This window comes from Calypte anna, chromosome 7 (assembly GCF_003957555.1).
Source record: "Calypte anna isolate BGI_N300 chromosome 7, bCalAnn1_v1.p, whole genome shotgun sequence".
NCBI lineage: Eukaryota > Metazoa > Chordata > Aves > Apodiformes > Trochilidae > Calypte > Calypte anna.
In genome coordinates this window covers 11,458,361-11,602,539 of record NC_044253.1, presented here as the reverse complement: position 1 = coordinate 11,602,539, position 144,179 = coordinate 11,458,361, and the positions used below count along the sequence as shown (strand labels likewise).

The following is a 144,179-nucleotide window of genomic DNA, read 5'->3' as shown; positions in this document are numbered from 1 at the left end:
CTGCAGGGTGTCAGGGAAGTGTCTGTGAGCCCTCATTGCTGGGTGGGAGGGGAGAAGGGGGAGGCTGTCACTGTGAAGTTTCACTCACACAGGTTTTGTTTGGTGGGGTAACACTACAGGGGGGAGTGGCACTCCCAGCATTTCTGTCCCCAGGACACTTGCTCCAGGAGTGAAACCTTTCACACAGGTGTCTTCTTATCACTTTCTACAATTGCTTGGGTTCCCCCCTCACACACACCCACCCATCAGTGCAGTTGTCTTTGCAGCATGATAGAGCTCAGCTGGGTTTGTTTGCTGGACTCCTACCAAATCCTGACCTGCCCAGGGAGTCCCGTGCAGTCTAGGCTGACTCTGCATCAAATCCTCAAGCCTGGGGCTGGATCCTAACCCAGTAGGAAAATTTCTGTTAGCTTGCATTAAGCCTTGAAGATATGAAATGTCTGACTGGCCACAAAGTCAATTTTGCCTGTTTTTTTTTTCTTCTCAGGTTGGAGTCAGAGCTGTATGGTATATTTCTCTCTCTTTTTTTCCGTTGCATTCATGTTGCATTTTAATTACAACATTTACAATACATCCAAATAGCTTGAGCTCAAATTGATCTTGTTTTTCATCCAGGAAGCTCGTTTTTAATCCATTATATTAATAAATGTGCTATTGATAATAGTTTAGGTGCAATACAGCAAAGCTTTGTGTTATACATCAGCTCTGGCAGGCCAAAATTTTCTTGTTATCCATTATTGATATGACACTTTGCAAATATTTAACAAACAAATTACAGGGTTTTCCTTGTTCTTCTCTTAGTTTGTAGTTTCAGTCAGTTTGACAGCTGAATTCAGGATTAATTATGATCCTGCTTAAGACGATTGTTCTCTAGCAGGTTCATTCTCTAAACCTACAAGTGCAGTGGAACCAGCACTGGCACTTTGAATTAAATCTCATCCTTGAAGCAAATTTTTTAGGTTTCTTCCCTCCCATTCTCCTAAGTAGAAATCGGATTTGCTTTGTAAAGTGCTTAGACCTCTCATTAATTTTTTTAGTTTATGTAGTCATTTAAAATATAGAAGCTTAACATGAGGGGCTGGCAAAAGGAGCTGTTTTTCTCTCCTAACCCTGAGCTAGCTGGGTCTGTTAAGGTTCTAAATGCTTTAAGAGATGGGTCCTCTCTGAGCATGGGAGCAAGGAGACCACCTTGAGACACTGCCTGTAAAAAAGAGAGACCCAGAAAGACCAGCTGGATTTGGTCCTCTGTAAAGCACTGCAGGTGGCACAGGGAAACATTCAGTCCAGTCCTGGGAGTGGTAAAACACATCCATGCTCTACAGCAGCTTCCTTTCTGTTTGCTCCAGATCTGGGTGAAGGGTCTGAAAAGGGCTGAAGCAGCAACTTCTGCCTGGGGAGGTGGTTTCTTGTGTAGATGACTGCAGGGGAAGGAAGAAGGGTGCTACAGCCCATGAGAAAAACTGATGCACCTCCCAGAGTTTAAGCAAGGGTTAGTTAATCAGTGGGTAAGCTGTCACAGAGGCAAGGGCATCTTCTGGGGGAAAACACAGCACCAGAATAGAGAAACAAACCAAGCATGAAGTATATCCCCTTTGGAGCACGTGCTAGGCACTGGGCCATTTCTGCCCTGTGGTTTCTGACCATGGGCTTTGCATACACAATACAGGAATTCAGTGATGTGTGAGCCAGGCTTTGGAGATGAGAAGTGAATTTGTTCTCAAGTAAAATCACCTTTTGTTAGCAGAAAATCTGTGAGCTGGGTGCCCCAAGGGAATAGTGTTTGAAAAATCACAGAAGTTTGAAAGAGGGATGTTTTTGAGGGGATTATTTTTTTTTTTTAAATTGAGGGAGTGGGTTTTGTTTATTGGTTTGGTTATTGTGCCTTTTGGGTTGAGGAAGCTGCACATAGGTTACTCCACAACTGACCTGGCCCCAAGTTTTTGTTTTAATGCAAGAAAATCTGAGTCCTTAAAAGAGGAGCCCCCAGGAGTTCTGAGATATCAAATGTCACACCAGCAAAAATTACTAAAGTTGGCTATTCCAACTGTTGTGTATCACATTAGTCTTAAGAAAAATTAGCCAAATCAAACAAAACTTTGTGGAACAGAATAAAAGCAGGCACATACCACAGCTTGGATTGAAAGAATGTGTTAATAGAGTGTTTATTCATTATTTTTTACTGATACACAGTAAAATCACAGACTCATGCTGGATGCAGTTTGTATGTACCCATCCCCAGCTGCAGTGTAAACACTCATTACTTGCCTTGGAACTAGGGGTGGACAGGGTGGAGAAGGGCACAGCTGTGTGCTTCAGCATGCCTACACATGTGCTTTAAATCCTGGAATAAACCCCATTATGAAGACATTTTAGCCTGGTATTTAAGTCTTTACCTCACTTCTTTTTAAAGCTTGCTTACCACTTTCCCAGTTGATAGGTGCAGCATCAGTCCCAGGAACATGCCAGCTATGATGTTCCTGTTAATAACTACTGAGGAGCCCAGTGGCTCAGGGCACTGTTTGATGCCCTGAGCTGAGCATGGGCATTTTCTCTGGAAATGCCAGGACAAATTTGTTGACCACAGCAATTTGCATAGAAGTGCCAAACAGCAGGAAGAAACTGCCCAGCATTCTGTCCCCAAGCATCTTCCAGTTTGGGAATATGGCTACTAATATGGTTACCTTTGCAGCCCTTTTCTGCTGTTTTAGGGACTAAAACAGAGAAAACCAGCCTTGCATGCAAATCTGTGAGGCAGCACTACCAGCTGGGCACACTAAGGGTAAACTGACTTCAATTACCTGCTTTGCTTACCCCAGCTGCTGTGTATTACAAATCAAACCAGCCACAAGGAACTGAACTATAAAGCTGCTTTCTTACAATCATTAGTTATGAAGATACTATCACTCATGTCTGTAATCTATGAACTATCCTGTGATAACTGATTTTATTTTTTTTAGTTTAAGGGATTGTGAGGGTTAGGCTGCAAACAGTGTTGGCAAGTGATTCCTGCAGGGACCCATTCCTGAAGGTCTGAGCTGGGGAAACCTCCTTTTCCTGACATGAGCCAGCACAGAGACCGCATGGCTACGCAGTTCTGTTCCCCATCCTCCTGTCCACCCTGAGTCTGGGAAAAGCCCAGCCCAAATGTATCCTGCTTAGATGGCCTGAAAGACTTTCCCTGGCATGTTGAACACCCCAAAACTTTGCTGGGATCCATCAGTCTGGGTGCTAATTTCCCCTCTTCTGCTTTGCTTTCTTTATGGTGTTTATTGTCTGTGTAGCAGAGCAGTGAGAGGGGCTTTTATCCAGCTTCAAGGGCAAAGACAGCAGGTATGGGGCAAGCCCCATACTTCTTCATGGCTTCCTCCATTCATCCTGCTGACACTTGGCCCTCCTTACACATCTCTTTCCTGTTGCTGGGAATGGCAGTAAAATGGGTCAGAAGAGAAAAAGCCCTCAAAAGTGCTCATCGCACTAGGGTCACTTACTGCCCAGGTTGGCCATGGTCTGGAGACTTGGGACTTGCTAACAGAACATCTGGGACAGTCTTGCACTATTTTTTCCTGTAACTGCTTTTTGGACAGATGTCTCCCAGCTGGTCGGTCTCCTTGGATGTGCACGAGTCCGTGCGTGTGATGGGATCACTGATGGATGCTCTGCAGCCATCTGGATATAGGGGGGAAATGACAAATCTTCCCCTCCCCCCCTCCCCTGCAACCACACCTTCCGTGAGATATTGATGAATGAGATCTTTATTGGCTGCTGGGCTAATTAAATAGAAGTTACATCAGCTTCTAGATGACAGGCTCTAATTGCTCCTGAGCAGATTTTGAGAGGACCAGATGAATAGGAAAATAAAAGGAAAGACTGTGGATTAGATCCAAGGATGTGTCTGACTGTATTGTGCTTCAGATGAGCTGGAATTTGGTCCCACTTTCCCCCGGGGAGCGGGGACAGGGCAGGGGGCTACTGTGCTGTAAGAGCACACAAGGATGTACTCTCAGAAAAGCCAAGATTAATGTAGATAATAAAAAGAAAAAAAATACTATGTTGGTTTTGGATAAGAATTTCTGAAGCTGTATCTTTTCCCAAGTCTCTAGCTTTGGCCTCAAGCAGATGGTACCCATTGCTCTGTGCTCTTCCTTTCTGCCTGTCCCACAGGACTATCAACACCTGCTGTAAAGGGCTGAACTGTCTCAGCTGTTCTGGCACCATGTGAATCCCTGAGCCAGGTTTGGGTTTTTTGTTTTTTTCTTTAAGCTACTGTTGCCTTGAAGTCCAAAGATACCAAAAAGTCTGTCAGGTGGCCAGCAGTCCCCCTCAGCTGAGCCCAGTCCTCTGCAGCCCTGCTGAGGGCTTAGGAGAAGGATGCTCTCCTCAGACAACAAGGATGTTGGGACTTCTTGCCTGGCCCTTTATGGTGCAGGGTCCTTTGAAGACAAGAGGTTCCCTGTGTTTGTGGTGGTGTGTACCAGCTGCCAGCAAGGGTTGCAAAGTTCTCTCTGCCCTTTGCATAAGCAGGGCCAGGGTCCAATTTGCTTCTTTCCTCCAGGCTCCTGCCTAAACCTCCCAGTGGGGAGTGTGGATGGTCAGGACAGTCTGTAGCAGCAGAACTTGCTGAGTACTCAAGTTTTTGGGTAGGTCCAGGGCAGAGCTGGGCCTGGTAAACAGTAGATCCTGACACTGGAAAAATTAATTGAAATTAATGGCCAAGCCCCCAGTGAGTTCAGTGGCGTCATGTTTTCCCCAGGGGACTCTGCAGGCTATATCCAGCCTAAGAGGGTTGTCCCATGTTTAATTTATGGGCTGATGAATGAGTTCTTAGCATACAATGCACTTAATTCCATTTTGGTCTGATTTATGATGTGATGTGAACTGCATGTGAAGTTTTTAATTCAGTAGGTGGTGACTCTGATTCAGTATATGAAGTGTGACAGAAGAGGTGATATATTTGATTCCAAAGGTGATGCATCAATTTCAGTGTGGAGTGCATCAAAGTTATCACGTGGCACTTTGGTTTCAGTGGATGACAACCCAGCAATGGCAATGCCAGGACAGTTAACTGGAATACCTTCCATGTGTCACCAGTGGTCCCCACATCCACCACCTCTGCAGAAGAAAATGTTCTCTACTGCTGGTTTTGTATTCAACCTCTCAGGACTTGAAGACAGAAAAATGGCTCATCAGGAACTGGTAAAAGTATTTATCTTCAATTTAATATATGCTCCAGGTAAGGGTTTCTGATATTCTACCAGACTTCAGGTCTCAGGAAGACGCTGTTGCTCCTGGGATTCTCAGCACCAACCAGAAAATTGTCCTAATTTTGTGCTCACTTCAAGATTCAATGTCTCTGTGTTTAACTCGAATTCTGGCTGATCCACATCACTGAATGGCAATGGGAAGTTCATACCCTCTCTGGGAGGGAGAGATTTCAACATTGGGTGCTCCCACATCAGTAACTTTTGAAGGTGTTTTGTTGTTTTTTGGTTTTTGTTTTTTTTTTAAAGAAGGGACATCTTCTCTTCCCCCTCTCTCTACACTGGGGATGCATTTGATATAAGACTTCTCTGCTGAAGTAAGCCCATGCCCTGATTAGGGGATTCTGGACAGCGTTCAGTCAGCAGCCATTTGGGCAGCTGGGACTTGGTGCCTGCAAGTGGGACAGCCTGGGGTGTGCTGGGGTCCCCAACCCAGTGCTGGGGGTACCCAACCCTGTCCCCATCCTCCTGCCCCATCAACACCATCAGCAATGAATTCATCCTCTGCATGGCAGTGGAGCATGGTGAGTCACTAATGCAGCCCAGAAAGCCATGAGAGGGCTGATGAAGGGATTTGGTGACAAACTGAGCAGGAAGGAATAATTTTCCTCCTCCTCTCCTGCTCTCACTGCCACAGCCTCTGCGGCCATGAGGATAAATGCAGGATATTAACAGCAGTGAGTGGCAGATTCACTGAGCTGCAGTTTATAACACTGTCCTCCCCAAAGCCTCACTGGAGGGCATTATGAATTTAGCTTTGTAAAAGGGGATAAAATGATGAGACAGTCACTCTGGAAAGGCATTTGGAAACTCTCAGAAAAGCAGCTAATTTCCTCTCTCTGAGCCAGGTATGTCTCATTGAGCCGACCCTAGTGGAGCTCCGAGAGAGAGTTAGCTCTTACACACCAGATATTAAATTTAATCCAGTGAGAAGGAGCAGATGTTGATGTGTCAGGCCTGTCTGTCTGCCACCATGTCTAATGGGTATGGATGGCTGAAAAATCTTCCATCACAATGTTTTGATTTTTCTTGAAGAAAAAAAGAGAAAACTTCTACTGGATTAAAAAAATGAGCCCTCAAGTCAGAAAACTTATGGCTGAGAAAACTTTGTCTTTAGACTGTTGATAAAGGGTTGCTGCTGTCAGAGGGGATAAAGAGCAAGATGTTTTTTCATCAGCCTTGTTAATCTGATCAGTTCCTGCATGCAGGCTTGTGCAGGCAGATAAAATAAAACAGATTCCCCCTACTCTGATGAGCCAAACTCTATCATGGTTTCCAACAAGGGACTCTGAACTGTCCAGATGGAAAGGCAAGGGAAGGTTCTTGCTTATTATGTACCCCCGAGTGGAGGGTGTCAAGCATTGGGGAGAGGCACAGTGCTAATGTGCCCCTGGTCTGCCTGTAGAGAGATGTTTGCAGGGTTTGTCCATGCTCCCAAAACTTTTACAGCAAACAGGTCACATTGTTCCTGCCACTGACAGCTCGTTTCCTGCAGGGAGAGAAAGCTTTAACCCACTCTCCAAAAGGATTAAAAAATCACCTTGACATACTTTTAATGGATTAAAAAGTACAAGGGAGAGAAAATGTAAACCAAACCCCTTTCAATAGCAAAAATGTTCAGGAGTCTGAACTATTTCAGCATGACCTTGAGAACTCAAAATTCATGCCCAGGGTAAGACCAGCTGTGGCTGGGAAGTCCCCATGCCTTCTCCACTGTCCCCCAGGCACCCCATGAGGGGAGGTGTGTACCTGCTGTGCCCCAGCTGGGGGGACCAGGTGCTCTCAGGGATGTGAAGTGAGGAGCTGGGCAGCAAGGAGCACCCAGCAGAACTGTATGGATTCTGCTCCTGCATCCCGGCTGGGGGGTGGCTCCCAAGTCCTTGGCAAGGACCCTCCCTCAGCACCATGCAGCTTCCCAGCTGCCAGAGCATCTCTCCATTGTGGAGAGAAACCTGCAGTTTGTTTCTTCATTTATTTGTTTTGCATATTTTGCATGTGAGACAAGGCTGCTGGTTTCGAACACAGCTGGGTGCAGTAGGTCCCATAAATAAATTACCTTCTTCATAGCTTTAGCCAGGTGCCAAGAAACTGGTTTTATGATAACTTTTCATTTTTTGCTGGGGTACATCTGAGGCCACAGGCTCAGCTGGTGTAACTTTGCCTCACTCTGTAAATCCAGGTGATTTACATGAGCTACATCAGCTACGAGCTACTGCAAGTATTCTCATACAGAGTTTCGAAATCTTATTTGCTTAATTTCTACTTGGGAGGGTTCCTGTATTCTCCAAAAGCTACTGGTCCCATTTAGCCAGACCCCATAGGGTCTCAATTTTCTCCTGCCTGCACTGCTGAGACTCTCAGTAGACATCATGGTTTTCCTTTAAGCCCTTTGTCTATCATCACCTTGAAAATAGTGAGGTTGGCAGTGCTGCAGCCTGCTAGGATAGCTCTTATCTTTTCCTTGGTTCACTCTCATTCACTATCTCCATCTATCCATGCATCCATCACCTTTTATTTAGAGGGCAAGATCCTGGGACAGGAACTGTCTGCCTTTTCTCTGGTTTATCCTGTTCCTTGACTGACAGGTTTTTATTGACTTTCAAATACACACAAAGCTCATTTCTGGGTATAATCAAAAGGATATGGTTCAGCTAATGTTTTTCCATGTGATTTAAGCAAGAGCCTGTGATTTATTTTAATTTCAGTTTTTAATTTCTTCTGGCTAAAAGATTTTTATGCCTTGTGAGCCACACTGGGCACTCAGTCTCTCAACAGGGCAGACATCACTGATGGGGATTCCTATACCCTCCTGCCCCACAGGAAACCCTCACACCTCTAATGATCAGATGGTCACTCTCAGCTGTTCTGTTTCCTAAAGTTGTTTAAAACCCAAGTGATTTGCACAGTTTTGACTCAGTTTTTCTACACTGCTCTGCTATTTTTGGTTTGGTTTTGTGTTGGGTTTTTTTTTTTTTCCTCATAGAAAAGAGGAAAAGGAGATTTGAGGCCTTTGGGTGAAATTCATCCTCTGCAAACAGAATGCGTTCAACTGGACATGGGCCTGTTTTGGCTTCTGGCTTCTTTTCTGTGCAGATAGAACTAAACTTAGTTTCATCTGTAAAATTTCCCATTCATTTCAGAGGATGTTTCAGGTAACTGGCAATCCATGATGATGAACTTTCTATGAACTACAGGACCCAGGAGGCTTGAAGTGAGTGTTCAAGTATGTCTCTCTCTTTGGCATGGGGCACTGGGAAAGGCTGATAACAGTACCTCAGCTTTAAAAGGATTTAAGTTGTAAAATTTGGGCAGTTTCTTGTTTGTTTTGAATCAGCTTTCCCCAGTGTCCACCACCAGCATCTGGCTTGGCGTGATTTTAATGTACAGCTTCAGGCTGCAAAGAGCATTGAAATTTTCAGACATACAGTGCTAGCTTTGTAAGTGGTAATTGCATCAACTTGGGATCAATGGAGCAGAATAATATCTGCCCACTAATAATGGCTTAATAAAATTAATAGCACTGGCCCTGCCATGAATTACTTTAAAATAGGGATTGTAGAATAGTAATGTAAACAATCATTGATTTTTCTTGGGAAAATAGACTACTGTAAATTAGATATGACTCTCTTCAGTGTATACTTGACACCAGACAATGCAGAAATGTATCAGATTACTTGCAAGGTGGGTGGAGAGGGAAAAAATGAACAGGCCCTTTGTGGCATTGGGGAGGTGATCAGATAAATGAAATGAGACTGACCAGAAGATGAAAGCTCGGAGCTGCCTGGCACTCAATATTGCTGCCATCCAACCTGACCCAATTAATAACATATTAGTGCAGAACAGGTCTGTTCAATGGCTCAGGTCTGTTAGTTGAAATAATCTGATTAATGGCTTTGAAGGAGATGAGGAATACTTCAACAAAATGACAGAAATCTGCAGCTCCATGCTGTGGCAGTGCCTTGCTCAAGGGTGAGGGCAGGGAGGGGCACAGGGAGGTGAGTGACAATGCCCATGCTCCTCACAATGTCCAGACTTCATCTTTCAGCACCTTCTGGCTGTGTTTTGCTGCTGCATTAAACCCCTCGAGATCCCACCAGCACCCTGCCACTTTGAGTGGTGTCAGCATTGGTTCTGGATGGGTTGCAGATAAAAGGACCAAATCTATCCTCAGCCTTTCCCCTGGGCACATGGGTCCCACCTGTGCTCATCAGCACTGGTGTCCATGGGGCTTCCCCAGCCATGCCTGGGCTGTGTCTCACTGCTAGGGCAAAGGCAGCCAGGGCCAGACTGGATGTGGAGCTGCAGCTCTGGTGTGTGCCAGCACCCATGGATGGCACACAGGGCACATCAGGGCCCCAGCAGGATCCTGCTCCCATTCCCACCAGCTTACATGAACACAGTGTTTCTCTTTCCAGAGGTAAATTTTCCTGTCAATTCCAATTAACCTCAGCTCTGACAGCTCTGAAGAAGGTTCACAGACAAGCAGCAATGTGTCGATGGCACCTTGGAGCCCGGCTTTAATTACAGCAAAGGGTCAGGAAGGGCTGTGCCACGGTTTGAGCCATGGATGTTTGCAGAATGATTTGGCTGCATCATTACCTTCTGTCCCCCTCCTGCCCTGCCATCCTCCCCTTGTGTCAGTGACACTGCTTGGACGTGGGGCTCAGCACACAAATAGGCACATGGGGCACAGCTTGGCCATTTACCTGGCAAGAACAGTTCTCCCCTTTCTTCTCCCTGTCAAATATGGGTCTGCTGCCAGAGCAGGAGTGTGCCAGGGAGGGGAGTGATGGGCTTTGCTTCCAGAGAACCACGGTGAGCCAGCTCATCCCAAAACAATGCCCCTCAGCTGTTGGGAATGAAGCATCTTTGCTTCAAGAGCTGCTCTGCCCTGGTCCTTTTTGGCATTTCCATTGTCCCCAGGAAAGCTGAAGGTGAGATCACCTCCCTCCCCATGCCCTGGGGACAGTGTGTGCTCAGTAGCCTGCATGGGCACCCCTGGGAATCCAGGGTCAGTTTGAAATGCCCAAATCCACAAGTTTTTGGAGGATGGAGTAGCTGATGGAGATGGTCCAGGTGCCTTCACTCCTGGCAGAGGCTGCATGAGCAGCAGCAGCTGTTTTCAGGCTGCAAGAGGCAAAGGGACAGAGCTACAAAAGCAGCAGCAATATCAGAGAGAAGCAGGTTCAGAAGGAAAGGTCAAAGCACAGCTTTAAAAATGGAGAATAATAAATGAACAGAAGGACCCACAGCGCCACAATGAAACATCCCTTCAATGCTTTGTTTTCATTCCTGATGATAAAGAAAAATCATTAGGGCTCAATTAGTGATGAAAGACAGGGGTGCTGCATTGCACTGGCTTGAGAAAGCAACTCCTGCTCAAGAGCACATCTTCCCCATCCCATGTGGGATCATTAAAAATCAAACACTTTATTTGTGCTATTTGCATTGCCTGTCATGCCTTTGTGCTGGATGAACACTCCATGGCAATCACTGATGTGTTTTGTTTTAAGGGCACTCTGCTCTCTGGCTCGCAGAGCTTAAAACAAGTGGAGAACCAAAGGAGAGGCTCTGGGAGGCAAAGCTGCTCCAGGAGCCCAGCAGGGCAAAAAAAGAAAAGAAAAAGGGGAAGGAGTGGCAAGTGATTTTATGTGACCTTGACATGGGGAGATAAAGATCTTGGGCACTTTGTCTTGCCCTTAAGGATGGAAACGAAGGGATGGCGCAGTCCCCATCAGTCCCAGCAGGATGAACTGGTGTCTCCCACCCACTGTGCTGGGGGTAACTTTGCTGCAGAAGATTATGCATTTACATACGAGGCTTTTGGATATTTCTACAGCAGTAACTGATGTTGAGGTGATGGGTGAGAGAAAATCGAAACTTGGAAGGTTCCTGGAGCTGTTTGCAAGCTCGGCCTGCTGTAAGTCCTTTGCTTTGTCTGGTGGGACCCTTGGTGGTGCTGGCACCGGGCTGTGGTTTGGGCTGAGCAGACTAAGGACATGCCAGGAGGAAGTAAATTAAATGCTGCATTAAAAAAATCCCACAAAAGAACAAACCTCTCCCAATGCCTCTCTTCTCCAGACATGGCCATGTTCACACAGGCTGCCATTTGTTTTTGTTACCATGGGAAATGTAAAGCCAAGCAGCTGTGGACTATTTACTGCTTTTATTCCCCAACTCTGTCCCTTGATTTCTTTGCTCAGGGTGCAAATAAAAGAGCGGATTAGTGGCTGTGCCACTGTCACCATGCTCAAAGGCCAGGAGGGCAGAGCCTGCTGAGGGTGGCTGAGGTGCCTTGAGCCCCTGCATGGCCCCACAGAGAGGAGCCAAGGCCAGCACAGGGTGCAGAGAAAGGACAAGCCCCATGTGGGGGGGTCTGCTGGGTGGTCACCTTGAGGCAGGTCATGCAGTGGAGAAAGGCTCTGGCACAGGGGCTTGACAGGATGAGGTCAGGGATGGAATGAGGTATGGTACCAGCGCATCTGTCCATGGGGAAGGAAAATCTCCTCTTCCAGGATGGCCAAACAAGTCCTGGAGGGCATCAAGCATGGCACCGCTAGCTGGTCGAGGGAGGTGATTGTCCACTTTACTCTGCACTGGTGTGGCCCCATCTTGAGTACTGTGTGCAGTTTTGGGCACTGCAGTACAAAAAGGACATAGAGAGTGTCCAGATGAAGGCTACAAGGTTGGTGAAACGTTTAGAGGAAAAGCCGTATGAGGAGTGGCTATAGGTACTTGGTCTGTCCAGCCTGGAGAAGAGGAGACTGAGGGAAGACCTCATCACAGCTCACTGCTTCCTCTCTAGGGAAGGAGGTACTGACCTCTTCTCTCTGGTGACCAACCATAGGACCTGAGGGAATGGTAGGAAGATGTAATGGGTGAAATTTAGGTTAGAAAGGAAAAAGGTTTTCACCCAGAGGGCCGTTTAGCAGTGGAAGAGGCTCCCTGGGGAAGCAGTTCTGGCACTGAGCCTGCCTGGGTTCAAGAAGTATTTGTATAATGCTCTCAGGCACAAGGTGTGATTCTTGGGGTGCCCTACACAGGGACAGGAGTTGAACTTGATCCTGATGGGTGCCTTCCAACTCGGCAGATTCTATGATTCTAAGATGCTTGTGCTGTCACAGGTGCCTCACAGCTTTGGGAGGAAAAGCCTGGCCAGGCCTGCCCAGAGTAAATCAGAAGAGGGCCACAGTGGCTCTGGGACTCAGGGATTTAGTTCCCTTCTCTCCATGCAATTTTTTCCTTCTTGCAAGCAGGGGCTGCAGCAGGCAAAAAAAATAAGGGGCTGTAATGTAATTTTAGATATATGGCCTTTAGAAAATGAATTCATGTTTAGATTGCAAGCTGTAATACCTTGGTTTATTATTTAATCACAGACTTTGTAAATGAAAATGGATTTAGACCCTTAATTTTAGGAGGCTTGAATTACCTGCCATTCCCTGTTTAATATTCAGGTGGAAAAAATCCCAAGTCTGGCTGCAGCACGTTTGGGGTGCAGAGCACAGCCAGGCAAGCTGGGCATTTTCCCTGCTGTCAGCTCATTTGTACAAGTCAGGCCAAACTGTTTTACTGTAAAGTGCTCAAAATTAATTAAGTGGCAGAGCATAAAGTGAGTCCCCCTTCCCCTGGCAGCAATTTGCAAACTGTGATAACCTCCCTTGTGAGAGCCATGAGAAAGCTGAGGCCCCGGTTGCCAGCTTTTCTTTTGCACCTGCAAATGTGAATCCCAAATTTTGGGAACATTCCTCTATTAGAAACTGTTTGCCTAATATTAACCATGTCAGATGAACCCCCCCAGTGGTACAAGGTCTCATTGGCTTGAAATCTGAGCTCTGTGGTGCTGGGAGCACATTTCTCGTTTTAATCAACTTTTGTCAGAAGGCTTGAGCATGTGTGTGGGCTGAGCCAGTGGAGGAGTATCCCAGTGATCTGCTCCTGTTCAAGGTGACTGAGGCTCCAAAACATTGAAGGTTGAGCAGAAACTGCTTTTAGGGACTGACTTCTGAGCCGTCTGCCCAGCCAGGGGTTTGATCTTCATGTTTTCCCAGTTGGGTGGATGCTACGCTTCCAAAATAGCTGCCTTTCTGGGAGGTTTTCTGTAACTTCTAGAGAAGGTTGTCTCCGTGTTTCACTGTAATGGGTTTCTCACCTGCTGAAGCTCCCGGTGTTCCCGAGGGAGGGGGCTCTTTCCTGTGCCAGGACCTGCAGAGGTGCCCTGCCCCATCTATCCAGGCAGGGATGCTCCCAGGTGGCTCCTACAGGTTTGGGGGTGACCCCCATGAGCAGGACAGCAGTGCCCACACTTCCCCACTTCTCCCTCACCACCACCCTTGTGAGCCTGGGGCTCCCCAACCATCTGCCCTCAGGACACACCACCCATCAGTGGAGCTCTTAATCAGGGGCATCAGGTTGTTGCCTCCGGGAAGGTGCCAGCACCAGCAGCACCTCTCAGAAGAGAAGTGTTTATTTAGGGAAAACACGAGGCTCTTGCATCCCCCTCCCATGGGCTGTTCAAGTCAGATATTGTCAGGCACATGCCCAGGAGGCACTCCCCATAAGCCCTGTGACAGGGACAGGGGTGGTTTGGAGATGCCCCACTTGATCCCCTTTAAGGAGCAGGGTGGACTGAGCCATTTTCACCCCTCAGATGAAGCCCCAAATAGAGTTAAAATCCCACCAATGCCAAGCCCAGGGCTATGAGATATCCTGGCCACTGCAAGGGTCACCAAAGCCTTATGTGCAAGGGAAAGCTGCAGCTTTTCTCACTGCAACCTGAGAAAAAACTTCTATTCTTTCCATTCTGTATTTTGAACTGTGTTTAACTCAGGCTGCTCATGCCCTGAAGTTCCCATCTCCTCAGCCTTCCACCCAGCAGCAGCTCTGTCTGCTGGCAGCTGGCCAAAGCTGGGAGTAACTCCATAGAGATGGCATTTAAACCCCTTATTTACCTTGCAGGGAAACCCCAGACAAAACCAGGGCAGAGGTCTGCAATCTCTTCAACACCCTGTGAGGTACATCTATGCTGCCACCCAGCTTATGAACATCAGGTTATACATAACCTAACCTATGGGCCACCTCTCATAAACAAAATTCCCTTCTTGCTCAATGCTGAGCAAAGTCTGTGTAATCATTTATCAGTGACCAGCATCTGCATAGGGTCATGCTAAGATTGGTAACATATTCCTTGGGTACACACTAAGAAATAACTTTTCTCCCTCCTCAACATCACATTTTAACAACAGGCTGCTTCCTTTTTCTCTTTCTCCTTCTCTTTCTTTCTTTCTTTCTATTGTGTATGAGATTTTAAACCTCTGCATTCAAGCAGATGTTCTTTTGGTGTCTGGATAAACGATGTAACATAAAGTAACAACCCCCCAATTCCAACCCATCTGGATTCCCATATAAATGATGAGAGTGAAACACCTTTAGACAGGAGGCTGGGGGGGGTTTGGTCTGAGCCCATCAGCAGCAACCTGTGAAAAACAGAAAAGGAAGATGTCAGAGTTTGCACAATGCGTCCGTCTGAATCCCTTGCTGCAATTCAAGAATGCTAAAAATAAACCCCCTTTGAGTTTTGGCTGTTTACACAGATGTACCATAAATATTTAGATTTGCAAGAGAAATGCTTGCTCAGCCAAAATCCTTCCTGGATCTCTGGAGTCAGCAGCAGGGGGTTTAGAGAGGCCCAACATTTCCTTGGAAAGATGAAAATCAATAATAATTAAAGCAGGGAGTGATGTTTCCACAGCAAAGCTCAGCACTTGTGTGAAACTAACTCAGTTCATGTTCTTTGGGAGGTGCATGGAACTGTCCCTGTGAGGGCAGGGAAACACCATGACAAGCTGTAGAACAAGCACCATGAACTGGAACCTTATTTAGGTTTCTGGTTTGGACAGGGGGTGATGGGGAGGGAGCAGCCATCACTCCCAGGGAGGATGTTTCCTGGGGACCCAGTGTCACCTCTGCAGAGTGCACCCAGACTCTGGGACAGCCAGGGGATGGTCCAGTGCATTCCCTGGCCATTAGGGATGTGTCTGGTGTTGCCCCATCCAGGAATATCCATGTTTCCATATGTTGTGTTTTTATGTAGTGTAACAAGGCAACCAGGTGCCCCTAATTGCCAGGGAGTGGGCATGAGCTTGTGTTAAGCCCACCTGATTAGGGCGGGCCCCCACTGTGCATGAGCAGGACCAGGGGAGCAGGACCTTATTGGCCCCCTAGGGACACCTGGTTGCCTTGTTACACTATGTTTTTGTCCCTGCATTTTGCACCCACGAAGTTGGCTGTGGACCCTGAATCATCTGACCACCTCTTTCCAGGGGAATGGAAGGCTTCACCACTCTGGAGTGTTACTGAGACAGGTACAACATCTCCCATCCCAGGGAGGGGATGGAGAATGAGGCTGGCTCCTTCTCACTGAATTGCCTGCATCCTTCTTTCTAGATAAAAATCTTTAAGTGGATTTTCCATCTAGTAAGCCATCACTTTAAGAAAGCCATAAGGTATAGGAGTTATTAAAAAAAGGATTTTTACTAATGCACCTACTGTGTCTTCATTATGTCAGGGCACCTCTATGAAGAGATTTACAGAAGAATCCATCCATTCATTTCCACGCATAATTCCTCAATAGCCCATTTGCTTCAAAGATTTTTATTGACTTTTACTACTACATGAATCCTCAGATATTTATTTTTTAGGCCACAGGGGACCAATTGAAAAAGAAATCAGTTTTCTGAAGTTTTATGACAAGGGTTTTGCTCTGGATAAAAGCTTCCTCTTATTTCCAAACTTCTGTTCTCCATCAAGATGACTTTGGTGGGTCTGCTCCTATGGCTGCCATGGGGCATTGAAGTACAGCTAAAATTCTAGTTTCCATAGATAAATAACAGTATCTTTATGTTGGAAAGGCCTCCTTCCTTACCACCACCACCTTCAGTAGTGCAGACATCTCTCTGCAGGTAATCCAAATGCACACAAATGCCTGGATCAGGAACTCAGTGTGTTCCGATGTTGTTCACATCACCATCATCTGCCTCCATGCCTGACCTATTCCTCCATCTCCCCAGAGGATCCCAGACAGCCCAGAGCGAACTTGGGACCTTAACCCAAGCCAGCAGGCTATTACCTGGCCAGAGAGGCCATGGTGATGTCAAAACTTAATAAGAAACAGGCAAACCCAGTAATAACAAATGCCTTTCTCCCTGTGCACATGAGTCCTGTACAATATTTAAGCTGTGCAAGGGCAAGGCAAGCTCACCATGCTTGGTGAGCATTTTATGTATTTTGGGGGTGAAGGAGCCAAATCTCTCCTCATTTTGCTTTCCTGAGGACTGTGACTTTCCAAAAGCAAATCAGATGCCTTGGAAAACAGGCTAATATGACTATGGGGATGTCAAGCACGTCCACAGGCACTGGAGGCAGCAATCCAGTGCTGTGTTGCTGGGTTGCCGGTGTTCCTGGTTTGTGTACCTCCTGGATGATGGTGACCTGTGTTAGCAGAAGGAGTAGATGTGCCTCATTTCTTAATGAAAGCAGAAGCTGTCTGGGTACAACCCTGGCCCTATCAAGGACAGTCAAGATGAGATTTCACTGCCTCAGCCTTCAGTGAGATAATAAATGAAGCAGGGTGGTAGAGACAAGGCCAACAAAGAGGGTGGGACAGCAAATGTGGCCACAGCCACCAGGGGCTGCCGGACAGGACCCAGGGAAAGCCAGACGGTGACATTTTAGCATTGCCACAGCTAAAGGAAATATTTAACTGGACTTGATTGCCACGAGGTATCATTGGAATTCAGAAGGAACACGTCCATGCCAGGATGAGGTGCTACATGGCACAAGGGGACAGCCAGTGCTGCGTCAATGGGAGACACAAACCATGATGCTTCAGGGACAGAGCCAGCCACGTTGGAGCAGAGGGAGGAGGAGGAAGGATGCTGCAGCCCCACGGGCACTTTCTGGTATTCCTCCTGGAGTGACACACACTGGTAAAAACTCAGGTGGGTTTGCTGTGCATCTGCCCATGTTGTGCTGTGGCAGTGCACCAAGGATCACTGCTAGCAGCTGTCTTCATGGGGCACTTCTATAGCAAACCAAGCTTCCTCCTCCATCTCTCCCATACCACTGCAGTGGCTGGATCTGTTGGGACAGTGTCCCCATCCCTTTTTTTGCCCTGCCTCATGCATGCTGGGAGGGCACCCTGAGCACTGGTGGGATGACAGTGAGCCCTGTGGGTGACTGGCCAGCCTGTACCAGGTAACCACCCCACCCTCACTGCAAGTAGCTGAGGGAGATCTCCAGACCTTCCCAGACCAACAGTTCTGCCTCACAAACTGCAACAGGCAGTAAAACAGGACAATTAGCCCTAATCATCCTGAATTATCATGAGTCCTCCTCCATCCCTGCTTTTCTGCTTCTCCTTCCCCTAGAACTTTGTTCTCTCATTAATCGAAACAGAAGATTTCTGTCACCACTGATTGCTTCCTCCAATATCTGCTGCCTGGAAGGATAAAAAACAAAAGGTGGAAAGTGTGTGCCTTTGGTAAAAATAAATAGGTGCCAGAGAAGGTGATCTAATTATACAGTGATTGTATTAATTGGAAGAAGCTGCATTAAGCCCACACAATATCTCTCCTGACCACCAATCTGGAGCGTGGTCCTTCTTGGCCAGGTGATGCGATTTGGCTGGGAAAGATGAGGAGCAGCTCCTGCCCAATGTCATTGGGATGGTTGTGCATACCTGGTCTCACCCCCCTTTTCTTGGTGAATTTGGCTGCTGGCAGAGGGCAGCTGGCATTTCAATGCTCTCATTGTCAGCTACAAATTTTCCATGCAAGAAAAGATTATTTCAGAGCAGATGAGCTTTTGTGGCTGGGCTGTGCCCTTCCACTACCATTCCTCTCCTAAACGAGACAGAGTGTGGCAGTCAAGGGGAAAAAAAAGGAAAAGCTTACTGTGAATGTGTGTTGCTTGAAACCAAAAGCCGTGAGGACTTTATACCAGGGGGGGGGAAGGAAATGTGGATTTTCAGTCGAAAAAGGGTATCGGGCAGGTCCCAGAGCTGAGCACCCTGAGGAACAACCCACAAACCAGGTGCACCTCTAATTAGGATGAATTTCCCCAGTGCTGGAGTTAATGCATTATATATTGAAACCATTTGTGTTCATTTGTAGCAAAAAATGACTTTAAAATGTTAAAATTCATTTGGGTTATTTGAATTGTCTATTAATTCTATAAATAATTGGTTAAAACATCACATTGAGGTTAGTGAAAATAATAAATATTATTCTGTTATTGGTTGGTAAACATGGTAGAGTGGCTCCCTGAGGCTGGGACAGCAGGGTGGTGGTGGCTGAGCTGTTGGCATCACCGCAGACCCAGCTGGAGCCCTCCATCCCCTACAGCGTCCCACCACCCCTCGGTGACACAGCACACGTGGCACATCTGCTGAAAATCATCTTCTGCCTCAAACTTCATGTCTCCCTCTTTAATTGTTAGGAAATGCTCCAGTTCTGATGTAAAGCTGCACTCGTGTCCTTTCCCAATTCCCCTTGCTGTGAATTTTCTGTCTTGCAACACCGAAGAGGAAAAGCAATCTTCTTAATCACATCATTTGATTACACAAACAGAGGTACAAGTTAAAAGGTGGCAGGGCATTAAGCTCTTCTGTTGTGTGCCCTTCAAACTTGATAAATGGAGATTCCACCAGCAAATTTTTCGTGCATTAGCATCAGAAGGGGAGCAAGGCTCTTTTCTTTCCTTGCAAGGCGAGACAAAAGAGCTGTGCTTTCAGGTTCGGCAGCATTAAGTCTGTATTTCAAAGGTGGAAATTAAATAAATTCATCTGAAAGTGGGAAGGAGGGATAAAGCTTTCAGTACAGAATTCTAAAAAATTACTTCTGGGGTTCTCCTCATCTCCCCGATGTTTTAGCCAAGTCCATAAATCATTAGGGAAACAAATGGACCCCAGAAGCATTCCACAAGCCATCTCTGGCCAGGCGCGGGGGTAGCAGCTCCCTCTTGTTGATGCTCCAACACAGCAGGCTGCCAAAATATTTTAAAAGTAACCCATCAGTTAGATGATTCTCTCAGAATAATTTATTCCAGCTAAATCCAAAGGGAGAACTTAAAACCTCTTGATGTTTAATTTGATCAAGGCTCTTATAACATCTGGCCAGATTAGTATGCGGCTGCTGCAGCTCTCCCAGGAGCAGGGCTGGGAATGGTCACGTTTTCCATGCTTGAGTGATATCCCCACCGAGTTTGCAATGTTTGCCAGTGAAAAGGTTGCTGCAGGGCTTGGGTGGCACAGGGCTCCTCCTGCAGGCACTCAGCTGGGATTTGGGGGTCCTGCCAGCACCCATCCCCCCACTTATCCATGGAGGAGCTGCCCCTGACAGAGCCACCTTGGTGAACTGGGGCAGAAGATGCTCAGTGGGGTGGCTGGGGTGGGAGGATGAAGGGTGAGGGTGAGGGTTCAGGCCCCCTCACACCTCCTGCTCTCATGCCACCTTTCTGCAGTGCAGCTTCTCCTGGAAAGGTGTCAGGGCAGCTGGCACCAAAGAGAGATTTCACCTCCCCTTACATCACGGGCAGATGATTTAAGAGACTGAAAGCTTCAAGCCAGGACTTTTAACCAAAAAGATGCATCGATTTTCTGTAGCTGATGGAATAGAAGAATTACCATGGTGCAAAAAAAGCCCCCTTGGCACGTGCTGTGCATTGGTGGGGATGGTGCTGTTGGGTACTGGGGATCACCCCTCCTGTAGCCCCCACTTGCACGGCCGTGTAAGCACAGCTTAGGGGGCAGAGCCCAGAATTGGAAGGGCACAGGGACATCTCCCCCCATCCTGCTGGGATACCTGGGGCAGGTGGGGGTTATTTGGGCATCTCACCTGGTGACATCCCAGCAAGGAGGGAGGTGTTCGCTCTGCTTGTCAGAAGGGACCAGGTTTCCTTGCCTGGTCACTCACCCCACACCCCCAGAGTTATTTTCTCTGTCTTGCAGATGAGGGATGGAGGGAACCACACGGGACAAACACAGGGGCTCCTTCCCTCGGAGCCCCTCCATGTGGGCAGTCCAGGTCCCACTCGTGTTTGGGAACCAAACTGTATCCCTTGCAGTGGGGAGACAGACGCTGATATAATGATGGTGCTGAAGAAGCCCCATCTCTTCCCTCTGCAGGGGGTTTCAAGCTGCCAGCAGCAGGGTGCTGGGAAGCTTTGCTCTCTCTGCTATTGAAGCCACTCTGCTGGGTATGAATAATTGAGCTCCCCCTCCCCAGTGCCCTAATTGCCTGGCCACGGAGTCAATCGCTTGCTTTCTCGCTCACTTTTCCCAATGAATATTTCATACCTCCCCGGGGCAGCCTGCCCAGCTGAAGCTGACTGGGATTTAACACCCACCATCCGCAGGGAGAGGCTGGGAAACAGCAACATACTGCACAGAAAACACCTTGAAACGTGTCACACTTGAAATACCCCCAGGGCTGGGGGCCGGTCCGGTTTGGGGGCCGCATCTCCCTGAGGAGGGGTGGGGGGCAGGAGTGCTGCAGCCGTGGGGCACCGGGAACCCTGATGGGTCCTCAGGGTGGGATTTGGGGGATGTCTGGGTGAGCAGCCTCCCTGGCACTTTGCTTTCCCACTAATGCTCAGTAGCCCCCCAGTACCCCCTGCTCCGTGGCCATGGGGAGCTGCCAGCGTTTTCCCAGCCCTCCACAGAATCTCCTGTTATTTCCCTATTTTTTTCCTTCATTACAGGAAAGCAGTGAGTGTTCTAGCACCACTTTACAACGTGGCTTAAATCCACGATTAAGGTAGAAGTGTTGCTGCTCAGACATTTTAATTAACATGAATGATCTCACCTTTGTCCAAAGAATCTTTTTACATGTTATTATATCAGGTAATTGTTAAACTACTCACTGGCTTAGAGAGGTCTGTACTTCCATTAAAATATCCTGCTTTTCTGACCCAGCAGACTGCCTACATTTTTAAACCTAGTGTTTTCAGGTGATTTGAGTTAAATCAATCTGCAAGGAACAGGGGATGAATTATTTAAAGGTCTCCAGGTAGAAAATGGGGTTTGGTCAATGTTAGTCCAAATTTTAGGGGCTTCAAGCTGCTGGCTGGGAAACCAACTCCCTATTGACCAATGCTATCAAAAGACAGAACCAAAGAGTTTAAAATCATTTGAAAACTTTCCACACCTGTGGAAAAAAAACCCCAGAATTCATTATTTTTTAACATCCCCTTTTTTCTTTCCTTTCTCACCAGAAAAAAAAAAAAAAAAAAAAAAAAAAGACTTGGAGAGAAACCAAGGGCTCTTCCTTCAGGAAACAAAAGCCCTTCCACCTCTTTTGAGCTTTTAAAAATGCTGCCCATGACTTTTTGATGAAATAAAACCAAGTCAAAAAATTTCAACCCAGAAATTCTTTCAGGGCACACTCAGACATAGATAAAACTGCTGCTTCTGACTGATTTTGTCAACTGGAAAACATCAGTTTTTCTCTCAAATGGGAGAAAACTGAAATAATTCTGTGTAACCAATTAGGGCTTGCTAAAGCATCTCACCTGTGCCCAGTCCTCAGCCCTGGAAGTGGGCAGTGATCCTGATCTGCCACTAAAACATGGCCTGGGGGGCTGCAAGAGGCTCAGTGCTCCCCTTCCCAGGAGGAGCTCTGTCTCCATCTCCTGCCTCTGGGACTGGGTGAGAGCAACCGAGGCACAGGCATGGGATGAGACTTTTGCCTTGTCTCAGCAAGGACCAAGGCACTGGGGAGCCCTGAGCTTTGGTCTGAACACCTGAACCTTCATCCTCTTCTCTTCCTCATCCCAGCTTGCTACCTGAGAAGAAGAGGTGGGGATGAATTAGGACACAATGAGAAGAGAATTCCACCCCTACTGCTCTTCCCCGTCAGCACTGGGAGCATCACCTGTCCTCAGGCCACAGCAACCACAAGGTGCAGCAAGTGAAGCCACTGGTGGTTGTTCAGCCTCTGTTATCAGTAGAGGAGAAACACCTGAAGGCCCTAAGGGCCCTGCCCAGCCTCACCTGCAACCCACATCTTCCCACAGACTCCAGAGGCTCATTTCAGCTCAGCCTTGAGCCACCACTCCTGGCTTGAGCCTTGCTTTCTGGAGGAACCTTAGATCCATCCTGTGATTTTTCCAGCTCTGACTCCTTTTGCTCCCAGCTGCTGGACTCTGGGGGGACTCTGGACCTGGTTCATGGTTTTCTGTGTGTGGAGGTGTTGATGGACCCAGATGTCAGCTACAGTAGGACTGCTGCACCCTGCTGCTGAGAGTCACCCTGGGCCCCCAGCTTCAGCTTCTCTCTAACAAGTAAGTTGTTATGCTTTAGGTGGGGGTGGGGGTGAAGGCAAAGCTGGGTGCTTCCTGCACTGTCACACAGGGCAGGAATCTGGAAAAGGGAGCTGGAGGCATCCTGGGCTAAGGGACTACCTGAATTTTTACTGTGTGTTTGACCAATCAGTGTGTGCATTTTCCTGACCTGGGGTGGGTCTGATGGGACCCATCCCCTTGGAGAGATGGACTTGAGTCACAGGAACTGTGTGGGGTAAGGGCTGGTGTGTTTGCTTTGCTTCTAAGGAAGTCCTTGGGGCTGGGGGCCACATCTGGGAGTCCCAAACCCACAGCTGGAGGAGAAGGAAAGTGGAGGAGCTCTGACCTGCAGCCCAGGCACAGGGCTCAAGCTGGGCAGCTCAGTGTGGCAGTGATGAAAGCCCTGGTTAACTGGGTTAATTATATTCCTGTTGCAAGGAACACTGTGAATTATGTTAATAGTAGCATCTGGGGAAATTAATTGTTCCTGATTGCTTTTTGGCAGATGTGAGATGTTTTTGACTTTAAGATGCAGGACAAAATTTATTGTAATGAATGCATGCAGTAAAGGCACAAATACCATTACTATGCCTTGCTCGTTTATCCTCCAAAGAGGACGAGATGGGAAAGACCTGCTTGGCCATCTCTTCCCTTCTCTCTTGCCCTTGTTTTCTACCAGTTCATGCTCTAGTGCTTCTTATGGTCGAGTTTTATGTGTTGTTTTGAAGTTAAAAATGGTAATAATGAGGCTGGCAGACATGCAGCCATGGGGCTGGGGATGCTTCTGATGATGTGTGTTGTATCCTGGCATTGACCTTGTTGCTCCCAGGCCTTGATCCTGCCCATAAAGCTGCTTCTCATGGATGTAAGTTGGGGACAATTAGGTCTATTCACATGCTCAGTCAAATGTGCTGGTGATTCAAGATCTCTGATCCCATCATGTCCCTGGTAGGAAGAAGAGGAGGCTCAGCCAGGCTGGGTTGTCCCCAGGGACACCACTGGGTGGAAGATAGGGCTGCTGGGGTAACAGCAGAAGAATCATGGCTAAAGTGGTGATGATCTGTGTGCCATGAGTGGCATCAATCTTTGCAATTCTTTAGCTTTCAGCCAAAGTGGCAGCAAGCAAGGAATCAAACCACATTTCAATGAACTACCACTACGTAGCAGAAATCTCTGGTTTTAGCTGCAGCAGAGATCCTAATCTCTTTGGATAAAGCCCCAAAGCCCTGAGTGAATGCACAGCATGAGGCAGAGGTGATGCATCACCTCCCCGGGGGAAGAGCAGCAGAAAACTCAGGCATTGAGCTCCTTGTAACTTATGAGGCTGTTCATCTGCTGATGGCAAGAAATTGTGTTATGGCCCTGCTTGTTCTGCCTTCTATTTATACAACACTATTTTTCATTTAAATGGTGTTTTTTCAGCCAGCTTTGTTAAAGCTGCTGCTAATTGGAGGGGATCAGTGCCTGGGCAGGATGGTGCTGGGTGAGTTTTACTGCCTGGTGCTCTGGATGGGCAGCACTGTGAGGAGCAGGAGAAGAGGGAATGGCACGGGTGAGAGGAATTTAGGAACGTGTTTAATCCTCTGGCTGCCATGGAAGCTCAGAGATGCCCTCCCCATGGCAGTGCTGGGATAAAGAGTGGCCCCACATGAGTCAAATAGCCCCCTTTTTGTGAGTGACTTTTCTGACCTGCAAAGACAGAAGCCCATTTCTTTTCCTGGGAAATTGCATTTTTAAAGTTCTTTGGTGCTCAAGATGTCATCTTGAGACCTTCATGAAGTTGTTTCCATGGGTCACCAAAAGGCATCAGTATTCAGTGGGACATCCTCACCCCAGCTTTGGAAGGACCAAAGTTTGCTCCTTCAAACCTAGAGGTGGGTTTTACTGAGAAACTGTGCCACGTGCTGAGCAGGGAGCCAGCCATGTCTTTGCCACACTGCCCCTGAAAAACAGGTAAGCAGTAACAGGAGGATGAGGACAGCTGCATTACATGTGAGATTTGGTTGCAGAGCTCACGGGACACTTTTGTTCACTGCAGGGCTCTCCAGGTCCCTCAGTCCATGGGCTCTGGGAGGTCACAGAGGTCCTGGGTTTCTGACTGTGTGCCCAGAGCCTCTGGGAGATTTTCCCAAAATTTTTTCCCCATCCTTGACCCACAGTACCTGCCACCCCTGGTCCTCACTGCCCTATGGTCCTTTCAGAGCTCTGGATGCTGCAGTCCTGTCAAGCTGACTGTTCTAGCTCCCAGTCACCTCAGTAAGACTGACAAATCCCACCAGTTAGATGGAGAAATAAATGTCTAGCAGAGCATTCACCTGGCAGGCTTCAAAAAACACAGCTCCAAAATGTGTGGCTTTAGGCAGAGGTGAAAGCAATTGTCCCAGTGTGCCTTCAGCTGATGTGGCAACATCTCTCCTATCTTGCTAGGGGATCTTCACCAGGAGGGCAGAAAATCATGGTGCAGAAGAGATGAGCTCTTTTTCCTTACCCATTCACATAAAGCCCGTGGTAAAACCAGACCTCCCATTTGCCATGGTCTTTCCCCAACAGCCAGTGTTGTAGTAACACCAGAAATGTCAGGAAAGTTCCCCAAAGAGGAAGCCTGCCCGTGCCATAGACCCAAATAGTTCACATTTGTAGCCAAGAAACACAGCAAGGATCTTACTAATTGGCAAAAATACTGATTTGCAGCTCTGAATTAATTTTAAGCAATTAGCACTGTGGAAGGATTCTCTCTACCTCTTCAATATGCCATGTTTGCTAGTTAAAAGTTCAGTTTATGATTAATGCTACATCAGAACATATGTCACAGCTCTGCAATCTAGTTGCTCTGTGGCATCAAGCAAATGGAGCAAGAACAGAAGTCCTGGGAGATGTGAACATGGTGTGAAATAGTGCAGTGAAATGAAATGGTACCCTCTGAAATGTAGCAGGGAAGTTTTCAATGCAGGACTAAAACTCTGGTAGGTGTCACTGTCTGTGGTTTTCCGTTCCTGCTCTCCTGACAGGAAGGACTTTTAAATTTGAATATGGTTCTTTCTTTGCAGACAAGTAAAGTGCAGATCCCTTTAGGTGGGCGTTCTGCTCAGGGACAGCAAGTAGCAACACCAAACAGCTTAGGGGAGACAACCCGGAGCAGTCTGGGAACTGCTCTGTAAACCTAATTCTGGGGCAGGGAAGTCCCAGGATTTCCATCAGGCAGTGGGGGTGAATGGGGTAGACAAGGGGATGAATATGCTGGCCAGCCTGGTGGTGGCTCCATCTCAGCTGCTGTCATACCCACTGCTGCCAGTGAGTAGGGGAAACTCTCTTTTGGGGGAATGTTTTCTCTTAGTGGTTGTGGAGGGCTGGGTGCTGAGTTCCTGCTCTTTGTTGAGCCCCAGGCTGTCATCAGAGATCAGAAGTCATTTATTTTTAATACTATGAATATGTAGAAATTTGTCTGAGCTTCTCCACCCAGTGATCATGAATTTAGAAACGGTGTCAGAAATCATGGCACTTGGTATCCTGTGAACCAGGTCAGAGCTATAAATTTCCCTTATTGATGTGTGAGCCATTTGCCATACGTGACTTGCTGGATTTGTGGTCATTTCTCTCTCCACCCCCGTGTGCTGAGCGTTCAACTGAGATTTTATATTGCACCTCTGAGACATAAAGTCCTTCTGGTGCTTTTGCCTGGCATCCTAAACAGGCTGGCTCCCTCTCCTCCCTGTCCTCTCTGCTAATGGCTTTTGGCCACAGCCTGGCCCTTAAATCACGAGCTGCACCCAGACAGACACAAACCCTGCTGGTCCCCTGACAGGTTTCTGTTCGGGCGGTGAGTGATGCACTCCTGGGCTCAGCCTCGTGAGAACGGCTGCTTCTACACCCAGATCCAGATGCAGACCCTGGAGCCTGTGCCTGGGGGGTGAAAGTCCTCCAAAGGCCTTGGAAATGTTCAACAAAGGCAGTCATTCCACGTACAAAGGGAAAAAATGTTCAGTGTAGATGCTGTGGGGGGTGTATGATGCTGATCCGTGTGCCGGGAGGAAAGTTTGAGCTAAGGATGTTCCCACTGTGGAAGAAAGTGTTGCCATCTACCTCTTCCACTTTATGCCTGTGCTTCTCCTCCCTCACCTCTATCTCTTCTAGATATAAAAGCACTTTGATTGCAGGACTATTTTTCCTCAGCAAATTAAGAGGAAGCATTTGCAGCCTCTCCTCCCCTATGTAATTGCCCCCCGTCAGGTCCCAGCCCCTCTGGTCAGCCTAGGAGAGGAGCCCAGAGCAGCAGCAGGGTGGCAGCTCTGCTGAGATGCCCTCATGTATGGAAATGGGGCTGCCAGATGCTACAGATCTGTTCCCTCAGAGCCTGGTGAATCACTAAAGGCAGCAGATGTGACTAAGATGTTTCCTAAATAATTTTTAATCCTTTTGGCACAGCAGTGCCAACATATGAACTGTCTCAGTGGGACTGTTCATTAAATTCTGGTCTTTTTGCAGTGGTGCAACCCCAGTGAGACAGTTTGGTGTTTTAACATTCAACAAGGAAAGTGGATTTGCTCAGATGTGGCTGAGGGCTGCATCATGCCTGCAGGTTGCTACTGACAGTGACATCAGTGTCATCAGGGGCTGAGCCCAGTGAGAAGGACAGATCAGGACATTGAAACCTCCTGCTTCTGGGCCAACCACAGAGCAGGCGTGGCAGTCATTTCCATCTCGCAGTCATTTTCAAAGCCAAAGTCTCCACCAAACTCTACCACTTTGTTTCCCTCAGAGCTAAATTCTGCCCCATCCAGCAGCTGAAGTAACCCAACCTAAAAGGGCCCATCAGGATAAGGTTTCTGTGCTTGTTAAATGTGAACCTTTGAGCCTTTTCAATTTCCTCCTTTCCTAGTGTATTAGGAATGTGGTTGGTTGTTTTTTGTTTGGGTGTGTGGGGGCAAGTTTAAATTGCAAGGTTTCCTGGATTTCTGACCTGTTAGTGTATATCTAGAGCACTTACCATCCATTAGGGTCCTGCCAACTTGTAATCTGTATGAAAACAGAGAGAAGGCACCTTTTCAACTATAATTTGCTGGAAGGTGGTATTTGTGAAAACAGCACTAGCTTCATGTATTTAGTAAGGAATAGGTTCCTTGCATGATAGCTCCTTGCTTGATAGCAAAGGAAATAGAGGGCTGAGGGCTCTGGGTTATGAATGTGGATCAGGTTAATGTTGTAGGTGCTGGCAGATGTGAGCAGGTTTCACAGGAGTTGACCCAGAACCCCTCTGAAGCCATGGACAAATGCCATTCTGTTGCCATTGTAGAGGGAAAGCAGGAGTCAAGGGCATCCCCAAAGACCTCAGCTGCTTTCTTTTCAGTTTTCTTAAGGCCTTCATGTGCCATTTAAGTGTTAACCCACCTTCTTCCCGTTATTTTCAAGATCCACAACATTTTAATCCAAGGACCACTCAGCTTTCAAAAACAAATCCAAGGACTACTATGCCTTGAAGAAAGAATGGTTCTGTATGCAACCAGTCACAATCAAAACATCATTAAATTTTGGTTGTTATGGTAAAGAGCAGGACAGAGGCTAGAAAATAACAACTGTTTTGTATCATTCCTTAGAGATAGGGGACTGTGCTCATCTGGCTTTAAATAAATCATAACAGTAACTTCCCAATGGCCTCTTGTCTCTCAGCTTCAAGAGTTTCTGAACCAGCTGAAGGCTGCTTTCTTGCTAAGGGCTTTTGTCTCACTCCCTCCTGGAGCTTTCTGACACAACTTAATGCTAGTTTGTGAAGAAAACAGATGCATTAGTGAGTGCAGTGCCCCTTGGTTCAGATTTATTTGAACTTACCATTTTTTAAAAGGGTCAACTGATAATTTCTTGACCATCTTCCTTTAAGCGTGGTCAAGGGCTGCAGTCCACAGTAAGCAGTCCACCTTCTTCCAGTCTTAGTCCCTTCTGCTGTGTAATGACCTCCTGAGCCTATTACCAAGCCCTGCTTGGTACACCAGTGATGCTCCTCTGCATCTTCCCAGCCCTGGGAAGTGCCATGCTGAAGGACAGCACAGAAATGCTTTTTCAGCCCTCCAGCCACAGACCAGGTTTGGCAGCAGAGGGCTGGGAGCAAGTGCAGGGTTCAGCATCTCTGCTATGCCTCTTAAGGACTTGAGTTGCCCACCCTGAGACAATTAATCTTACTGCTGGGATGAGCCTTCCTCTCAGGAAGGTGCAAACTGTAATCCCTGTGCCTGTGGGGATGAATCAAGTCTATTACCTGAATACAGACATGAATCAAATGCATCAGCTTCAAGTCTGCTTTCCAATTCTGACCCAGCTGTGAAGGATTAAGTGCAGGATCTCTTCACTGCTGCTAAGCCACATCCATTCCCAGCAACTGCTGCTTCCAGGATTCACTGCTCTGATGGGCAATGTCTTGAGACCAGAGCTGGTTTGCCTGGGACTTGGGGCAGAGAGAGTGCTCAGAGTGAAGCTGTCAGTATAGTTGGGCTGCTCCAGTTTAAAAAGAGAAAAAAAGACAAACCAAAAGCAAACAAAAAACCACAAACAAACAAAAATTTGAACAAAACATGCAAAGAAAAACCATGCAAGAACATGATGCATTCTTTTCTGGTAGTTTATCTCTAGCAAACTTAATCCAGGAGGAATTAAATCCTATGCTGTTACCCCCTGAAATGCAGAGCCTGAATGTTTCTGCACAGCTGTCCCCACCCAATGCCAGAGTTGTAGAATGCTTTAAAGATCCCATTTGAACAGCAAGGTGGGATTATAACTGTGTGCTCTATTTTGTTCACAACATTGAGGAGCTCTCTGACTAAACACACCTTTCTCTTCCCAGCTCACATTAAGCAGCTTTTCTCCTTTCAGCCCAACTCGAATTTGCCATTTAACCATTAACTGTTTTGGTCTGTACCTAAAAATCATTTGAAATGAAGCATTCAATTATTACTCAATGTAAACATCCAGAACAAGGCTGCCATTTGATTATTTTAGAAATGATAAAGCACTCTGGAACTAAACTCTTGCTCTCTCCAACAGCAGCCGAGCCACTAAACTGATGACATGTGGATTAACCACACACTCCAGCAAATCATTGGTAGAAAGGGCTGTTTGTGAGGCATTTGGACTGCCATCTGAATCTGTTTGATGTGCAGGTTTGTCACAGTCATTACTCATTACCAATTGCTTCTTGGTGCAGTGTGATCTTCCAGAATGTCCTCTGTCATTTTCATGGAGAAGATCTCTACTGTCACTTCTAACTGCAGTGGCACCCACTGAGCTTATTTCTTGGGACTGTGGTAAAACTTGAACAAGATGAGGCCCAAAAGGCATTTTCTGCAACTTTTCTGCTGTAAATGTTGACAAGCCAAATTCGTGGGTTGGTAATCTGCAGCTCTCTGGTTCACAGCCAACTTCCCTTTTCTTCCTCTTGCATGAGGTGCTTGTCCTTTGCTCTGTAGCACTGCTGCTGGGATGTGCCTGCTCTGGGACATCTGTCTTTTGACAGCTGAAATATGCAGATACTGCTTTATTCAGGTATTGAAGATTGGTTTCGTGGGATGTTGCCTCAACCTAGGAAAACACCCAGGATACACTCAGTTAAAAGGAGATGTTTCAACTCAGTGTTGCATGGTTTACTTTTGCTATGTGAGGGGAAGGAATTAAAAATTCTTAGGCAGCAGAAAGACTTGGAGGGAGCTAAGCAAAATGTCAGTAATTATCTGTTATTGCTGCTATAATGGGAGAAAGATAAGGCTTACCTCTGTGGGATTTAGCCAAAGATCTTCATCACTGGGATTTTCTGCTGATTTTATGGCACATACCAGCATTCGAGTTATTGCTTCTTCGACACGGGCCTCATGATCTGCATCCTGCCTCAGGGAAAGAGAAGGAAGAAGTGTTTGGAGATAGGTCAGCACTTGGGTCACTGCAGAAGCATGGAAGGTTTTGCGAAACACTAAATAGATGGCCTTGGTTTGAAAGCCATAGTTGTGTAGCCTTTTGGTGCTCCTACACATGCATACAGCCCCTACATGAGTAACAGCACAGGCTTTGGAGTGACTCATCTGAGATCCTACTCATCTGAGTAAGGATTGAGGAAAGGATTCTAGTATGCATATATGATTTTTTCCTTACCAGTGTTCTGTTGATTGAATCTGGTGCTTGAATTGAATTATAATGCAGTGTTAGCATTTAATTCATGCATGCATTTATGGAGCTCTCCAGAACTAGAAGGACCATCTAAGTACATCCTACATCTGGGTAGGAACAACACCAAGTAATAGTACAGGTTGGGGACTGAGTTCTTGAAGAGCAGCACAGGTGAAAGGGAGCCAGGGGTGCTGGCAGACAGAAGAATGAGCATGAGCCAACAATGTGTCCTGGTGGCCAAGGAGGCAAATGGCATCCCGGGGTGCATTAGCAAGGAGGTGGTTTGTAAGTAGAGAGAGGTTCTCCCCCCTCTGTATTCTGCCCTGGTGAGGCCACATCTGGAATATTGTGTCCAGTTCTGGACCCCTCAGTTCATGAACGACAGGGAACTGCTTGAGAGAGTCCAGAGCAGAGCAACCAAGCTGATTAAGAGAGTAGAACAACCCCCTTATGAGGAAAGGCTGAGGGAGCTGGGTCTCTTCAGCTTGGAGGAGAATGAGGGGTGACCTCATTAATATTTATAACTACGTAAAGGGAGAGAGCCAGGAGGATGATGCCAGGCTATTCTCAATTATGTCCAGTGATAGGACAAGAGGCAACAGATATAAACTTAAGCATAGGAGGTTCTATATAATCACAAGGAAAATTTTTTTTACTGTAAGGGTGACAGGGCACTGACACAGGCTGCCCAGGGGGACTGTGGAGTCTCCTTCTCTGGAGTCATTCAAAACCCACCTGGATGCTTTCCTATGTGACCTCCTGTAGGTGATCCTGCTCTGGCAGGGGGGGTTGGACTCGATCTTATGAGGTCCCTTCCAACCCCTAACTTTCTGTGATTCTGTGAAGTACATGGCAAATTTCATACATCTACATATTCTGCCTGATTTAAGTACTTAAAACACATGGGATGTTACAGCAAGGCACCAACTATCTGGGGGCTACAGAGGCACGAAAGAGTCTTAAGGGAAAGAGTCTTAAGGAAATTTAGGAAATATTTTGTATAACAATCGCTGACATACACCTGCAGCTTTAAATATCAGCAGAAGGAAAAACATGTTTCCTCTGAAAGCTCTCCTGCAAAACTAAATACTAACTGGTTCTTTATTTTGGGCCTTCACCCTTGTGCAGCTCGGTACACCCAGTTTAGGGTGACAGAACAAAACTTTATAGGATCTTTTTAAGCTTTCCTGTGTACTAAACTGAATTTCTTGCATGAGGAAGGGAAGAGTATTCAGAAGGATACAATAAGACTCCAAATGAGTTGGGTGGTACAGTTATTTCAATGACAAATGCCTAGGAGTGGGTAGGTAAATTTGTTTTCATTGCGATACTTAGGCACACAAGTTTGGGAAGAAAGATGTAACCTTGTCAACCCACAGCCTAAAACTGCCTAATTGTGGCTCTGGGGAACATGTCAAGAAAACCATGCCTCTTGCTAGCAATTCATTCTGGAATTCTGAGCAGAATTTGGGATAGAAGCAGGCAGAAGTGCTCCTACTGTTTTGTGGGTTTGGATGGCTTATTAATGGCCAAAATAACAAGGCACCAAAATACACAGTTTGGTTATCTACAAGCAGAAATTATTTAAGGTGTTGCACTGTTGGTATTTACCCTGATCTGCTGAATAACTGTACTGATTGCACAAGAATATGTTAGGAAGCAATGAATACTTTGAGTAGCTCACATCCAGCTGAAAACAAATTAAACTTCCACTCTCAAGTCTTGCCAATATAATTAATGGTTTCACTAGGGCTATAAATGTTGGCATGAGTCACATCTGTCAATATGAAAGCAGCTGCTTATAGCTGTAAGCAAGAACTACTTGATTTGGTCATGGAAATGTTCTCAGTACTGTCTTTTAGCATAAATGTCAGAATTTATTTTCATGGATGGATTACCCGGCACCTAAAAGTGCTCCTATCATCAGCTGTAGGGGTAATTCCTGTAAAGAGCATTCACCTGGGTTACAATAGCTATACTTGTTTATGGCAGCTTTTGATATTTGGGGAAGGGGAATGTCTGTGTTTTTCATCGGCAAGATCCAGCAAACTCTCTGCTGCTCATGATGCCATACATATCACTATTTGCCCTTGCTATCACCAAATGGGATCTTGGTGGCTTCTGTAAGATCTTGAAGGCCAGAAAGGCCATGGGGTTTAGCTCCACTGTTTTTTTTTCTTATATCACATAAGAACAGCTGGAGATGCTACAGCTCATGCACCAACCAGGAGCCTCCCAGCCTGGCACAACTGAGCCAGCCCTGAGCTGCTTCTCCAGAGGGGGATGATTTCTGAGGCACAGCTCAGTGTCCCAGTGTGTGTGTTGACATTAGGGTCTTTCCAAGCCTGGGGCATGCAGCCAGTTCCTCTGAATTACCTCAAAGGCTTCTCAAATTTAAGGCAGGCTTAAATGGTTGCTCTAAAACATTGTCGGTGCTTTCTCTGGCACTGGATACAGTCTGACTGTACTTAGGGCTATGCAAGAACTCAGTATGGGCTGTGGTTCTGCTGTTCTTTCTACATGGTCTCATCTGGAAAATTTCTGCATGAGGGAAACACCCCAAGTGAGTTTCTCTGCTCTGCAAATGCTTGGTTTTGATGTTGCTATGAGAAAAGTAACGTGTGGTCCTCGAACAGCAGCTGAATGTATGTGTTCATACCCCTGGGGTTTTCCAGTCTAATAAAGGCTTAAAAAAATAAGAAAAAAGCAATATGTATTTTAGTGAGGCAGCTTTCACAGGCCATTTCAAAGGGTCTTTTTTTATATTAAGCTAGGATTAATGATAAAGTAATTTGAATGAGAAAACCTTCTGGAGCATTGAGATGATATCCCTGGAACCATCCCCTACACACTGGTTAACATGAGGAAGAAAAATCAAAGCCTGGGGAAAAGAAAATTAATTAAATACTTGAGAAAATCCAACTCCAGGCAAATCAAAACTATCACAGAGAATTGATAATTCAAAAATCCTCTACCAGCCTCTTCCTATCACATTAACCTGATTTAAATTCTAATATAGCTTTGCATGTAAGCACGTGCTTGTGGTGAAGTTGCTGTTTTGTCATTCCCTATTCAGCACCAAGCTAGTTAGTTCATAAGAAATTACATATGAAAAGTTTTAATTGTTGCCTGATTAAGGTAAACATGCATATGATTTCTGGTGAACTGGGGCTTCAGATCTAGGACCTTGGAAGGTTCTTCAGGAAAAACTGTCTCCATATGGGCTCTTCACTCCCCACCCTCTGAATACAGTACACCCAGTAGGGCAGAAGGCACAAAAGTCCAAGCAGATCTGGAAGTGCTACATCACCATGACATAAAAAGGAAGATACCAATTCAATCCATGAGTTTACGCTGACAGTGATGGGATCAATGGATTCCACATAGTGCCACCAGTGCCTTGGAACCAGCAGGACCTGGAATTGGAAACACTGCATTAGGGTATCGGCAGAAGCCTGACGAATGCTAAGGTATTTTAATTAATGTGATGTGAGATGCAGAGGCAGAATAGGGTGGGAATAAGCCAAGGAATAAGGGTGGGAGTTGATCTTTATGTCTTTCTTATAAAAAGCCTCTTCTCAAGACTTAAATGCCCACTCTCTCCTCCCTATAGTATCAATATTCTTCTGTGAGAAGTGGACAGAACTACCAGAACTACTTCTCATCCAAACTCCTCATGGGAGGCAGGATTGTAATCTCATAACTGCTGTAGCTAAGCAAGGTTCGGCCAAAGGGAATTCCAAAGGGAATGCAGCTGGGGCAGCAGTAGAGCAGGGCTTTAGAGGAAGTTTCAGCCAAACAAGAATTCTTTTGTAGACTCCAGCTGAGTGGACTTCCCAGTTCATTTAGAAGGACTGCCAGCTGGCCTCCCCAAAACACAGGTATTCTAATGCTCATCTGGGTGATTAACAATATATAGCTTTAATTCTGGTAAATAATTACTAGTATTAAAATTGTCACTTTTAGTAGATAGGGTTTTAAAAGAAGGCAGCCCAGAAGTCATGACAATCAAGCTTGGATCAGAGCTTTACAACTACATCAGGATGATAGCTGTGACATAAAATTGATTCTAACCCACTGCTTTTATGGTACGAAGACATTAATATTGTTTTGATGATAGAGTACAAGCTTTACAGATTACTGAACATTAGATTAACATAGAGCTATCAAGAAAAGCATAAAAGATAGTTTCTGACAGGGAATAAAAATGGTCAGAAATGGGGAAAAATTTACACTTCAGAATGGGCAAAAGTGAAGCAATGATCCGTATCTGATTAACAGATAATTCTTTCTCTTGGTAGATGCAAATTGCTTAAAAGAATGTCCTGCTACCTAGGCAGACCTGTGCTTCATTACATCAAAACTGTGCCAGTGTGAAAATGTCTGCATAGGAAACAATGACTGTGGTCTTAGTCCTGCAAATACAGGACAGTCAGAACAGAGTAATTTTTGGGCCACAGGATAAAATGTTCTCTACAGGTTTCATTTTAAGGCAAACAGAAAAGCATTGGCTCTCAGAAACATTTGGAAATTGTGCTTTAGCCCAGTACAGCATAAAATGCAGAAACTCAATCCATAGAGGGCCATTATGTATAAAACATCACCAATTAAGTTATTCTTAAACATCCAAAAGTGTTGGAAAACCTACACAGACTGAAGCTATAACATGTTTTCAACACAGAACAAGTTTCAGAATGGTGCTTTGAAAAGTGTCATTACATTAAACTAACTAAACTCATAGCTGCAATGAGTTTATCTGTTACCAAGTGTTTGCCCACATTTCATTGACTGCAGAATCACTCAAAACCCCCACTCATCTGCTCCACAGAGGACCTCATGCTGCACCCTGTTAAAGAGCCTGGGGGCTGTCCAAATGATGGGATACTGATGAAGCTTGGAAAAGTTTGGTGTACAGCAGAAGGCAGCACAGCTTCTGCAGAAAGTAGCTGCTTCCAACAACAGGGTCCTTACTGTGAGATTTGTGTAGGAACAAGCTGGAGAAGTGCATGAAGGCACCAGGGAGCTGGGGAACAGCGATGAGGGAGTAGGTAGCAAGAGGCAAATTAGGGGAAGTGCATAAATGTTTCAGGAAGAGGGGCTGCCTGGTAAAAACAAGATGGAAATGAGGAAGGGAATGTGCTGGTGCAACGTGATTCCTGTGCAATGCAGAGACAGAATTGCTTTGGAAAGAGGAGGTGTAGCTAGGAGGAAAATACAATCCCCCTGAACAGTTCAGCCTTTTCAAACCAAAGGCGATGTCATGGTTTTAACACACGAGGACAGGTGAGTAACTTGGCTTTTGGAGAGACTTAACAGCTTTTACTTGCCAGCAGGTTTAGGGTAATAACTGCAAAGCTGATGTAATTTATAGCAGAGCTACAGAGCTGTGACTCAGAAGCAAAAGAGGTACCATAAAGATACTTGCTATCCCTCTTTTATTTTTGGGCAAGCTTATGCTTGTTAAAATAAGATTTATGGCAGCAAGAAAATGGAAACTACAAAAAAGCAAAAGGACTTAAAACTTCAAGCAAGATGAAGAAATGGGGGAAAAAAGTAATTAAAAATGCAAGATACAGCTGGCAAAAGCGCAGCAGAACTAATAAATGACAGAACAAAACCTCAGATCCAGCAAAAAGGAGTAGGATTCTTCTACCTTTACAAACTCGTGTTTTCCTAGGTTTGCAAACTAGAAGCAAAAAACCCATCCCATTGCAAAATTAACAAAAAAATCAGCACCACTGCCCCCAGCTATCAATTTCACCATAAAATAAATCAGTCTTCCATATGTTTATGAAGATGGGACACAGATTTAGCAACAGCTGAAACTACATTTCAAGAGGAAATGTGAAAGTAAGCCACAGTGAAATAATGCACACAAAATGGAGCAAACATTTTACTGGGAAAATGTGAAGTGCAAAAGCAAGACAGAACTATTCCAAGCTAAGAGATAATCTTCTACTAGCTGCTTTCCACAGAAATATCCAGCTTTGTGAGCTGGGACCGTACTGATCTGAACAGCACCCAATCGGATAATTTTATTATTTAGGCAAGGATAGCGGATGAAGTCAAGAGTAGGACACAAGTCCCAGAAAAGATAAAAAGACATTCTGGTTGTAATGGGAGGAAGAAAACCATGAGAACAGTTGGGAGAGCAAGTGGAGCAATGTACAGCACAGAGAACAGAATGGGTTTAAATTCTCAGTGGACATGATTAACTTGATACAGTGCAACGGGAGGGCAAAGGTGGAATTGCTTCAAAAAGAGAGTATACCCCGAAGTGAAATGTTATACCAAGAAATTCCTGCTCATTAGGAAAAGGTATTCAGGTAAATGTACAAGAAAGGGAAGCACTGAAGAACACCATTGTGATGGGAATGAAAAGATGGGGGCAATGGGGAGCTCAAGCAAGTCCCAGAGCTGCTTGCGACCCTGGAAATCCAAAATAAAATATATAAAGGCACAGTCAGCTCTGTGGGAGCTCCACAAGGGGACTCTGAGACCTCAGCCACCCCAGCTGGTGCTTGGGTGCTAGGAAGGTGTTTCTTACCCTGCCTCCCTCCTCCAGCCCAAGCTGGGGTCTTCCCAGCCACAGAAACTGAGCAGATCCCTGGGGCTGTGAGCAGGGAGGGACAGGGCTGTCACCAACCTGTGTCTGCAGGGACCCCAGTGAGGGATGGAGGGAAGCTCAGGGAAGAGGTGGAAAACTGGCAGCTTTCACCTTTGGTTTGCTTGACTTTTTGGGCACTTGTAGGGTTCTCCATGTATGTCACCAGTTCTAGAGTAAATTCGACTCCTGGACTTTGCCTCTTCTGTGGTGGAGATGATAGTTCCATCATGACATGAAAGTTTTTTTTCTTCCTTCCCCAAAACAGAATTATCAACCATGTACTGTGTATAATGCTGTGGGGACAACTTTGAACTCTCCTTTACAAAAATCACTTAAACTCTCCAGCAAAAGAAGTTTTGCACTGCAACTCAATTTAAAAAGTATTTTGAGTTGGAGCGTGTAATTGTCTTTAAAAACGTTTTAATTACTTCATTTCCTGACTTACTACAGCACTTGTTTTTGGTATTAATTGTATTTTCTTGGTTATTCAGACTCTCCCCACTTTAAGCCCTATTTGAAGTTCTCACAACCTTTCTTTAAAGGTGGCACGTAGGGAAATCCCTCCCTGAAGATTTCTGCTCCTTCTGGGTTGGGTTAGAAGTCAGAGGTTTGCTTGTGCTGCTGAGAGCTCTGGATGCCCAGAAGGATCCCATGGTGGGTGAGATACCACAGGAAGAAAAAACCTTCCAGCTATACACAGGAACTCAGTGTTGTGGACACAGACTGAGGTGTGTTTCTTTAGCCCTTCAGGAGGCAGATAAGTAAAAGCAGGGGAGGAGAGCTTCTGAGCAGCAGACCACGTTGAGAGACAGCAAGCAGTAGTGTTGATGTTTTTAAAAATATTCTCTCCCCACCCTGTGACAACGTTTATCAAAGCTGGAAGGGAGCATCCTCCTCAGACTCAGTGTGCCTTTGAAACTACCACAATTAGGCCTTTACTTGAACCTGTGGTGTCTGGACCTGCACTGGGGCTTCTCTGGCTCCAGGCTGCACCTGGGACAGTGCCAGGGAGCAGCTTGAGCTCTAACAGCTTGAGTCCTGGTGGGGGAGCAGGAGAGGGAATGGCATTGCTCGTGGGACCCCAGTGTGTAAGGTGCTTGTTCCTCGTGTCTGGAGTCTCATGTGTCTACCTTCTGACAGGCTGAGATGTGCTTTCTAATCTTTCTGTCATTGTCTAGTTATAGGGATTAAGAGGAAGACAGATGAAAAGCAATTACATTAGCAAGCAGGAAGGAAGCAAGAAGCTGCTGAGAAGTGGGGCAGAGGAAGGAATGATCAATGGTTTTGTATTTGTACAGCATCTCAAGATTTTTGTGGGTGGTATTCATCTCTTCTATTTTTAATCATGAAAAAAAGTTAAGCATCTATGTGCGTAGGCTCCTTTTATAGCCTGTGCTGAGAGACAAGATGGGATGAATGTTCCTGCAGGACTGCAATTGTGTCAGAGAGGGAGGATGGGTTGCCTTGTAGAGGTGCCAGGTTCTTCCCACTGATGGCAGACAGGACATCTGTCCCAGATGGGGGTGAGGGTGGTGGATTCTACCTTAACTATCTTAACACTTGTCCCAGAGTGTGGGGTGGAAGATACTAGAACAGACATGTTTTGCCCCATTTGCAATCTTTCAAGTAGAATTTGTATATTTGTGAAAACAATGAAGGTGTTACTAGAAATATTGAAGAATTTTTGAACAAATAAAACAAAATACAAATGTCTTGGGAGAAAAATCACTCCTTCAGTGAACACAAATCCAGAGCAGTTACTCTCCTGCTGCACACTTACCACTCAGTCTTGCAACCACCACTGTCCAGGTCCAAATATTTATAAGAAGTCCCTACATTTGTGTGACACAATTTTAGCTTGTAACTTTGTGGATATAGTCATGTAAAGGTGCACACGCTTGAACTACTCAGCTGCCTATTTAATAAGTTAGCTATTCAAATGTTGGCATAATTTGTATCAAGAACAGGTCATATGTATGACCACAAGTTGTGTTAAGACCTTTGTGGAAATGTGTCTGATAAATACTGGGCAAACAGAGGATGAAATCTCACCAAACCTAAAGTCTTGGCCAATTACCAGAATTCATAACAGAGATTGACCTCTGAACAATGAAAGGGCACAAAGGATGCCATCGAAGCATGCATTATGCATTGGTACAAAGTTAGATGAAGAATTCTGCTTTAAAGCCTTAAATGGTTGTAGAAAAATGGCTTGTAGCAATCAATGTCCAGAAGGTGGCATTAGCCACATTAAATTGTTGATATTCAAAGCTGCACTCACCCTACATGCAGTTCCTCTCCTGACTACACCTTTGTCTTTATTTTTCAACCCTTTACTGTTACAATATCTAATCCACAATGTTCTGTGTACCCTCTGGGAAGGAGTGGAGATGCTATGTTTTATCACAAAGCTGGCTACAAATTCTGCAGTAATTGTATTAATTCCATTTGAAAACCACTGTAAAGGCACAGATCAATACTGGTTTTATTTAGGGATCCTCTCCCTTGTTAGCAAAGGAGTTCTTTTAGGTCATTCCTTTCCTCTCCACCAAAAAGCAGCAGTCCCTGCCAACTGCCCCATGAGCTTCTGGATGAGATGCTGGAAAACACCACCCATAAGGGGCTGATAAAATCAATGAAGGCAACATCTCACTGCTCCATCATTGCCTCTACATTACTTTCCCTCCAGAAATCTAAACAGTATCTCCTCCGTGGCAATGCAAACAACTTGTTTTACTGAGCTGGCTCAAGATCTTTGTTCCTAGCATGATTAATTTGTAATTGTTTTAAGCCTAATTAAAATTAAGATCATATTAACAGTTCACTACCATATTTGATCACTCCAAAGGAGATTATAAATTGAAATAGTGTTGGGGATTGTGGATAATGCATGCTGAGTGGATGTGGCATTTTTATAAATAGTAAAAATTTGTTCTTTGTGCTTTAAGTTATTGAACACTGCAACTTTACAAAGTGCAGAATGAAAACCCAACCATTTGCTTTAGTATATGCAATATATAAAATTTGCTTTAGAATACGCATAGTAGCTAATGCAGTACAAACAATGAAGGTTGATCACAGATTCCCCATTTACAACTGCAGGAGTAGAAAACTATACTCTTCCCACTTGATCAATATCATCTTCTTGCTGGAAACTCCTGTGCTGCTCCAGTCTGCCATCCCACCAGTTCACAGGAGTGCCCTTTACTTTGCTGCTTCAAAATTATCTGGATTGACAGAAATCCATTCTTTAAATTTTTGCAGACAACTGGGTTATGCCAGTGAGAAGCAAAGGGGCATCTCCAAAAGTCACCTGAGCTTGCAGGTCAAAAGAGGTGAAAACATCTGGTAAGAGAATGGTGAAAAGGCCCTAAAAATAGCAGCTCCAGAGTCTTAAGTGGCAGGAGCAATGAACATTGCAAAATTCCTTTGGAAAGGCCTGACAGTTTGAGATGCACAGGAGTGCTTCACAGGGACACGTGCTGCTGAAGAAAGGAAAAAGGGCAATTCAGACTCTTAATGCAGAGCATGCTGACTAAACAAAGGAGGACACTATTTACAGCAGGAGAGGAAGAATTTAGAGGTGTGAGTCCTGCTCTCATCCTGCTGTTGGCTGTATGGCTGCAAGGCAGGCACTTAAAACTGAACTTTCTAAGTAAAATAGGGTTAATAATATCCTTCCATCCCTGTGAAGCACCGCGTAACCTCTGAATGGCTTTTGCTGGAGATGCAAGTATCATAATTATAACACTCTGCTATTAAAGCAACAAGTGGGGCCACTGTTACCTGGTGAAGGTTATTCACTATCAAAACATGAGTTTCTTTTGCTGGCTCTACATGCTCATTAATCAAATGCATGTTCTGGAACATACTGGTTTCAGTATAGATGGGTTGGAGCACTGTTCAAGAAAGTTCTAAAGCAGACAAGTTGGAGGTGGTAGCAAGAACTGTGATGGAATTAGGCAGCTGATTGAACAAACTTGCCAAAGGTTTGTGGTTTATGTACAAAAAAGGTCAGTATATTAACTGTGAGCAAAGCAAGTTCCTCTGCTGATAGAAATGTTTCAAGCCTGAGTGCAGAGTATAGGGAGGGGGAAGTTCTAAGGTCAATTTAAGATGTCCTAGGCCTTAATTAGCCAGTTAAAAATTTTACTAGAATCTTTGAAGTAATGAGAGAATGAGAATGGTATGAGAATGGTACCTGTCCTGGGCTGAGTGTAACCACATGGGCTGTTGTGTTCTTAAACTGAGGAAAGCGTTTCAGATCAGGGTTGGCAACGTTGACTTTGCTGAATACACTGGATTCCTCATAAGGAATCCTGGTGGGATAAAGGAAACTGGTGTCACTAGGTGGGAAGAGGTGCCATCTTTTCCTGAAAATAGAGAGAAGATAAAAATGTATTCAGTGCATGTCAGTTACAACAAAGAACTAAAGGCAGTAGCAGGGTTTTCAATAAAACATAAATCTGCCTGGCTGTGTGAATCTCCCACGCAGTGAGAACACAGGCAGTGCTTACAGGCTGTCTCCTAAAGTGTTTTTAAAATATTCCACTTTTTAATTTTCTAACTGAAAAGATTTACAGCTTCTCGCAAATTATTTTTAAAAGGAAGATAAAATTTTAAACAAGCTCTCCCATCTGGTTCCTCCTTCCTCTCTATAACAGAGTAACACACAGCATTTACAGATGCTTAGAGCATTAAAAATTGTTTTATAAATTAGGGGAAATATTTTTATTAGAGAGAACATACCCTCAGTCACTGAATGACTATTTGCTGCACCCCTGTTTGTTTTAAAAGGAGGGTATTATGTGTGTAGAATGGAAACAGTTAAGGGGTATGGACATTATCCTCTGTTGCCTGTCATCACCTGCAGTACTTTTTTGGTTGTTAGTCATAAAACTCTATTTTCAGTAAAACTCACCTCAATGTTCCTATGACACAGATAAGGCCTAAATAGAACTAGAGCCCACCCTAGACATAAGTATCCTGAAACATCTGTATTTCTGGTGTTACCACTACCACACAATGAAAATGTGGCTTGCATGGGCCACTGTGACTGAGCTGACTAAATGCCAAGATGGAGCTGGACTGGGTCGTTCTGCTCACAAGGGCACTTGTGTCCTGGGTTACTCTGTGTGTGCCCAAATAAGAGGCTCAACCCACTGCAGTGCAGAGCTGAGACATGGACCTTGTCCCTATTTCAGTGACACAGAGCAGATCAAAGAGAAAAAAAAGGTATATGCCAGAACTGGTGGTGCCAGTTTTATGGGTACTTATAAATGAAATGCCTTAGCAGGTACATATGTTATTTAGAAATAGGAGTTTTATATGGCAGTACTTTAGGTAATGGAAATAGGCAGAACTGAATAAGGGAATTTATTACATTTAAGAGGTGCCAGACAAGCAGTACAACAATAACCCATGCACTAAGAATGGAAAAGTAAAGGTAGCCCTTTGCAGCACAGTTGGACAGTTTGAGCAGCTCTCTTCTTTGCTTCAGACTTTAGTGAGACCTTTCCTTTTTGTCCTTTTCTTTGGTACTCACTTCTTTGTTTTTGCCTACTGCTTCTGGTTGCCAGTATTAAGTCACAGACCTGAAAATAGGAGAAAAGCAGCTAAAAGCAGCAACAAAAAGAAAAAGAGAGGAATAGCAGGATAGCCAGAACTGCAGAGACTGACACAGATGGAAGTGCCATTGGATACTGACATTTCTTGGTAATTACCAAAGCTACTGCAGAGTGGGAGCCCAAAAAAAATAGTCCTCCTGAAACTCAAGGTGCATTACAAATTTATTTTGCTCTCCAAACTACAACCTCTGAAATGGTAGAGAATAACAATGTTAGGAGGCTCAAGAGTTAATCTTGCAGGCTCATGTCAAAGAAGTATCATGTAGCAAAAAATTAAGAAGCCCAAGGGATGCAAGGAGGAAATTCAAGATAGCAACAAAGTGCTGAGGAGTCCTCCCTGACTTTCCTGCAAAGACAAATCTATTTAAGTTTAGCATAAGCTTATAGTCTGTTACAAAGCCTGTCTTGTTTGTGAGTCTCAAAGGGGAATCTTTTTGCTCTCAAGAAGCACAGAATTCACAGGCTTGTGGAAGTTTGCAATCTATTTATAGGCTTTGTTCTCTAGAGGAAAACAACTTTGTCTTTTCAGGCCATGCAAAGGCTTTAGGCTTCTTTCCCTGAGAGAACAACGATTTTGTTCAGCCAGAGGGGGAGGAAGTGTCTCGGGCAGGTAGGCAAAATCACTCTGCAGTGCTGGAACTATGGCTCAAGCTCAACACTTGAATGTAGAGACCAAAGATTCAGGGCAGGTATCTGATCTGTGAGATTACTGTACTTATTTAGCACACCTAGCAATAAGGTGGCACCTTAGAAGATATATAGGCATGGAAGTCTCAATGCAAGTTTTCAATGCAATTTCTGTCTCCTTAATACACTGAAGGGTCTGGATTTCAGTGCACAATGCTTACTGATGCAATCTCAAGCCTGCAGGACTGGCTGCAGCAAAGCACAGTGCTGAGGGCTTCCAAAGTGCCTCTGCTGCATTCACACAGGGATCTTAGGGCTGTTTATCAAGGAGGAACAAAAACCTTCTTGAGAGCTGAACAGGGTTACCCTTCCTACAGGTAAAATGATGACAAATTCATTGGCCTCAGGCCTTAAATCCAGTCAGTCTGTGGCACTGCCCAGCATAGAAGTCAGCGTATTTGCTTACCAGTCCTGCACCTTAATCACGAGACCACCATGACTTGACTGGTCTAATAAAAGACATAGTAATTAATCACACTAAAATCCCACTGGCAAATTCTTCCACTAAACACTACCGAACCTAACAAATGCACGCAACTTGTTTTGTTACTCTAGCATTACTCTAGCAATAATAGATAACAAAATCCCCCTCAGGCCAATATAGAAGGAAAGAGGAAAAGAAATACAGCATGCAAAATATATAGAACAAAGCCACATGCCTGCCAAATTAGTTTGGAATCTCAAGTGTCCTTTACAACTTTGCACACAGCTGGTTGCTCCCATCCTGATATCACCCTTTTAAATTAATGCTAGCAGGCTATTAGAGGCTCTTGCACAGAGAATATTGTAAAAGTCTACAGTAGTTTCTTTCTATTTTGTTTCTGGGCATTTTATTTTTAACTCTTTAACTCCTAATTCCAAATTTCTGAATTCATAACTATTAGGAACATTAAAATGTTTATTATTGGACCAAACAGCACAGATTACAAAAGGTCTCCCTCAAACATAAGAAAATAAAAGCCTCAGTCAAACTACAGCCCCCCGAAGTTCAGATATTTCCTATAGAAAAGTTCTGATGCTCTTCAGTCATTGAGAGCTCAAAAACAAAAATAATCAAGACCTAGCATTAATACTCAAGAGTCCAAAACTAACTTTATAAAGCAGTATAACATTCCTCTGTATTTGTTATATATATACACACTTGTTACCTTCCTTGTACTTGCAACACTAAGTTGCAGCCATAGGAGTCCAAATGGCAAGGGGTGTTTGCTCCTTCAGAACCAATCCACAGTGTGCTGTCTTTTCCAGTTCTTCCAGAAAAACCAAAGTCAGACCACCTTACATCCTGTTGCAGTGAAAAGGTTATTTATGTGAGCTGTTGAACTGATTCACATCCTACCCTCCCTTCTCTGAGTTTCTTGTATTCTCCCTCTGCCCCTCAGTTGCTCTTCATCCACTGCAGTTGTTACACTTAGGGGTTCCTGCATGCATGGCCTTAGCTCCTTCCTCCAAAATTCTCTGTAGCAGCATTTGTTCTGTTATTTTCTTTTCTCTGTCTGACTCGACAGCATCCCAGATGTCTTATCTCCAGTTCCCATCCCACTCTTTCATAGCACACAAGTTACCCATTTGCTCTACACCAGGACAGCCTGACCATTTGTTGCCACATGTGGCTTCTTTTCTTCCTTTTCACACAGTTTTTTCCTTGCTCCACTCTTAACCTTCCACCCAAGCTCAGGATTGCTTTTAGAAAAATTCTGAAGGAAAAATCTCTCTTTTCAAACAAATTTGGTAACCCATGTGGCATATTTTTTCTCTCTTTAATCCCGTTTCAGCTTTCTACATGTATTCTGGAAATGCAGACTTTACCCCACCTCCGACCCAGTGGCATGCTGGGTTTTTTTTTTACAGTTTCTTATTATTAAAGGACACATCCTTCTCCTGCTTTTGCAACTGGGGAGGCAGTGAACTTAAAACAACTTGATTACATGGTGAGGAAGGGCAGAGCAGCTCTGCATGTTACAAACAGGATCCTGGAGCTTTCCAGTCCATTGGTCCTCCCACAGGAAAGCCCTTGGGGATGACAGCTGGAACGAGGGATGCTGTTGTATTTTTCAGCTACTTCAAGGGTTTTGCAGGATGGCTCTGTGTAGCTCAGATAAAGCTTTCCTACGTTTCTGTAGCTCATCATGCCACCTGCAGGGCCTGGTCATTTGTTTATTGGAAAGCACTTCATCTACACCAGCCAGAGACACTGGTGCCTCTTGGCTGGAGCCCCAGACAGAGCCTTAGGAAAGAGAGATTCAATTCCTGATTCCCTCATGGTCTCAGGCAAATCACTTCATCTCTGAGCTTTATTTTTCTCATCTTGAAAAGGAAGATAGCAGTATTTGTTCTGTTTGGGTAAAGCACTTTGTGGTCATTCACAGCACCTAACTTTAGGAACCCAATTCAAAGCTTGGCTCCTGCTCTGATCAAAGCACTCTCAATCACCCATTGGAAAAGCCTCTCTCTCCTATCTATAAAGAGAAAATAGGAGTCTAGCCTCCTAATTTAAGTATGTAAGCTAGCTGCTTGCAGAGAGGTGGGTGGGTGACTATCCTTTTTTAAGATCTATGGATGAAGAAAACTACAGCTAGACATTATTGTAAGAATCACTTCACCATGCCTCTGTATCAGGAGACCCTCAAAATGAGCAATAGCCTTCCCAAAAATTAGGTGTTGCTGAAGATCTTGAATTTCAAAGTTATTGATTTTAAAGCTATCATGTGAAAAAAAATGCAGAAGTGTAATGCAAACATTTGTCAAAGGCAGAAAAAAATCAAAAAGAAAAAGTTGCTACTATAGATTTCAGCAGCCATAAAACTTAAAATCCAATACAACTCTTTCAGTGATAAAGTTAAGCATAACACCATCTCTACACTTTAATCTCACACTTAAATAGTTTTTGTACTTTGTTACAATTTAAGTGGAAAGAAAGCACACATAATCAATATCAGATTTAAAAGAACTTTCTGAAACTGCTGCAGCCATAGTAAGTAGTTGAAGCGATTATGGGTAAAATAGTTTTTAACCAATGAACTGAAAAGGAACTGGTAGGATTACTGAAATCTTGTCACAGTGGGTTCCTTTTCTACAATAAAAAGCCACAGTAAGAAGAAATGCACTAAAAGGTGTTCCAAGCATAACAGATGGCACATTACGTGTGAATTATATTTATTTCATTTGCTGCTTATAATGAAGTTAATCTGTACCCGTATGTCACTTTAAAAGGTCTCATTTCTATTTAAACTTCATGCATATATCTTGCTCTGATTTATATCTCAAATTCTGTAATGAAATATCAACTGAACAAAAAATGTAAGATGCTAGATACTGCTCATAGATTAGAATAATGGAATCATTACCTTAGCCCACACAACTGTAAATGATAAACAGTGCAATCTAAATTTCAAACAACTTCTAAATGGCCCTATTAATCACTATAAATAACAGTGTAGTTGGCCTTCTTTTCCCCTTCAGATCACTTTACATAAATCTAAATAAAATCTAAAAAGAAAAAAAAGGGGTTATCATCAAATTCACACAAGAATGGAAGAGAATTTCTACAAAGAACTCTTTTGGCTGGTATAAATTGTGCAGCAGTGTTTCAAAAGCCATATGAGTCTGGAACTGACGGATGCATTTCACTCCCATGCCTGTGAAACTGGCAGATGACACACACCATATTTGCTTACATGACACCATTGATTTTCTCCTTCCCAGATTCTGCTTTAAAAAAAAATCCACAGCATAACCATTACGTGTGTCTATTCTAAAAGTGCAGTACAATCTGTTGCTTGTTATAGGTCAGGTGATGAGGCTGTGGCATGACACTTGCACAGAAATGCAGTTCCTGGAGCCTTGATGTTTTTCTTGAATGGGGGCAAAAGGAAGAAAGAGGTAGAAAAAATGGTGTTTCCCTCAAGTGTGTTTTTAGTGACCAGATGAAGGAGCAGGATATTTAGGTCTTCTGAGATGCTATTATCTTATCCCATGAAACAAAGGAAAATGCTGTATTTGAGGCAGAAAGGGGGAAGACCAAGGCAGGACACTAGACAGAGTTGCTCAAGTCACTCTGAGATCTGGAGAAGCCTGAAACATCCACAGAGCTCTTAGTTCAAAAAACACAACCAGTATCAGATGTGCTACCCAGGTTTATGGGATCCTGGTTGTGTTTCAGTGTGCTTAGGAAGGGAGGGAAGGGGAGAATGGAAAGTAAGATGCCCTCTGTGTCCAAACCTTACCTTCTGACCCATAGATCAACGGGAATGGAGAAAGCCTGAAAAAAGATTGAGCACTGAAAAATACTAATTTTACTGGTATAAAAGAATAAAATACATACAAAGAGCTTGGGAAATGCCTTCTGAGGAGATAATTAATTTGAGAGGGCTTATCAGTTCATACTCTGGCATCCCAGTGATACAGTTTTTGCAGGGAATTGTGAATCCATTTTCACATTTGAAAGTACAGAAATGAATAAGGCTTCATTTTCTCATTTCTTTGTATCTTTTGAAAAAGACACATTCTGTACAGGTATCCTTCCTTTAGACCTCTTACAACTTGCACGAAGAGGCAAGAATATAGATGAACCAACACACTGAAAAAGCAGATAGACATGGAGGAAGTCAAAGAAAATACCCCAGGTAGGCGGGGACAGGTTACTTCGGGCATTTTACTGCCACCACAATCAAGGTATAATTATCCAACAGACTTAGAATCTCTCCTCCTTGCAAGCAGTTAATATTAAGAGAAGAAACTGTGCTGCTTGAGAAAATGAACCACAAAGCAAAAACACAGGGTGAATTCATGTTACAGCCTTGTTACTACAAGTGAATTGATGCCATCAAATCCCGTCTCTGGAGTGGAGCTGTTAATTTGGGTGTTATTTGGATGCAAGGTGGATCTGGGGCAGCATCAGAGCTTCCAGTTTGCAGGGTGCCAGCCTGCCACCTGCCTGTCATCTCCAGACCCAAGTGCCACCTCACTCTCATACCTAGAGCAGAGGTGCAGGGAAGGTGTTCAGCTGCAGAGGTCACACACATGAGCCAGAGCTCCCTGAGCCTGTCCAGACACTAAATGATTTTGGGATAAATGGGGAGTGCTACCAATCTGGTAGCTCGTTTTGTTGCTTGTGGTGTTGGTTTAAGCATGTAAAGAGACTCAAAATTTTAAATGGCTGCCACTTGGTATTAGTTCTTCGTTAGCCTGAGAGCCAAAGGTTTTATTCCAAAATTTTAAAATAAACGGCCAGAGGAGCAGAGAGGAGGTAACAGAAGATGTTTCAGAAGCTACACCAGATAATTTGCCATGGTTAAACTAGGAAGAGACAGTATTAATTTTTACCTTGAAGATTTCTGGCTTGTCTTCAAATATCCTGGCAATGTATTTGTAGTCAGCATATGCCCAGTATTTGGAGTACTCATAACAACGGAATGGTCCAGAGAGACAGGATGGCTGCCCACAACTCCATGCCAAAAACTCATCAAGTGTAGCCTTCACGTAGCTACAACTGGTTTCAAACTGGGGAGCTAGAGCAACAAAAGAAAAGCCAAATATTATATGAGCATCAAGCACAGAACCAGTGGAAATAATACGGAGTTTCTCTCTCAGCTCTGGTTAAATGCAACATAAGAGATGAAGTGGGACTAGGTGGCTTGACTCTGGCTGATAACATGGTTCTCATCACCTAACTCATAATTAAAGTCTCAGACTATTGCTTTTTCATTAAAGTTTAGGGGAAAGGCTGTTACCTTGAACTTGCTGTGAGGTAAAAGCACACGAACAGTTACTGCTGCTCATGTGCAAGGCACCTCTCAGCAGAGGAACTCAATAAAATGCCCAAGTTCCCTAAACAACTGAGGGCCTGTCCTTTGCCTCATCACCCTTAACCATGGGCTGCAAATGTGCACACAAGTATTTCTTTACCCTTTATTTTGTCTCCATGGATTTATGTCGATGGAGGTGTTCATCTTTCCCTAAAGCAATAACCAAATCGGCACAGTAAAGTGTAGGAAGCAAATTATGGGGCCACATGCGTGCCAATGATGCATTTAAAATGCTGTATGTCCTTATTTTTCATTTGGGACTGACAAAAGCATATTGCAGTGTTCCTTGGCAGACATAAAGAGTATTTACCAGCAGCGTTTTGCTTTCATGATGCTTTGGCTGGGCTGACTGATAGAGCCTTTCAGCTCAAGGCCAGGTCACTTGGAAAGTCTACAAGATAACTCACATCACAGCATACTTTAATTGTGGTTAATCAGAGATCTTCATCTCCCAGAGCCACTAATTGTGCCAACTTCAAAGAGACTTGTCCAAAGTTAAAAAAAAAAAAATAAAAAAAAAATACTTTACTATAACTACTTGGAAAAAATTACTGCAGCCTGCATGAATGACAATGACCGAGCTGCAATTTAACCTTGTATAACTTCCACAGAGCTGCTCAGAAAGAGGATTTTTTCACTGCTGTGCAGCAGCAGCTTTGTTCTTCACCACTCTCGTTTTGTTATCGCAGCAATTCCCATAGAGTCTCATACATTTGTTCTTAGGCAGGGAAACAGCTTTTACAAACCTTTATCACTATTGTTTTGCAATTTTCATTGTAGTAGCCCAGGTAGCAGTTTTCCTTCCCCTCACTATCAAAATCATTAACTAAAAAATGTTAGATAAGCCCCGCTCTTCAGCTATCTGTAACCTGGGTCTGTGCATCAGGACTGCCTAAGAATTGAGTAAAAGATATATAAATCTCCTGCAATAATTAAAAAAACCCTTGTACTGGAGTCCTGGCCTGTGCTGCAGTCCAATGTCCTCTCCTGACATGCATACATTAAAGCAATGTATGCAATTTTGCTAAAACAGTCTGATGGGAAAACTAGATAAAAGATATAAACACTTCTGAAGGTGGCTCAGTATCTGTATTTTTTTGATGAGAACAAAGAGTGCTCAATACATTGCCTGTTTTCCAGGATACTTCAGGAACAAGTGCTTTAAAGGCAAGAAATATGCTCTTCCTCCCTCCCAGTGTATTTCACTCTGATCTTCACTTAAAAAAATCCAACTCCGAAAGGCAAGACTGTCTTTTAGAATACAAGCTCCTCAGGGCAGGGTTCTTGGTTTAATTTATAATTTGTTCAGTACTAAGGTGCAGGTTCTTGTGGAGAAATAAATAGTAATAAAAAATGTATTTGGGCAATCTAGGCAGAGTGCTGACATGGATTTGTGGGCATAATTAGGGTGAAAATGTTAGCAATGGGCATCTGAAAGCAAGAACAATCTTAACCAGTTTGCTAATACTTAATGACTAAAAGCTCACATGTTTTTTAATAGGTGAAGTTGTTTTTTAACTGATAAATTGTAGATTAAGCCATGCAAGTTGCAATGAAGTTACCAGTGCAGATGGTGTCTGAAGGCACAACAGTCCTCTCTCCCAACTAATGCCACAGATTGAAACCAGAGGGAGGGAGAAAGGGAAGGAGTGCTGTCAGAGGAAGCAGCTCTCCTCCTCAGTTTAAAGTCTGGTCCTGAGAGACACCAAATTCCGTTCTACTAACAAAAAGTGTTTGCAATGTATAGTAAAGGAAATGTTGGGGGGAAAAAAGGATAAGAACCTTAGAAAATACTCTAAAGCTGCAATGAAAACACAAATGAAAGGCTTTTTCAATTTCTTTAAACCTTAAAGAAAACCAAATGTCTAGTCAGAGCTGCTGGGGAATAAAAATTATTTAAAGGAATAATCCAAGCAAGGAACAGCCATTTAATATTGCAACACAGAATAGATACACTCATAAACAAAACAAAAAACCACAAACCAACCCTGGCCATCAACATCCAACTTCAATAACCTCTTCAAATTTTAGCTTCATGCAATATTTACTCAGCATTGGTATTTTTACTGCACTGTCAGCCTCCTATTCCACTACTGAGCCTGCAGCTACCCTTGCAATCCCTCTATATCTAACTGCAGAGGCTTGAATTCTTTTGCCATCCTTAGTGGTAGAAGCTCTTGGGCAGATGTCCAAGTTGCAGCCCTTTTTTATCCAACTGCATATCTGACAGCATCAGCTCTAGCCAGCAGCTCTTGTGACTCATAACTGATCAGCGTGACAGCCTCTTGTTCTCTCCAGCTTCTTCACAGTAAACTCATTGTTTATTCATTTTGTTACAAACCCAGAGAAAATGCTCAAAATAAGAAACATCTGCATACAGAAGTCAGTTTTGTGCAAGCTTTCTTCTTCTTTTGTAATTGCTGGTATGCTCCAGGTAGCCATCAGATAGATGGGCTCTACTGCTGCACTTTCTCTGACAGAAACTGGACTTCCATAGCTGCTGCCCATGCTTTATCCTCAGAAAAATAAATCTTTTACCATGGTTGGAACTAGGTGGGTAGGGATTTCCTGATTAGTAACCCCTTCATTCTTCTTGCAATGAACAATGGTACTGTCCCTGGAGGTATCTTATCTCTGATGATGTTTAATCCTCTGATTATTTTTTCCTCTCTTATGGACGATACTGTTTAACTTGTGTAATCAGACAAAATACAAACACACAAACTTAGGTAGGTACAAGTAATTTACACAAATAATACTGCTAGCTCCCATACTTCCTATTTTTCAAATGTGCCTTTACATCCATATGCCTCAGGAAGTTCAAAATGAGCAAGAAAAGTAAATACAATATCCAAGCAACTCCCACCGAGTTGCTGCATTTGCAGTTCTCAATTTTCTATATTATGGAATCTTCAGTTTGGGCATCCCTACCCTGGATGCAGATGTGGCACTGAAAAAATATGAGAAGTTGACATAGTAACAGTTGACATAGTAAGGTTCAAGATCCACCTTGTCATTGAAATAAATCTCAGAAGGTCTAAAGCAGCCCTTTCAGAGTGGTACCAAAATATACCTACAAGCAGGAGAACAGTTTCTTGTGCATGTTTCTGACTAAGTGGCGGGAGTGGTCCCACCTAGTCTTGAGGCAATTAATCTATTGTAAACATGGGAGGAATATTCAGAGAGATTGAAAGAGTTTTAGTTGTACTGTCATGTTGCTTTCTCTAACCAGCATCCATTTCATCTGAGAGAGCATGAACAGTGATCAGAAAGAGAGGTCTTCATTGCAAACCAATGTTAAGCATGCAAGAGTGAGATCAACCACCTTCCAAATGTCAGTGGCACATAAAATGTATTACATTATCTCAGACTCCAAGACGGCTTGGCTAATGGCTTCCCTAATATATTCTTACAATGCAAATATTTTATGGCATCACAGGTCTTATGCCGTTACAATATAACCCCGGAAGGCTCTACTCATCTTCCTGAAGATGACATTTCTAGCTCACATTAGCATATAATGGAGGTTCCTGGAAACAAACTGATTGCTGCCTAGGGATTGATGCCTTTAGGAAAAAGAAAAATTCAGATAGATGCAATTTCAAGATAAAAATTCCAATTTAAATATACATTATTTCTCTAGTGACTACAAGTTATTGTTAAGTGATGACTCTTATCTACTTAGTAGGCAGCATCAATCCATCATTCAGCTACATATCACTCCATCAATCACATCAAAAGCTTTCCCAGGTGGCATACCCATTTGGCTTTTAGAAAGTGCCTAGGAAAGAGATTAGGAATAAAACTTTCCTTCTACCTGGTAAGGCTTGTGTAGAACAACTGAGATACAATAACATGGTATCAAGGAAAATGCTACATATAGGCATCATTTTCCATATTGGCAATAGGATGCTTTTTTACATGTAGTGCAAGAACTGGTTGACACCTCATGGAACTGTAGATACTGCTGTGAAGATGTGCACCAATGTAACAGTTCTACACCTCAGTCATGCCCATCTGTAGAATCTGAATAAACAACATCTGTTTTTCCAGAGATGGCATAGGATTCAGGAATCCATGCTGGTAAGATGCTTTGAAATCCTAAAATACCAAGCACTTTCCCTCTAACACTTCTGTCTCATCACTTGTATTGCAAAATTTGAACATGAAATAATATGGTCATTATACAGTGAAGACAGCAAATTTCATGCAGTGTTGCTGAGTAAGCTAATGTGATGTAATGCTACAACTTCCATACGAACTCATCTGAAGTCCTTTAGTAGACCCTGCATTTCAAGAAAGAGGTAGTCCAACTGAAGAAGACTAGAAGAATAGAGGAAAAAAAGCTAGGTTGGGTCTAAAAAATGATTTATATTGAACATTTTTAAGAATTGGATTTGTCTGGCCTAATGGAAAAAAATTACTGAAAGGGGGCAAGATGCTTTAGTCAAAAGAGAGAAAGGGCCTGGTAAAATGTATTTTGGTATGTAGTTGGGAGGGCAAAGTATGTACATGTTTGCTCTGTCTTCCCTCCCTGGTATGAAACTCTGTGACCATAACACGAACTACGTGGCTACAGCAGAAATGTAACTGAAGTATTTAAAATCAGGTGCAAAAATTGTCCTTTTCCCCTGGCATGTTCCTAGATGCTTGAGTGAATCTGGAGGATTAGAGGTGAAACTACTGTACTGGTTTCAAGTGGTTTTCTTACTACTTTATACTTCCATAGCATCTTGCATTACAGGACCTTAAAGTATTGAAAACCATCACAGTCTTACATAACCTATGGAGGAAGGTGAAAATTATCATAATTTTACAGCTAAAAACCCAAGATAGACTTTAACTGACTAAATCTTTAATGAATTGAGGTTTGTGGATATAGAAGCACAGCTCAAGTGAACAACTGAATCAGGTCACAAAGTAAGAAAAAAAAACAAAACTGAGATACTTGATTCTTGTATGTTAGTGTTACCCACCAAATTTCCAGCTAGTATTAAACACTTAAGAAGTTGAGTTCCACTGCTGGCCAAATCTCGTGTCCTAAAAACAAAGCTTGTGGTGAAAAGCAACATATCAGAGAGTGAACATTAAAACAGAGTTGCAGAACCCAAAAATTAATTGTGAGATGTTATGCCTGTCCATCTCAGTCTCACCTAAATCCACCGTCTTCAGTCCTATCCTAAACTGGATTGTCTTTCCACCCAACACTGCAGAAAGGTATTCCACATTCCAGTGCAGGGCTGGCCAGTCACCAACCATGTTATAGAAGACTGCAGGCTGCTGTAGAGACATCACAATTTCCTTGGTTTCCTCAGGAGTAAATGGTTTGACATCTTCACCTATGTAAAGAAAAGATACATCATGATCCATGAAGTGTTACCAATCCACCTCACACAGCAAGGGAACATTAATAACTAACACCTCCTTTGTTGAACATTAATAACTAACACCTTGATTGTTTTATAACATTTGTAGATTTTTTTAATGTCAAATTTTGACTGAAAACACTGAAAGAACATTCTTACAGGACATACAAGTTTTAAGTAGAGTATTAGCACACAAGAGGTAAAAAAATAAAAAATGGGATATAGAATAGTAGATAATATAATATGATATAATAATAGATAATTGAATTTTCACTTGTAGCTTAGGCAACAAAGCACTGTAGCCAAACTATTTAGAATTCAGCTAACAATAAAAAAACCCTCACAAATGATGCTCAGAGTTCAGAGGACATACATTTTGAGTCTTTCTGCATGGGATTGTCTCCAAGAAGAGCAGTGCGCTGTCAGAGACAGCAAACCAGGTTCCTATGCATTTGATTTAAACCAAGCAGCAGCCTAAGTAAAGCAGCAGGTATTTTTTAAGTGTTTTAAAATTTCTTCTCATCTACAGAATTTTAGAAAAAAGGAAAATTGTGCCAATCCAAGAACAAAACTAACCTACGATTTCTGTTTACTCCTTTGCTGTTTAGAGATTTATGTGCCCCACTGAAACTGTCAAACTGAAATGGTGGCAACCTTGAATAAACTTGGCACTTTCAGAAAAACTTTTCTTCAGGGACATCTTGAGAAGAAAAACCTGATTTAAAAAAAAAAATAACAACTCCATAGCGCTGAAGCAGTGGACTACAACTTCAGATCATAAAAACCCTCATTCATTATTTTAACCTCTATTGAAGTTTAGCCATCCAGAATTTGTATCCATATAATGCCTAAGATTTAACACACCGAATCAATGGGTATGGCTCCCCCATGACTCCTAGCAGCTCATTTAAAACAAACAAACCAACTCAGTCACTCCATTTAGAGGTCAAATCATGGTCTGTCATACACAACAGGTTAAATAAATACAAGACAAGAAAATTCCCTTTATTTCTGGGTGATAATTTTGCCTCTTGCTCCTCCCCATGTGTTGGTGGTGGGACAGGTAGTGGAAAACCAGCCCATCCTGCCCAGGGCAGCCCAGCCAGTACCAGCCTGGGGAACCACAGAAGAAGCCCACAGGGCAGAAGGTCACTGAGTATGTTCTTCAGGATTGTTTCAAGCATAACTCTATAGAATAAATACATATATGCTGAGTTGTGAAAGATGGGAATAAGAGGAGCCCTGTGCATGCTGTATGCCTTTTCATTTTGGTAACACTTCTTGAGTCTCCCTTCTTTTGACAGGGTTTATACTCCAGAATGCTATATTGTCTAGTTTTCTAAATTAAGCTGCTGTCTCCACACAAACTCAGAGGGAGGTATCAATGCTGGGGTTTCCTACTATCGAAGGGTCCCTTCTCCCATGGACTTCTGGGGAAACTGAATCCCTTTTTAACCCATGAAAAGTCCACCTTGAAGCTTTAAAACTAAACACCTCCAATATTTTATCTTCACAGAATATGAATTTTGTAATGACTTCCTTTCTCAAGGTAGATGACAGGAGGGACTTTGGGGTTTGGTTTGTTTCCCACGTTTCCTCTCATACACAGAGCAACACCTGACAGGATGGTGTTGCTGTGGCACAGAGATGTCTGCAACACTTGGCCTTCAGTCTTGTGCTCCAGCATCTGGCACAACCAGGACATAAGGAAGCTTCACAGGGACCGTATGTCTCACCAGATGGTCTTCCCTACCCCCACTAGGAGGTTTTGGGGGTTTCTGAGCAATAGCTTAAAAGATCTAAAAGGAGCAAGTCCAGAGAAGGCACAAAGGCATCTGCAGACACAAAGGAGGTGTTGGTGCAGCTACAGCGACCAGGAGCTGAGGCTAAAGATCAGAATGGTTTTTTTGCAATTCAAAGTCTAAGGCAAGACTCAGCGCAGATCCAGACATTTGGGGAACTTCTTCTGTCTTTAACAGCTGCAATTACAATAAATACTGTATGCAGGTGGCTTTTGTGATATAGGAGCTGGCTGGCCTTAGGTACCTTTCAGATTTTCTAACTCATAAAAATTAAATTATTCCTGCGTAGGCTAAGTTTATCACCACATGGCTATCTTTTTGACTACTTAATTGTTTTTGCTTTAAGGGCAGTACATTTAATTATTTTAGAGGTTGTAAATCCAAAGAAATTAATCAGTGGCGCTTTTTTGGAGGATTTTGCAAAGCTGAGTTTTATTGCAAAAGCTTCTGGTTTATCCTGTAACTCCAGTCAGCAGTTGGGATGTGCTGCAAAACCAGAAATTGTACTGGGAGAGACAGGAAGGCTCAGTGAAGTCAACTGTTGATTCTGTGTGGCTTCGTAATGTGATTTCCACATCCATATTTTGCTGTTGAAAGGTGTGGTTTTAACCACAGTGAATATGCAGTAGAAAGCTCAGAGCTCAAGATGCTGGGAAAAGTTTGTATCAATGCCAAACAAAAAAAATAAAATTAGGCTAAATAGCCTCTCCTCTACTGAACACCAGCTGGAGAGTTTTGTCATGTCACCACGCTTTATTCATTTGCAAACCTATTTCCCTTTAAAGTTTAGAGACAATGAAAGAGGACAGTCTGTCTTGGTAAGATGCTAATCATTCCTATCTCCAAACACTATTAAAATCATTGTTGAATGAGAACATATCTTTTCCTGATGTAGATAATCACATCCAATACACAATATAATCACTAGTGAAGTCTGAAACGTTTTAGAAAATCTAAAGCATTAGGTAAATGATCATTAGGTTTTCTTACAAAGACAAATGGTTTTCTTTGGATTCTTGCCAATTTTGTGCAAAGAATCCTCAAGTATCTTGATTCAGTTTTATGTATTCCTCAGGGAGAAGAGCAGTCAGCTAGACACAATTATTTCCCCATGATGTTTGTCAATGTCCTGGTTTGAGTCAGTCATGCATATCTAAATGATTGTTAGAGAAAAGGCACAGGATAAAAGGTAAATATCATTTATTACAACAAATAGATATTATGATAATTTGGAGAACTCTGCTTATGACCAACAGAGATTTCTTATATACTGTAGGAGTGGTAAAAGGTAATTAGAAGTGACATCTCTACCAAGACAGATCAGTAGAAAAACTTTTAATTCAAAATAATAGTATTTTTCCTTAGTTATTTTTATCAAAGTTTGACACAGACTTCTTAAACGGGGCTCTTGCTTTTCAGTATTTCCTAACCTGATGGCAAGTGATTCCTCCGCAAAACTCAAGGTTGTATAGCACACATAAGGGCATATAGTTTGGACACAGATGTGTGTTAAGTACAAGGTGTATAAATAAAATGTGTTGCAAATTAACAAAACATCCATCTTGGGCATTAGATATCAAATTGTATGGGGAAATCAGGTAACAGGGGAGAAAAGAATTGCACAGGCCCTTTGAAAAGCTCTGTTGGACTCTTAATTTTCTCTGTTATACTCTGATCCAAAAGAGAAAAGGAATACTGTAAAATTAGTTTTCTAACAGGCTCAGCAAATAATGTGGCTTCCCAGGACAAAAGGAAGCAGCAATAATTTGTCTCATGTTTTGACTTTACACAAGGCATGTACAGAATCCCACCAGGAACTGAAAAACTGAACCAAGTTTTAGCTCAAGTTTTGCAACCGTGACAGTTTCTGTAATTGGTGAAAAACCCACAGGTTCCATAGAAAGGCAACATATTGCAAAATAGAGACCTTCCAATTCAAAACACCTGAGCTCTCCAGCTGCCTTTACATGAAATGTTGTTGAATATAAAGATTTAGCCAGACAGACTTCAGCACTAAGGGCAGGGAAAAAGGAAAGCAATGAATTGGCTAAGTACTTTACAGTAGACTTTGTGCTTCTAAGAGAGAAAATAATGTTTCTGACAGAAAAATTTTCTGAAAAACTGAGTGGGGTTTGGGAATAAAGAGTTCAGCACAGCAAGCAGTCTACCGAAAAGTGGACTTGATCAAAGTTGTTCAGAACTTAAACGTACTGTCATTAAAAAGCTAAATGTACTGGATTCATTTAAAATAATTTAGCAAATTACAAGAGTTCATTAGTGCGTGGTAGTTGGTTTCTGCCAAAACACCCTGCTGCTTAATTATGAGATTTAATTGAGAGGTATTAAAATTATTTTATAAAAGAGGGAGTACAAGGAAAGCCTGGTAATGTATTTCATACAAGTATCGTCAAATTGTTTTTCTTGCAAATCTGTAATGCTTCATCACCCTTATTTCTTTTAAAAATGAAAATGTACAAAAAGTTAAAAGAAAGAAATGTCATTTTGAAAACATTAATACAGACCAGCCAGGTCACTTAAAAAAAAAAAATAAAAATCAACCAACCTCCAAAATCTTAACTATCAAATAAGCAGGAGTGGGAAAAGAGAAGGTATGGGGGAGAATGGGGAAATTCCCCAAACCGAAGAGAAGTGATTTAGTTTGGAGGTCAGACTTAATGATTCCACAGTACATTAACTCTGTAAATTAAAAACCACCTTTAAATAATCTTCATGTGATTACAATCTTAGGCACTGTAATCAGCCTACTCTGAGCAAACAGAATGCAATTAAATATACATGGGTAGTTTTTAAGGATAGAGTGCATAAACATTTACGTACTACTTCCTGACCAGGTATTGCTGTTACTATTATTTTTGACCTGGGGCATATCCATTCTGCAGTTGCATCATCACCAGGGGGTATTTAACCTAGATTTGCAGAAATATTTTGGCTATTGAAGGAGATAGTTAGTAGTTGCATGTAGTCTTTCAGGATAGACCAGTCAAAGGCATCTCAAAGACCAGCCCCTAAAGCTTACTCTGGTAGCTTCAAGTCATGACAACCCTTCCCAGCCCTCCATGTCTGCTACTGTGGAGGGAGGGGAATAAAGAAAATAAAAAAAAGAGGCTACAGCAGGAATTTTTATTTGCATTCACTTTCCAGTACTGCTGCAGCAGAGCTGAGCATCTTAGCTGTTCCTACAGTAAATCTGAGTAACTCGAGGCATGAAGGAAGATGACAGTGTGGGCAATACCCTCAAACCTCAAACTGTTCTTCCAATAATGAAAAGGAAATAGCTACCAGTCTTCTTAGGGGTGGAGTAAGATGCTGAGCCCAGAATGCAGCACTGGGAGGCACATCCCACCACTGCTCTAAATGACAGCATATAAACTCAAACATATATTTATTAAATGCCTTCCTAAATCCCCTTGGGCTCTTCCTAGAAAGCTCTTCCTGAACACTGTCCAGCTTTTGCCTCTTGTCTCTTCCACTCTCACCCAGCACTCTTATAAAGCAGCTATGTTGGTGTTCAGCTAACTGGATGCTGATTGACCTCTGCTCCTCTTCCCCTCCTTGTCCTTACAGCCCCTGCCTGCATCTTCTGCCACCTGCAGTGCCCTCTGCTACTCCCCCCTCCCAGGCTCAGGAAAACTGGGATATGTACAACTGAGAGAAGTCAGAGTAGATGTACTTCCAATGAACTTTGTGTAGTTCTTATTGGCAAAATTGCTGAAAGTGAAGTGAAACACGATGAAGTTGCAGCACTTGTTGGATAAATAGCACTTAATATTTGGAAAGGAAGGTAATGGTGTGTGTCCAAAACCTTAAAGCAGGACAGACTGCTACTCCTTAAACTAGGCTGCTACAGTTCCACCTTTCTGACTGCTTGGGCTGCAGATTACACTCACCTGCTGCTGAGGAAATACAGTAGCAAAGATATTTCTTCCCAATACTTCACCTGCACCGACACACATTTCTCACAACATTTCCTAATAAATGTGAAGTTTAATATAAAGCTTAATACTACAACAATATCATGACTGAAAGTAATAGAAGTGGCACACCAGGAAACTATCATCCATATTTTTAAGAAAAAATAATTTTCTCATGTTGTAGGTAAAGCTTATTCCAATTTCTTTTCCTTTTTAGTAGTACACATGAATGCACTACACTTAAATTGATGAATACACTGTAAAAAATTCACTCCAACAATTTATTACTTGTCCTGCAAACGATTCACAGGAACTTCAAAACCACAGCAACAAAAGAATCTAAATGTTCTAATTTGCAATTTCCCCACAACCTATTGTAGTAAGTAGTCAATAGTAGTCAGCAGTATTCTAAAAATGTTTTTTTTTTCCCATAACCCACAGTAATAGTCAATAATACCACTGAGCCTTTTGAATTTGATTCATGAAGAGGTTATGCTAGGAGTATACATGACTTTGTTCACTATTACACTACATCAGATACAAATTATGATCAATGACTGAGACAAATAGAGGTATAATTGTCAGAATTAAATTATATTTTAAAAGAATATACAAAGTTTTTTTGAATTGAATAAATTATTCAACTGAATGAAACCAGGGATATCCACCACGTGAATCTCAAAAATGAAATTTTTGAGAAATTAGTTTGAAATTGGAAATCAGTTTATGAAATGCACAATACCAACATGCACAAGGTCTGAGTTTCAGGGACTGCCATTATTGTAGGAATATTAAACAAGAAATGTGGCTATTCTGTCTATTTACATTACTCAGTTCATGGATAAAACAAGCAGCAGTGAGCTTAACCTTTGTTTCAAGTTTCTATTTCTCTTTAAAAAGGTTCTCATGTAGCAACATGAAATTTCCTGTGAAAAAACTGTTAATAGTGTATGTTTTGAATCTTGGAGCTCATACAAATAACATAAAATCTTGCTTGACCCTAATGTAGAGCCTAGGGATACATTTGATCTAATACAGCTCACCAAAATGTCAACTACCAAGCTCTTCTAATTCAGTTTTCAACATTTAACATTTCATTAATGCCAGTACTATTACTGAACATAAATATTACACATTAGAACAAAACTGTTCAGCTTTCCTAAGCTGAAGATGTGCTTGTGTTTTTGGTTTTGTTGAAGCTAGAAAAAATAAAAAGGATGCACTCTATACCTGTCTTCCTCATGAAATACAAGGTCAGTACCATTGTATGGTACTAGAACAGTAAGTTTATCTACCATTCAATAAAAAAGAACTTTTCTTCCTGAGTCATTAAAAGGAAAGGATGTCAAAAGTTCACGAGGGAAGAATGAGATCTGCTTACACCTCACAAGCTCACCTTCAAAGATGTTGTTCAAGACTGGGGGTGTAAAGAGAACCATTACAGCTCCCTGCTACACTAGTGCTGTTTTATGGCAGCTCTGAAACAACATTGTCACAACTCCAGCTGAAGTCTACAAGTTGAGGGAAGTACCTGGAAAACAGTCCTTTTTTTAGATGCTGGAAGGAATATTCAGAATTGGCTTAATGCTACAGTTAAATCTTTGAAGGAATTTTGGGTCCTGCCCATTTTTGCCCAAATGCTTGTAGCCTTCATCAGGTATGGGCTCAATTGCTGCTTGTCGGATTGCAAGCTATGAGGTGACACAAGCAAGTGCAAGAGTGTACAGGTGATGTTAGGAGTTGTTGGGAGTGAGGGGTAAGAAACAAGGGGATGATGAAGTTCATTAAATCTCTCTGAAGAAAGTCACATGGAGAGCAGGTCTGTCAAAAATCTCTTGACAGGAGAGAGCAAATGGCATTTCCTGATGTGCTAGGAACTGGGGATTGTACCATGAGTGGGAGTTACTGTCCTGGACTGTTCAGCTCAACCATTACATAATAGGTGTGTTTAAGCTGGAATAGACACTTCAGATACCTCAAGGTTGTAAGAAACCCATCAAAGCCTTCATATTATCTTAAAAAGCCAGGCTTAAATCAGCACAGTCTAGGTGCCACCTCCTAAGTGGATCAGCAAGGCCTGCCTCAGGAATGGGATGAGCATTCAGCAGCAGTAACAGCTTCAGCCATATCATTTTTATCCATCACCACCAGTCTAGCAAAGCTTGAGGCCACCAACTCCTCCTAAGAAGGTTTTGTGCTGGAAACACAGGCTGATAGAGAAAAATATGGAGATGCAGCCACCTTGAGAGCTTTTAGGTTTAAAATGGAGGCACTTACCAATAGATACACTATTGTCATTGGGCAATTGGTAACTGGATGGGTTTCTGCATCACAATTTGGATCTAAGTGCAGTGAAGTCCATGCAAGCCCTGCTATAGGCATGAAGGTTCTGAGCCAGGAGACAATATAACCTTTCCACTTGCCTGAATATATGTGTGCTTCATCTGATAACATTCAAATCTCTTTAGCTACATTATAATGAAGTTAAAGCAAGAAAAGATTTCCCCACCCCAAATATTACAAATGTCAGTAATGAGAACAGTAAAAATGTCACCACACAGAGAAAAGAGTGAAATTAGCATATTTAGAGAAGTATTATACCCATGAGTGAAATAATGCAATCAGCTAGCTGCAAGATAAAGCTAATTTGGTTTCCAACAGTTTATCAACAATGCACTGCTCCTTTACGTTAACAAATTTAAATGGTACCATATCCTGCAAACAAGAATAATTCACATAGAATATTACACTGTGTTAATTAAATAGCTGGAATAGAAAAGGTCAGGCCATGACTGAAAGATGTGCATATGGGTTGTGAAGCTATGAAAAGATGGAGCAATTTCAAACCAAGCAATTAAAATAAAGTATTTAAATAATGATTAAGTCAACAGTAAATAACCTTAGTTTTTCTGGGCCCATGTTGACAGCTTTTCTTTTGACGTTTCTCAGGAATTTCTTTCCTGCTGACTCACACAAGTAAAAATATCTTTAAACCCATCATAAGATGAAGTGGCTTGTGCAAGTTATCAAAGAGCTATTCTGCTTATATTCAAGTTTTCATTCTACTGGGCACATAGTAATAGGCAAGTTTTGCAGTTAAAGGACACAGCAAAGCCTCACTTGCCATTTTTCTCAATGGGTTTCCTGCCATTGGAACAACCAAGAAACCCCCCCAATCATTACAGCTAATTGAAAAATGTTAGAAGACAGAATTATTTTTTCACTTTGTTTACTGCTGCAAATGGCAGCACTTTGTCTTTGGCACAATGCCACTGAATCAATTATATTACAGTTGTACCACAGCCATTGTAAATTGAAAGAACATTCTGGCATGAGCTAAACTGTGCTGAGGTGGTAATGTATGGAAAAGACATAGTAAAACAGGAATTAATCTTGGAGCCCCAGTGCATTACTGGAGTACGCATTGGTCACAATCACATCTGATTCTTGTCCAATATTTTTACTGCATTTTTTTTCTGCCACTACTGTTGTACACAGCAAGCTCAAATGTTAATTTGTTACTATCCATATCTCCCCCCATAATTTAATTGTGTGTTAATGTTATTCTTTCTGAGGAATTTCCTCAACTTCTTTATGTTTGATCACAGTCCTGCTGATTTCAGTTGGCATAGGCCACCTCTTTGCACCTTCTGGGCAACTTTTAATTTGAACCTCAGTCTGGCAGACAGAGCTGTGTGGGCTAAACAAACCAGACTCTGTACTGTTTAGGAAGAATCTGATGGGAGTGTGCAGTTTTGGGTGCAAAAACCATTGGGATGGGCACCTCGTGAAATTCAGACACATCAACAGAGTTACAGCACTGACACTGGATCTCAAACCAACCTGTGTGGGCCATACTGTTCAGATCTCCCCCATTAATCACAAATGCACTTATCAAGCCAGCTTCCAGACTTTACAGAATGTCTAAGCAAGCCAAACTTAAATACCTCGTTTTTTTCAGTTAAGATGAAGCATTGTGCAGCATACGAGGCCATTATTTTATGACAAGTGCAGATGGTAGACTTACAAATACCCACAGAACCTAATGGAATATATACTTTAAGCTATTCAAATGCTACGTGTTTCTGCAGTGCAACACATATATTCCAAACCTTCTTTAAAAATTGATTTAAGGGCAGGCTGTAACTGGATCCCACTCTTTTCCCCCCTACTTGATGGTTTGTGTCGGAATTCCCTCCTCACGTTGAAGGGGCAGCTGCCCCGGAGTTCTCCGCTGCGGTACTCCCTGCATGCAGGCCCCGCACACGCTGAGGGCCAGCACAGCTCTCCGCCCGCAGTGGTGACAGTGACAGACCCAGGCCCAGCCCAGAGCGGGACGCTCCGGAGGAGGAGGAGCTGAAGGAGACACGGCGGCCCCGCTCCACCCGGCCCTTCGCTCGCACGTTCCCTGCAGCCCAGGCGCGCAGCCGGGACCCCGCTAGGCCGCAGCGCGGCAGGCCCGGCTCGGAGTGGGCGCGGAGAGGCAACGGGCACCTACCCGGCTCGGGAGGATGGTGGCTCCCCACCCCGGCCATGCTCCTCCGGGGCGGTTCTGGCGGGCTCCCCTCGGCACCGCCCTCGCTAACGGAAGGGGGAGTCCGGCCCCGGGAACCAGCCCGGCCTGCTGCGCCCTGCTGCACGGGGCAGAGCCGTGGTGGCGGTGTGACGGCCGGCTGTGGCAGCGGCCCTCAGGGCAGGGGTTCTCCCCTTGTCCCCTCCAGTGGCACCCGAGCAGCCTCTGGCCCCCCCACAGCGGAGATTCCCGCGGGCCGCCCCGCTCCTGCCCTGGGATCCGAGTCCCTTCTCCCCGTCAAGTCCCGCAGGACCCGGGGGCTTCCCCGCCCCGCACGCCCCCGCAGGCCGCAGCTGTCCGACGGCACGGCTCTCTTCCCGCGGGCGACAGACCCGGCTTTCCTCCCCGGCACCGCTTCCCTCCTCCCTTCGCCGGCGGAGGAAGGAGGCGGCCGCCGGCCCTCCCCGACCGCGCATGCGGCTGTGCCGGGCCGGGGCAGCGGCGCCGCGCTCGGGGGTTGAAGTGCGGGTGTCCGCTCCCCCGATCCCCTCCCCGGCGGGCCCCGGTCAGCGCCCCCGCAGATGGGCTTAGGCTGGAGCACCGCGGAGGAGCGGCAGCCCCTCCTGCCGCCTCCGCCACAGCAGCAGCAACGGCGGCGGCCGCAGGCGGCGGGCCCGGCGGAGCCGGCGGCGGGACCGGTGGGGCGGCTGGCGCCCTTGGCTGGCCGCGTCTACGGGCGACGGTGGCTGGTGCTGCTGCTGTTCTCGCTGCTGGGCTTCGCGCAGGGCTTGGTATGGAACAGCTGGGGCCCCATCCAGAACTCGGCCCGCCTGGCCTTCGGCTTCAGCGGCTGGGACATCGCCCTGCTCGTCTTCTGGGGGCCCATCGGCTTCGCGCCCTGCTTCTTCTTCATGTGGCTCATGGACAAAAAGGGTGAGCGGGGCCGGGGGCGGCTGGACCGGCGGGGCGGGACCCCCCACCCGACCCGCTTCTACGGCTTGCCCCGGGCCAGGCGGGGGACACCGTGGTCGTGTCCCCCCGAGGCCGCGGTGAGGGGCGACGAGGTGGGCCTAAGGTCGGTCCGCCAGCCCGGGGCTGCCCGTTGCCTTTGGGGCTGGTGGCCTCGCTTTTAAAGGGATTGACTAAAACTTCAGAGGCACCGTGAGTGCTGTTTTCAGTCCACGCACAAAGACACGTCAAAGGGTGTTCTCAAGGAAGGTGCTTAAGCTGTTCTTAAGGCTGAGAGGAATTGCGGCCTCGCATGGGTCTGAGCTGTGTGCTTCCTGCTGGCATTGCCGTGTGGATGTTTGACCTGGAGAGAGTCCTGTCTGGTGGTAATGAGCTGTGAAACCAACACCTCTGTTGATGTTGGGATGAAGTAATTTCAGTGCTCAGGGCAGCTACACTGTCTTAAAAGAAATACCTAATTTTTACCAGCAGACTGGACATGAATTCAGTGGTTTGGTTTTAGTTGTGCTAAGGAAGGAGATGCACAAGCAGCGACATAAACCAGAAGTTGGGCTCTGGAGTTTCAGCATGAGGAGCAGTTCCCTAATTGGCGTTCAAGTCATTGCATCTGTGTAGCAAACTTCTGAAAACGACATTTATCTCTGGAGAACTTCTCCAGGGCCTGTGCAGTTTTTTTGCAGTCACACTGGGGACTGCTCTGGTGAGGTCAAATACCTCTGTTTGCAGAGCTGAGCTTCTGGGCCTAAAACCACAGGAGCATTTAGTATTTTAATTCCTGTTTAAACAGGCCTTGAAACAGGAGATAGGAGCCTACCTATCCTTTTGGCTCCCCATGTTAAGTGCTACTCATTCCATTTATTTAGGAATTAATGGCTCATTTGTGGGGAAGGAAAGAGGGGAAAGTGAAGTCAGGCAGGGAGAAAAGTTGTAGCTGAGAAGGCTTGTGTCTCAAAATTGGAATTGCTTTTCCTAAAACTGAAGAGGCATTGGGGGAATAAAACCTATTGGGCTGAAAATACATTCTCCAAATGAGTCCGTGGTGGCTGTGCAGCCAGTCTCCTCTCAAGAAATTTAGTCTTAAGTCAACAATGTCTGTCTAGACTGCTGCATAATAGTCTTGTTAATTATCTTAAAATTAAAGTAAGTTGTTTTGTACAGTGAAGACAATGTCTCTGCTCATAGTATGAAGGAAATAAAGCTGATCTTAAAGACGCGCTTGTAGAACTAAGTCTATATTTTTTCATTTTCTATGAAGTTGAAAATGAAAGATGAAAGATGTGAAAAGATTCTGAGATACTGGAAAAGTTTCTTGAGGTAAAAGAAAACATTTGTGCTTTGTTTCTTTAATGTGATAGTAACAAAGTTTCTGAATTTGTGCCTTTCACGCTTTCTTTGTTTTAATGGGAATATATATTCAACTGTTCTCATTACTTCTACAGGTTGCTCAGCTCTTTCTTTTTTATTTCCAAGTTCACTGTATACTATCTACCCCTTTGGTCTTGATTTGTTGTTTTCCTTGTTGGAGAACTTTGGTAGCCTACATAGAGCATCTTGACTCATTGCATTTATGCAAAAGGAGTACGTAAGGACCCTGGAGTGTGTTCTTGGCACAGCAGTAGGTTTGGGGGGGGGGGCCTGTTGTGTTTCATGCTGTTTTCTGAGTCTGGATGGTTGTTACAGAGAATGTGGTGCTGTTGACTTTGGAAGTTATGGTGGATCCCTGCCACTGGATCTCATGGAGTGGTGAGCCACGGCTGCCCAACTTTCCCACGCAGCAGGTTCCCACTGGAGGCAGAGTGTGGGAAGGTAACAGCTCTGTGGAGTGCAGGTGTTCTGGGAGGAGTATGACTCTGCTACTTCGAAGATGTGAAGTTGGTTGGGTGTGACCTTGCAAGGACAGTATTTTGCTTGCTTAGGGATACAAATGCTTGTTACACCAAGTTTATTCTACCAGAAATATAGAGAAACAACACCATTTTCTCTCCTGGTTTCATTTATCTGTCAGTGGAGTTAGTAAAGGAACTGCCTGGATAAAAATGTATTTGTGAAGTGTCAACATGCAGACCTGGCATGTATCTGAAGTATAACACTGTCGATGATGTATATCAAAATCTGAGAGGAGATTCTGCTCTTAAATAGTCCTAAGAGACTATTTACACAGTCAGAGACAGATCTAACTGGGACTGATGGATACATCTGATTTTGTGTTATAATGCTTCAGGTGTAATCCAGAAGTATTTGTCTCTTTGATTTTTAGTTGATCATTGTAGCATATATTTTGAAATACAAATCTCTTTGTATACCAAGCTTCTGTTGTGTTGTTTGTTTCTTATTTCAGTGCTGCTTGTAAGGATTTTGTCACTAGGCTCATGTTCCTGTAGATATTACAGGGATTTTCTCTTTGGTTTTTTTTAATGAAATTAAGGCTGAATCTTCATCAGGAGAGTAGTGATGGTCTTAATATCACTACAGACAAGGCCATGTTTATGAAAAGTATTAATTGAGGGTCTGAGCAGGCTCAACAGGAATAGGCAAAATTTTTTGAAGGGTGTTAACACTGTGTTTTAAGTGGCCTTTGAGGCACTGGAGAAAGCCTTGATTTAGCTGGTATTTCTGTAGGGTGTGTAAATTGAAAGCTAGTTCCTATTTTTTGCTGAGCTCTTATTCTGAAAAATTCATTCATTTTCAGCTGTTTAGCAAGGCTCACATGTCACTACTTCTTTGTAGTGTGAGCGCTCTTCCCCTTCCTGCCTCCCTTTCTCTGGCTTTCTCTGGCTTTCTCCTCCCAGCTTTCTCTGGCTGAATGGAGGCCTCTGCCAGGATGCTTTTCCTCGGGAGCCTGTGGGAGCTTTCCATGCTCTGTGGCTGGCTGCTGGAATAGAGACAGCAGTGGCATCCATAACCAAGTCCTGTTCTGGGATGGGTGCATACTGAAACTCAGGAATTAGGTTTACATGCATCATTTCTGAATATGTGCCATTTCCCAGTAGGTTTGGAAACTCTTTTCCCTAAGTAAAACTTCTGGTGTTTGTCTTGGTTAGCTGGTTTCTTGCTGAGGAAAGGTCCAAAGATGAAGTGTGCCATGGAGCTACATGTGGTTTATCTGTTGCATTTTCTTTAGCAGTAGGATTAGGGAATCCTTGTTTAAATGATAATTACCTTTATAGATTCAATAAGACTGAAATTAAATGGGAAATTACTCCAGTGTGCCATTGCATGGACCCTTGTTGTTTACATGATTAAAATTAGCTGCAGTTTGTCATGTGATGCCAGTGTGTTTATGGATGTTTTGTGCTTTGAGTGTTTCATTTCCTGGGGACTGTTAATATAAGGATACAGAATGGTTAAAATGTTTGTATACCTAACCCAAAATTGAAAGTTTTCACACTTCTATGGATTTCATTCAGTGGAAGTTTTCTATTAGTTAAGTTCATAGTTATAAGGAGAGACCTTGAAATAATATGTCATCAGTCTTCATAATGTTTCCATATAAACAAGAAGAAGCAATAAAGAATGAAATACTTTATGATCATTTACATTAAACAAATTTAATAGAATGGTGATATTTTTAATTCTTTTTTAAATACAGTGAAGAAAGTTCTATATTGAGTTTGAAGAAGTGTGACGTTACTTGTAAAATGTAATCTACTTCTTGGTCCTTTTTTATAAAATGGTATCAGCTTACACTGGTTGCATAGACATTCTTAGTAACTTCATTTTGCTGAAATTAAATTTACATAGCATTGTTATCCTAGTGATGACAGTATGAAGTAGAGAAGAAATTTCCATAATCAGATTTTGGTCTTTAGTGGAGGTTGGCTTGTCTATTGAAACTGTATTTTTACGTGTATGAATAGTTAATCCTTTCCTGAATATCAAACTCTTCACTTCATTTCTCTCTCCTAACTCATGCTTCTCAGTTTTCTTCTCTGAGATATTTAGTAGTTCTTCTTACATTTGGGAATTTTGAGGTTAAATCCTTTAATATGGTCTGACAAAGCAGGCATGAATATGGAGTACGAGTATTGAATCAGGCCTTACTAATATAAAAATGTCTTAACTGTTCTGTGTACAAAATAAACTACATATGGTGGATAAAGATAATTCTGCACAGCAGCTTTCAGGTTTGAAGTTGTTGTTACTTTGTGCTGCATGCATGGAAATACTGGTTTTGCTTTCAGAGGAACTTTTGAGTTCTCTAATGCACATCTGGGCCCACTGGGACAGAAGGGAGATGGCTTCAAGTGAACTTGTTCTCCCCATAGATTTTCATTTAGGAACTGTTTGTGCAATGCCTATGGTTTTATTTTGAGAGATGTGAAGGTAGCTACAGAGAGCAAAGAGGTAGCAGGATATTCTAAAAGTCAGGGAACATGAAAGGTAAAGTGAAGAAAACAGATGGGAAGGACTTACTCCTACGTGTTTCTATTGTGCTTGGCAGCATAGGGTCCTTGTATGTCAGTCAGGCTCTCAGAAAATATGGTAGTAAATATAAATTGGAACACATTACCAAAAACTTAGAAAAATTCCATGGTGACACTCACAAGAATATGCAGAGTTTTTAATGGAAGTATTCATAATTCTGTCATGTCCGACGTGTTCATAAACATGAGGTTTACTTTAACAGAAGGACAAAACTACTGGAGTTATGAACATTTGAAGTCCTAGAGTTTCCACTTTGTGGCAAAGTAACACATTTTCAGCTCATTTTTTGTCATGATCTCGGAAATAGACTTTTCTTATCTCAGATCCGTGACTGTAAGATATGTGGCCAATATTTCAAAATGAGTAATTTGATAATTCATAGGTCAAGTTCAAGCACAAGCCTTAGCTAAAGATGCCAAGGGTAAGATAGCATGAGGCTGTAAATCCTCAATATAATCTGTGAGATAAAGCTAAAATAATTTACACTTAAACACTAGATAAGGTTTATGCAGACATTATGGGTTTGGTAGGTTTGTGCAGCCTACAGCAAAGAAACACTCATGGGAAAACTTACAGGTATGAAAATGTGGGTAGAATAAGAAGGAGACAGTGAGAAAAGTAAGTATGATGTTTCTGGTGCTTGACCCAAACCTGGTGGGATTAGAGAGTGGTCTCATAATAAACAACTGATTCTACCGTTTATCTTAATGGCAAAGGTCTTGGTAACTCCAGCAGGAGAAACAGAAGGTTCTCTTGGAATTAATGAAAGCTAAATGTGAACATAGTGCTTTAGTTATTTTGTTTGTTTGTTTGTTTTTTAAAAAAGGGAGAGAGGAAGAAAATGCCTTGACTCACTTGAAGTGAAAGCTGTAGATATTTAGTGTATAGGCAAGTGATTAATAGACTATAACAAAGTACACCAGTTTTACCCCTGTCTGTTCTTTCCCATCCTGTGAACATACTCTGTTACATGTCTTGTAAGTGATACTGATCCACTCTGATCAAGTTCCATGGAAGGGATTAAATTTCCTAAACTAACAAAACTTGAAAGAGATGAGCTGAAGTATTGTTTTTCATGTGGAAAGATGAAAGAAGCAATTAGAGGGCTGAATATAGGTAAATCCCAATAGAACAGATATTTGATCAGCTTGATTTTGCAAAACTTATTTTGAGTTGCTGGTGTGTGTGTGTTTGCATAGACATGCTTTTCATCCACATCATCTGAAGAAAAAGAAAGACTTAACTTTTGTTCACTTTTGTTGCTTAATTTTAGGTACCGTGGACATGAAAGTCCACAGAGCATTTGTGCAAATGCTTGCAGAAATGAGGACTCACTAGAGAACTGGTTGGCCCATCCTCACTGCAGGCAGACATGCTGCAGATGACCACATGAGATAGACAGAATGATTTGCAACATAGAGGGGTTTAATTAGGATCTGATGAGTTGTGTTAACCTGATGCTGCCATGCATCCTCAGAGCGATACTGCTGTGATTGTAAGCAGCACTGCCCATACCTCCTGGTGGGCCAGGTGGAGTTGTAAGCATCAGTCATGGCTGTAGACAGATATCTTCTTCTGGAGCTCTTCCTGTTAGATGGTATCACCCTAATCTCTGCTTGTATTGTGTTTCCACAGGCATTTCTCTTTATACTGATACCCTTTACACAGTTTCCACACTGTGCACACTTCTTTGCAGCTGCAGCAGTGGTGCTATGACAACTGTTTGAAACACCACCACATAGTGAAAAATATCAGGAAACTGCAAGCTGGATTTAAAACGTTTTTCATGATGGAAAGTAGAATTCTAACATTTACGTGGCCCATGTGAGAATAGCAGTCACCATGTTATCTGAGGGTAACACTATCTCAAAGCTTTTGTGCACTGAGCACACAGGCAGGGTGAGCATGGGCTGTGTAGCTTGCTACTTGTAACTTGCTGTGTAACCTTGATGCTGACAAGTTGATGAATAGGGAAATAATTTACTAGTGTAAATATGATCCCTTACTTTTATTGTGCAGCTGTTAACACAAGCAGAGTTAAAGGATTTAAGCATCCCAGAACTGGGTCAGGACACATCTCCAGCTAAGAATATATTTTGTCAACAGTAGCTTTTAGAAGTTGACTACAGAGAGTATAATACTAGGGCAGCTCTGCACGGGTATCTCTACTGTTGTATGCTCACATGTTTTTACTACTCCTTATAATCTTCTCTTGACCCAAATCCTACTTTGACTGCTTTCTCTTCTCTATCTTCTGACTCACTTGGTGTGTCTCCTTGCTGTTGGGGTTTGCACATCTTATCCTCCAGTTTACCTGTCCCCCACTTCTACTTGTTGAGGAGTGGAAGAGGTTGGATATGAGAAGTTCAGGGCTAAAAGGAATGAGAGCAGTTACGAGAAAAGCCGTTGGATAGGCAAGAAGATTTATAAAGAAAGAGGAGGAGAGGGTGGGACAAGGTAGTAGGTAAAGCAAAGGAGGCGCAGACGCAGAATCAAGAGCTGGAGGGCAGGGAGTGGTGGGGATGACAAAGGTGGAGGAACAAGCTAAGTAGGAGACACAGAGAAAAGGACTCTGAGTGTCTTCCTTTGTGAGCAAGAGGCAGTAGTAACCAGGACTTAGGAAGCCAGCAGCAAATGATGGGGGTGGTGGGTGAGTGTGACCGTTCTGGCTGGTGACTCTCCCCTCCTGGAAAGTCTCATGGAACAAGATAGAAAATGCTAAAATATTGTCATATGGTCCACTTCCTTGCTGCATTTTGAAAACATTTGAATTCTGTCAGTCTCCTTTTAGAAGTTTTTAACAGTTTGGCTACAAATGTGCTACGTAAAGGAAGCTGAGGCTAACTTCTATAACAGAAATGACAGCAATAATTCCACTTGACTTGGGCTTTCAAGTAGCTTTTTATTATGGAAGTAGTGAAGTACTTAAGGTAGCTGTATTGCATTAGTTTTGCTAGCTGTATATTTATACTGTATTTATAATTCTTAGCTATTAGTTTTTATTCTGCTAGCCTGATCTACTCTTTTTTCTCTTTTTGGCCTGTGAAAGCTGAATCTGCTTCCTTTAAAGAAAACGGAGTCTGTTTCCTTTAAAGAATTAATGACATTGTTTATTTTTCCTGTCAGAGAAAACTATATATGAAAAAAAGACCATTTTCCTTTGGCAATGCTGAATTAACGCAGCTTCAGTGATTTCTAAATTCCAGTAACAGCACTACCATAGCACAAACAAAACAAATTCACTATTTTTACTTGACATTGTTTTTAGGAGCTACTTTCATTTTACATTTTAGGACTGAAAACCAAATCTGAAGTGAATGAAAAAATGAGGTTCTTTACTTGTTACTAAAGTTGGGATATTTTCTGCATTGCCAATTTCTACCTTTTTTTTTTTTTTTTTTTTTTTTTTTCTGGTGAGAAATTATAAGAAATGCCCTATTGTAAGAAAGGAGCCATGTAAACCAGTGGTATTTGCTTGTCTTTTCAGAGCTGAAGAAGTAGATAGTTCGTAGCACAGGTCTTGAAACAGTTCCCTGTTGTGAAAATTTGTAGTCTGACATTGCCAAACAAAAATACTGAGCTACAACCCACCCAAAGAGCAGTCAGTGCTGAGATGAGCAGAAGTAAATGTGAGGCACATGATGCTTCAGTAATTGTTAGAATATTTTGCAGTTTTTCTTAAAGAATGTTGTTTTTGTTCTCCCAGAGGCAATCCAGTGTAGCCTCAGCTGAGCAGACCAGTTTCAAGTTTCTTTAAGAATTTTTTTAGTTATAATCTGTGGGCAAGGGAAGTTGTGGCATGCTCTGGCTGTCTCTCACTGGTGACATTCAGAACTATTCCATTCATGCCATCATTTTATTTTTTAATGCTTCTTATGCGCATGTGGCTCTGTAGCTGTGCTGTAACTATAATTATGCTGCAGAACCTTGTGATGAGTGCTCCAACTTCCTCAAAAGCTGCGTATTAAGCTTTCTCATGTTGTAGTAGAGAGGATTTTTAGATTTTTCCTTTTTTTTTTTTTAAAGCTGGAGAACTGTATGACTCGGCCTGAGGGAGCAGTGTGTTTTGAAAATGAGAGGTCTGCTTTTTTGCAAAGTCTACCGATGTTTTTCTGGAATACAAGATGTCAAATAGAACTGCATTTAGAAACTTTTTGTTTTATTTGGTTATTTTTCATGAATGCCATCCATTTTGTATATCTAAGAGAGGTGGAGTTGTTACATTTTAATTGACTGAACAAGTGAACCTAAAGTATTTAACAGGAGCCTTAAAAAATGAAATGGGTTTAGGACCCATTAATGTGCTGCAAAGGGTGATTTTTAGGATGACCTATGTACCCTAAGTAGTGTCTGATGCATTTTAATATTAAAGTAACATTGAAACTGTTCACAGGGAGAAAAATTGAAAGCTTACTCCAGTGACCTTTCCTACAAAGTCATGAGACCTGCACGGATAGTACATGAATGGGAATCTTAAGGCTCTTTTTCCCCCAGCTCACAACAGGGACAGTAAAAGGAGAAACTTTGCACTCAGTGTCCTGCTTAGAAGATGCACTACGCAGTATTTAGTGTGGCTTCCCATCCTTGCTGCATGATTGCTTTGTGGTGCCCTGTCATGGCAAAGCAAAATGCCTCTGTGTTTCTTAAAATGAAGAATTTCATGCACTGTTGGGTGGTGCAAACAAGTACCACAAAGGTAATGACAGAACATCTTTTCTGATAGATGTGTACAAGACAGCTTTTTTTTTTCCTGTCACCACATGTAAGGATTTGTAGTTAGTTATGTGGTAATTACATCTGCTGTGCAGTGAGGGAGACCTTAAAGTGAGTGGGAAGAGAAAAAACCCTAAGCTTTCCATCCCCTTTTCCAGACTGAAAGGGCTGGGGGTTGTCAGCTTTCATCCAGGAATACAACAGCAAGAGTTAGAGCAAAGGCTTGTTATTTTGTAGTTTCTTTCAACTTGTTAATGAACATCCACAATTTAGCTTAAAAATTAATGAAGATCCTGACTGCATTATTAGCTATTTTTGTCAGCTGCTCTGCATCTCTATATTTATACACTAACACACGTGTGCACACACCCATGCCCCATTGCATAGTTTTTCAGTTTATTGGATGACAAAGAGGGATTAAATGACTCACCCAGATCTTCCAGTTTCAGTAAATATTGGACTTGAGAATAGAAAGCAGGCACTTGAGGTGGAGGAAGAAATAACAGTTCTTGCAAGTGTTCATATATTGATTTCACAGGTTTAGTAAGCACTTGGAGACATCTTTTTTTTTTTTAATTGTATCCCAGCACTGCACTGGCCCTATACCTCATTTACTAGCTTTTCCAACACTAATGGTGAAACTGGCTCCTTGTTTCATGACATGACTGTAGCTTGAATAAACAAGGTAGAATAGGGTAAAAGAAAAGTGAAGCAGAAGATAAGTGGCTTGCCCAGTTTCAGAAGGCATGTTGAGAGATGCAGGTCCCACTGCCCCAGGCCAGTGCTCTCTTCTCTCAGAAGCACTCTGAAAGGATTCAGAGAGGTTCATTGCACTTGGATTAGTTGCGGATAAAATGGATGCTCTCTGCAGTAAAATACTGTAGTATGGTATAATATGTCATATATAATAAATATAGTATAATAGTTATAAACAGCTAAAATTATTCCATTTCTCAAGAGTCAAGAAATGTATAAAACTGCTTCTCAAACCAGCATTTTGACCTGAAGGGAAATACCATTGAACTCAGTGCTTTATCTCTCTGTTCAGGCAAAATGTCAGTTTCTGGATTGATAAGCAGAATTTACAACATTGTAGAAACTTGTGATGCAGATTTTTAATCTGTATCTTTTGCCATTGTTTTTCCCTTTTTGATACTAAACTGTTAGGATGCTTCAAAATCCTTAGCTGACTTTTAAGGAAACTTCAAAACCTGTATATACCTTTTTATATATCAAAAAGCTCAGATTAAGTCTTTTCAGCTCTTAAAATCAAGACTACTTTGTTTACAGAACCAAACTTTTAAACTGCTGCACAAACTCTGAAATACTTGCTTTGTATTTGCAGGTACAATCTGCCAGCAGCCATGGCTAAATCCATGTTAGTGGAGCTAACTCTGTAAGACACCATAGAAGACCTTGTGGTCATGAAGTCTGTAACAGCTAAGCTTAGTGGAGTAAAGAGTTGGAGAATTAAGCTATACTTTCCTTGACATCTTTTTGGACTTTTTGTGCTTGCCCAATATGCTGAGATGGATGAGTCTGCTGATCAGATTATTTTGACCTAATTGGTGCAATGAGACGAGTACACTGCCATGCTCTTGACATGGTTGTGATAGCTTGGTCTTCCTCCTAACAGGTGCACTCAAATTCTTGTAAAAGAATTAATTAAAATATACTTTAGTCAATGTTAAGGCAAAAAAAACCCAAACCAACCAACCAACCAACACCCCTCCTGACTCCCAGAGCAGAAGAAGAGTATCTATGATACAAACAAGAAGTGAGCAGAGCAGATACAGTGTGCATACACAGGTATCTTATTTCTATCTTGTTTCTATCTATGTTGTCAGGATGCATGTAGAGACAGATGCAGCAGCTCAGGAATTCTGGGGTGGTTGTGTGGTTGAATAATAATTCCCAAATGCATTATATTTGGCTTTGATTCTCACAATTATATCCTAGCAGCCTCTGTATTTGTTTTAGCCATTACATTTGTGCAGTCATTTCCCTGCAGATGACTGACATCTTCCTGAAACACTTGGCTAGCTAAACTTTGTTTTGAGGCTTTTATTCTTTGGGAGGATTTTTTTCAAGATTCCTAACTCACCTCAAAATTTAAGAGTGATGTTTTTCTTACAAGGACTTGTGACATTTCCACAGACAGTGCATGTTTTTAATCTGAGTAATACTGAAAAAAAGGACTGCTGGGGATGAGTGTTGGCCCTGGTATTTTCAGTTGTGTATGCAGTTTTGCTGTGTCTGTCCAACAAGTGCTAGAAGGAGAAATTACCTTTGGGTCAGATCTGATCCCTGACACCATTCTTCCTTCCTTATTTGTCCAGGGCTTCCCTGTGGGTTCCCCCTGTATTTCTGGTGGTGGCAGTTCTGGGATATTGGCCCTTCTGAGTTTCTGACTCTTATTAGAAAGTCTGTATCAAAACACAATTATTTTCCTTGAAGCTGCTGTATTTATACCTACAAAGTTGGTTTTCTTGAATTTAAATTTTACAAATAAAGTAATTAATGAGAAATTTCAAACTCCTCCTGATAGCCTGATAGTACTAACTGGGCAGCTATTGCTGATATTCTGTTACAGCAGCTCTTAAAATTAGAAAGAGAAAATTCCCTTCTGAAGATCATAACCTCTTTCATCTACATTTCAGGTGATTTCTAGTACAGACTTTGCCTGGGGATCTCAATGTGCCTCCTGTTCATGTCAGACAGAAATTGGAGCACAGTGGAGTCTCATGGAATCTGCCATTGCCATGTAATCCTCCACTGAGGGGTAAAAATGGACTGTGTTGTAGGATCCATGCAGGAAAAGGCTTACTTCTGTCCTACATGAGACTTGGCGTTGAAATGTAGGTTTGAGTCTGATTTGAATCAGGTCCTATAAGATAGAGCTTGTTTCATATTATTTGATGCCAGATGGATGCTGTCGGCTGACTTGCAGAATGCTTAAATGAAGTCATTAGGAGCTTGCTTTGTTTTCAATCAGAAAGAAAAAAAATACTTAAGTCCTAAACCTTTTCAATTGAAATTTACATGCTATTTTGGCACTGCCACATAGAGCCAAGGGAAAGAATGATAACACTTGGCTTCAGTTTGTTTTAAAAACACAACTTATGAAAGACAGAGCAGTAACAGAAGCGTCAGAATCATGTAGCCAGAGAGAAAGGGAAATCCTGGTTGTGCTTAATAGCACCCCATGACATCGTGGCTGTCAAACTAGGAGTAATTTTTGATTTATGACCTGGTACTTAATCTCTCTTGCATGCAGCCTTTGTATTTGGTTCCCAGTTTTTCTTGCTTCCAACTGTAGTTGATGCTATTCTTGATAACATATTTATTCTCCATTGAATTTACAAACACAATTTATGCTCCTCTGCAATCAAGTGCTTTTGTGGAATCCGAGGCAGGCCCCATACACTGATTTTTTCAAGTTGGTTCCATGTGTTAGCAGAATGATCAGGGCTGCATCTCATTCTTACATCAGTGAGAAGGTTCTTTTCTTTTGAGAATGGCATTGGCTGATTCAGGGATGCTTCTTCTGATTGTTGCTTATCCTCCTAAATGATATTAGTCAATTTTGCAAAGTGCAGGCACAGCAGAAGTTTTACTCACTGTGTTCAGTAGAAAGCTAGCATACATTTTTGATAATTTGATAATGACAAAGATAACTGATCTTGTGAGAGTAAATGGCACAGCTATTAGTATAATATTGCTGGGATTTACAAAGAAATACAAAGATACCTGGAGCAATGGGTAATGATGAAGCAGGGACTATGTCCAAAGATTTCAGTGTTTCCTGATAAAGTGAGATTTTTAATGAAGCTTTTGTTTTATTGTGGATAAATTGTAAAGGCACACATTAACTTGAAAGAGTAACACAGACCTGTCCTACAAAATTGAGAATTGGTATCCAGAGAATAAATCTATTTCAAAAGGGTACTTGGACAATAAGGAGGGTATCTAGACAACACACAAAAACAGTTCTAGGCCTGAAGAAAAATTGTGATGGACTTGGAGCCCTGTGCTTTGCTTACTGAAACCAAAGGTAAAGGTTTGTTTTTGTAGGTTAAATGCATAGAAAGAAAAATGCTAAAGCCTGTGTTTTTTGTCAAGACAGGTAAAACAAGAACTTATTTGAAAACTCCATTTGCTTTAAATTGGAAGGAAAATCACAGTATAACAGTGAATTGTTGGAGTGGCTGTTAAGATTAGGGAGTGTTTCATTTCCTGGTATGTGCCCATCAAGGCAGGACTTTATTTTTTTATTTTCTTTTTTAGCTAGGTATTGTTTAGTCAAAATAATAGTAGCGTAGTTATGCAAATGTTCTCTTAGTTCAACATTAGAAGAGACCACTCGTGCCTCCAGCCTGGTCTTCAAAAACTGTGAGCATGTGTGCAAGCTGATAACACTCATTTCTAATTGGAGCCTTGTTGTATTCTGTAATTGTGAGGACTGATTTTAGTATCTTCAGCTGAAGGAAGGAAAACCCTCAAGTGTTAGTACATCCCAGAACATGGTGTGTGAGCTACCTGAAGGGAATCCACTGCTGCCCTGCCAGGCAGAGAGCTGAATCCAGCAGCTTTTCCCATGGCCAGACTTCCATTAATCTCAGCAGAAAGGTAAAAAGTGTCCCTTCTGTACATCCAGCTGGAATTTCCTCCCTCAAGCTAGGTGCTTCAAAAGGAGAGGAAAAGACAAACCCACACAGTATCTGGCATGTATGTGATGCTCTGAACTAGAATGATGTTGCCCTCTGTGGGTCTGTAGCAGCAGAAGGAAGCTGGGTGCTGCCCTATGAGGGATGCTCAGGGTGTGTTCCCACCCACCAGACAGCAGAAGTAGAAACTTCCACTTCTTGACAGGAAGACAATTTTTACCTGAATGTGTGTTTTGTGAGAGTAAGGATTTGTTTTTACATTCTGTCAGTCACCTGTTTTATGATGTTTTATCATAACGAGTGGCTGACAGGTGAGAGAAGACCCAGTCTTACTTCTCTAGAGCTTACAAAAGCATTAAGCAGTTGTTAATAGTGTTCTCTTTCTGAATGACAGAGTGATAATACATAAATAGTTGGAATGAGGAGTTCATTGTGACTGTAGAATATCTTCTATTAAATTTCTTCCTAAGCTGGGCATAATAAATCACTTAACTGGGTTACAAGTCAGTAATGGAGTGTTTGTGAGAGGAAAGAATTTTCTTTTCATGTACTTTAAGAATTATCTTGAAAGTTAAGGCATGCTGGAGGAGTGTTAGGGGATGCAACACCCATGTCTGGATGCTACACCTTGATGTTATGGTGGGGATGGGGGACCTGAAGAGCAGCTGGGTGCCACCAATGGCTGCTGCCTCCCATGCTGATTTGAGACTGTGTTGCGTCTGTTGGGTTTTATTTCTTTTCTGAGTTGTGCTGTGGGTGGTGGGCCCTGGGTTCATCACACTGTGCATTGCTGTAGCCACTGCTTTCCTAGCAGTGAGAAAAGGAAACTAGTGGGCCAGCCCAGCAATGTCTCAGGAGCCAGATCTGGTCAACATATCCTGCCAAAATAGGTAACTGTTAAGGTTTATTAATACAGCACCATCCTGGCTGGGTTAAAAGTCTGTGTTTAGCCAAGAGAGTTAAGAGGATTTTGGGCTGAGAGTTTGTGTGCAATCTCTAATAGTGGCAGGAGCTTGGGGGCAGTTGTTTTGTAAAGAAACAAAAACCAGAAAATGCAGTGTGGGGTGCTGAAGTTGTAAAGCAGACTGTGTTATTAGCTGCAGGAGAGTTAAAACAACATCAACTGATTCACTCATAAATGACAATGACTTTTTATTACTGACTCAATTTATGCTGCCAAATCAGTGACATTTGGCCACTCTGATCATGGCCACACTATGCTCAACATTCAGTGCAACCTGTGGGGCCCAGAAACCTCTGCCAAAAGTGCATGGGGATGAGCAGCTAATGAGAAAGGCTTCAAAGAATAGAAAGCTTCCTCCATTGGCAGAAAATCTCTTTAAAAGAGTTTCTTCTTTTTCCAGTCATATGTCAGAAACCTCTCATAGAAAGGGACTGGAAACTGGATGATGGATTTTGAGACGCTGTAGCCCCCACCATCATGTACTGATTGCATTACAGACTAAAATTAATGAAGTTGATTCCACCTACTCACAATCTTGGTTGTGTGAGGTACTTAGATCTTTTAAAAGAGAAATAATTTCTTGCAGGGGTCACAGGCTTTTTGTCAGACTTGGTTGGATACTTTGGGTTATTGTCCCCATGAGATGCATGCTGCTATCTGAAACACTCTGAGCTGTACCTCCTGTAGTAATACAAGATGTCCAGTTCAGATTAAGGGCCACTGCAATGTTCAAAGCAAAAATACTTAAATGATTGTAAAAATATCATTAAAGACAAATTTCTGACAAAGGTGAAATGGAGGATGGATTTTAAGAGTTAAAATGTAAAGCAAAATAAAAAGGGAAGGTGCTAGAAGGTTAGAATATAATTAGGAAAGAAAATGTCTGATATGCTGCCTGCCTGACAGTCTTGTGCCTGTTCACTTTGGTGTCATAATTTTCAACATACAGCCCTAACCAAAGCATTTTTAGGGGTGTATGTACTTGTTTATGTGGGAAAAAGAAAAAGCCAAAGAATAACCTGTGTGATCAAAACATTTAGAAGAGGTACATTACAGTGTATAACATTCAAGATGAGGACTTAAAAGAATGTTTGGGAAGATCAAACATACTTCATTGTGAGGATTAAACTGAGAATTTTGTTTTAAAATTACCCAGTATGTAAGGTTGAGATTACAGATAAAACAAGAATTAGGGGTGGTCCAATTTATTTTTCACTGAATCATGTGAGCTTTTTCTTTGGAAATTTTTTTTTCAAATTTTAAAGAGTTCCCACACCAGAAAACACAAACCAAGAAAAAGTTTTAAAATAAAAAATAAAATAATAGTGTTGTTGGTTTTGGTTTGGTTTTGGTTTTGGTTTTTTTTTTTTTTTTTTTGGGAAACACTTTTCATATGTTCTGTGGTCATTTATACAGAAGTTTCTAGTTTACTACTGTGCCCTGGGCTTGCACCTGGCCTCTGCTTCTGGGGTGCCCTGAGAGCAGGACCTTCAGGGTCTCAGTCTGTCTCTGTCCTTGTGTCTTCTGAAAGGCAGAACGTGCTGTGTTTGTGAATCATAATTCAGAAAGACCACGGTTTTTGTGGAGTATGTGAAGGTGATATATAAATTACTAAAGAGTTCCCGAAACATTGCAGCAGCATTTCCAAATGGAAAACTTGAGATTTTTTCAGTTAAAAGACCTATGTTTCAATTTGCTGTCAGTAAATTCTAATACTTATTGTGTACAAGTTCTCATTATGCCCAAAATCAATGCTAACAAAGATTCATTTCCCAGGCTAAAAGACAAAAGCATCACATATGCAATCCTAATACAAATAATTGCCCCCCAGTGTGTGCAGTATGGTAATACTGGGTTAATCAAGCCATGTGAGGGCTGACGTGGTGGCCCAGCAAACATGAAGAACAACAAGATTTTGAACAGCTGTATTATTCAGACATTTAGTTATGGCTCTCTGAACACACACACACACTTGAAAAACCAGTTTAACAGCAACATGTACTGGTTGGCTGCAGAGTCAAGCAAGTTAATTTTGGGCGGGCACTGGAAATGCTTTAAGGAAACAAATATTCTTGGCTGATGATGATACTTCTTCAGGGCATCAGGGATGTGAGGTGTCCTTCAGAGTCTCAGGACTGTGGGTTGCACTCATCTTGTTAATGACTGAGCCATGCCAAAAGAAGTCATGCTTCCATTTCAGGAAAGCTGTAGCATCAACTCCTTTTTTTTTTTTTTTTTTCTTGGGCTCTGTTGATTGAGAGGACCCCTCTTTGGCTGTGCAGTGTGCAGCTCAAGGGGTTGCATACCCATGGGTGAGATTCAGTGAAAGTTGTTTCAGTAAGAGCAAAGAGATGTCTTGTTCTCTAAAATTACATTTTGGTAACATACCCCCTTAAAATTCACAGGGAGATAAAATACTAATGTGACTGCTGGTTGAATGGTGCTGATTACAGGAGTCATTAGCGTGGAACTCTTTTCTGAAAATTGCAAGTTTATAATCAAAATTGTTTGTTTGTTAGGTGAATTATCATAGGGACTTGTGCTTTTTCTGTCTGTGTTTTGGGTAGTTGTTAGTTTCACCTAAATGTTGGATATACTCTGTGTTGGTCTCATGTAATTGTTTTTATGTTCTGCTACAACATGGAAGCCCTTTAGTTTCTATTTGCTGCTGTGACATTGTTTGGAGTTTCACAACGAAAAAATACAGACTGTATCAAGCAGTTTTTAATTGTGCATATTTATAATTTTGGTGTTTTACAAGATTCTGGAGGTTAAGCCCTGCAGCTGTCACCATTCTCTTTCTGTTTGCTGCTGATGGAAGGACCTTAACAGCAGCAAGAAATTTTGTTCAAGAAATCAGTCAATTGTAGCTTTCTTTTCTAATGTGTTATATTTACAACCTCTGACAATTTGAGCTGAGCACAGCAAAAACCTGGCCTAATTGCAAGGACTGCAAAAAAATACTTAGACTTTTTTCCCCTGAATAAATGGTTCTTTCTTCTGAATGAAATGTGTATCTTCATTACGAAAGAACACAGTAACAGCTCAATGTCTGTGCTCATTAAGTGGTTGGAAAAGAGTCTGCAAGTCCAATTTTTCTTTGGCTTTACCTAGATTTCCGCTCACACACTGGAGCATGTTCCGTGATGCTTTTAATTCTAAAGGGAACGTTGTACATTTTGGTGGTACTTTTATTATCTCTCTTCACTTCCAAGAATGTCTCTAAGATTTTGGGTACTGTGTGAGTGTGCCAAGAGTAAGTCTTTGTAATTCTGGAGTGTAAGTATAGGAAATAGCGTAGGATTTCATGATGTATCTGTAAGTCATAGCTGTACCCAAGTTATTGTGGCATGAAAGAAATATGCATTACTTCTGTGAGACTTCATGTAAACATATATATATTTAGGCAACGCTTTCTTAGAAAATTGCTGACATAACTTGTAAGATGCTGTTCTTCTTTGATCTTAGGTCTGAGAGTAACTGTGTTACTAACATCATCCCTCATGGTATTGGGAGCTGGCCTGAGATGCGTTCCAGTTTCAGACCCAGAAATCAGGAAGAAGTAAGTGAATTTGTTATCTTAAATATACATATTTTGTTCTTTCTGTTAAAGTAATTTTTGCTGCCACTGCAAAGAAATATTGGTACAAATTTTCTGTATGAATTTGATACACCAAATGTGTGGACATGGATACAACTATCGTGGATTATGCTTCTTTGCTTCTTACATAGATTTTTTCTAGTTCTACATATGAAGATCAGAAAGCCCTTTACAAACTTGATTTAATTAAGCCTCACCCCATCCTACATAACTAACACAAATCTGCTTTGCAAATAAGGCAGCAGAAATGTAGAGAGGTTCAGAAACTGGCCTAAGATCACAGAGGGAACCATGCCACAAACAAAAAAAAAATCCATCATGTGTATGCAAATATTAAATAATTAGTTCATGTTTCTCATACTGGATGTACAGGATTGTGCAGTGCAACAGATGAATTTACACAAAATGGCCTTTTTCATGCAGTCCTTTCCAGTCTGCATTCTGAAGTGCTTTCTCTGTGGTTGAAATGTGCTTTCTGTATACATACAATTTAAGAGTTTGTGATAGAGACAGATACTTTCCTAAAAATCATACAATCCAAACAAAGTGTTCTGTCAATGTATCTAGAACCTGGGAACTGGCAGTAAGTGCAGTTACAGGCAGAGAATATGGGTCACTTCACTTAAGTTTCTGTTGCTTCTTAATGCTGAAGGAGGAAGGACTACAGGCAAAACTATATATTTTCTGCTTCTTTAAAAGCAGTAGTTGCACCAGCTCTTCCCTAGTTATGCTTGCACAATATGTAAACACTAATAAAAGAACTTCGTTATAAAAGGCTTTTATTTGTTTTGGTTCCCTCCACACCCCTTGAATTCTAGTCAGGCAATCCTTCTATTATTTCAGCAATTTTTTTTCCCTTTTTTTCCTTTTTTTTTTTTTCCTTTTTTTTTTTTTTCCTTTTTGCCTTTTTTTCCCTGGGTTTTGGGGTTTTTTTCCTTTTTTTCCCCCCTTAGTATTGCTTATCTGAATATCATCTTGGAAACCTTCAAGTTGAGAAAGAAAACATTTGGTGTGAAGCAGAAGGCAGATGGCTGGGTTTAATAGTTTAGTAGGGGGTCGAATTTCAGCCAAGGTGCACCTGATGTTAGGTTCACTTCAATGTGGTGTCCTCATTGTACCCTGGTTTTATCTTTCCTCAGGATGCCAAAGAATGCTCAACATCAAGTTCCTCCATTCTGACCAGTCTTTGATTAAATAAATCTACAGGTCTTCTAAATGGGCTAGATGGCTTAAATGCAAGGAAGTGTGATGTCTCATGTAGCTTCTAATTTATGATTTATGCCAAAAGATTTGTTCTGCCCTAGGCTTTACTGAAGCAAGGATGCAGACTCTAAGAACCTAAAAGGAGATTCCCAAATGAAATTCAGATGTGAGGTATTATTTGGGGAGAGGGAAGGAGAGTTTCCACCTGGTCTGATCACCATTAAACAAGGTTTTCCAGTGTGACTGCAGCGAGGAGACCTAGGAGAACAATGAAATACATGCCTAACAAAGAAACATTTAAAAAACAGCTTCATCAGCTTAGGTAAAGAAGGGCAGTGGACTGTGTAGAGTCTGACAAGATGTATAAAATATGACAATACATTTTACTGAAAACTATATAAGAAGGAAAGAAAAAAAGGGGAGAAAAAAAAAAAAAGCATGAGCAGAATCCTAATGGCGTAATCCTCAGCTGAGACTAATAGAGTTGCTTAGTTAGCTTATCCAAAAAAAACCCAAAACCAAACAACAAAACAAAAAACCTAACAGGAAATATTTGAAGAATTTGAGCTCAATATAAAAAAGTCTGCAGAAAATTTATAATGGCTACCTGTGTGAAGCAAAAGGATGGTTTACAGTGAAAATTTCTTGAGGTTGTAAATGTAGACACTGTGATGTTATACCAGGTAACTTGCATTGTTTTGAGGGTTAGGACTGAAGGTCAGTTTTCATCAATTGCTTGAAACGTGATGCCAAATAAAACAATATTTTTGAGATGAGCATTGCAGCTTAATGCATTAGCAACAACTGGCTGAGCACTAAACTATGCACTTATTTTGAATGTGTATTTGCATTAATATGACAATTTGAACATTACAGAGCCAGTCAGATGAACAAGAACACACACCAGCTAATACTGGATATAGCATTCCAGAAGCCAGTGTAACTGGAATTTCTTTAAAATCTTCTGCATGTTTTGTAGTTTGTTTCTTCATTTCCTGGGTAAGCTGCAGTAATACAGTGAAGGATTTCCATGGGACAGTTATGTCAGAGTTTATACATAAAATTGGAAGAATGTCCATGAGATTTGTGAGGTTTAGAGGTTTTCTTTTCCACTTTGTAGCTGTCTCTGCTCCCAAAGCTCTTGTAATTTAACATTAGGGACAACTACTAAAGCCCATTGCCTATCAGAGCAGTCACAAATACTAGGAAATCATGGTTAAGGCTGACATTTAATTCTGACTGCTTTATGTTCCTTCTCACACAGACCTGTAGTATCCAAGTGTGTTCTTAAGCTCCATTCTACTCTGTAATTATTCATTTGGCTCTTGCATAACAGCAGACTAATATGATCTTCAGTTGTACAAGTGTGGTTTAAGAACAAACCTTAAACTTGGTTTTGAGTTCATCTGATGCCACTGTGTGTGCATGATGTGAATGAAGAAAAAATCAGGTTGCACATCTGAGTGTCTCTCTTGAAGCAGCTGTTCCTTATGGTGAGTTTTTGTTCTCTGCCACCGTGTGACCTAAAACTGTACTGGGAATCCATGTCACAGCTGCATGAATTCAGTGAAGGCTGAAATGAGAGTACATGGTGAAAATGTGGAAGTATGGACTTGCATGTGAGATAGAATAGCAATCCTATAAATCTACTAGTAAAGTCCCTCTCATGTGCACATATTCTGTTACTTACCTGTTGTCCTCTCCCAGCCCACTAACCTGTGAAGTTAATGTGCAGATCACACAGACAACAAGGTTAAAAAATTTTTTTTCTTATGTACCACACACTTCTGGGTTTGTCAGAAGTGCCAGATATGTGACAATGAATTTGACTTTTAAAAATAAACCCCCAAATCATTATTTCTTTCCAAATGTTATGAAGACTTCACTTGACACACTTGTTTTCTGTTCATAGCGAATGTAATTTATATAGAATGTAAAAAAAAAAACTAAAATGTTATTAAATTGTATTGTTCCTGAACTTGTGCCTTACTCCTTTCCCTGGAGGTCACAAGAACAATACTTACGGCTTTTTCCCTGCATTTTGTCCAGTCCTTTCCTTTTTGACTGCTGCTTGGCACTGAATGAATATTTTCATTGGACTGCTTTATAATTTGACTTCTTTATCCTGAGCACTAACATTATTAGGAGGCAATTTTTTTTATAGACAAAAGAAGGATTTTTTTTTCCCCCACATAACACTTCATATTTATCTCATTTCTGTATTTAGGAGTAGATTTACATATGGCTTAAGTCCTCAATATGATTGCAAAAGAATACATCTAGGCAAAAAGCTTTATGAGCTGAAGCATGTAGGAAAGAAGGAAATAAATGATAAATTCAGCCCATAACCATAAGTCTGTGGCTTTTAAGACTGACCGTGTGATGTAAGACTTATTAAAATGTTTTGAAAGACAGGATAATTAAAGATGTGGAAGTAAAGGATGTAACATAATTTGTCATTTATAATGAATATATTAATTAAGCAATTCATTAGAACTTAGTATGCTGTGACCTGGTAGGGTTTGGCTTTTATATTAGATTTCACAACAGAGAAGTAGTTATGAGGACCTCGAGTCACGACAGTGAGGGAGCACTGCTTGGCAATAAATACTCTTAAAACATTTGCTGGGAAGCCAGCAAAACAATATGACAGAAAATGACACTGGAGATAGGAGTGATTATTTACTAAGTCTTTTATGAGGACACATTGGTAATTGGTAGTTCCTGTAAAAGGGCTTTTTCTTTAATAATTTTTTGTCTCCTCTTAGAAAGATTGATGTTGAATTTTCCTCTTATTACATTTGTAGGTTTTCTTTTACCACAGGTTTGGAACATTTTGTTTCATTTAGCTATTTGCAACCTAGTTAGTATCAGCAATTTTATTCTTATTAGATATATTCTTGAATAGTTCCATATTTTCCTTTTTTCATCCCCAAAAGCCTGAAGAATGACATAAGACCATCTCATTATGAGACCACGAGCTACCATTCTCATGTATGAAAAATGCAAAGGGACACCTCAGAAGAGGTAATTCAGTAAAGAAATGGTATGTTAGGACTCTCATATTCCCTGGCAATACTGAACATACTTCTGTACTCAGAAAGACGCCCCAAATTGGAGCAGGTGTGAAGAAATGGTTCAAACAACCCAAGGAATGAAAAGATTCTTCTAAAGGAGGAGGGTAGAAAAATCTGCCTGCAGAAAATAAAGACAGAGAGTGATGCACATTGTGCACTCCCTAATTCACTAGGGAAAAGAAAAAAAAAAGTATCTAAATTGTGGTTCTGGGAGTAAAAAGATGAGTACATGTACCTGTTTATGTGCTGTAACTCAGTGAGTGCAGGAAGAGGATGTTAGGATGGAGCACTGGACAGGCACTGGTGACACTTGCTGTTTTGTGCTTTGGCTGCAGGGCTGGGGGAAGACTGAGTTAGTTTAATCCATTGTATCCAAAAAAGTGGTACATGGAGGAAAAAGGAAAGAGGTTTTTCATGGATAGGTTCTCACAGGCAGTATTTAATCTTTATAGACCTGTAACTTAGCAGTTTAGCTTGTTTTTTGCTAGCTTCACTTTCTATGCAGATTTTACTTTTTAACCTCTGCACCAAAGCCACTGTTTTAGGCGAGAGGTCCTGTAAGTTTTTTCTAAGTGGTGACAGTTTTTTCCTGCTTTGATTCTTTGTCCCTTGGAGTGGTGGCTTTGATGGGTCCTGAGGTGTCTGGCTGGCTGCCCAGCTGTCCTGCCTGCTCCTGCCCGAGCTGCCTGTTGTGTGATGTGCCAGCAGCCACTGATCAGCACTGCTGCTGAGGTGGCAGCCAAATTGGCTTCTCCTTCAGCTGAAACAGCCTTAGTGGAAACTGGAGGCAGCTTGACACTGGCAAATTCTCCTTCCTCTTCTCCTCTGCTGAATTTCAGTAGTGGTGCTGTGGGTCCCATCTGCCTGCCCCAGCACTGGAGGTAATTGGTGAATTAGCAATTTACGGATGCTGCGCAAAATCCTTGGTATAATAAAACCAGCAGATATATTTAAGGAAACTCTATCTCAGAAAGGATTTGGTATTGCAGCAATATTTAATGTGTAACATTTCTACAAGGTCTCAGTATAAACCTGTGGTGGAAGGGAAGTGAATTTATATTCCTTGTGGGCTATTTAGCTCCGTCTCTTATAATGGCAGGTATTATCCTCAACTGTAGAAATTTTTTCATGATATGGAGCTCTTTGCCTTAATCTTGGCACTCATATTTTGTTGGCTAATTTATGCCCTTTAAGAAGAATTCATATTAATTGAGTTTATAATGAAGTTGCTGCATTATAATCAAAACACCGTCTTGCTCTTTCACTAAAAAATTGCATGGGAGTGTTTAAATAGCTCTTGTTTTTCCCATTCCCTACTTTGCTGTATCTCCTGTATGTTCTTGCTCTTTTACTAAAAAAATCCTCCTTAGGACCTATTTTGTGCTAAGTGATCTCTATCAGCTTCCTCCCTGATAGCAGCCAGTCCTGATGCCCTTCTCTGATAATGTATTTCTGTATATTTTTCCCTCATTAGTTCATAATATAATTGCCAACTTTATGTTTACAGCAGTGTTGTTTATTTTTGGGCTGTTCATATTTGATGAGTGTGTCCTCTGTTAGTGTTGCTTTAAAGATGTCTACTTCTAATAATGGGTTTGTAGAGTGGGTTACCTTTAATAGAAAAAAAAAAAAAAACCCAACACTTTTATCAATAAATAAATTTGAAAAGACAAAATAAGCTTTGATTCCATTTGTCTTCAACTTTCAAACTTGGATAAAGCTTTATGTGAAGAAACTCTCTTCTAAGCCATGTGACAGCTGTGATGGCTGCACAATAAAGGGGCGTAATGATGTGAGGATGCACACGAGTTTTTCACCCTTCTGCCAGGAGTCTCTGTACACCCACGTCATCCCTTTCCTCTGTCACGGATGTCTGATGGAGACATCAGTTCTTGGTCTGAGATTGTTGCTTCCTCTCCTTGCAGACCCTTTCCTCTCTCTTGGTAGGCTCTCAGTAGTAATAGTTTGGGAATAATGCTGCTTTTCCAGTCCTTTTAAATTTAAAACTGAAACTCACTGTTTTTCGGACCGCTGCAAATGTGTTTGCTGCTTTCTCTAGGAGTGGGAGAAAACCCATAAGGCTGAGATGCCTGAGAGATGCTTTGGTTCATTCTGAGTCTGCTGCCGTGATGATGTGCAGTGGGTGATGTGAGCCCAATTCCTGATGAAAGTGGCTGACAGTACATTTTCAGAAGTTCTTCTCTTTTCTTTTTAACTTTATTGCTGGAGATAATCTACCACACAGTGACTCAGGCTTTCTGCTTGTAATAATTTTTCTTACTGATGGGGAAAAACAGCTTTAAATTATTCCACATATCAATGGTTGTGTGCATCAAAAACAAACTAAGAAATGCTAATGGCCTCAATTCATGAATATCCAGAAGGCATAAAGCTTTTGTAATATAAATATATCATTTAATGAAAATATTGAAAGGAAGCACATTTCCATGAAATTCATCTTTCAGAATATTATTTTTAATAGATCAATTCATTGCTTTACCCTGACATATCATTCTTTCCAGTCTTTTCCAGACATAGAGCCTTATGGCACTCTTTTCAGGTTATGAATAGGAGAGCCTTTCAATAAGTTTCTCTCCATTCTCTGTAGCTGTGAATTGCTGTAAAGCATGAGCTTGACCTCCCTAATTTTATCTTTGTCTTTAAAAGTATCTGTAAAGGTTCCATTTACTAGAGGGTTCTATTGTGTAGTTTTTGTTACTCTAAAGGAAAAATTCTGTCCTTTTCTAGTAACTTGAAAAAACAAAGTTTGTTCTTTACAAAACCGGTATCAGTTCCCTCTGAGGTATAATAAATCTCCTAATGTATAATGTGGATTAAGTCCTTATCTTTTCCTATTCCTTTTCTGGGCAAGCAATGTGCATCATACATCAAAGTAGGTACTCTAGAAAGTATTTATTTGTGTTATGGTGAAACTAAATTCAATAGCACTTGGAAAGTGTCCTGAAGTCCCACAGTGAAAGGTCTCTTTCATTTGCTTCCAGTAGTTCCCACAATAAGCTAATTGCTATATAAACTTATTTGTTCTCCAAATTAGCTGGAATTGAACAATCCCGTTGCAGAGAATGAAAGTATCAGGCAGGTGAAAGAAAAATCAGCCACCCGTTTCTGTAAAACATTAACTTCTTTATCCAGAATCCCTTTTTGTGTTAATTGTTAGGATCAGCAATTAATTTACTGAAGTTTTCCAGACTGAGAGGCATGAAGTGCAGCCTCCATGCAGCAGCAGGCTGGTGCTTTCAGGAGCTTCGTTGCTCCTCACACTTTACCAAACAGTGGCAAAACTCAATTAACATTTTTCTTTTTTTACGTTTCTGTGGAAGTTTGAATAGTGATTAAGCAGTCAGTTCTCATGGCAGCTAGTGTGAAAAGCATGGTGAAGGCTTCAGGAAAAAGCCCTACACCAAAATCTCACCTTCACAAAGCTCTTGAGGTGAGTTCTGCTCCCTCCTAGGGCCCAGAGGAACCTTATTTCCCAGATAACTGCAGGCTCATCAGAGGCTGGTAGAGAAAAAATGATGTTTAGGGTCTCTCAGCAATGCACTGAGGCCTGCAGCCTCACATGTCCCCTGTGCCTGCCAAAGAAAACGTGAAAATGCTTTTTCCAGTCTCCTAATCAATGTTAAAGTACTGATACAACTTCTCCAGTCCCAGCCTTCCTCAAACAAGCTCAGTTAACACATCTCAGCTGAGCTTTGGGGACTTATTTAAGTGCTGTGGTTGGAATCTCTTGTATTAGGAGCAATTTTTTGAGTAAGTGATTTGCCCTGTACTGTTGCCTTTGTTTCCCCAGCTGAGTATGGGTCCAAATGAAATTTTAATTCATTTAAAATTCTGTTGAGTCCAGGCATGAGATATACTGTAGTAGAAACACTAACTGTCTAGGGTTTTTTATGTAGAAACTGTTTATGAAATACCCAGCTTTTAAATAGCTTAAATCCAATAGCTTACAGAGCCGTGACATGCATGAAAACTTTCAACCCATAGAGAGAGAAAAAGCTAAATCTAACTGTAAATGGCACCTCTTTTCCATCTTAATTGTATGGTGTTATCATTAATTGCTGAAACCTTCTTCCAGTTTAATCTCACTTTTTCTTCTTTTTCATACACACCTTTTCAGTGATACTGTGACTTCAGCACTGTTAGTCTTAAATTTTTTTTTATTATTGTTGCCTGTTGGGATATTGCAGCACTGACATCAGGGACTGAATAAAGGAGGTATAACCAGGTTACTTCTTAGTACTCATAAAGTCTTCTCTCAGGGAACTGATGAAAACCATATAATCTACATTATTTATAATGTGACTTGACAAATATTAGGATAAGATATTACAATATGGTACAATAAGTGTTTTTCTTCTCTAATTTCTGTTGCTGTATTTGAACTATCTCTTGTTCTGTCTTTGCAATTCAGAGGTCAGTGTAGGAGCAAATGTGGTCTCTATTTTGTACAAAGGGGTGTATGTATAGACATCTGTGTGTTTGTGTGTGTGTGTGTGTGTGTAAATATGGATAGGTATATACATAACGTAAATGTATCAGTTATCCATTACTGTGATGTTTTGGTACATAATATTTCACACTAGTATTTACTACTAGTCCTTAAATATTTTATTTATTTTTTGTTGTAAAGGGCTTGTGTTCATCTACGAGTTAGAAGTTTGGCAGAGTGATCATTCATTAGCACAGAGTTCAGGTGTGCAAAAAACCTTGAAATGAATCTCTGACCTGGCTTCTGAAATGACAAGAAGCAAGATATTTTGGGTAGATGTTTACTTCCCAGCTTTTGCTTTAAGACAGTCATCTATTATTTTGTAAGTCAGGGATGAACTTCTGGTATCATTTTTTCCAATTTTCTCCTTCGTGATTGTGATTAAAAAAACCTCTGCTCTTGTGTTATTTTCTATTATTTGAACTCAATAACTTTGTACTTTTTGATACATGAAGATAATTAGATGATGATTGGATAAGTAACACATCTGAAAACAGAGCAGAACTGAATAAATTGGAGGTGAAAATTACCCTGTTAGTGTAATAAGTCTGAAAAATATTTTACCATCTGTGTGTCCTGAGTTTAAGTTATCTTGTTATCTCTTTTCTCAGGGAAGAGAAGTCTTTTTGTGTAGAAAGAGATTGAAATAATGGCAGGGAAAAATGCAGTTGCTCTTTGCACCTTTTCAGTAGCAGAAACAAGGAAATCAGAAACAAATGTCATGTGGTGTTGGAGCAATTTTTAGCATTGATGGTGTACCAGAGGAGCCTCCTGTGGGGCTGTGAGACCTAAATCTACTGCTGTGGTGATAAGATGTTGTAACAAACAGCAAAAAAGCCACCAACACTGTTGTGTTCATATTTCTCTGTCAGATGGATCGGCTGCTACATATGTCTCCTGGAGCAGCAGCTTAGTATATTCCTTGAATTGCATTTTGAATCTCTCATCACTGCCTCTCTAGGGAAATGGTTTAAGGATGTGTAGAGGCACAAAGCAAATAATCCTTTTCTTAGGAAAAAGTAGCTTAATACAAGCCAGTATTGAAAAACAGATAAAATAAGGTTTAGGCTGTTATCCTATGTGGAGATATTTGAGGTAGTAGTTTGTGTATCAGTGGCAATGCAGTCTGAAATAATGTTTATAAACCCAAATATGTTAGACTTGAGAAATTAAACAATATGAAGATCAGAGATGCTCTACCCTGGATGGTAATGTCAACCTTGGAAAATGCCAGAAATGTGGAAAGGCGAATCTGTGTAAGCATGCAGTACACTGGGCAGGAGAACACCAATAGAAGAGACCCACAGAGAGACAAAAATTGGTACTTTCCTTGGGAAAAAAACCTAAGAAAAATAATGTGGAGTTAAAAATCTGGATTAAGATTCTCCCTTTGGATCTGCAAAGTAAAATTAACATCTGTTTCTTCCTCAAAGACAAAGGTCAGTTAATAGAACTTTATTCAGATGGTAGAGTTTGATATCCATAACCTAAGTCTGAAGCTTAAGTACAGGGAGAGTATCTGTGGTTCTCCAAATATATAAATTGTGCTTTTTGTTTGTTTGGTTTTTTTAACTAAACTTTTTTTCTTGTACCAGATGAAGTGCCTGCATGCCCATAGGTGCTGCAGAAGAACTATTATTCTTTTTTCTGATTTTACTGCATTTTATTTTCCCTTAGGATTTCAGTAGAGTATGCATATTTGAATTAAAACAATCATAGTGGTATAAATGAACAGAAATGTTAGTATGACACCTTTGGCTATAAAAGTTATTTTGTGGTAATGCAGTTTTCCTAGCACACAATAACAAATCCACAATTTAAGCATTAAGTTCACTTTAGAGCAAGAGCTCTGAAGTAAAATCTTTATATAAAGTTGTTGCCTCACTTGCTACTAAAATGAAGTTGTTTGTGGGGTGCAGCATAGCTTCCCAGAGATATTCAGGATGCAAATACCCTGGGATAGTTTATAATAAGTTTGCGAGTAACTTGCGGTAGTGGATTAAATAGAATGAAAATACCAAAGTACACAGAGTTATTTCGGTTTGTCCAAAAACACTGAGTTGGAGAGTAACGGTTAGAGGTACACATAATGTCTCCTTCAAAGAACTATGCCACATCATTAGTTAGATCATTGTATTCTTTATTACTGGATATTAGTTCTGTCCCAGCTCAGAAAGTTTTCCTTCAGATGATATGCAATAGCTGCTTTTTTCCAGTACTTTTCCTGTTTTTTTTCAAATTTATCATTCACTGAGAATCAGTAGCATCTATTCCTTTTTACTGCAAGCTAGCTTGTTAATTTGATAAAGAGTCTGTCAGCATTTCTTTTGCATATTTTATTCCTTTGTGTGCTGTAAAAACTCCAGCTATGCTGTATATTATTCAGCCATTTGTGGCTTGAAACATTGCCTAAATGCTAACTCATGTTTCCCCATTTTCAGGCCCTACCTTTTTATGTCTGACAACTCAAGTCTTGCAGCAATAACATTGAGTTCCTGCTATGATTAGAAAAACACCACCTATTTAAAAATACCATCTGCCACCATTTTATTGCACAATGGATAGATCTACTTTTGAGGGCTGCGCTGTTTGACTTGCTAACCATTTTTTAGACATGAGGCTTGTATATAAATTCCAGAGTTCTTTTGCCTTCCGTGGTTGATCGCTATTTGGAAAAGTCAAAATGGAGGGTTTCTGGCAGACTTCCATGTGTAGAAGAGCCTTCAAAAAGTCCTTTCTTTATGTAGTCATTAAGTCAAAGTTTTTAGAGACTTCATTGCTTGTAGGTACTCTCTCTTCTCTGTCACCAGTCTTAGCTGTTAAATTCTAGTAAGTATGAAAAATGAGAAAAACCTGGGTTAGCTTTACTGTTTCAACAGTATGCTGAGAATGGCCAGATTGCTGGAGAAGACAGCTGTCTTGGAAACATCATGCTGATGTCTGTGGGCACACAGAGGTCACCTGAGTGTGTAAATAAAAATAATGCAGTGAAACAATATGCAGAGTATTTTGCTGAAATGTTTCGGTTTTGCTTTGGCCACAAATAATTCAAATCTTCTGTTGGGAATTCAGATCTGTTGGGATTTATGCAGATAAGGGGGACAGGCTTAAGGCATTTGTAATTTAAACCTTTCTTCCTACTACACATTTTTACTTTTACATCTGATCTTTCTTTACACAAGAAAAAAAAAGATCCTTTCATTCCCTCCCCCTTTTCTGCTTTGTAAAGAACATTTGCTTTTCCATTTATCTGAGGTAATGAGAACCGGAGTAGCTCTGGAGTCTTTAAATCAGTCTAATTTGGTTTCTTTTAATGTATAGAATACCTTTTTGTTTTTTTGTTTTTTTTTTTTGCACAGGACTTTCATTTCTTTGTTCAGTCTCTCCATCTCCATCACTCAGTATCTTACATGCTCTTTTAATTTCAAGCAGGCAAGCAATTGTCATCCCAATGATTGTGGTCTTTGTTCTCTATTCCAGGCTGATTCATGGAGGGCAGCTGTTAAATGGCTTGGCAGGGCCAACTGTGATGAATGCAGCACCATTTCTTTCCACAACGTGGTTTTCTCCAGATGAACGTGCCACAGCCACAGCCATTGCCTCTCTCCTCAATTACCTGGGAGCTGCTGGTGCTTTTCTGGTGGGGCCTCTTGTAGTGCCACCTCCTAATGGGACATCTCAGCTCCCGCTGGTATCGCAGAGCAACACGGAGCACATCAAGGATCGCATTGAGGCTGTGCTGTATGCAGGTGGGGTTTAAAGAGAAAAATTAAAAACAAAAAGAAAAGAAAACATTTAAAATTTGCATCCTTTCATGTATGGGTCTGGTACTTGCGAACCACTACCCTCTAGTGGCTGGTCTGCACAGAAAAAAGTGACTGGTGGAAAATAATGAAGTGGTAAAATGTTGTACCATCAGAAGTGTTACTTTTTCCCCCTTTTGTGTAGGAAAGATTTTAAAACAGCCTTTTGTACAGACTGATTCCAAATGAAGTATTTCAGTTGTTTGTATCGGCTGCTCTTAGGAGAGTTTATTCTTTTCCTGAGTTTCCAAACTGTTTTTTGCTTCTTGAATATTCATTTTAAAAATGTGTCCCTGACAGGTTTGAGGGTTTTTTATTTTATTTTTCCTTAGTTTCTGTAAGGATGGAAAACCAATAGTCTTTCATCGTTAAGTTCTTTCCTGCATTAAATCAGCCTTAATTTATTACTTGCAAATGCCTTTCAAATGTGATTAGATAATATTATTTTTATCTAAACACACATCATTCTGTCGTGGGGAGCAATTTCAATGAAGGGACAGCCTGGTGGAAAAAAACCCTTATATAAAATTCACCTGATAGAACTAGATTTAATATCCTTGCAGCTCCTGCAGCTTTTTGTGTCACTTAAAAAAATTACCAGCAATCTTTATGGAAAAAGAGTTGCTTAAGTGCCATAAGAGTCTGTGGTCTGATTCTCAGTGGATATACATTGGTATAGCATTAAAAGCAGCTGAACTTTACTGTGTCGTGGCAGTTGCACATTTGATTGGGTTTCCCCCCTTCCCTGTAACTTCAGCCTCTGAAATTCAGCCAGGAATTAGCCCTAAGTGTTCCATAAGTCTTAAAATGCATATACTGTGTAGTTTATACAAAGGTTTATAGGATGGATTTCGCTGTTTGTGTTCATTTATTCATGGCTGTTATTCTTATGGAAATTTTGCCAAGTTAATATTCCTGTTGGGTGAGGGCCACTTTACTATTGGTTTTAAGGAAAGCATAGTAGAAGTTGAATTACTATTTCATCAAGTATTTTTGAATAACATACTTTTTACTGGAAATTTGGGCTTGGTTAGGCCTTTTTCAGAAGAAATATGATTTTAGACTCCAAAGATCTTATGGCAGATGAAAACGGCCAGTGTGTGAAAGTAGGACAAATGAAGGCAAGTCAGCTTTTGTTCTGAGAGCAGTACATAAGGGGAGGAAAAAAATGGAGCAATTATAGAAGTGCTTTAGCTCTCCCACTCCAGATTATCAGTGGAGAAAATCCAATTCATCTGCCCAGAGGAAGTACAGTTTTGTGCCTAAACCCACTGTTTTGAGCCTGGTAGCACTAGAAATGTTGCTTTCATCAGCTCACTAGATTAGCTTTTCCCTCTGTTCTCTTCTGGGAGGTTTTCCTAAGCATTTTCTTCAGAAATTGTGATGGATCTTGCATGCCACCAAGGTTCAGAGGTGTGGCTTGCTGGCCCCATGTCTCAGCACAGCTCTTTCTGCCTTTCTGAGCCAACAAGGATTTGGGAACATTTTGCAGACCTGTTTGGGACTGTTGGACCCAGCATAAGATGATCTTACAGCAGGTCTTTACCATCCTAGAAAATGGTTTTTGTAAGGCAACAGTAGCTCTTACTGTTTGGAAGTGATTTGAACAGAGGTGGGTTTCTTGGTGCCAGTGTGGTTGTAGCTGTGTTGTATAGGGTTGGGTGTGTTTTCAGGAGCTGCAACCTCTTTTACCATTCAGTGAAAAAAAGTGTTTTCTGGACTTTATTGTGCTGCAGTGAATTGCAGGGATGGTAGTAAAAATATCTCATTGGTTTAAAATTGGTTGGAACTGTCAAAGGGGAGGTTGCTTTGAGTCCTTTGTGGGATTTGTTGTGTCTCACCTCAGCCCTGTTTCCCCTGGAGAGTGGAAGGAGCAAGGTCCCCATGCTCTGCTTCCCCTAGGACGCTGTTGTGCCAGGTAGGCTCCCGAGCTGGAAGGCAGGCTGCCTTGGGATGGGTGACTACCTCAGGGGAGTTGTACATCTCTTCTTCTGTGGGCCAAAAAATACCTGATAAATGAGGTAGCCTATTCTTTGTCCCTTTAGTCAATCAGGCAGAGAATGAAGCTCAAATTGACTTCACAGATAACTTAGTAAAGATGTGACAGATTGTGGTAGAACAGAGAGTTGGATCCAGGTGACTTGCCTCCCCACTTCTTTAGCCAGTACCTCTGGGCTTTGTTTGACTTCTCCTTTCAGATACTATGGGAAAGCCAGCTTCACAGGATGGGCACTCTACATTCCTAACAAAGTTGTGTTTGTGATGGAGTTTGTTGCTTTTGTGTGAGATAGAGTTAGATAAGCAGTCCCCAGAAGTTAGGAGATGACTTTCAGGAGACAGTAATGATGCAAATTGTTAACTTGGGATCAGTAGCATGGCAAGAGTGTGCTAATTTTCCAAGGACTTAACCTCAAACATGATTATGAAGCAATTGCTTCTAAACACATTCTGAAATTGCTCTGTTAACTCCAGTCTCTTCAGTGTTATAAAAAATTGCTGTTCTTTTATCTCAAACACAGACTAAGAGCTAAGCTGAATTACCACAGCCTCTTCTGTGTCAGCTGTGTCACTGCACCTTCTGGTTCACAGCCCAAATAGTACAGATGTAGCAAGTCAGGACTGAATTGTATAACCTGAACTGCATAAGGAAGCTTGAATTCATCTGGACTGCAGCTAGAGCTTTTAGCCATATGCTTCCCTAAATATAAATGTAAAATCAATATTTGTTTAGGAAAAAGAAAAGTATGAGTGTGTGTGTGTGTGTGTGTGTGTGTGTGTGTGTGTGTGTGTGTGTGTGTGTGTAAAGTGCCACCATTCCCTCTTTACATTTCTGGACAAGGTGGGGAGGAGATTCTGGGTTTGGGTAGGATTCTGTGCTATGACTTAGCCTACCTTAAGGAAAAGGACCTCATATCAAGGAGGCTCCTGTATCTGTAAACCTCTTTTTTTTCTTTTTTTATTTTTTTGCTTTTCTGTTTGGGGTGTTCACAGGCAGCAGTGTGCCTACTTCCTAGGCCATGCAGGTACCTCTCCACCTTGACAGTCACAGGTCACTGTGGTGTGGTACCCAGCTTTTGTGAAGCATTCCAGATTCACTCCTTAACAAGAGATATACACAACTGCATTTTTTGCACACTAATTTATGCTGACTTGCCCAATTCCACGTGCTTTGCTGAGTCCTTTGCACTGTTGAGAAGCTAATAGCTCCTGTGGAAGAGCTCCTCTTTTTTACCTGCAGCTCCCTCTGTCTCAATACTGACCTATTTCTTACCTTTTCTCTTGCTTACTTTTGCATCCTCCTTAAAAGCTAATTTTTTTTTTGTTGGAGTGTATTTTCTTTTTCTAGTCTGGTGAAGTAAATGATGATGGAGATAAAGGTGTGGGTTTCCTAATGAGGAAGAAATGCATCATGTAAGAAGCTGGATGTGTTTGGCAGTACCTGAACTTTTGATGGAGATGCAAGCACAATGCACAAAGCTAAGATGGCACTGAAGCCTTTTATTCTTCAATAGAGGAAGCTACTTCAGTTTCCAGAGTGAATTCTGCTCTTTTCTTTTGTGCATGAGGTTAGTGCTTGCAAGGCAAATTTGTTAGTCTGGAAAGTATAACACTGGGAAACATTAAAGAGTTGCTAGAAGGTAGTACAAGGACTGCGTGCTGCATTTCATAATTAAAAAAAAATGAAGTGTTACTGTACTGCTCCTACTGCAGCAATTTGACTGGCAGGAATCTTGAGGCAACACATAGAAAAAGCCCCAGATGGGCAACTGTTATAAAATATTACTGTAACTCTCAAAAAATTATCAACATGTTTTACATTCTTTAGAGAAAAGTCCTAGCCTTTCTCCTTACAGCACTGCAGTATAATGAAGTTAAACAATAAGCATCTCAGACAAAGCTTATGATTTTTATGTGGTCATGTTCCTATCAGCTATACCTATGTGCAGACTTAAATCTTAGACCACAGCAGGAAAAGGAATCACCACATAATTTAAAATGTGGTCCTGAAAAATGGCATTGTCACATTCCTGGTGTGTCTTTAAAAGAAATTTAATGTAGACTTTTTTCCATATACTGATTAGAAGCATTTATTTGCTTTTCCCATCTCCAGCTGATCTATTTAGACTCCGAGTATTACTTTCCAGTTTCCTGGATTTATTTTCTTCTGGTTTAGCAGAAGAGCTGGCAAAGTGCCATGCTCCTCTCAATTTATTAAAAAAGAGAGGGGAAAAAAGAAAATTAATGCAATTGGATATCCAGCTCAGCTGAAATTTATTTGTTGTGTCAGTGAATGTTTCTTTGTTATAAGATCACAGGTCCTTTTACAATAACACTTCAGCTATACCTGTTTCTCTCCAGCAGCAAAGAATCTTATTTACAAAGGAGACAGGAGAAATACTGGGGTTGAGAACTGTAGGGAACAAGATATACATTGTAAAAGGCCTGTAAACCAAATTAATTAGACTGACTCTGGGTAGAGTTGTTTTGCCTCAGAATGTCTGATCACAGGGCTTACTGAGTATTTTCTGTGAAGTGCTCATCACTTCTCAAGTTCAGGTCCAAATTTCTGCTATGAGATTTTTCAGAGATGTAAAATACCTGCTGCTGAACAAGAGGAGCATCTGCAAACAGCAGCTGTATCCTTTCATTTTTCTCCCTTGCTCTTTCTATTCCCAAGTCATGGCCGCTCCTACACTTTTCTCTTTATATTCTGTTGCCGTATAATACTGTTTGTGTCCGAGATGCTGCCTTGTTTGACCTTTCATTTGCCTTTATCATCCCATGTGCTGAGTAGTTGTCATTCCGTGCCTGGGGCTTCCCCAGTCCCATCTGTTTGAAGTCTCCAGCATGCTGTTACCTGCACTGTGTTACTTCTATGGCGAGGAAATATCTCTTCAGAAGGCAGTTCTCTTTAAAGAGAAAGGTCCCCATGTGTGAGCACATGGGGAACATGCAGCTCCTGCCACTGGAATGGACTGCCAGTATTTCTCCATCTCATTGATTCTCCATCTCAAGTTGAAATCTTGCTTGGGGAGGAAAAAAAGAAATTCTTCAAGTTACGGAGTTCTCTTGTCAGGAGCAGTAAAGTACTTGTGGTGGGATTTATGTATCAGAGGCCAGCTGATAACAGTGCTGTGCTAAAACAAGTCTTTTGATGCTAACATCTGTTCTGGGTTTTGTTTTTCTTTGCCCTCTTGTTTAGAATTTGGAATGGTTTCCCTGATATTTTCTGCAGCATTGGCCTACTTCCCCTCGCGCCCTCCGTTCCCTCCCAGCGTGGCTGCGGCGAGTGAGCGGCTCAGCTACAGGAGAAGTTTTTGCAGACTCTTGAGGTAGGTTCTCATTGGGTTTCCACTTCAAAGCAGAGCAGCACCTAAATAAATAAAAACAAGTGTGCTTTAATCTTCCCATTGAACAAACAAGTTGGTTTGTAGTGCTCTTAAACAAAATCAAATTAAATATTAATGCGGAGACATAAAAGGATGCTAACTGCTAAAAAACAGGCAGTACAGTTTAAATCACTGAGTATATCTCAAGCCTTCATGCCAGAGTCCTTCAGCACCAACACTGCTTTTTAGTCATCCTGTTAGCACAGCTTTTTATGCAATGCTTCTGTTACATCAGGTTACACAAGATTGTTAACAGTGTGTGTATTGCTAGCTGTGAGATAACAATTAACAGCACTGGATATAACCGACTAATCAGCTGCTTTCTTCCATGCTTATTGCATTGGAATGCATTTGAGGTTTTCTTGTCCTTCAGAGAACTATCCAGTTGCTTTCATTCAGCCATGAGAGCAATGGATGGCTGAATAAAATCTATTAAATATCAATTATATTAAATATCAATTATAATATATAATCTATTAAGTCCTGTATGTTAAGTATGAAGTGGGGATTGGAGAAGTGTCTCGACATATGTTTCTGGAGAGGTAAACAGGTGGGGGAAAAAAAAAAAGATCATAAAGAAAATGACACTTTCAGCTTTGCAACTTCTCCCTGTTGGACTGCTTTGGTAAGACAGTCCTGTCCCCAGAGTGTTTCCAGAATGTCTTGTGTAATAGGAATCTGCTCTCAGAAGAACAGCTAAAGCAACTGTAATATTAATCCTGAATAATTGTGAAGGCACGTGCCCTGTATTGTTCTGCACAGGTGAATCTCCTGGGGCAAAGAAGAACCACTCCCATGCTGTGGAGTATGGCTGACTTCATTGGAGAGCTTCAAACTCTTGCTGTACTTGTTTGTAGTGATGCAGCAGTAGGAGCTGAATCTACATACAAATGGCTGCTGGAAACTTGATAATAGTGGAGCTTTTTAAGCCTTTGGTTATTACAGACCTAGTGTGGGTCTGTACTTTCTGGAAGTTTATTTAGAGCCAGAAGAAACAACTCATCTCTTGTTGTCATTTGAGTTTTTTCCTGGTGTTTTTGGAGGCTTTTTTCAGTTTGTAGGAGTAAATAGTTGAAAAGATGCTTAATCCCATGTGTTCATCCTGGAGTAGGGTGGCAGCTGGGAAAAGGTGTCAGAGCAACTGGATGGTTGGTCTGCAAAGTGACCTACTCAGGATATGAAAAAACAGCAATTTCCATAAAGACATTTAGTAGACAGTAATGCTGTTACACACCCAAGCTGGTGTGGGGGAGACACTGCCTGAGGGTTGTGTTGTAAAAATGTTGCTGTTGAACAGAAATCCAAACAGCAACCTACTATGCAGGTGAAATGCAAAATTTCTGCTGACAGTGCTCCATCTGGGAGCTCTGCAACCATAAAACTTCTTGTTCGAAGTGTATTCACAATTAATGCAACTTAAGAAAACAAACTGGATGGTCAAATAACAGGTATAGTTCATAGTGTCTCCAAAAGCCAACAAGTTTTTAAAAATGCAATCAGGTAGATCATTAAATCTCCCTTCCCTCTGGTCTTTATGCATTCTTCCATGCTACTGCTTATCAAGGGCACTTCTTCATGCCTCTGTACATGAAATAATCAACAGTTCATCATTAAAGCCACTTATCTTGGGGAGCCTCTCAGCAGCAATCCATCAAAAAAGAGAGTTTTATAAAATAAAATAGTATCTTCTGTGCTTCAAGAGAAATCCATCATCTGGTTCATTAGGCTTCTGGGCTCTGTTACCTGCCTAATCTAGGCTTCATAATTCTTGGCACAGAGAGGCTTTCTTTTGACTCAGTGGTGCAGACTGAAAGTAATCAGCTGATGAGTACCAGGAAATCATGATTTCCCCCTTATGACTTTACCCTTAGGTACAAGAAATGTGTGTAGGGCATTTAGGATGTGTGTGAGCTGCTGGACTGACCCAACTATGCACCAAAAAACACTCATGAGAATTGAGATGTTCATAATTTCCCTGTTCTCTCCCCTAGGCTACAGTTCTTATTACTTCAAAATAAAGCTGTAGAGCATAAGTTCACCATTGAAGTCACTGACCTTTTTCCTTGGATGCCAAAGGGATCTATCTCATCACTGCAACTCCCATACTCCTTCATGCCTTTGGGTCCTTGAGCTGCTCATCTTCAGGAGCTGTTTCTTGCAGAGTTGTATTATACCTATCTTCTTAGGGTCAACCATCCCCTGTAGGCTGTTTTTTTGGGACTTGCTTTGGAACTTGGCTCTTCCTCCTGGTTTGGAGGATTCCTGCTTCTGACAGATTTTAACAATTAGCTCATCTCTTGCTATCTCTTGATACCAACTCTCTCAGCCTGCAGTGGGAGACGACAGATTAGTCATGGCTGGGAGCTAAGCCCAAATCTTTTAACAGTCTATCATACACTGTGACAAGTGTAGTTTGAATATCCATTGGAAAAAGTACAGTGCCCTTTCCCAGTTTCTTGGGTAAAGCAAATACAACTTCTTCCCCTCTTATTTCAGAGTATGCCACAAATTGCCATGGAATAAATACTAATACAAGTAAGTGGTTGGCAAGTCTGAAAGCCTGCATTGAGAAAACGTGTTGTGAATTTTTACTTTGAAATAATTCAATACTTTTGGCCCACTACATGCCTTTTATATATTCTAGGGAATATGTAAGGAATTTTGGAATTTCATAATAGGGTTTCTGTGCATCATTATTTCTGTAATGAAACTTTCATATGACATCACCCTCCAGTGATGGGAGCTGCTCAGAGTGTGCCTGATGTTAATAGGCACTGTCAAAGTTATTCTGAAAATGCTGCCTGACTTTGACAGGGCTCCCCTCTGAACCAGCCTGCCTTACAGATTCCAGTGGCATTAAGTAGGTTGCTGGAGGAAAAAACCCAAACCAAACAACAAAACCAAACAAACAAATGAAATATAAGAAAAAGCCAATTCATATTCCAGCAGAATGATTTCACAGAGCCCCTGTCATAGGGGCTGATACAATGGAAAACAGTGTGGGTTCACCAGCTGATGGTGTGACAGGCAGAACATTTTTGTGTTTTCAGTGGAGCAATTGCAAAATTGCAAAAACAAATACAAGTGATTGGAGCTGTGCAAAGCAGTGCTGCTACTTAAGATTCATATTTCAAATTATTTCATATTCATATTTCAGCACTTAATGTAGACAGTTCTAGCTATTGCTGGAGAGAATGGCATCTGGTGGTCAGTGCCCCTTTGTCACTGCCACACATCCTTTCTTGTGGTCATCTTCTTTAATATGGAGGCTGGGCAGGGGAGCAGCATGGGAGCCCCTGTCCCTGTAGAGTGTCATGGTACAGAGCTAGTTCTTTGGTATTGGGAGTTGCATGTGGCAGAGGGCAGCTATCACCTGTGCCAGTGTATCTCATGGCATGGAAGAGCATGGTTCAAAGTACTCACTCCCACAGAAGCAGCTCTTTAATGGTCATGAGGTTCAGATACCCAGAGGTTGTGAATACTGAGCAAGTGTTATTTTTGGAACAACACACAGGCTTGTTCCCTCTTTGCAGTCTATGACAGGGCTATATAATGTCAGTGGAAAATGGGTACTTTCCCTTTAATTTTCTTTTACAGATATTGGAATGACTTTTAAATGGATAGTATTAAACAGCATCAGAGAACTTGCCTTGAGACATGCCAAGATGTTACAAGATAGCCTGGGATAAGAGTATGGCATTCTTAAGGGAGAAAAGAAGTTGTAAGGAAGACAGCAAATGCTTTAGCAGTCGGAGAAATACAAGCAGTGTGTGGAAGAGCTGAAAGCTTGGGTGTTGTTTTTCTATGCATTAAAAAATAAATCTGACATGAATGGTACTGAGAGAGGAGGATGTGTTCATGTGATAGAAATGTGTTATTCAAGAAGAGAATGTGTGAAAAAGAATAGTGCAAGAAACACTGGCTGGTGTGCTGTGCATGGATCTTCTAGGGGAGGAAAGCAGCATAAACTGCAAACCTCTGAATGTTTTGGAGAGATTTGAAGCTCTTTCCCTCCCTCTGACTTTCATAACTCTGTGCCATCGAGTTGCTGCTGCATGCCAAGGAACTGCTATTGATCAGGATCAATTTAATGGGAATTCTTTGAGAATGGGGCAAGCCACATTTTGTGGTTACACGGATATCTCAGGGGTTAACCTTGAAATCATAGTAAAATCTCTTAACTTTAAAATATTAGTGTAGTAGAGTCATAAGTATATTTTCTGCTTTTATTCCCAAATTGAAATGTTTTTGAGGAAAAGTTGGATGTCTCTTAGCAAAAATTTCACATTTGCTTCTGGTTATGGTGGGTGAGTGAAATTGGTGGTATTTGTCTACCAGCTCCTGTTTAGCTGTGAATGAAGAAGATTTATGACACAGCCTTGACTGCTTCATCTTCACTGAATACTAAAGTTTGAATAATTTTTATTGGGAGGAAAAAGCAAACGTGTTGACTGTTTAGAGCAGAATATTATACTTGTCTGGTTTTTGGCACTTCAAACTGTCAAAATTTTCCGCTCTTGCAACTGTACCCGTCTCATTCCCAGAGCTCTCCTTGCCTTTCACCAAAAGATAAGTTAAACATTTTAAAAGAAAAGGGGGAAAAGAAGTACAATTCACAAAGTGTGAATCTTTGATTTTATTCCTGAAATAAGCCTTTTGTATTTTAGATTAGTGCTTATTTTTCCTAACGTACACTGAAGCTAAGTAGGTTGCCCATGCAAATGCAGAAGAATTGCTTGCAGAAATGAGAAACAGATGAGGCCAGCATTTTATAAAAATTGTTAGAACTATGTGGAAAGACAGACTTTTTTATTATCATAGTGCTAAAGCAGTGACATCTCAGCCACTGGAATTCCAGTGACATGGCCAAATACCTTTCTTGGTTTTCCTGGCTCACTCCTGCAGACCTCTACTGTTGTTCTTGATGGGAAGAATATAGGTTCTAGGGTGTCATTTGATCTAGCAGGTAATCTTGGTGCAGTTGCTAATATAAGCTGCAGCTAATTGCCTGTGTTTTGTCTTCACAGCAATTTCCGATTCTTGATGATTGCTTTGGCCTATGCTATACCACTGGGGGTTTTCTCTGGCTGGTCTGGTGTGCTGGATTTGATATTAACCCCAATTCATGTGAGCCAAGTAAGTATCTCCTGACTGATAATCAGCAGCTATTTTGTAGGTGACATACTTGCTTTTTGCACTAACATACACTTTTATCAGGTTTTACATTTAAACTGATATTAATACATATGGACTGCTTTTATTTTTTAAACAAAATAAACTGTAACTTTGGCATCTTAAGCTGTCTTTATTCTCCCTGCCTGACTGTGCACCATGGGTGGGTATTTTCTGAAGAGTACACACCTACTGACAAGAAGGAAGAGGCAGGTAAACAAACCAGAGCATTCTTGGCTGCTGCACCTTTAGAAAAAGAAGATAATGTTTACCAGGTGGAAAAGATAGAGTGGAGAAAAGGATTTCTAAGCTTTTGATAGAGTATTATAAAAGTCCAGAGGTCACTACTCAGATTCTATAAAGAGACATCACTTTTATAGAGTAGGATACTTAGTCATACTTCTTTTTAAGTGAATTATTTTCCTTCTGTATATCTTGGAAAAAATCTTGCACTTCAGATTGTTGTCATGGCTGTTGCTAGCAGTTTGCAGTTCCTGCATACCGTTTGTTTTGAAAGTAACATCTTATCTTATTTTCTCAGCCTTAACACATTTCTCTGTTTTGTTTTGTTTTGTTTTTTTCCTGTCAGGTAGATGCAGGCTGGATTGGATTTTGGTCTATAGTTGGAGGTTGTGTTGTTGGCATAGCGATGGCAAGGTAGGAATAATTACAGATCTGTCTCTGTTTCTTCAGCCGTAATTGTCATTGAGCTTATCCTCCTAATAACATGTTTTCTCTCATCTTCTACATACTTGAAAAAGTGTACTTCTGGGGTTTTGCTGTGTTTCTTGCAGAGCAGTGATTTACATATTCCATGGTAGTGGTCACTGGAGGTTAAAAACTCCACAAGCAAGTGCTTGATTGTGGCAAGCAATGATCTTACTCCTGACAGTGCTTCCTGTATGCCCCTATTAAATGCAGTTCTGTGAATTCAGCTGCCTGGTGTGAGGGAGAACCCATTGCAGCACATTTGGAAAACATAGAAGAAATTAGTATCTGTCTCCTTCCATCAATACTTTTGGGTATACTAATTTCCAGAGGGATATTGGGGATTTAGCACAAGCAGCCTACCCACAATAAGGTTACATTATTCAACAGAGAAATTATTCTAGGTCCATTTTGGTCAGGTTTTTAGACTTCGGTAAGGTCTAACTGTTTTTTGTGATACTACTATGGGTGACATGGTTACATCTCTGCTCTCAAAAAGACATAGCTCTCTCTGACCATCATGAATGCTGATTACATGAGGAATGCATGCAAGGAACAGATTGCTCTCCCAAGAGGCTCCTGCTTTTTCTTCATTGAGGATCTCTCTAAAAATATAATAATAAGAAAAACCTGTAATGGGAGGGGGCAGGGAGTAAAAGGTTTTCAGGAGATACTCTAGCAGTGAGTTTATAAAGCTAATTGAAACCACTCACATGTTCCCTTTGCATCTTGTGGATATCAAAACATTGTCCTGGCTTCTTTATGTCTACTCTGTAGACTCTACTTCTGCAATGAGTTTAGCTCAAGTGCAGGGGTCTGTCACTGTTGCAGTCATTGTGGGATTGTGAACCCAGAGAGGCATCTTTCTAGGGCAGAGCTTGAAGCTCTTTTTTTTTTTTTTTTTTTTTTTTTTTTTTTTTTTTTTTTGTTAGCTGTGCATCATCGGAGTACACAATGCATAAAGAAATGTGAGGCTTCTCATCCTCACATTTAGCAGGCTGCCTAGCAACTGCAGCAGAGGGAGAGGAAAAAAAAACCTCTCTGACCTCAGGAAAAGAAGCAACTACTTCCCTCCTGTCTGTTCCAGTTGCAGGCCAGGGGACTTAATCTATTGAAACAAAGTTCACACCCTGTTTTCCCCTAGTAAGAGTTACTTTTGATTAGCTAAGATCAGGTATGAGATCTTTCTCTCCATGAGAGGAGGCAGGTGTTTAAAATCCACTGCTGTAAAGACAGAGATGCTGTAGCAGGTTACATGCTGACATAGATAGCATGCTGGTTTAATCCTTTCCATCATGGGTTAATCTCTCTTATACTTGTGACATTGCAGTCATAGAGGGGCACTCCTAGGAGCTCACTTAACTTTGTTAGGAGGGAATCTGCTGACTCAATGCCAACATGCAAATATCAATCTTTATGGTAGATTAATTTATTTAATATACTGCCTGGCTTAAGTTTCAGGACATCCTGACAGTCTCTTTAACTGCTTCAAAATTTATTTCAAACCTTGTTGAATACCAGTATGCTGTAGAATTTAGAGCTTTGCTTTTGAGTAAATTAAAAAATACCAACACATTCTGCCTCAAAATATGTCTTTCTAACTTGGGCGATGCTCAGTTCAAATGGGAGGGTTTGCACACAGAAAGGGAGGGAGGAAGTGATTTGTCAGTCCTGATGGATGACTCTCCCTCCTAGGCCTATTCAGCATTTATCTGTGTAGGGTTGAATCAATGATGAGTCTGGCTGTAATCTGCTGAAAGTTGTAATTAGGAAAATTAAGTAATGATTCTTGTCAAGGCTGACAAGTTGATGTATTTCAGTGTCAGAACTGTGATTTGCCAGGCAAGCAGCTCTCTCCCTTAACCACCTCTCAGGAAGCTGAGCTGTTGGTTTGAGGTTTATTTTTTTGGTTTTTTTGGTTTTTTTCTTTCCTACCAGTTTATCAAAGCAAAATTGGCACAGTTAAAGAATTTGCTCCTTCTGTTTTTGTCAGTGCAGAATCTACCATTTAGAACTAACAACCTGAGCTTTGCCCTGGAGCATTTGGTACTGCATGTCACAGTAGGTGTTAAATCATCTATATCTAAAGTAATGCCCAGTCAGGAAACTTGTTTATCTATCTCATTTTCAAAATGGTGCATGTTTTCCTCAGCACAATACATAAATCCTCCCACTCACTACTCACCCTATAGCTGTGAACTTAGATATGTGTAGCTAATTTGTGCAATGCATTTTTATAATTTAAAAGCCTGGGCTATATTGGGCAGCTGGCAGGTGCTGTACCCTTTCCTGGCAGCTTTCAAATGGTACTGGTTTGAAGAAAAGCAATGTCAAAGAGCAACAGTAGTATCATTGCATGGAAACATAAATCTGTTCCCTTTTCCCAGTTTGTTTTTTGTTGTTGTTGCTTTGATTTGTTTGTTTGCCCACATTTGCTAATGATCATAAGTGTTTCTGAGGTTTTGTCCTCCACAGCTCAGGTTTTTTTTGTTCCTGCTTTTAACCTGCACTGTATTCAAAATGCAGAAACTTTATGGCATTCCCTTAGCAAGAGACAGTGTTGTCAGCAACCTGGGTGTGTGATTTTAGCTGTAGGATACAGCCTAGAAGTGTTACCAGCAGCAGGCTCAGAGGTCTGTGTCTGGGTAAGCACACACCTTGTCTCCTGGCATGCCTACTTTTTTAGCAGCTGCAGACATCCCCCAACATGCAAGATGATGAAGAAGGATTTAAACAGAACAGACAGTTTTGAAAGCAGATACTGTGATCAGAGAACAAAAACAATTTCTTATTTTTTGATTGAAACAAGTATTTTGAAGAGTTGTATAGGTATACAGTACTCTTATTCTCCTGTTACTGAACAAGAAGTCTGTCTATTACCAAGGTCAGACTAGTTTGCTTTGTATTTTTTTCCCCATCATTTCTGTTCTGGCTGAATTCAGTGGCTGCATAAACTCCCTTTGGGAGTCCTCTGAGGTATCTGAGAGCTCCTTGGAGCACACTGCTGCTGCTGGTACCCAGACCAGGACCTTTGTGCCCAAAGGAGATGCAACTGCTCAGTAAAGGCAGATATTTGCTTCTCTTAACTATCTCTATGGTTTAATGTGTTACGTCCTCCTATCCCCTCATATCCTTGGTGGTGGGATGGAGGTGGAGGACACCCTAGAAATCCCCTCCAGACCTGTTGTCTGTGGATGTCCCCTCCTAGAAGCTGGTGTTTGTCACCCTGTTTCCTTAGACAGGCTGTACCTTACTGCTCTTTCCTGTAAGGACAGGGAATCATCATGCTGCTGGCAGGCAAAGCGGGCAGTCTGTGGAAGAAATCTAAAGTTTGCATTTTGAGGTGCTTCTGAGCAGCTTTTAAAATTGCTGATTTTGACCCCAGTGATCCCAAAGAATAATTAAAGAAACTGGCAAACCACTGAGAAGAGGTGATCCTGATTGCTGGATTTCGATTGTCAGAAATAAGCCTAACAGAAACTGCTAACCTCTGACTATTAGAGATTAATGCATAAGCCACTTGAACACTGCAGTCATAAGCTTTTAAGATTATATGCAGCATTGATCTTCCTCTGCTGCTTATTGAATTACTCACTGCTAAATACGATGTGGAATTAAAGGACAGGGAGAATCAAAATAGAGGAAAGAAATGAGGTTTTGGTTTGGTTTTTTTTTTTTAATTGCACTACTTGTACATATCTTATGGTGAATGTAAAGCTAGACTTTCAAGTTCTCCAAATATTGGCTTCATTAACTGTTTTTTCAATTAAACTATATGGTGTCTTCCTGTGAAGTGATATTTGTTGGGGAGAAAAGGCAGACAGGACTGATTTCATCATGGACCAGCATAGGTGGCTTGAGCTGCCATCAGCCTAATTGAGGTAGGAGGCTATGAGGGCAGAGGACATCTTTTAAACACACATGCCTAAGCCCTTCAGCCCAGAATCACATCTCCTAAGCAGGAGATTATGGAAAGTTACTGGTGAATAGATGACATTGCCTTTTCTAATATATCTTTTTTAGTAGCTCCCTTTTGAGAAGAGTGGTTGCACTGAAAATTATGCAGTGTGAGTGCTGCTCAAATACATTCTTTCTCCTTGAAAGAAGAAAGAAAAAAAGATTTTAAAAGCAATTGTACCATCAGGTGCTATAAAGACTCTATTTCCCTCTGTGTCAGGCTGCCCAAGGGCTTGTGGAGTTGCTTTACCACAGACTGCTAGGGGAGCAGGCGTGTAGGTGAGAAGTGGCACCAAACTCTTGCTTTGCTGGAACATTTTAACCCAAACCAGCCACCAGTAGAGTGACCACTGCCACCATGTCACCAAGAGCTACACTGCCAAAGCATCCAAGGGCTCAGAAGCTGTTCCTTCATCTTTGATCTAGGGATTCTGGTATTTGGAGTTTTGTCATTTCCCATAGGAATGAATCTTGACACGTAACTATGTTTTGAGTGAAATGCAGCAGCCTCCTCATATGCTGAGCTGTATGCCTGCCAAGAGAGACTGGCAAATGCTGACAGAACAGTGATGTGAGTACTGGTGTCATCTTGTGTCCAACAAATGCAGAAGAAAAAAAAACCTTCCTATATACCAAGTGATGGTGTATAGGTTGATGTATATAGGTTGTATACGGGTGTATAGGTTGATGACATACAGTTGATGCCTTGAGAATTTTTCAACTGTTATTTTGTGACAGCTAAAAAATCTAAGGTTCTTCAGGTTGATAGCTAGAAATACCACTGTTATCTAAAAATGCCTTTTTTCTCTTTCTGAAAATGATGAATGATTTTAAAATTGATTTTATAGTTTCCAAAATGTTTAATGAAAATATTCTGAATTAATTGGCAGTCATTACATTTAATTAATGTGCAAATCAGCATTTATACTGCTCTGATCTGTGCTGGGTTTTTTTTGGTTTTTTAGATTTGCAGATTTTATCAGGGGCATGCTGAAGTTTATACTGCTGCTGCTTTTATCTGGAGCAACGTTAGCATCAACGTGGTTCACTCTTACCTGTCTAACTACTGTCACTCATCTGCCTTTAACCACAGGTATTTACAATTATTTTAATTCCCACTACTTATAATTGCTATTGTAGGCAATTATTTGCAGTCTGAAATCAACTATATTGTAACCTGGTTTGGTATCTTCAGTAATGCAGTAGCTTTACCAAGAAAAAAAATAAAATGTGTAGAAAACTTAATGAATCTGAAATCTCTTTACCAGCTTTAAGTTACATCTTGAATAAAAACTAACAAAACCAAATAAAAAGAACCCAGAATAAATTTAGAGGTTATTTTGGGACTCAGTGTATGGAAGCAGTTTTGAGTGTTTTGGAATAACAAAGGTAAGAAAAAAACCAAGAAAAAATAGATGACTGGGAGTAGTGTTTGTTGTGTATAACAAAGAATGACGTGTCTGGAATTTTAGGGTTTTGAGACTTGCATTAATTACTGGAAATGTGCAGCGCAGTTCAAACCAAGGTGACCCATGGTATTTTCAGCCATCAGAATCTATCCCTGCAGTGTGCTGCTTGCTTCTTTGCACCTGCAGGCTCAGGAAACTCTTCTGGTCAAAATTAAATCAGCCTGCACCTCAGAAAGATGGGAAAAAAGCTGTTGGCAGGAGTAGGGAAAAAGCTCAGAGGTCTACTCAAGCTTCCAGTGAGCTGCACCCTTGGTTGAAAGTGAGCACTGCATAGCTCTTAAAAATCTGCCCTTTGCTTTTCTGTCTGCACCAAAGGATTTAACCACCCATGATTCCAAAACCTTCAGAAGAGTAATGTACAGTGAAACTAAGACATTGAGATTTAAAAAGTATTTACTTACTAAAGAATTCTGTAAATCCAGTCTGAATAAAGTACCTCCTTTTTTATAGACAATTCTATGCATTATAAGATAAATTAATTTTTCCCCCATTTTTAATAGTTTCTTGTGGACAGTAGGATATATAATACTGTTTTACTCAAATTAACTTTTGAGTTTCTGTTAGTGTCCTTGGTGCATTGCATATGCCACAACTATAAACTGAAGTTGGTACAGCAAATGGAAATGCATAATCAATTTAGAAGAAATACCATCTGGATGCATGGGTCAAATTTGTGATTTATCTTCAAATTTCAAATTATTAAAGATAAAAAACAACTCCTTGTATAAAATGTAATTTAATCAATAAACAAATCAAATTTCATGGTGGCTTTTGTCATACTAAATGACTATGCTTTTCTTTTCCATCAAAACTAAAATAAATGCAATAAAATTTTATTTCTTGTGCTTGCCTGCTTCATCACTACAAGCCTTCAGTAACGTAAGCCAAGCACTTAAATGTCCCTTCAGTTCTGTGCATAAGAATCAAGCAGAGAGGTTTCAAGAGGTGAAAGTCATTACCTGTATACTCACCAGTGATCCAAACAAAAACTGATGGAACTCTATCTCTTAGTTTGGTTTTTTTATTATTTTTTTAAGAATTCTGCTTGCCATGTAGGTTCTAGAAGAATAGTAGCAAGTTATGTGGGCTTTTTTTTTCCTTTGAAAGGTAATCTAATGTCAGCACATAAATGATATTTGCAGTTTGCTATAAAGTATCCTAAATATTCCTTGATAAAAATCTAGAGATTGGGTTGTTCTTTTCATGCAGTTACTGTTTCTTTTAAAATGGATGATTTCTTAGATTGAGTTGTAAATTATATTTTAGGGTTTTCAGTCTGTGCTGTTCTTATAGATGTCACAGTAAATGTTGAACCCTTTTCTATAAAACACAAGCTTGTTTTGATAGAAATGCCAGCAGTATGGTGCATTCCTCTAAAAAAAGGCAATTTAAACCATCAGGGCCTAATGTACAGCCAACAAATAAGATCTCTCTTCTTCAGTAGCATAATGTTCAGACTTCATAGATAGGTTGTGGAGAGTTTCATATCAGCCTTTTCTCATTAAAGTTAATATAAAATAGATGCAATGCTCTTGTTCAATTTAGATCCTTGTACACAGAAAAGCAGTGATATATCTTTATGAAATATGTTGTTATGGATGAAAACACACAAGCTATTTAAGCTAATTTATAGGACTTCATGCTAGATTATTCCTCAGTGTAATGATGCAATATGATGATGACTTCTGCATTCCACAGTAATTGGGAGAAATGGTACATTTGAATTGATTTGGATGAACTTATCTTTTTTTTTTTTTTTTTTTTTTTTTTTTAATTAAAAGTTTGAAATGTAGAGTATGTCAGAATAGGAGGTCAAATGGGGGCTGTTGGCTGGCAGCTTTGGGAAATGATTTGAGGTAGCCGGATAAGGTAAAAGTCACTCTGCCCAGTTAGAGGACCAGTGTTGATGTGGACTTCTAGGTAGCTGTCCTCTCTATGTTTTTGTAGAGCTGGAAGATCCACAAAGCAAAATCAACCATCATTGTGTCCTTTTGTCTCTCCTTTCTCCCCCCTCTTTTCTTTTTCTTTTTTTCTTTTCCTTTTTTCTTTTCTTTTTTTCTTTTCTTTTTTTCTTTTCTTTTTTTCTTTTCTTTTTTTCCCCTTCCATTTTGTTGGGGGCCTCGCCCTTCTCTTTTACCCTGCCTCAGATGCTGTTACCTTGGCCAAGGCAGACTTTGCCCTACAAAACCGCATACTCAGCAATACCAGGAAAGAGGTAGAATATCCATAGGAGCTGGTGGACTGCTGGTAGTTACAGGAGCTCTCGGGGGGCTATGCCATGGGACAGAACAGGCATTTTGATGTGGCAGCAGCACCTCATGGGAGTCTGCACTGGCTCAGGTGTTAAGGCAGGAATCACCCAGGAGATGCAGACTGGTTCCAGACCTCTGCTTCATCTCACCTGGCAGCTGCTTGATCCACAAATACAGTTTGCATCCACCTTGCCAGTGGCTTCTCCAGGTTCAAAATAGTCTTTTCCTTTCCGGGGTGGATATTATGTGCCTACATGCTGGGCCCCTTCTTCTGAAAACCCTCAGCCTGTCACTCACCTTGTCTCCAGAGTGAGCACCAAAGTGGCAATGTTTTCATGCAAGCAGGCTTTTGAAATGCTAAAAAGATCAGTTTGGCCAATTATTCATCCTAGAGGGAAGAAAATCTCTAATGACTTGTCTTTAAAATACTAACAAACAGCCACTATCTTTTAATCTGTATTCTTTGTAGCAGTATCATGTCTGGTTTAAATATTGAGGGAGGAACTGTATTTCAAAAAAAAGTCACAGCAAAATGGTTTTTTTTCCTGCACTTGTTTGTGTAATGTTCTCATAATTTGTTGTAAATAGACACGACATCATCTAAAGATATTTTCTACAAAAAGTAATTACTTAGAATGAGGGTCTTTAATGCAGATATTAAAAATCAATGACTGCTTTGTGTTTTCTTTAAGCGATGCTGTTTAGCATTGTTTGTGTAATGGCTGCATGGCTCTGTGTTATCATAATATGCTCTGGTTTTCTTCCTGCTGCAGAGCAGGACAAGTTTTCTGTCACTTGCTGACTTCTTACTAGATCTCTAGAAGATTTTATAGAAAGTATATTTTGAAGTTGTGTATGAACTATAGTTGCTAGTGTGAAAAAGAAAAAAAAGAAACCAAGGCAATAATGATGTAGTGCCATCATATCTACTGTATCATCTGTCTACAAGACCTCTCATCAGCTAATCACAGCTCTTAAAATCCCTTGATTGTTGAATTGGTTTACATTTTAAGGAAGCTTGAGTTTTCTTGTAAGAAATTTTAATTTTAATGTATATTATTTGCATTTTTTTCTTCAAGTTTCAAAGACAATTTTGTGTACACAGTGAGCATTAAAATAGTTTTCTCCATTGAATTTCCAGTGCAGCTGCTGATCTATTTCTCCGTGCCAAATCCATTGTTAGTCTGCTTTGTACTGAACTTCATTATGTGAATTTATGTACAATGGAATACTCTGACCCAAAATAATTGTATAAGGCATTGTAATGCCAGTTTCAGTATCTTGCCACTTTGTATTGCTGGTAGTATCTCGACACAAATACTAACATTTTCCAAAAATTGATATGCAGCACTGGTTGCTTGCAGCTTGGATTGAATGTTTTCAGCATAGCATGTCAAGAATATTCTAATATTTATGAGCACATTCAGCAGAATTTCACTTGACAAAATCTTTTCTAGTGCAGCCTGGCAGATACTCTGATTATGGTGGCAACTCCATGAGCTGATGACTATATTTAGGTGAAGCAGTCTACATGTTACTGTCAGGTTCAATAAGCTGAACCCTACAAACACATCTGTCTCCCTAACCTCATCATGGTTTTGAAAAAGAGAGATGTTTATTATTTAATACTGATTTTTTTTATTCTTTGAGCTTAATTTCTTCATTATAAACAAGACATCCTTGATAAGGCAGGGGGACCCAGAGGATAAAACAGGAGCCTAAAAACATGGAAACTGAGACTTTTTCTAGCTTCAGCATTAACCTGCTTCTGGCTGAGGGCATATCATTACCCCTCCTCCTGTTGTGGTTCACCCACTCATGAGATGGGCATAGTGAACTTTATCTTCCTGAAGGCTTCTGTAAATCCACAGATAGAAGAGTGCTTAAAGGACTAATTTAAGCCATTTATTTAAAAACAGTTAAAACCCCAGTGTTAAACGGTGTCTAACTCTTGAAATGTGGTATGAGCATTTCAGGAGTGAAAATTTAGAAATCTGGTCACTTTAAATATCCATCAATAGCAAGCTTCAAGTAATTATGATATTTTTGTTTGTTTGGTTGGTTCTTTTGTTTTTTGTTTGTTTTTGTTTCTTGAGGATCACTCAGTAAGTTCTTCACTTCTTAGTTCTCCAAAGTGAATGCTCTGCTGTCAAAGTGAGGTCCACTTGCTTTTCTCTTGGGAACTATACAGAACAAATGCAATTTGATCAGATTTTTGGTTACTTTCATAACTATATCATGAGGTAAGAATTTGATCAGTGCTTGCTGGAATGGAAATTGAGGCAATAAAACATACTGATGTAATAAACATGCACTACGGAGACAGCCTTCTTCTATTGTGTTTTTTGTTCCTGTAAGAGAATTACAGTAAAAGTTACTGTGAGTTACCTTGAGGGAGTCACTTTTCTCATGGAAAATTTAAGGGTGACTTCTTCCATGATTATTCTTACTGTGACCAGTAGCAAGAATTAAATTATATTGAAATTTAATTCCACTTTAAAAGACTTTAGAGAGTTTGGTAAGAACTAACTTTGAATTGTTCAAAGCATTCATGGAGATTAACTAAAGTCAAGGAAACATACATCAGTGTGAGGTATCATCCTTTCAGTTGAGCATTTGGGATGCTGTTTTAATGGGCAATAGGAAAACTCCCAAGATTTCTGAAGGTTTCAATTTAAATTGTATCCTGCTCCCAAGAGAACCTGTTCAGTTGTGAGTTGTGTTTACTTTCTTCTTTATCCATATGAAATTTGTGTGAGCCTTGGCTCGGTTTGTCTGAAAAGAGAACTATTGCAAAATGTACAGAGTTCGACACAGTTTCTGGGAAAGTACTTTGGAAGAAGATACTCTACCACCTGCTTGGGCTTGACACTACTCTAGGCTATCTGTAGTTCTTCTGTAAAGTAGTTTTAATTTTTTTTTTTAAAAATAGGATACTTCATATTCTTTGTTTAAAATCAGCTAAAATATACATGCCATTAGGCTGATAAGAACCAGTTGGGTCCTTCCATTAAATTAATTTTGGTTTGGAAAAGGCTCTGTGGTTATCCATTTAATGATGATGTAATTTAATGAGTAAATTGCTAAACATGTTGCAGAATGTCCTGGGAAGTTCTGGGAACTTGTTTGGATGTCAGAGACACTTCAGACTCCTGCTGCTGTGTTGCAAGCTCATCTGGGGCCAGCAAGTGCTCGCTGTCATTTACATCACCTCCCTGTTTGAATTTCTAATTTTTGTTTTGGTTTGGTTTTTTTGTTGTTTTTTTGGGGTTGGTTTTTGTGTGTGTGTGTGTGATTGGTATAAAGCTTTAGCCACAGCTTGTGGCTGAGAGAAAAGAAAGTCTGTTTCTGGAACACAGGCATATGCTTGCTGTCCTGTAGCTGCAGGGGATGAGAAGCCAGGCAGGAACCTTCCTTCTTAAAGCTTTTGCTCCTTTTTGTGCCAGTCATCTGTCCCCAGCTGGTACCTTGCTGCCTCCAACAGATAACATCAGTAGTGCTGTTATCAAGGCACATTTCATTCCTTGCCTTCCTCCAGGCCAGGAGGAGAAGGAGCACTGAGGGAGTAGCATCCCTCATGTTGCCTCACATCCCAAGCAGGAACACGAAGCCTGAGCCTCCTGCTGTGGCAGCTCCAGGCCAATTCGCAGAAGCAGCTGTGCTTTGGGTGGGTGTTTTGCCTTTCCTGCTCTTTGTGCAGTGGCCAGCCTGTGAAATAGCTGCTTCATCTGCACAAGCATCTTTGAAATGTGTCAATAATTAAACTGGTTTAAAGGATCCCAGCCCAATAAATTTGTCTGCAGCTGCCACAGTCTCAGACGCACGACTTTGTGCATAGCTTCGTAGGCAGTTAGTGCCTTTTCCTAATAAAAAGTGATCTTTTTTTATACTAATAGCATGACACACTTACCCAGTGTATGGTTATCCTTGTTTATCATTGTTGAACTTTAGGGCATAATGTTAACTTCTTGGTAAATAATCTCTTACTTATTTTTGGGTTTAGTTTGTCAACACTGTTTGAACTCAATCACTTTTGTCAACATTTTTTTACATTTTTTTACTTCTTCCTACAACTTGCTTTTCTGAAACTGTATCTTATCGCTGACTTTCTCTCTAGTTGACCAGTTGGATTTGTGAATTAATTGCCAAGTTCATAGAATAAGCTTCTTTTCATAGCACTCAGGAAGACTGTAGGTGCTTTCAAGAAACATGAAATAAATATTTTCCCATCACTACAATGTGTACCCACTTAGGGAGACTTTCAGATGTATGTATCTCCCTCACTTTTATAGCTTCTTTATGGCTTCTTTTTGTGGTTTACCAGTTAAAACGTGTTACTTCCATTAAATCTTAGAACTTAAATTAACATCTACTGTATGCTATATTCTGCAGGTCTTTTTGTCTTGATATTTCTGCTTCTAATTCCAAACAAATGTATATACATATAGATATTACCTGTGATCTCAGTTGAGGTGTTGTCATTGCTAATCATTGTGGTCATTGATGGCAGTTTTTGGCATGCGCACAGGAATTGGGTCATACTTAGGGGAAACCCCAAAGGTAGTGCTAGAGCTGCTTTCTGGTGGGGGTATGGAAGTGTGAGGTGTGTGCCAGTGGGGGTATTTGCATGACTGAAGCAAACTACTGTGACAAAGACAGATGTAGTTTCTAAAGTACAGAGTTACTGTATTTGCTTATAGCCTAGTCTTACTTTTTAGTAAGTGATGAGCAATGATGTGAGTGGAGCAGCATATCTTAAACTATCAAATTTAGTTTGAAGGCTTCTATTTGCCTTATGGAAACCTATGCACCTTCTGTGTTCACTGAAATCTGAGGTCTTGATCTTTTCAATGGCTTCTAATCTTAGATGCATGATTTTGCCTTCACCTTAAGTGAATCTTAGTTTCTGAAAATTATATGAACAGAGATCCCCTCAGCTCAGAGCTATGTGGCTCCCCTCTCCTGGCTCTTGCTGCTTGTTGAAGGAGTTTCCATTCTTCCTGCAGATGTATTCCCTCTGGCACTCCGTTCACAGCCCCACTATGATGGTGATGGTTGTGGTTTTCCACAGCTTCACAACTATTTCTATTGACAGCTGGCTGCCATCTTCTTTGAGGAGAATTGTGAAATTTTTCTCAAGGAGCTAAAGGCAGTATCTGTAGATATCTTAAGAGATTCTTCTATTTTATTTACATGTTGGTCTCTCTGGCCAACACAAACATTTCAGATAGCTGTATGTGTTCAGATTAGCTGGCTACACCTGACAGCAGTTAGAGACAGAGCAAGATGCAGGGGTGCTGGAGTTTGAAGAGAGGTTCATGAAATTTTAAGTACTGGTGAGGAATTGCAGCAAAAATCTATGGAGCTTGGGACTCAATTCTTCAGTATTAGCTATAAGAATCCATTAGGAATAAGCATCCTAATATTGGTTTCATTTTTTTCCTTCCTCTTTGACAAGTCTTGAACATGTCTTGCATCAATTTCTTTTATTCTGTAGTTGAAAATAAGAGAATTTGAGAGGTGGAAATGTTGTCATGGTTTATTCGTTCTTTTTGTCTTCTCTTTTCCCAACTCAGAACATTCTGGTATATTATAAAAAAGAGGGGGCCAGTTGTCTCTCCTGAAACTGTGCCATCAATATCATCTTCTGGCTGTGACTTCTGTCCTCATTTTTCTGTCCAAGCAAATCCTCTGTGAAGAAATAAATATGTCTTTGTGCCCTGGAAGCAAACCACATCAAACACAGGATCTGACAGATAGCCCTCTCTGCTTCTTAATGGCTTTATCTTTTTTCCATGATTGTTCATATTTTAAGAAACAATGATTGTTTTAAATTATTTTTTTTAAGCTGGAACTTTCCTGCTTTCTAACAGTTCCTCAAATGAAAGCTTGAACAATGCTTAACAGAAGATGAAGCAAAGATGTTTCAGCTCCTCCCTTCCAAGACAGAAGAACATAAATTAAACTGGAAATACAGTTTCTTTTTTATGTAAACATATATATCTACATGGAAAAAAAAGTCTAAATATTTTTTACTACCCTGCAGTGAATAGATACTTTTAATGAATAATATCCCTGTGACTTGGAACACTTCTGTATATGAGAAAATTTTCTTTGTTTTCTTATCATGTTTGTGGAACCTTCAGAATTATTTTTTTTTCCCCAAGCCTTCTTAGTATTTCCTTATACTTCTTACTTTATCAGTAAGTTCAAATTGTTGAAGCTGCAGGACAGAAAATCCTTACTTCCCAAGACAGTTCTTATCAGAGACTTCCTCAAATTTCTCAACAGGTACTAAATTCTTTCAAAGTTTTCTTTTATTTTTTTTTTCAGCAATAGATATAATAGGTCAATGAATAGATAGTATGGGCATAATAATAATTTATATCAAGATGTTAAGTACTGTGAAGTTATTTGGCAATGTCAGAAATTGTAGAACAAAACATTTGTGGCTACTGAAGAAATATCTGTATTCTTCTGTTGTTGCATCCAAGAAAAATAATTTGTTGTACAGTGGTGAGTAATCTGTATTATCAAATATGTCCTGTTCCTGCCAGGCACTGGGTGCCCTTCATTTCCTTTTGAAGCCAAAAGGGATTCAACACGTTGCAGCTCAGGCCATGCTGAATACTAATGTCTTGATATCTGGTGTATCATTGGTATTTGCTTGTAAAACAGAAGGAAAATTAGTTTTGACCTTTAGAGCTAAGTCAAAAGGTTAATCCATGTCCATTTCCAATTTGGAGCATGAATTATTGTCCTTGACAATAGTTTTTGTTCATTTCAGAGCTAAATTAAACTGTAAGTGATGCTTTGCATTCATAAATTTGTTCTGTTTGGTTTACTTAAAAGTCAATTCCGTATCTGTGGATGTGTCTTTATGGGTCTGTTTACTAAAAAAAAAGAAAAAAAGATTAGAAATACTTTTTTTTTTTCTCCAAATCAATGCATGCATTCTGCCTAAAAGTAGTGGGATGTGATATGCTTTGTGATACACTGAGGATAAAAACAAGTTTATGTATTTTTCGGTTACTTAGATATGAGTATTCTTGGCAGCTCTGAATTGGGGAAAATATACGAGTGTGAAATTAATAACTGTTTTTGTTTCTGTTGTAGCTACACTGTACACATCCTGCATTTTGTTGGGTATATTCCTCAACAGCAGTGTACCAATATTCTTTGAGCTTTTTGTGGAGACAGTCTACCCTGTTCCAGAAGGGATTACCTGTGGAGTTGTCACCTTTCTGAGTAATGTGTTCATGGGAGTGCTTTTGTTTTTCCTCACATTTTACCATACAGGTAAGAAATATAAACTACTTTGAAAATGTTCTCCATGAAGGCACACCCTTGTCAGTAAAGGGAGCATTTGCACCTTCAAATTTCTGTTCATAATCAACTGTCTCAATCCTCTGTAGCAGCAAGGTAGACCTTTAATTGTGCTTTTCAGTGTACAAGCTGATAAAAATGAAATGCTTCAGTGCAAGATGGACATAGTCACATTCTATTTTAAATTCACTGTAGGCAAAACCCATCAAGATACACACTATAAAGTGTTTATAAAGGCCTGGATAACATCACCCATCAGTAACTCAGTCTCATGCTTTGGGGTGGGACAGTATAGCCCAGGAGGGGCAGGGCAGAAATGCTCCATTTGTGCTCAGTTCCACTCAATGGGTTGGACCTGCCACTGCAGGGTGAAGAGCAGCTCTTGACCACTGCCCAAAGATGAAATCCTCATTCCTTTAAATAATCTAGTGGCCTAGGCAGGCACAACAGTGTTTTTTTGATATTTTCATCAACTTCTTCAGAATTTCTCTGTAGGAAATTTTGAGTATTATTTGCTTCCTCATAACTCATAAACCTAACTTTAAACTTGCTATTGAGTACACTATAATATATATTATTACTCTAAGCTGTAAAATAAGAACCATCTTCTTTCAAAGGAAAGGTGTCTTTATTAATGGTTTTCAAAGATGCAGATGGTTTGTATTTGGTTGTTGTTTGATTTGTGATGAAAGATTTGTAAAGCAGTATTTTGCTTTTGCTTGGAAAGCATTAGAAACTGAGCTTTTATGTATGATCAAGAATGTGTGCACTTCTTAAGGTAGTGTGTTTTATAACCAGGAGACTGGCAAATTTCAGAATCAATTGTGCTTGAAATTATGAAGGTTACAGCCTGGGAGAAGTTTCCAGCATGGTTTGTGTTTCATTTTTGTCAGGAAATCACAGGCAGGTTGACAATTCTGTTTTAAATTGTTGTCTGTGAACACAAACTGAGAAAAATTAATTTTTTCATTGACACTGATATTGAACTGCATCACTGTAAAATCTGAATGCTATCAGCCTCAGGTGGCATGATGTTCAATCTTTACATTTAAAAGAATTCTTTTATGATTGATATTAATTGATGTGAACTCTGTCCACATATACTGTTATTTCCAAGTTTACACCTGAGATGAAAACACTATGTAGACTGTCCTGAGAATTTTTTCAGCATTTTTCAGAGTAACAATACAGTGTTTGGAATCACTTAATTATTGAGGCTCAGGATAGTGTCTCACTTCTGACTGAAGAATTAGGATAAAGTGAACTCATTCCCTTATAAATAGGCTGTTTGGAGCCATTTTTTGTCTCTAGTATGTCTTTCCCCAGCAAGCATCAGTAAATGCAGGTAAGAATAAAGCTGAAATTAGTATATCCATACCTTGGCATATTTCCTCTATTTCTTCAAAGGAAAAAAATATTAAAAGTAATTGGCTCTTAGGACAATCCATTCTCCATGATGCAGCTTCACAAATAGTCAAAAGTTCAGGCGTCACATGGTCATTGGGGGGAATCAGTGCCAGTGGGTGCTATTGGCTCCTTTGATTTAAAAATCCTTTAGAAGCTAGATAGTGATCTTAAGCAGTTGTCTTTCATTTGATTCAAATACATCCTCTAATGGCATTTAAGAAGATTACAGATAAACTAGAACTTAGTCAAATTCCTCTTGTTCCTTCCTCTTACTTTTTAGGCCAAATAATCTTCCAGTTGCTTTAGTTACATTTCTCTCTTATTTTTTCCTCCTATTCTGATGCTGCAAAGGCTGTGACAGAAGCAAACCCTTGAAACATCCCAGTGCATTAAAGATTTTGGTTAGTACAGTGGAGATGTAAACCTTCCTAAAGCTGAGTGTAGCTGAGCTAGGGCTGTGGCCTGAGACCCAGAGCTGCCTCTGGATGTGGTTTCCTTTGCCTTTTCTACAGGGAATTCCAAGAGAAAACCAAAATAAAATCAAGTTTTAGTTTCATGTGTTAGCATGCATTGCCACTGCTACCACAACTTCTGGATTATGAAAGACATGAAGGATTCACTAGTTAAATTTGGTCTTTTAAGGTATTTGGGATAAAATTTATTTAATCCAATTAAGCAAGATTATTGTTTCATAAATAAAATAATAGTAAAGCATTTACCCGTTGACTCCTGGTATCACATAACATGCTCTTCTCCAAGCCTAGGAAAATTTGAGTAAAGTTTTAATAGGTTTACTGCTGAAACAAATCTTTAAAGGTTTTGGTGGATGAGAGGTGTTGTTAAAGGTTTGGGGAGGTTTGTATTTTGGGCTTACTAACATAGCTTTTGCACTGTGTAATATGAATTCTGCTTTTTTAACAATATAAATTAGAGATTTAAGAAAGTAACGACACCAGAGTTCTGATTTTGATTAACTCAGACTTTGAGGTAGGGTTTGGATTCTTTAAGAATAAATAAGTAATAAAAATAAAGGAAACTTAAAAAAAGAAGTAGTAAAACATCTCTGGTAAGATTACTATTCAGTAAATTGACAGATTTAAAAAAATGAAAGTGTAGTGCACCTGTTTAAAAAAACCCACTGAATAAAACTTCTAATTAGTAGGGAAATATCAGACCATAGGATTTCTTGAGTGTGGAACAGCAGGCAGGCTTTTAAGAGCAGTACATTATATCTAAGAGCTAAAAAGAGGCTTCAGAGGAGCTATTTGTGCAACTACTTTTAAATAGAATTGATCGTACTACTCCCAAGTTTCTTTTGAAGAATTGGTTTTCCCTCAAACCATGTAGCAGGTTTGACTGAAAATCAAATCCTGCTTCTTCTTATGCTTTTAATTTGTTTTAGTTTTCAAACCATAGAAATCAAAGAACTAATGAGTAGAGTCTTCAGAAGTGGTTAATTCTCTATTAGCCATGATGGATTTGTATTTCCCCCCCTGAAGTTTTTTCCATTGACAAGTTGAATAAAGAGGATTAACATTAGCTGCAGGCATTGGTTATATATATGTGTCTGTATGTAAATAAGATTTTATTTATATATAAGGTGTCTGTGGACATGTCTCATACCCCATGTTAATTTACGAGAGCTGTCAGGATTTTGTTCAGAACACAGCAATTCCCTCCAACCCCACCAGCAACCAAGGTTTTGACCACTGTAAAGAGAGGGTGTGTTCGGTAACTCTGAGGTTGGGTCTGATTTCTTTTTTACAGAGTTTTCCTGGTTCAACTGGTGCCTGCCAGGGTCGTGTCTGCTCAGCCTGCTCCTCATCCTCTGCTTCCGTGAGTCCTACGACAGACTCTATCTCGACGTCGTTGTCTCAGTGTGATGACACCAGACTGGTGAGGGGTTGGAAGAGACTGGGAGTCACATCTGCCTGGATTTCCACAGCTGAACAGCAGGAAAACAAAAACTTACAAGACTTTTTTTGTGGCTTTATTAGAGAGGGTGAGGGACAGGCTGTTCTTACGCTCAAGACCACCTTGATTTGTGACAAATGTGGAGCTTGAGCGGTGCTAATGATGCCGAAATGCACAAAGAGAAAATATATGATGTAAAGGTCCCATTGCCAGAGCTGGGGCTCTATTTAAAAGGCTGTTGATGTAGCAGTGAGGTGTACAGTTGTGTATGTGTATGTGTGTGTATGTATATGTGTGTGTGTGTGTGTGTGTGTGTGTGTGAATGTGTACTGACTCAAGGTTTATACCCACTGGGGTACCAGTAATCTTTGGAGTCTTCTATCAGAATAGAAATAGGAAATAAACACAACAAAAGGGGAAGAAAAAAAAAGATAAAAGGAAAAAAAAAATCTTTTTCTTTTAAAAATCTGTTTTTCAAATCACTAGTCACATAATAAATGTCCATTAAAAAGTTAAGCTAAAAGAATTTGGTGCTTGTACACTACATTTACATTGTAATAAAGTAATTTCTGATACAAGACGCTGGTACCAGGGTTTTTAGCCATGCTAGATATCCCAAACAGTCCTTGCAGTGTTGTTAGAGGTGTTTGTTATCACTGGAGCACTTGTGACAATAGCTTTAGCTGCCACTGAATCCCACCTGGCACCCACAGTCACCTCTGAAATACCACCATGGCTCTGGATCTCCTGAATACAGAGCATCTGTGACTGGAGCTTACTGGAGGGTCACTCTTGGTAAATGTTACTGTTTTAAAGGCCACCACTGTGTCACCTGCTCATTCCCTATCTCCAGTACTGCCATTTTTACTGTGAAGACCTGTTTGTGCCACTGACTACTGTGGGTATGGATGTCTGAGTCCTACTAGTTCTCCTCTGATACTCTGAGTTGTGTGTGGTTTTTAGGATTAATTTATGATTGAGGGTGCCTAAACAACACTATTAACCCAAGTCTTTTAAATCACTGTTTCCTCAAAAAATGTATTTCCAGTTAATGAGGTGCCCTGATGGTAAAATGGCCATGAGAAATAACTCATGAGTTTTGGCATGATATGGGAAGTATAATGCCAGCTCTTTTTATCAGTACTAATTTGTGGTCATTCTGGCCCTTACTTGAACATAAATATTAAAGACACTTTGAATAATTTTTTAACAATTTTAAACCTGCTAATAATTCCTTAATTATATATCTAGATTTCAGTTCAGCATCACTTACAGCATTTCCTTGTGTGTGTGCTTTGTATTAGGGCTGTGTGTTTGTGCGTGCGTGTGCGTATTTATATCTATGTATACACAGATAAAACTTATATATATGCCTTTTATATATAAGTTAGACAAAAGTATGTGTTTACATAGGTTTATTTTAAGTAATCATGTCTCTGGATGGTGTTATGCTCTGTTTGTAACTGAACCAGTCGCTGCCATGTGTGGAGACCCTTACAGACGCTGCCAGTGACATGAGTTTTTTTCAGGGAATGAGTGATTTCCTACTGTAGCAATTTTATCACAGAGGATGTGTGCACATGTCAGAGGAGGCTGTTGTGCAGGGTTCTGCCTCTGTAGAAGTCTGGCTCTGATGCCCCTTGTTCTAGTGCAGGGCTCTGCTCTGCTGCCCTGGGGTGACATCAAGGCTGCGAGCTCACCCCAATCAGCCCTGGACTGAGCTCTGCCTTTCAGGCATGGATCTGTTCATTTTGTTTGCTCTCCTTTTGCAGAGGGAATGTGCCACCAATACCTTCAACTCAGGAGTGTGTCTGTGCAGTAAAATAAAACAAGCTGTTCTCTGCTTTTATGTTTTCAGAGCAATGGATGTATTTACTGTAGTTACAGAAAATTGACTTAGCTCATTGACTATACCAGCTACTAAATGATCTTTTCTGTCTTGAAGCAGGCTCTTTGCAGATGATGGAGCTAACCTGCGCTGGGATAATGAAATCAATCTAACCAGCACATTCCCAACCGCTGGCATCATCCTCTTACTGTTTTTCAGAGGAATGGTATTAGCTGTCCAGCAGCTTTTTACTGTGTTTTAGTGTCTGAAATAGTTTCAGTATCCAGTAGCTGCTGCTACCTATTCTCTTCTGAAACCAAGGATTGCTTGCCAAGAGTCTGATTGGAGTTGCATTGTCATGGCAGAATAGCAAGCTCAGATGGCTCTTCACAGCTCTGCTTCTGCATTTTACTGTAACTGTATTAGGATTAAAACTGCATAGTTCAGGCACTTTCCTGAGTGACAGAGATTTCTGATCTTTTTTCTGCCCTGACTGTTTTAAGATGGAGAAGCACTTCAGGCAATATTCAGTCTAAAACCTATTCTGCCTCTGCTCCAGAAAGCATAAAACAATTCAAAATATTTGTCAGTGGTGTCAGATGCAGATGCTCCCTACCATCAGGGGAGAGGAGGTAACATCTTGTTTAAAACCCCTTTGATTGTTTTTCTGAATCAGTGTGCATTGCTCACTGCTCTCCTGAACTTGGATGCCTTGGTAAAAGTTTCTGTCTTTGTCTAAGGCACTCAAGTGTGGGGTCATAATTATGGCCCTTGATGCCTCTGCACCAAACTGGGGACGTTCTCTATCCCAGAGGGTGCAGGGGGCTCTGCTGGGGGCCTGCAGTGGGGCTGGGGGTCACTGCTCTCAGCCAAACCTCAGCCAGACTTCCCAGCAAGCCTGATGGAAACTTGCCTGGGTGGAAACCCAAGGCTCACTCCCAAATTACTTGGAGTTGCTCAGGATGCTGCTGCATTCCACATGCACCACATTCAGGCTTTTAGGTTGTTATTAGATTTGCAAGTCTGGCTCAGGATGGAGGTGGGGATTGCAAATGTGCTTGCTGAGATCTCTGAAAAATATTTTATCCTCTGTGCCTAGCAGCAGCGTCCTTCTCTGGAGGAACAGTCCATTTCATGCCAGTAACCCTGCTGAACCTGTGGGAATATTTTTTTGGATATGGGTTATCACTAAATCCACCTTTGGATTTACTCAGGGTCTGAGCTGTCAGGAGAACTGCACTTTATTAGAAGTTTGAGTCTGAGACCATAGGGAGAGCTCTGAGCAATGCTGATACAATTAGCAGTAGTGCAGAACAGGCTCAAAACACTTAATATTTCTCTTATTAATTAGCTAAAGTTCTAAGTCTCTGTAACTTCTGAGTCAGCAACAGTGGGTTTTTTTATCTAAATAAGGCGTTACCTTGCACTGCTGCTGAGTAGCTGACATTGGCTGCTGCCTGGCCTTTGACTTGCAAGCAGAGGAAGGTGCCTTGGGAATTTGGAATATTTGCTTCTCTTCATGGCCCCATAAGTCCATGACCCTGGGGAACATTTTTTTTACCCAGCAGTGCAGAGGCCCCTAAAATACCAATGGCTGTGCTATGGTTTATCTAGCAGATGCTAGGAAGGACACTTTGTAGTGATGACTCTCTTCATTTTAAGGATGGGCTGCTCCTCTGAGAAGGTTTTCTTATGAGCTCTGGAGCTGTGCTGGCTTTCATGCTGCTAATGAGGAAGCTCAGGGTTAGTAGATGTAGGTGCTGCCTCTCTTCAATGCATTAATTTCCCTTTGATTTCTTTGCCTTCCTGATGGCCTCCTGCCCTCATGGTGTGGAGTCTGTGCAGGAGTTGCAGAGAGGAGATCCTGTGCTCTCTGGCCAATTTTAGGGGGATGGGCTGGCTGACCTTCTTCTTAATATGCATAAAAATAGTGTTTTTTTGGAAAATCATGCAAGCTGGAAGAAAAGAAAGTGTAGACCATAAAGGATTTTGCACATGTGAGCAGATAGTCTGTTATAAGCAGACCATAATTTCTCTGAAACTTGTAATTTTAACTTGCACAGCTATAGAGGCTAAGCTAACAGGCACTACTCTTGGTAGGGAATCAGGTTCAGCATCAGGGAGTTATTCCCAACCATCTGCTGGAGCTGAAGTGAATGGGAGCAGGATGTCTTTAATCTTGGAGAGGGTTGGAAAAGCTCAGCCTGTGTCAGTGTTTGTACTCGTGACTCCAGGGAGTGCCAGGCTGATGGACAGGGGTTTCAGAAGGCATTTCAACAGTGAAATACTTCATTGAGTTCATCAAATCCATGTAAAATTGGAAATTTTGTGATGACAGGGATGCTAATGCCTGGCTTGTTCTACAGTAAAGTTAACAAGTGACTGCGTAGCCTTACACTGTAATCTAAACAAGCTGAATTGATTGCTGTGCATATGTTGGCTGTGAGGAGAAAGAGAAATGCTATTTAATTGTGAGGATTGCCTGAAATGTGAATAGGAGTTTTCACATGGATATGACTGTCCTGTAATGCTGTGACAGCCGGGTTTTAAATTTCCATCTTCTTTTCTTCTGTTGGGTCACTTGCAAATATTAATAATTATCTGTTACAAATGGATTTTTATGTTTCATTAGTGGTTTGGAGTATTATTTCAGACTAAGTTTGGATCACTGCAGTGATTTGTCAGGACAGGTGCTGTGCTGGTGAGGCAGCCCCCGTTTGTGTTTGGTATCAGTCTGTGTTTGATGTTGGTGCTGAAGTTCTCGGGGTTGATCAAGCCCCTGGTGTGGGGCTGAGGGTGTGTGGGGAGGGCTGGGGGATGCATGAGGGTCACAGGAGGGGGGTGCTGCCCCTGCCAAAAGAGACCAGAACTTCATCACCTTCCCTAGGTCTGGGATGTGCATCCCAGCATCAGGGCTGGGAGCAGGAGGGGAGCAGGTGCTGGGGGAAAAGCCTGGTGGCTGCTGCCTCCCTGCTGGAGGGGCAGCCGCTGGGCACCCCACGCTGTGCCTGGGAGGTGACAGCATCCACACAGGAGCACCAGCCCAGCCTGCTCCAGCAGTGTCCTTTGAGATGGCAAAGGGGAATTGCCCAGAGCAGGTAGCTGCCCCAGGAAAGTCAGAAGAGGATTCAGTCTTCTTATGATTTTTGCAGCTGGTGTTTAAAGACAAACAAAACTAATAAATAGAGGAAGAAATGTAACCAGTCCAAAGTTGTGATGAGGGAAAACAAATATTTGCACAGATGTGCTGGCTCTTGCCTTTCACTCAGGATCACAATGTGTTTGGAGCAATTGGAACCCACCCTGAGCACAGAGCTGCTCTTGCAGCCTCAACCCCCCCCTCCTGCCACTGCTCAACCCCTCAGCATCACAGGACCACAGGTGCCTTGAGCTGGGGATGCAGCAATGGGGGCAGAGGGTAGGGGAACCTCTATGGGCAGGATGCCCAGAAGGTGTGATGCTGCTGGGCAGTTGGGTTATTTGCACAGAAGGGATGTCTTTGATAGCCCAATTTAAGCAGGATATCATTTTTTCTTCCTCCAGTATGAGGCTGTGACTGTTGCTTGATGTTTGTGACACCATTTGTGCCACAGGAGCAGCTGTGGCTGGGGCAGTGTAGAGGCAGGGGTTTTCTTAGGTGTGACAGGGAAAGCAGGTGGGACCTGGTGTGTCCAGTAACAGCTTCTCCTTCCCCATGGTCCCTCTCCCCACTAGCTTCCCACTGCAATTTCTCCACTTGTTCAACCTGTACAGACTTGTTGGGCTTGATTTGTATGGCTACATGAAGAAAATACTAAGCACAAATTTTATTTTTTTTTTGTAATGGGAATCTTTTCCCTTTCGGCTCAGGCCATTTCTTCAACCTTACTCCATCTATTTGTAAAAGTCAAAAGAGTTTTACCCCATGTTTCCCTTCTGCAAGAGGATGTGCAGGCTTGTGTGATGCTGGGATGGGCAGCCAGAGCCCAGGCACTGGCTGGGCTGGGGCAGGGGACACTCCATGTACCTCCTCCACACACACTGTGGTCAGGGTTGGGAAGTGCTTTGGGATCCTGTAGGGGCGGGGGCTGGAGCAGGGCCTGGGAAATGTCCTTGAGACTTCAGTCAGTGGCATCAATGAGGCACAGACTGCGTGCACTGCATGTGCGGAACCCTTCCCAGTGGGGTAGGTGACTGAAACTGGTGGGCAATGGTTGCTTAGGGAAAGGATGCTCAGAGAACTGTTCTGCACGGGGCAGTCAGGGGTTGGTGTGATGCCCCTGGGCTGTATCCAGCTCTCCCTGCACGCCCTGGATGTGCAATCAAAGCCACAGTGCAAACCCAAGAGTTGGGTTCCCAGCCCTGACCCCTGCCTGCCCTGGGCCTTCTGCTCCCACCCAGCTCCTGGGCTGAACCAGCCCAGCAGAGCCTCAGGACACCCCCATCTGTGGGTGACCCCTGCTACTGTCCCAGAGGACAGCAGAGCATTGGCCAGATACAGATATTTGCTCTGCCTACAATACTTACTGGGTTAAAATCTTCCCCTATCCCAAGTTTAAGGTCTTCCACTGTGCATTTTAGAAACAAGAAACAAGAACTTTATAAGATGAAAAATCAGCTTTTCATTATGTGATGCACCTAATGGTTGGGGTTTTTTGAACTGTGTGAAGACACAGAAAAAGAAAAGGGTTTTACATGTTGGAGAGCATCTTTAGAATCTATCCTCAACCTGTAAGACTATTCAATTTTACTGGAGTTTGTATGCATTTTACTTTTGTAATTTTTTAAGTGATTTGATAGAATTTTATTTTGGGGCAAATTCTACTTTTTGTATGCGATATTCTGATGTGATGTATTTTTATTTTTAAGAAAATAATGTTGAAACTGCTATCTACTTATCAATGTAACACATCTGCCGTGTCATTTTGTTCTGAAACTGGAATCTGACCATGGAGTGAGTGTTACTTTACCTACTGGTTGTTGCACATTAAAGAGGTTACTCAGATGTGCTGCCATTGCTGTTCATTAATTAAAAAAAATAATAATAATATGAGGAAACAGTTTATTTCTGTTACAATATTGCTGAAAGGCACTGCAGATACTGCAACAAAACAGAGGTTGCTAAGTCTAAATGAATGTAGCCTCACACAGCTGAGCCAACTGAAAAATTTCCATCCCTTTCAGCATGGTTTGAGGGCACTGCTGCCAGAGCAGGGGCTGGGGCAGAGGAGCCCCCAGCAAGAGGAGGGGGACTGAGGGAGGGGAAGGCTCTGGTGGCAGTGGCAGCCCCACTGTCCCATCACGCTGTCCCTGCTCTGACTTCACATCCCACCTCACTGGGGCTCTTAGCTCAGGATGCTGCAGGCCTTGTCCTGCCATTTCATCTTGCTGGTTCCTCTTGTTAAGATCTCTGTTGGTGCCTCTGGGAAGAAGACCCTTCATAATAACCTTCCTGGTGTTTATTCTGTTTTTAATTGAAACAGACTCAACCCAAGATCTCCTGATCCATGTTTATTTTCCAGGACCAGCTGCTCAGTAACACCCTGACTGCTTACCAGGGTAAGATTAAAATAGCCTCACGTCCCATTAGTGCTGGGAAGAAATCTGTCAGCTCTCATATCGTGGAATATCTGGGCCCCACTATTCTTAGCAACAGTCTCTTTCCAGGCTATATATGGGAGCTCCAGGCTCTGCTGGCCATACAATTCCTGGTTGTATTTATCTTTGTGGTGTTACAGAAATCTCTGTCCTCGGGGCCATGAGAGCTGATCCATCCCCCCCCTCAGATCCCTGCCATAGTTCTCTGTGTTGATGAACCCTCTATGCTCATCCTTTATCAAAGAGACTTTTTTTAACCTGGTCTCTATTCTCTTTCCTGTTGTTGAAACCAGGCATCTCCCTGGCATATAAATAACATTTTTTTTTGTTCTTTTCTGTTGGCACATCCTTGTTGGTTGCTCACTGGTGGCTTCCTCCCCAACCACACTGGAACTGCACATGGGCAGAGAGGTCCTGTGGGAGCAGCTGGGCTGGGTGCAGGCACTTGTTGTGGTGCCCAGATGTGTTCAGATGTTGGGGAGCCACTCACACACATCTTGTGTCTAATGGCTGTAGGATCAGCAGCAGCTGCTGAAAAGGTCAGGGCTGCTTGTAGATGCCAGGAATGGGTGTTCCAGCAGCCCTGGTTCAGTGCTGGGGGATGCTGGTGTTGGGGAGGAGCAGCAGCAGCACCCGGTGGTGGTGGGGCTGCCTCTGCTCTCCTGTTGGGCGTGCCAGAAGGGCCAAGGGGTTGTGGTGCTTGACCTGCTCCAGGGGAGTAGGTTTGGCTGGAGCTGGGCAGTTGTGTCAGGGAGCACAGCATTAACCTTTACCTGACACGTGCCACTGGTGCACCCTGCACCCACCACCATATGAACACAAATTTGCAGCCAGGGGATTTTGTTTTCCTGTTTTGGTTTTGAGTTGGTTTTTATTTGTGTGGGTTTGGGTTTTTTGTTTGTTTGGTTATTTTGGGGGGATTTTGTATGTTTGTTTTTGTTTTGTTGTTTGGGTTTTTTTGCTGCAGCTTGGGTTTGAGCAGGCAGAGTGGAAGCCCCAGCAGGAGGGGAAGCACCATGCCAGGACTGCTGGCACAAGCTTCCAGGAGCCACACTCTCTCCTCTCCTGCACAGCCAAGTCACCCAGTGAAGTCACCCTTGGGTAAGGGCTACAAAAAACACCTTAACCCTTTGAGAGCCAAACAAGCATGGGAGCAAAGCCCCATGGCAGCCCCAGCTCATCCAGGGGCTTTTCAGCACTCTCTTTTGAGGAGTTTTCTGCTCTGCTCTGTATCTGCAGACAGATCCCAAGGCTCTGTCGGTGGCACTGTGATGGGCTGGAGCCTTCCCTGGAGTAACCCTGTCCAGCCATCTGTCTGTCCATCTGTCTGCTTGTCCCCAGACCTACAGGCATGGTAAGTACCCAGGTCAGGCACTACAAGGCAGGGGATGCAAATCTCCCCATGGGCAGCACACAAGGAAATGGCACCTTGATGGGACCTTGGTGAGCCAGGACAGGGTGAGAGCAGGAGAGGAGGCACCAGCAGCCAACAAACTGACCCCACCATGTCCCAAATCTTCCTTAGTCTGTCTTAAACCTCCTTTAGATTGCTGAGCCAAGGGTCAGGATTATGGATGTAACTCTCTGGTTGAGTTTTGATGCTGCAAGAGCATCTCTGGTGGGCAAAAGAAAGGGCGACTCTGAAGGGTTTGTGGTGAGCAGGTGAGCAGCACAGTGTGCATTGAAACATCCCAGCTTCATCAGGAACTTTTCCGGAGGAAAAAACGTCAACTGCCACTGAAGAGGGAAAAGCACAACCACCTTTCTGAGTTTTTCAGACTAGGTCTTCATCTTGTCTAAGCCATTGCAGCTTGTCCTGCACTGCACACACAAGTGGTGCCTAAAGAGGATTTTCTCTTGACTGGTGCAGGACTGTTGAGTCTCCAGGCTGGCACACAGAGGTGATGCTCAAAGCACAGATCCTACCTATTGATTCCAGACCATTCTTGGCTGCAACAGCTCCCACCAAGGCAGGGACTGCCAGGGCCCAAGCTGCAGCCCGCACCGGGCGGGAAGGTTCAGTTCTTCAGCACCAGAGGAGCTCAGGAGCATCCAGCACTCAGGGGCAGGAGGCTCTCAGGCAGGAAGCAAGGCTCCTGCTCCCAACCAGGCTGATGGAAGTCAGCATGGAAATCAGACACAACATAAAAATAATTTCAGCCAAGCTCCCGTGAAGAAACCTATGAACAAAAAAAACGTTGTTGCTAAGAAATGTGAAAACAGAAAACAATAATGTGGTTCCTGCCAGGGTAAATAACAGTGTATCAGTGCTCTCACACGGATCGTTTGCTTGTGACAGTAAATTAAGTACTGCAAAAATGGGTACAGTTTTCTCTGTGGCCATTGATGCTTCACATCATGGAAACATCAAATGTTTCTGATGACTGTTCATTACCCTGTGCTTGGGAGGGGAACAATCCATTGCTGGCTCCATTATTTCCAAGACAGTAAGGAAATGACTATAGGAGGCTTAAAAATGAAAGAGTACAGCAAGGTGAGATAGATCAAACCTCACCAGCTTGTTGCCATTTGCCATGGTTGATGCCAGCCCCAGTTCTGGGAATCACCAGACTTTCAGAGTTATTGAAAACCAGGACTCCATTTTGCATCCAGGTAATTACTGGTTCTTAAACTGTGAAGCTTGACCTTGAAAATTGAAATTGAGCTTGAAAAAACTTGTTTTGAAGCATGACAGTGCACAGCACAGCTTTTCCATGAGGAAACAACTCCTTCCCATGTCCAGAAGCAGCTTAAAGTGTTTGCTGGTTGCCAGACCTGCTTAAGTAGGTGCAAGGATCCAATGAGTTGCACCTTCCACGTGCACTAGAGAGAGACAGACTGTGGAGGTGAGAGGTGGATGTGGCTGGGGTCCCAGTGCTGCATGCCAGCATTTCCTTGTCATCTTTAGAGTTTTCAAATGAGAAATCTTACACCCCCTTGAGTTGATGCAATGAAGTGGTCACTGTAGGGTCAGTCCCAACGAAAAATACCTGGGACATGGACTTACCCCCACAGCCTGGTTCTCACCATTCCTGACACTGTAAGGAATTTATTGTCTGCCCTTGCCTCAAAGGATGGGCTGGGGGTGGGATTGTTGTTTCTATTTCTTTTTTTTCTTTTGGAAACAGGCTTGGGCAGTGCTGAACTTTGCTGCCTCCTTGGCTAATTTGAAAGTCAGCCTTTAAAGAGCAAGTGCAATGACAGCCCCAGGAGTGGCTTTTTTTTTAGGGAAGAGTAAACCAAACCATGTCAAAATGCATCCCAGCTGTCAGCAAAACAGCATTTTAATGACTCTCCAAAGCTTTCAATGACTGAGCTGTGTGCTTGAGAGTGGTGAGGTCTTTCAGCTGTATGCTCAAGGGACAAAAAGCACATGAGAAGCCATGGAAAACTCTGCTCGTGTGGGAAAAAGTGTTGTTTATTCTTGTGCATGGTGAGGAGGAGCTTCCTCTGTGCCAAGCTGATTAGAGCTGATTTAGACTGACCCAGAGACTGTCCCTGAGCCTGGGGACTGTCCCCATGCCCAGCACAGCCACCTGGGCTCCTACAGCAAAATGGGAAAAGGGAAAAGCAGGAATCAGAACCAGGGCTTGAGGTCACATCATGGGAGTGCTGGGCAGAGCAGAGCTGTGGGTGCTCAGGGCCAGCAGCCCTGACACTTGGGCTTTTTAAAAAAATGGGGAACCTCCAAGGTGAAGTTTTCTCTTTTTATGCCACATACTTAAGAATTAAAAAGGAAAAAGGGCATGGGTGGGATGCATGGTGAAGGTGAGAAAGGAAAATGCACTGGAGCTGCAAGTGGAACTGTTATGTTAAGGAATCAAACTATCAGCTGGAAAAAACTGTGTTGTGGTAGACAGATTTTAAGGAAATTTGAAATAGGTTCCAATGTGATACTTTTGCTCTAATTGTACGCAGAGATGTCTTGATGCAAAGCAAAACCAATCAGAAATGGCCTCTTTGTGTCATCATGCAAACTAACCAGGAAAAAAAATTCCACCTTATTCACAGCAAGTTTGTTTTTACTGATCTTGTGCCTCTTAATTACTTTTTAATGGTCTGTATTGAAAAGAAATTCCTGTATGCACACTTGAGAACACAAAAACACCCAAATGATAGCTTATGATTTAGTAGGATTAAAGTATTATGAATGCAGGTGTAGCATGTTTCAGGTTATTAGTAATCCAATCTATTTTTTATGACATTATGGTGTAATCTTCTGTATGAAACCTCAGTATAAGTCTTGAGCTGTATCAGAACATAAACTAAAATGTTCCTGACTGTCACTTTTCATGGTCTTTACTTTGATTAATAAATGCAACAAGAGCTATAATGTTCTTCAAGACGAGGCTATGATCATCCTTCAATCAAAACGTGTCCCTCAGCCTTTTATAACTTTTCACATCAACATGTAGGGCTTGGGAAGGAGCAGCAGTGCACACTCACTGTACACCTGGAAGGCTCTGCAGAAGATGAGGGTATTTTGCAGCAGTCAATCTCCTTGGCACAGTGAGCAGCTGTGTCCTTGGAGAGTTGGTGTCACATGCAGAGAGCCGGGGAGCAGAGGTGAGGTGTGTGCTGCAGAACTGGACGTGGATTTGGCACCCTGAATTCCAGACAGGTTTGAGCTTACCTCCTTGTGCACCTTACTCAGAAACACCATTTTGCAAATGCACCCAGAGTCTGGTGTGCAGCTGTACTCCAGCAGTCAGGCTGTGTGGGAGGGGAGTTGAATGGCAGCAATGGACTTGGGTGTAATACACAATTTTCTAACCCCATGCTCTGTAACTCACAACAAATATAATTCCAAACAGGGGCCTCAGGATGCAGCCAGAGAACAACCAGGGAGGAAGGACACAGACTGCAGTTCCTCATCCCCACACAAGGGATTTAAGCGGCTGCTGGGAGCGCGGAGAACAGGAGCTGGCAAGCAGGAAAGTGATGCTGCAGTTAGCGAGGCAGTTGGCGCAGGCAGAGCAAGCAGGAGGGGCACAGCCAGGAATGGTTTCAAAAAAAGCCAAAGTTGTTGCTGTTGGGATAAAGGGTGTGTCCACACAGACAGAACCCCTTAAGAAGGATATGAAGATGGACGTAGCTGTTCAGGCCTCTGGCTGCGCAGAGTGTTTAAGCCTGGTGTTAGCACCTGAGGACAGTGGGAATGGGGTCTGTCTGTGATGCGAGCAGGTGAATGACTTGCTGAGCATGGTGGCAGAGCTCAAGGAGGAGGTGGAGAGACTTACAAGTATTAGGGACAGTGAAAGGGAAATTGACTGGTGGAGTCACACCCTTTCGACCCCAAAAGAATACCAGAAGGAGACAGTGAAGCCCTGCCCCTCCAGCCATCAGGCAGTTGATGCAAACCAGGAGGATGGGGGAGAATGGAAACAGGTCTGTCATCGGAGAGGTAAAAGAATGCCCTCCCAACTTCCACCACACTCCCAGGTGCTCTTAGAGAACAGATATGAGGCCCTGGACTCAGAGAATCAGGCAAAGGACAGGCAAGAGGAAGACCTGTCTGAAAAGTCTCCTGCTCGCCCCCTGTCTACCAGAAGGGTTACAACATCAGCTACAAAGAAGAAAAGAAGGGTGACTGCAGTTGGTGATTCCCTTCTGAGGGGAACTGAGGGCCCTATATGTTGACCAGACCCATCTCACAGAGACGTCTGCTGCCTTCCTGGTGCCCGGGTGAGGGACATTAGTAGGAGACTCCCTCAGCTCATCCAGCCCTCTGATTATTATCCACTGCTGGTAGTCCACGCGGGCAGTGACGACATCAATGGAAGAAGTACCAAGGTGATTAAAAAGGACTTCAAGGCCCTGGGTTGATTGGTTGATGGGACAGGAGCACAAGTGGTGTTCGCCTCACTTCCTGCAGTAGCAGGGATGAATGAGGAGAGGAGCAGGAAAACCTACCTCATCAATAGGTGGCTAAGGTATTGGTGCCACTGGAGGAACTTTGGGTTTTTTGACTATGGGCCACATTTCAGCATACCAGGTGGGCTGTATCTATCTAACAGGGGAAAAGGAACTCTAGCCCATAAGTTGGCAGGGCTGATAAGGAGGGCTTTAAACTAGGCTTGAAGGGGGAAGGGGTTGAAACCGGGCTCTCCAGAATGGAGCCCAAGGGTGGACAGCTCAAGTTAAGAGACAAACCAGCAGCCCAACTGAAGTGCATGTACACCAATGCACGCAGCATGGGCAACAAACAGGAGGAGCTGGAAGCCATCGTGCAACAGGAAAACTATGATGTAGTTGCTATCACAGAAACATGGTGGGATGACTCCCATGACTGGAGTGCTGCCATGGGTGGATACAGGCTCTTCAGAAGGGACAGGCAGGGTAGGAGAGGTGGAGGGGTAGCCCTGTATGTTAGAGTCTCTTGACTCTGTGGAAGTTGAAGTCAGTAATAATAAGGTGGAGTGTCTGTGGGTCAGAATCAAGGGGAAGGCCAACAAGGCTGATATCCTGGTGGGAGTATGTTACAGACCACCCAACCAGGAGGATGAGGGTGATGAATTATTCTTCAAACAGTTGGCGGATGTTTCAAAATCGTTGTCCCTCGTGTTCTCGTGGGTGACTTTAACCTGCTGGATGTCTGCTGGGAATTCCACACAGCAGAGAGGAGGCAGTGTAGGAGATTCCTGGAGTGCATAGAAGATAATTTCCTGCTCCAGCTGGTTACTTAGCCTACCAGGGACGGAGCACCTCTTGATCTTCTTTTCACAAACAGAGAGGGGCTGGTTGGAGATGTAGTGGTCAGTGGTCGTCTGGGAGTCAGCGATCATGAAATAATAGAGTTTTCAATACTCAGGGATGCAAGGAGGATCGTCAATAAAACCTCTGCGTTGGACTTCTGGAGGGCAGATTTTGGCCTATTCAGAAGACTAGTTCAGAGTATACCCTGGGAAACAGCCTTTGAAAATAAAGGGGTCCAGGAGGGATGGACATATTTCAAGGAGCAAGTTTTGAAAGCACAGGAGCAGGCTGTCCCGCTGTGCCGAAAGGTGAGCCGGTGGGGAAGACGACCGGTCTGGCTGAACAGAGAGACTTTGAAAGAAATTAGGGTAAAGAAGAGAGCCTACCGGTTATGGAAAAAAGGGCTAACTACTCGGGAGGAATTCAGGAATATAGTCAGGTTGTGTAGAAAGAAAATCAGAGAGATAAAGGCACAACTTGAACTGAATCTTGCCACCTCTGTGAAGGATAACAAAAAGTCCTTCTACAGATACATTAATGGCAAAAGGAGGTGCAAGGAAAACATCCATTCTTTACTGGACATGAGCGGGAATATAGTTGTCAAAGATGAAGAAAAGGCTGAGGTGTTTAACACCTTCTTTGCCTCGGTTTTCAACAGTAAGAGAGATTATCCTGAGGACAGCTGGCTTCTGGAACTTGTAGAAGGTGACAAGAATCTAAACAGCCTCCCTGTAATCCAGAAGGAAAGAGTCAGTGACCTATTGAGCTGCTTGGATCCCCACAAGTCTATGGGACCGGATGGGATCCACCCAAGGGTGATGAGAGAGCTGGCAGAAGAGCTCGCCAAGCCTCTCTCTATCATCTACCAACAGTCCTGGCTCACTGGGGACATCCCAGATGATTGGAAGTTGGCGAATGTCACGCCAATCCACAAAAAGGGCCAGAAGGAGGACCCGGGAAACTACAGGCCTGTCAGCCTGACCTCAGTGCCTGGCAAGGTTATGGAGCAGATCATCCTCAGTGCAATCACACAGCATCTGCAGGATGGACAAGGGATTAGACCCAGCCAGAATGGGTTTAGGAAGGGCAGGTCCTGCCTGACCAACCTGATCTCCTTTTATGATCAGGTGACCCGACTGGTGGATGAGGGGAAGGCTGTGGATGTGGTCTACCTGGACTTCAGCAAGGCCTTTGACACCGTCCCCCATAGCATTCTCCTGAAAAAGCTGTCAGCCCACAGCTTGGACAGGAGCACCCTGTGCTGGGTTAGGAACTGGCTGGAGGGCTGGGCCCAGAGAGTGGTGCTGAACGGGGCTGCATCCAGTTGGCAGCTGGTCACTAGTGGTGTCCCCCAGGGATCAGTGTTGGGCCCGGTTCTGTTCAATATCTTTATTGATGATTTAGATGAAGGGATTGAGTCCATCATCAGCAAATTCACAGACGACACTAAGCTGGGGGGGAGTGTCGATCAGCTGGAAGGCAGGAGGGCTCTGCAGAGGGACCTGGACAGACTGGAGAGTTGGGCTGATTCCAATGGGATGAGGTTCAACAAGGCCAAGTGCTGGGTCCTGTACTTTGGCCACAACAACCCCATGGGGAGCTCCAGGCTGGGCACAGAGTGGCTGAGAGCAGCCAGACAGAAAGGGACCTGGGAGTCTGGATTGACAGGAAGCTGAACATGAGCCAGCAGTGTGCCCAGGTGGCCAAGAAGGCCAATGGCATCCTGGCCTGTATCCGGAACAGAGTGGCCAGCAGGTCCAAGGAAGTGATTCTGCCCCTGTACTCAGCGCTGGTGAGGCCACAGCTTGAGTACTGTGTCCAGTTCTGGGCCCCTCAGTTTAGGAAGGAGATTGAGGTGCTGGAGCGGGTCCAAAGGAGGGTAACCAGGCTGGTGAAGGGACTCCAGCACAGACCCTATGAGGAGAGGTTGAGGGAGCTGGGGCTGTTCAGCCTGGAGAAGAGGCGGCTCAGGGGAGACCTCATCACTCTCTACAACTACCTGAAAGGAGGCTGTAGCCAGGTGGGGGTTGGGCTCTTTTCCCAGACGACTTTCAACAAGACAAGAGGGCATGGTCTTAAGTTGTGCCAGGGGAAGTTCAGGTTAGATATTAGAAAGAATTTCTTTACCGAGAGGGTGATCAGACATTGGAATGGGCTGCCCAGGGAAGTAGTGGATTCTCCGTCCCTGGAGATATTTCAAAAGAGACTGGATGTGGCACTCAGTGCCATGGTCTGGTAACTGCAGCGGGAGTGGATCAAGGGTTGGACTCGATAATCTCTGAGGTCCCTTCCAACCCAGCCAATTCTATGACTCTATGGTTCTATAAGTGGCTGAGTGAATTTTGCATTGCCTTTGGCCCCAGTATCAGCAGGAAACTCCTTCACTTTGCTCAGAGCCCTGGCACCCATCAACCACGGAGGGGAAATAACTCACAGGCTTGCCAGGTTGGTCTCTTTTATTTCTGAATTATTCTTTACATTGTACAATATATAAAAATACAGAGTACCCAAAAAAAATTCACAGTGTCTAAAGGCAGTGATTACAGTCTAGGTCACCTTTATACTAAAGTACCATCAAGTTCAATTGCATAGGAAGGGTGATGTGCCTTCACAACAGAGTCCAATAATACTTTCCAGGTTTTGCTGTTTTGGGGCAAGCATTCTGTGTTTGCATCATGACTTCCCTGGTCTCCAAGATCCAGTATTGCATCTGCCACTCTCCCACCTCAACTACAAGCTAAATCCCACCATCTGCATTTCACACACCATTCATCCTCCCTAAACCCTTCCTCTGTGAGAATGCTCCTCATTAACTGCACACAGGTTGGGCTGTTATCGAAGGAGAGGTGTGTGGATGGAAACCACACCATCATGCAGCTGGCTGGTGTTTATGTTGTTTGACATTTTGGCACTAAAAACATTTTTTGCTTCAGTTATTAATGGCCCTTCCAATGCTGACCTCTGCTTGACTCCATGGCACTCGAATGTACAGAGCCCTGCTCACAGAGGATGCAGAATTAGAGTGCAGGGTTAATACTTTTCACAATCAGAGTTGTTTTAAAACCAAATCACAGGTGGCATCTGTGCTGCTCTTACAGCCCTGAACCCTCTTGAATATCAGGGGAGAATCTGCACTTGAAGCTGGAGGCAGAACAGAAAAAAAACCAAGTTAAAGATCCAAACTCATGTTGGATATCTGTGGCTATCTAACCAGTAGGTTGCTGGTTTTGTCCAGCCTGGACTAACAGAGACACTGAAATTTCCCAGTGGGCCCAAAGGAGGAATTTTCAGACAGAACAGCTGAGACTGGATAAGCTCCACAAGGACCAAGCTCCGGAGGGGTTCCTGTCCAGTTTTGAAGGCTCTGGCCATCAAGCAACACCAAAATTGTGGAGTTGCTCACCTACCCCAAATCTGGTTTTGAAGCCACCTGAAGTCTTCTCCTAACAAGCTTAAGGGGAAGATTCACCTGT

The 144,179-nt window shown here is 42.0% G+C and overlaps 2 protein-coding genes across 4 annotated transcripts; one reads left to right on the top strand and one right to left on the bottom strand.

The window, feature by feature from the left end:
- Positions 1–29,570: 29,570 nt before the first annotated feature.
- Positions 29,571–65,247, bottom strand: HSPBAP1 (HSPB1 associated protein 1). Of its 3 annotated transcripts, XM_030454272.1 has the most exons (9): positions 65,064–65,247; positions 54,619–54,804; positions 48,984–49,168; positions 44,807–44,943; positions 41,546–41,717; positions 34,070–34,153; positions 33,544–33,618; positions 30,347–30,457; positions 29,571–30,158 (listed from the first exon to the last, which is right to left on the bottom strand). In XM_030454272.1, the coding sequence occupies exons 1-9, from the start codon at positions 65,098–65,100 to the stop codon at positions 29,601–29,603; spliced, it is 1,545 nt and encodes a 514-aa protein (XP_030310132.1). In that variant the 5' UTR covers positions 65,101–65,247; the 3' UTR covers positions 29,571–29,600. The 3 variants fall into 3 exon arrangements, with proteins under 3 accessions (XP_030310132.1, XP_030310133.1, XP_030310134.1); XM_030454273.1 differs by lacking the exon at positions 33,544–33,618; XM_030454274.1 differs by lacking the exons at positions 33,544–33,618; positions 34,070–34,153.
- Positions 65,248–65,621: 374 nt separating this feature from the next.
- SLC49A4 (solute carrier family 49 member 4) lies at positions 65,622–133,417 on the top strand. The gene is made up of 9 exons (XM_030454006.1): positions 65,622–66,011; positions 84,285–84,378; positions 96,688–96,956; positions 102,214–102,343; positions 107,428–107,536; positions 108,162–108,229; positions 113,203–113,330; positions 123,075–123,257; positions 126,459–133,417. Exons 1-9 carry the CDS (start codon positions 65,660–65,662, stop codon positions 126,572–126,574), a joined length of 1,449 nt encoding a protein of 482 aa, XP_030309866.1. The 5' UTR covers positions 65,622–65,659; the 3' UTR covers positions 126,575–133,417.
- Positions 133,418–144,179: the final 10,762 nt, after the last annotated feature.

Coding starts and splice junctions, on each gene's coding strand:
- HSPBAP1 (XM_030454272.1), bottom strand. CDS start 65,100: ATGGCCGGGGTGGGGAGCCACCATCCTCCCGAGCCGG. Junction 41,718..44,806: donor GTGTTGCAAGTACAAGGAAG/GTAACAAGTGTG, acceptor CTCTATTTTCAG/GAAAAGATGGCACCTCTTCC. Junction 34,154..41,545: donor TTACACTCAGCCCAGGACAG/GTACCATTCTCA, acceptor TTCCAATTCCAG/GTCCTGCTGGTTCCAAGGCA.
- SLC49A4 (XM_030454006.1), top strand. CDS start 65,660: ATGGGCTTAGGCTGGAGCACCGCGGAGGAGCGGCAGCCCCTCCTGCCG. Junction 96,957..102,213: donor TGAGGCTGTGCTGTATGCAG/GTGGGGTTTAAA, acceptor CCTCTTGTTTAG/AATTTGGAATGGTTTCCCTG. Junction 113,331..123,074: donor TCATCTGCCTTTAACCACAG/GTATTTACAATT, acceptor TTTCTGTTGTAG/CTACACTGTACACATCCTGC.